The sequence below is a fragment of the Strigops habroptila genome, chromosome 9 (genome assembly GCF_004027225.2).
Source record: "Strigops habroptila isolate Jane chromosome 9, bStrHab1.2.pri, whole genome shotgun sequence".
Taxonomy (NCBI): domain Eukaryota; kingdom Metazoa; phylum Chordata; class Aves; order Psittaciformes; family Psittacidae; genus Strigops; species Strigops habroptila.
Genome location: NC_044285.2, coordinates 10,772,372 through 10,911,961, shown reverse-complemented (window position 1 = coordinate 10,911,961; position 139,590 = coordinate 10,772,372). Strand labels below are relative to the sequence as shown.

The window sequence follows — 139,590 nt, the reverse complement described above, 5'->3', positions numbered from 1 at the left end:
ATCCTTAGTCTATTTCTGCAAGATGTGGGAGGGCCTGGAACAGGCACAGCAGGAGCACAAATCTGAAACTCCCACAGCTCAAATGAGACTATTTCAGAGTGATTATCTCACTGGTTCTTACTAGAAATTCCATCTGGAAGATGAGAAGTCTTTCCCAGTGAAACTTTCCAAAACTTTTCTGGTTTTCCTCACTGCTAAGCAGTTGTAATTGAAAATTTGATTCAAGTCTGTTTAAGTTAGTTGTCAAGTCCCTGTTGTTGCAGTCCAGCTTCACACCAGGCCTTTGATGCTGCTATTTTAAAGCAGAAGCCAAAAAAGAAAGGTCAGTTTTTAATCTGATGACAAAATAGTGACATAACTGTGATCAATAGTTAAGTAGAATATACATGTGAAGGAAAATATAAATGAATTTGCAACACTCTTGTTAAAAATGTCAATTTTAAGGATGACAGATCATCTCTTAAGTCCGTTTTTTTATGTGTTTCTGAAAAGCACTAGTGGGACTATGTGAATTTCATTTAATCTTGAAGATTTGGGGGTTTATGGAAATACTGCAAACACTTTCTGAGTGGTTCCTTCACTGGTTTCTTTCCATAGCTGTGCCTGCATTTCCTGAAAAGACCTTTATAGCTGATAGAGAAAAACATACAAATCCTACCATACCAGAAAGTGTTTTCTATCAATAATAAAATACACAAAGTTATTACTCTTACAGACAGCTGGGGTAGAGGCAGAGACAGGTACACACACAAGAACGAGCTCAGACTTTTTTCTGCTAAGGAACAAGCGCTGAAAGTAGTGAACAATCTGCGGATTGCTGGAGAACAGGACGCAGATGTGTTAAGCGCACAACACAGCATGTCCCCAGGAAGGGCCGTCCTGCAGCGGGGTTAGTTGGGTTTTATCCCTTGGCAATGGCAATAGCAATAGCACTGGCACTCGCCGACCTGCGCTGCGCGAACCGCCCGGGAGCGGTTATTCCCCAGCATCGTGACTCCACCGGCCGCTGCTGGCCGCGCCGCCACCTTCACCTCCCCTAGCCCCGGCCCGGTGCACCGCCACCGCCGGGACGGCTCTGTCCCGAGAGTGTGACACCGGCGGCTCCGCCCGGCCCGCCGGGACATCGCCCGCCCCACGGCTGGGGCTTGGAACGTCAGTCGGGCTTCGTTTCCGCATCCGGCCCTTCTAGTCAGCTGCGCGCTGGGGAGGCTCTATGGTGAGGCGCCGGGCACAGGGGCGGGAGGCGCAGGGCTGCCCTGCTCGGTGAGGGCGGCTGGAGCCCCGCGGGGCCCTGCGCCGCCGCCTCCCGCCGCTGCGGGCTCGGCTCGGCCTCCTGCCCCGCGAGAGGGGTGTCGCGGGGAGCGGCAGCGATGAGCGTCGCGGAGCGGCCTGAGGAGATGGTGGTGGCGGCGGCCGCGGGGAGCCCCGGGCGCTCGCTGGGTACGTGAAGGGCGCAAGCGGGTGCGGGGGCTCCGAGGAGGGGCTGGGGCCGCAAGCGGCCGGGCCCGGGCTGAGCTGAGCGGCCGCGGGGAGCGGGGCGCGGTCAGAGGGCAATGGCCGGGTGCACCGGAGACTGAATGCGTGCTGCTGGCTCCTTTTGAGCCGTGCGGTGTGGCCTGTGGATTGAAGTCCTGTGTGTTAAGGAGCTCTGCACGAAATAAATAATCATAGCTTGCCCATACGAAGCTTAAAGTAACTGTTACCTAACTCTTGCAGACTTTTAAAGTTCAGTGTATGCGCTGTTTTAATGAAGTCCTCGTATGTTTTGAGTGACAGGCTCAGACCTTTATTTGGTAGGCCTAGTTTATTGCCTAATTTTGAAAGCAAAGGGTGGCAGTGTGTTAATATTTAGGTATTCTTGATGCACAGCCAGAACAACTGATACTGCCCCTTTTCTTCCTCAGTAGACTGGAGGATTTTATAATTTTTTTTTATAGGTTGTCTTTGGAACACTTATTTCCCTCTTCTGCTGGTGTTCAGAGAAAACTGTTCACTGGGAAGTTCATGATATGGGACTGGGAACAAGGGAGAGATGAAGGATGGCAGGAAAAAGGAAGCACAGTTGATAAAGTGTAAGGAGGTGTAACTTCAGTGTTGAAATGCTTTTAATTTTTGAACAGGAAAATACAGTTGTTTTAGGTGAAACGTTAAGTGCATGCTAACCTGTCACTGTTCTTTGGTGTAGATCCTAGTGATGTATCTCCAGATGAAGGGGTAGTAGAAGATCTGCCTTTAATAGGTGAGAAAGCTGTGGAGCAGCTGACTGAAGGACTGCTTTCTCATTATCTGCCTGATCTTCAGCGATCAAAGTCAGCACTACAGGAACTTACGTAAGCAAATTTTTAAAACCAACTTGTTATATATGCATACTTTGTTTGCCATGTTTTTTTGGTATAATGTTCTAGCTATCCTTAAGTGGAATATAGCTTATTGAAGCATTTCTGTGTTCTCACTATCGCATCCTGAACAGTTAAATGTTTTGCACAAGTATTGGAGTTGTAAAAGCTGCAGTGTATCCTATCAGAACTTGTGTAATGCTAGAACACTAAAATCTCCTAAGCCAGGTATAATAGAAGACACATAGATTTCTTAATACTTGTTTACTCCTACAGAGGAAAGTCTGCTGAAAGCTGGATTTGTTTTACTTTCAGAGATGCAGGTCATATTCTGGGCAGCTTGTAGTGTGGTATATTGTTTGTTGTCCCATTTCTAAACTGTGTTGCAAAAGATACACTTGGAAAATATAATTTAGGAGCTAAACAGATAAGAATTCTCTGTACATGGACATCTCACTGATAGCCGAGAATGGTTTATTTCAAACATGGGCTGGATCTGCTATGAATGCAGAGATGCTGGAAAGGGCTTTAAACCAATCTCCTCAGACTTTGAAGGGTACATTGATTTGGGTTTCACAATGCATGATGGGGTTATGCTGCTGCCAGAGATAGCCTGTGTCTGGAAAGACTTTAGCTGATTTATGTGGGGTGAAGGATCCTCAGTAAGCACCAAGGATCCAAACAAGTTCAATACGGAAATAACTTAGTCCTGCAGCATGATGCAGAAACGCCTGAGTGGAAAGTCAACACCCAATTGTTCTTCCCTTCATTCAACCAAGGGTGTTTACTCACTGCAGCCAGCAGAGTGCCTGGTCAGGTTTTTGGGATATCTATCCTGGATAGCCACGCTGTACAATGCCAGCTGAATTTGTGTGTACTCAGCTGGGATTTTTCTAGAAGCGCTTACTCATGTCTATTGAAATGGCATAGCAATGCAGAAGAGGGATCTGATATTAGGAAACATATTTATATTGTAACGATCAAAAGTTGTATTTATTTAAAGGGCTGGTTGAAAAAGCCTGTGTGCTGCTTTAGTTTGGTTTTATGCATTTTTTCTTTGTTTCAGACAGAACCAAGTGGTATTGTTGGAAACATTAGAACAAGAAATTTCAAAGTTCAAAGAGTGTAACTCCATTCTTGAAATCAATGCTTTGGTAAGTGTTACTAACGCTTTCTTAAATCTCTATTAGCGTAGATTTTATTGCTGCAGCATTAGTAGCAACTTGTGTATTTTCCTTCTTCTTAATGACCTGCAGGAAGAGAACAGCCAGTTCAGATATTCAGGACAAATTGTTGCTGGAGAGGGTGCAGAACCAGCACGTTCCCCTTAAATAGGAAGGGCAGTGGGAAGAAAGAGCAGGCTCAGTCAGCCAGTGGTAGGAAGTCCAGTTGTCCAAAACCAGTAGCCGAAGCAAAGGTGTGCCATTTTTCAGTAGAACTGAGGCTCCCACAAGAGCTCTGTGCACCTCTCCAGACTAGCAGGAAGGGGGCATGAAACACTGATGGATGGTGCATAAAATGGTAATATTTTTATTCTGTTTAACAAGTCTTAATTCAGTAGATTACTGGGTGTACCTGTTGCGTCATGGCAGTTTTCTATAATACATGTAATATGTAAACTATATATAAACTTGAACATCTTTAATCTATTATCAAACTATTCTGGTAATCACTGTTTTTGATTGCTGTTTTGCTGTGTAGCTTTGTAAAACAACTATTCCAACTTGCCAGCTGTTGCTTTAACAGTTATGGGTTTTTTTAAGTTTTTAGAAGCCAAACACTATCACAACAAGTTGGTGAATATTAGAAATGAAATGATGATGCTCCATGAGAAGACATCAAAGTTAAAAGTGAGTGGGATAAATATTTTTACTTTCCAACATAGATATCTATTTAGTTATTGACTATTGAGTATTATTGACTCCCAACTTTGATTTTTGGGTGCACACTGAAAGTTCTGATTGAAATAGAATGCTCAATCATCCGAAATGGATGTTTTCAGTGGTGCTAAGCCATGCATGTTTTTAAACTTTCATTTAGTCCTACCTGTGCTCAAGCAGTGAATGAGTGTCATCGTCATGTTCAGGTGGTATCATGCTTTGTTCTGTTGCTTAATCCACTCTATTCCAACTAGTTTTCTTTGTTGTTTCAGTTTCTGTGCCTCTTTAATGAAAATTAGGTTGTCATAAATATAAGAATTTTTCCTATTTTATGTAATATTAACAGTGACATAAGTTCACTGACTTCATCCTATCTAGGCAGTCTCTGGTTACATTATGGCAAGATTAGTCCTTTGGTACATTCAGCAAAAGGATTTTCTCTGGGAGGTAATAAATTGCATGATATGTCCCTTGTCTGGTGTACACAAAGGATGACTTCTAGTGAGAGTGAAGGGAATCCAGTTTGTGTTTTCGCTGTGTAGATCACAGATTTGCCATTCTTGAACAGTAAGATAGAAGCGGGAGGGAGGAAGAAAAAATGAACAGTTTATGCAGCATTCAATTATAAGCAGGGTGGATTGGAAAAGATAATGTTAAGAGGATGTGAGGGCTTTTGTTTGTGGCTCCAACTTAAATACAGCTATAAATTATTACTACAGCTATATTATTTTCTTGTCTTTTCTGTTTAGAAAAGAGCACTGAAGCTGCAACAAAAGAGACAGAAGGAAGAACTAGAACGGGAACAGCAACGTGAGAAGGAACTTGAAAGAGAGAAGCAGTTAACAGCGAAACCTGCTAGGAGGACTTGAAAGCAGAGCATGCAGCAATCTGTCTGAATTAATAGTTTCTGGATTTTCTGGAATTAAGGCAGATGCCCCTTAAATGGGGCTATAGCCGTTTCTAGCAACAATCTACTCTCTAGTATGATAAAGTCAAGAATGGTAATAATAGGGTTGGGTAACATTCAAATTTTTTCATTTCAGCCATTCAAGTTGCCTTCTTTTGTAATGCTATGCAGTTTGATATATAATGTAAGTTAATTTTTTTATATATGTATGTATATAGGGGAACTTGGGCTTCACAGTTCCAAATACCTATCAATTTCTTTCATCTGTTCTTGTGTTTAGAATTCTGAGATACACTTGGTGAACTGGCACACGTGTTTTTCAGACAAAACACAGAATACCAGTTAAAGTTCAGTTCTCGTCACTAGACTTCAGTAGCTGCCCATTTCACAGTTGGGATCTCTTTGGGTTCATAAGTACTGACTCTTGGTGTAACCTCAGTTTGGTCTATGTCTGATGAACGGAAGAAAGTTCCAGTGTATTTGCCTGAAAGCTCACTTCATTGCAGCAGTCTGAATTGGTGGTGGCAGGAAAGCAGACCACTACGGGTCTCAAAACTGATGTGTGCACAACGCAAAGATGAATGAATTTGTGCTTCCACATACATTTTAGTCAAACCAGGGAACTGATACTTCCGTAGTGGTCCAACAGGAAGACTGTGCGGTCCATGCAGATTTCTGGAAAATTAGAAGGTGTAGTTTCCTCATTCTGCGTGACAAAATACAACACAACCAAAATGAAACAATTTCCTCTTCACGTGAGTTTTGGTTACCTATAGGAAAAACTACTGCATTTATTTTTTTCCCTAACCCGTGATTCACTTGCACTTCAGGGCTGTGTGAGAGAATTTCTGTTACACTGTCCTTGCCCACGTTGGTGATCAGTAGTGTGTACTGATGATACATGTGGAATAAAGGCTGATAACCTTTTCTCTGAATGTAATTGCTCTCTTGCAGCACTTGGTGTGAACTCTCATTCAAATGAAAATACGTGTTGTCTAGACTGGTGAAATAGCTTTAAACTATTGGTTCCTACAGTCTAGGAAACTACTTATTTTATATCTGTGTTATTTTTTAAGTAGTACTGTATAATTGGTGTGTTTTGAAGTAAGATGCAGGGTAACCTATGTAAACTTTTCCATAAGATCTCTATAGTGAGGTATCAGAGGGGCTCAGTCAATTTTACTTTCTTACACAGTGTGCACCTGGTTGGACTCTTCTGTATTGCAAATTTTCTGAACAACTTATTTCCTGTTCTTGTCATCTTTTCCTGTGAAAGACATACTCTACTGAGTAATCATCCAACAGGCAAGATAAACTGGGATAATGTTTTGGAGCAAGGAGAACAAACGAAGTAGTCTGAAGAGACACTGAGATGCTGTTACTGGAGCAGTAATAGAGTAAAATTTTTCACAGGTACTTTGCCTTTAAGTTGACTTGTGTCTGTTCATTGCCAGTGGATTGTTGACCTGTGCTGTGGTGTGTATTTCTGAGACAAATGTAAAGAATTTCTTTTTGGAGCGGAATGTACATAACTAAATGTTGTTTAGATATTTTATAATGTAATTTCAAAACTAGATTCTGGGAATTTAAACAGTTCCTATTAAAGCACAACATGAAACTGGATGCCTCAGTATCCAAATTGGGATTAGCTTCCTGTGGTATTTCTTGTTTTGTGTTCCCTCATCTAGAACCCAGTGTAGTGTTTCAAGTGGTGGTCTCTTTTTGTGAAGAACTGTGACGTTTTTGTTTTGTTTCAAAAATTGTGGCTACACTTACTGAAAATGGGGAATTCGGAGTACAGAAACTGATGGCTTTGCAATTGCATATTTCAGCTTTTCTTTGGAATAATTTCTGATCATAGGAATAAAAGCTAGCAGTACTTGTCTGAGGAATCACATACGTAAAAATGTAACTTTTCACATTGTAGTAAAATCTATTTTCTATATGAATAAGTAATTTTGCTAAATAACCTTTGTGTAATAAAGAGGAAAATTAATATATATACGGGAGGGAGGGGAGAGGAGGCATTTGGTCAGTTCACATAACTTTTTTTTTATTAATGAGCTCTTAAATTATTTCAGTCAAATCTGCAATTTATTAAATTTATTATCTTCATATGCTGTTGTTCTTCCGAACACTCTTCATGTCATAATGCATAAAACGCAGCACTGGATTAATTTAACAATACTGGCATCTGAAATGATACACCAGTAATAATATGCACAGCTAAAGTGAGTATATATTTAGTCTTCCTATTACTGTATACATTTAGTCTTGCTTGATTTTACATAAAACTACTTATCTACTAGATAAATGTAGTAGTGTTAGACATTATTTTACTGACTCTTTATTCTATGCACATGAGGAAGTGCAGTTAGCTGCGTCTTTTTGAAACAGATAAAATAAGTTCTAAAACAGTCTCTTTTGTACTATTTCATAGTCAATGTACTCACTTATTTTGAAACTATCAAGTCATCACAGCAAGGGTAAGACACTTAACTTTGTGGTAACTCTTGTATTGTAAGATTCTGCATGTTTAGGAATTACTGTTGCTAACTGAGGAATCTTGGTTTCCTGTGGTCTTATCTTTGCTACTCTTAACCCGGATGCTTAAACTGGGTTACCCCACCTGCAGCCTTACAGCTTTACATGAGCCAATTTTTAATCCAGTGAAATCTGTCTTTTTCACTGATTGTGGTAGCTTTGCCATGTTCATAAAACAAACATTTGTTTCCTTCTGGAAAAAGGCTGCCGAAGACTTTATTTGGTTTTGTTTGTGTGACGTAAGTGATAATAGCATAAATAATAATGTAAAGGTGGTTTCTGTAGCTGTTGGGATTCTAGCAGCTGAGAGAGTTCTCTCTCTGATTGATTCTGAATTACCCTTCAGTAGACGCTTTCTGCCACCTGCTGCTTGCTTTGCAGCACTGCTGCCTCTTAATTCTCACCTTGGTGCTTTAATGCCTCACCTTGCAGGTGTCTTTTTTTGGTTTCGTTTTTTAAACCTCATTAATTCTAATAAGTTATTTGATCTTTCTTGGAGTAGTTATATGACTATAACTAAATTACTGGTAAAAACTTTGCAGGTCTTGGAGTTAGTGATGTAAATCTGTAAGAATACAATTTACAGAAGCAAAAATATTCAGTATAGCTATTCATGTGAGGCAGAAGAGTGTGCACTGAGTTTCTTTGTAAGGCAGTATGCAAAGGTAGAAAGATTATTTATTATTTTAATTTTTAAATCAAAGTGTAAGCTTCAGTTGAAGTAAACACTTTGTTTTGGCACAAATATCACTGCTTTCCAGTGGTTTGAAGTACACTTGGCCTTACTTTACTGTTCTCAGTCTTTGTCATAGTGATTGTAGAAAAAGAGGCACTGAAACTAGACAGTCACATCCCCACTGTATGTCTTCAAACCAGGCCTTTGTGACAGCAGCGCAGCCAAGAACTCTTACAATGCGACAAATGTAGTTTTCTCAAATATTCTCTCTGTAGGTGATAGAACTAAAACTAGAGCTGGGAAGAACAGCTCTATTCTTTGTACCCGACAGTGTCACAGCAGTGCTGGTGTGAATTTTAACCGCTGTCCTCCAGGCAGGAGCTGTTGTCAACCATGGTCCCAGAGGGTTATGACTTAAGTCCGTGGTTTAAGTGTTATTCATGACATGTTGTGTAGCTTTAAAGTACAGATATTGGCATTGCTTGATAACTCAGTATTTCCTTCTCTTTTACACCTATCTATCTGTTCGTCTCCATGGTGTCAGGTAATGGGATTTAGGAAAGGAAGCAGAACAACACCCTGTTTGGCAATCAGAACACTTGCAACAAGTGTATTCAGCTTTTACAAACTTGCAACTTAATGAAGCAAATCATTTAAAGCTTGATAAAGAGTAATTTCAAAATGTGTACATATGCAAATGCAGTAGTCTCTAAAGAAGTCATTCGCAGAAGTAATTAATTTTGCACTGTCATTCATGCTGAGATGCAAGACAGAAGATAAGGCTGATCTATTTTGTTTGATGTGTTGCAATGAAAATATATCCCAGCACTGCTGTGAAAGCAGGACCATTGGTACATGTGCTGGCCAGCAAAACACTGTGTCTGGAAATCAGTGATACAGTTTATTTGCTTGATGAGCAAGTCTTCTGTCACCTGGGACTCAGGTAAAGAGTAATATATTAAATTACTCTTATAGTAAATATGACCTCTATATTAAATATGACCTACCAGAGTAATAACAGAACAGTGAATATGAACTCTTTGCCACTCCACTACCTGATGTAGTGCCTTTTCAGTGTTCCACCTCTTCAGTGCTCAGCTGAATTTGCTGGTTTTCCAGTCTTTAAAATGGTAAAAGTCATGTTGGTAAACCATGAATGGGAATATATTTCTTATTCTGGTTTGTTTTTGCTTCTACTGTTTTTTGGTTTTATTTCTGCTTCTTTTTGTTGGCCTTAGAGATGCTGTTATTTAGAGGTATGCCAGAGGAAGACCATCTCCCAAGAAAAAATATCAAAGATGATGTGAAGCAATTACTGCTTTCCTTCTGCATCACCCAGTGTTACTAGAATTCATTTGAGATTGTGTTCACAATCAGGTAGGCACTTTCAAGGAAGAATAATCTCCGTTCTGGAGAACTTGCAACATAAGCCTGGGCAGACATATAGATGATGCCCTGTGGAAGGGTCAGTATTTAATGGGCCAGGAAGTGGATGCTCTGGGCTTCCCAGGAATGAATAATCTTTAGGATTGCTGCTTATGGGTAACCTGGTAAAGTTCAGGTGTTGAGTATCAGTGGTCCAGATTTAGGATTGGAGTTAAAGCTCATTTCAAAGAGCAGCACATGTGTTAGGATTTTGATGTCAGAGGCGCTCAGAAATGAGAAATGAGAAGGCATTAGACTAAAATTGAGAGGGAGGGTTTATTTCGGTGGTAGTGCTTTCATGTAGAATAATGCTGTATAATCTTCTGTGGAACTAGTATTAGATGTGCCAGGTCTTATGCAAGCAACCGGGAGGGTGGGTGGAAATTTGTTTCAGCAGCCTTTTGACCTTTGGCTTTCTTACTTTCATGATGTTTACACATTTTAGCTTGGTATAGCTGTTTCTAAGTAGCTGTGGAAAGTGTTACTGAAACCTCACATCCATGTATGGAACTACTAAATACTGAGAAGTTCCTCTGAGAGGGTGACTTGTATCCTGTCAAAATTAGTGATATCTTTTGGCTAAGCCTGCTTCTTGGAATTTATGTATTTTTGTGAGAATAGCCACTGTCAGGGAATGGGTGTAGGTTTTTACAAACAGGCAATGTGAGTCATCCTAATTCAGTGCTGTGGGCTCATCTCCAGCAACCTCAGTACCGGGCAGGGAAGGGAATGTCTGTGATAAGAGTAAATTGTCAGCTTGACTTTATGATTCTTGGCCTTCAGCTGTAAGCTGAGAAAAGCAACTGCAGCTTTTTTTCTACAAATAGACGCTCAAAGTAACACAGAGCTCAAGCAGGCTGAGAGTACTGGCCTGTTCATGACTGGCTGGCCATGAGGAACAGCAACGCGCTTCAGCCGAAGGAACGGCAGCTGCGGAGCTGGGTCACAGAAGCCGTTCCTGTTGGGAAATGCCGGGTGTGATGCAGCCTGACAGGGTGTGCCAGGGCCTGACAAGGAAACTGCTCTCCAAGTGGGCACCCTGCAGAATGTCTGTGTCTGCAGTTGTGTGCAGACAGGGGAACAGCCTTGTGGTATCTTCTCGTTTCTCTAAACATCTTGCCCCCATTCTACATAGCTGTCCATGCTTGGCTGTGTGTCTGCCGAGCAGTTTTACCTGTGCAGGCACTTTGTGCCAAGAGGGGAAGGTTGAGCCTGAGAAGGAAGTGGCCTGACACGTGGTTTGGATCCGTTGGCTGTTTGGCGCAAATGAGTTGACACAAGTAATTTTGTCTGCATAAGTTACTCTCAGCACTAATCTTCACATGACTTTTTTTTGCCTTGATGAACATGATTTAGTGGATTAACAGCTGTTCTTACTTCACACTGTCACCATGCCATAAATCAAAGGCCTAGTAAAGTTTTCAGAGGAAACATTTTAAAGCTCGGCTCAGCAGTGGGCTGCAGTTGGCTGAACAGACACAAGAGGTGGGAGCCCTGCTGTCTGCTTGTACTCAACTGAAAGGCTCCTCTTTCTCCGTGCATCCAGGTGAGTAACACCCTGAGTTCAGCTTAAGACTCTAATAGTTTGACTTATTTTTCTTTCTTAATATTTCATGTATTTTAATGCGGTGGGATTCCATGCTTAAGTCTGATGTTTGAGATAGCAAGCTGGAATAGCAGTTGGGTTGGAGATGCAAGGACTTTTAGGAAGAAAAAGACTAACACGAGTCCACAGGCAAGGTTGCTGCTATGCTGAAATGTGTCAACTCTCCGTGCAGTGCGGTAACGGGAGGTCAGGTACCCCAACGTGAGCAGCCCGCCCGGAGCTGCCCCGCAGGGTCCCGGCCTTTGCCCGTCGACCGGGCGGCACCTGCCGCCGCCGGGCTCCGCCCCGCGGCTCTCGCTGACAGGACCCGCCGCTTATATCGCGCACGGGGCCGTGGTGCGGTCCTTCTCCCCCGCCCTCCTCCTCGGCGGCCGGCGCAACAGGCAGGCAAGTGGGGGTGCGCCCGCCGCGGGGCCGCAGCTTGGGGCTGACCGGCCCCGGCTGAGGGGGGGCGAGCACCCGCCCCGGCGAGCGGGACGAAGCGGGTGGCGGCCCTCGGCCGCGGGGCGGGAGGGCGCTGTGCCGTGCCCAGGGGGCAGCCTGCCGGCCTCGGGCTCTGCGCCGCCAGCAGCGGCCAGGGGAGCGCCCCGGCTGCGGGGCTCCTGCTGGCCCGGTACGGCGGGTGTCGGGGGGAACGGAGTACTGTCGCCGTTCCGAACTCTTGCGCTGCGCTGTGAGGGACCTCACCGCGGGTGTGGAGCCTGATTCACCGAAAGGCAGCGCCCGCCGGGGCTGCGCTCGCCTCCCCTCGGGATGTCCGACGCGGGCGGGAGCCGCAGCGGCAGGAAGCCCGGGGCGCGCTGCCCGCGGCGGGCTGGGGGGCTGCTGGCGGCGGTGGGTGTGGTGTGTAACGGGTGCGGAGCTTTGCAACGGGCAGAGAGCTGCTGCCCGCCCCTAACGCGCTGGAGCTGGTGAGTGTTTATGCATGGGTGGACTATTGAAACTGTTATCTGAGGCCAGCTGTTCAGAGGATAGTTGTAGTGATCTTTACTCTTGCTAGTAAGACTTTTGTAATTTTGTTTGTTCTAACTCCCTGCAATAGATCGTTCATGAACTGGCTCAGTGAAGTAGTCAGGCTTGGGAGCTGAGCATACGATAGATACGTGAAGTGTCGTGCTTCAGTTAAGTGTTTGTTCAGGCACTAGAACTTGTGCCTCTCAAGGATGTTTACTTGGTAAGAATCTATAGACCTGGCAAGAGAATGTAATATTTGGTGTCCTGCGTGTGTCCCTCGGGTCTGAGAATGTTGTGTGATACCTCCTCTGTAGGTAACACTGCAAAATGAAGTGTGACAGAGTGCCTTCTGTGTTAGGTCAGCTAGTGGACATAGTAAGTGCATGCGAGAAGAGATGGAATTTTGGTGCTTGTAATGAAGCACTTCTCTTGGGATTTGTCAGCATTGTATTTCTGACTTGTTGTCCCTGTTTTTATTGCATAGATGTTGATTTTATTTACTTGTGGCCGCTAATACACAGAGATCTGTAGCCAGAGATAACCTTTACACTTTGAGCTTGTTTATGGGCTGGATGAGGAACACCCTGTTGAATCTGCTATTTTCTTTGGTAGGAATTGGAATTGGTTAAAGTACACAAAAATACAGAATTGTAATGCATTATCTAACAAGCCTGTTTTCAGCAAGGTCCTTCTTTAAAGAAAAGTTTAAAAGAAGTTGGTAAACAATTAATTTTCTCTGTGATGATTGTAGAACTGTCAATTTATTTTTAAGAACAGCTTAATGAAGGTAGTTCCTATGGTTTGTTTTCTCAATCTCTTAAAGGAATATAAGCTGCTAAAACCACTGGAAAACACTATTTTCTATTTCTTTGAATTTTTCTTTTACTGAAAAGTCACTATTTTTCTTTGTGCTACCTTAACCTGCTCAATGCGTTCAAACACTGCATAATACTGAGCTGTCCTTGTCACTCTTAACTGACTTTTTTTTTTTTAAGTGTGCTTTCTTCAGTATTAAACAGACTTATTCTAAGAGCATGCAAACAAATAGCCTTGCAGGAAAAGGGTTTTATGTATAGAGATGTGACAGTCACTGCCTACCTGCAAGCTAAGTCTGTTTTTTAAAGAAACAAAGTTGTTTTTAAAGAAGGGAGAGGGGAGGAAAGCTTTGACATGCTGCCTGCCCTGGTAGAGATGTGCATTTACTGTGAGTCACATTGCCCTGGTTTTTATGTGGTGTGAGGCGAGTTGTGCTGCAGTAGCATTACACAAGCTGCTGATGCTGTAATAAACCACTGTGACTTGAAAGCATTTGTAAACCAGACTGGACGTGGTGACAGAACTAGTTTTTAACAGTAGAATTCAGGCTAAGCAGAGCCCTCACGGAGGCAGAGAAGTGTATTGTAGGCTTTACCTTTCTAGGCAGTGCTCTAAGACTTGGGTACGGATCTTCATTAGGTATGTGATTTCATGCTATATAAGGCTAATACCAATCGTCACGTTTATTGTGCATAATTTAAAGGTTGATGAATATATGCTCTGTGTTAAATTGTCTTGTAAAAGCTTACAATTTCAGCTCAGTTCAGAGGGCTAACCACGAATTTTCCTCTTTACCTTAATTTGTGTTCTTTTCCTTTATCTCCAGTATCCAAAGTGGAGGATTGATGTGTTGCTGCCTGACTTGATTGTACAGCTGCTGTCTAGCTTAGGAGTTTAATGTGAAGGATTTTGCTGTCCTTTTTAAATAGCTGTCTACAAATGACACTTAGGTTGGTTTGTTTCTGTGTACTCTGGAACAACTTAGAAGCAATGTAATACTGTATTCTGATCAATTAGCCTGCTGTTAGTTAAGGTACATCTTGTGTGTGCTTATAAGCGTGTTTACTTCAAAATCTATTTGGTCACAGAGGTTAATTATTCCTTAGTTTGCATTACAAAAATGGAGTCTTGTTCCCTTGGTCTGGACGTGCTGTGTGTTGTGAGCCAGCAGGCTCTGAGCCTGTTCAATAAAACCCAAAGCAAAATCCTGCATTCATGAGCTTCCAGAAACAGGATGTTCCTCTTAAAACTGTCTCACAAATGGAAGCTGCAAAACTTACTCGTCACAATTCATCTTTCTCTGACTTGGAGAAAGGAGGGCATATCTCTATCGGGTAGCTGTTATTTCTAGGGTAGAACAACTTCCTCCCTTCCTTGAGCAGCCTGTCCACATCTTTAAGTAGCTGCGTGCACTAGATAGCTGATAAAGGGCCTTCCAAAGTGAAACTAACTTATTCCAGAGCTGGGGGGTTAATTTGAATGAGGACGGGTTTGGAAGAATGTGTTCATCTTCAAAAGTTCCTGTAAAACAAAATTATTAAAATTGGTTTTACAATGGACACCTGAGATTTGCCCTCTCTATCCCAAATTAATTGTACCATAGGGGTTTATAATGGGACTTCATAAAGAATTAGGGGTACACAGAGATGAGGTAAGTTCAGATAGCCCATGAAGGCGCAGAATGAATTGCATCATCTAGCGCAGTGGAGAATTTTTGAAGCTGACTTTGGAAGATTTTCTTTAAAATATTTGAGGTTTCTAGCTTAGTTTTCAAACTCAGTCTGTGAGTAACATAAGTGAGTTCTACTCTTTTCAGGTGAAAAAGCTGCAATTCTTGCCTGATGACTCAAGGAATTAAACAAAGGGGAGCAGGTATAGAACACAGGAAAGTCTTGACAAAAGTTGCTTTTCAGGTTACAGTGCTTACTCATTCTTTATAGACAATAAGGAACTGTATTAAAATGACTATACTTCTTTTATCATTGAAAAGCTAAAAACTGATTGTGTGTGCAAACAATAGGTTTAGATCAGGAAAAGCTTTTGTTCACTCTAGCAGAGGGAGGGAAACGTGGGTTAATCGTGACTATCTTCAAGACAACACAATTGCATATCCCGTGTTGCAGTTGTCAAGATATGTTATGCGTTAGGGTTCTGGCTCTCGCTTGTCAGGTGAGAGGGTGCTGCTGTAGCAGTATGGGTTTCTGACTTCTGTTTTCAGCTACTCTACTGATGTAAAAGCTAAGAGGTGACCATGGATAGAGAATTAAGTATTTTGGGTATACTCAAGGATCCCAGATCTAAGAAGATGTAAACTCTTGTTTCATTGAACTTTGTTTTCCTATCAAGCTTAAGGTTCACTACTTCTCTTGCAAGAATAGACATGTGCCCTTGCTTAAAGCACCGCAGAACTTGGCGTGCTTACCCTCATGGCTCACAGCCCTGAGAGACAGCGAGAAGAGGTCTGTCTGACATGTGCATATGCTGGTACACCCTAACATTAAAATATGAATGTAATGGTGTGTTTGGCTGATGCCTTACAGCTACTGGAACGGCACTCAGTATGTCCACACAACTACCTTTTTCGCTATTTTGGTGATCTCCAACATCTAGCAAAATCTTCTTTCTTTTTGTGGCACTTATGTCTTCAGGATTGTAATATTACAGCTGGAGTTACAGCACATGCATTGCCTCTGATGCAGGATCAGATACGCTTTCTTGCCACAGTAACTAGAAAATGTTCTTATGCTTTGTTAGAATTCATTTGCTTTTATGAAATTTCAGTTTCCTTGGAGAGGCCGTGATTGGCCTTTTTTCCTTTTTTTTCTCCCCCAAATTGATTACAGTCCATTTTCAAATAAGTGGTTTGGCTGCAACAAAGGTTAAGCATTATAATTCTTGCCTTGAAGACTGATCCATGCATATAAATAATTTCTGTCTTCTGTAATTGTTACTGGTGTCTTTCCTTATCTTGTAGCTTCCTGTTTACAGGAAGATGTCGGCAATTGGAGTAGTGTCGTCTTGTTCCTGTCTCCGTCCTAGTGTACGGCTGCTGAAACCAGGAATGCAGAAGACAAGCTCCTTCAGCTTACATGTGGCAGCCAGGTGTGCTGCCAAGGATTACTATGAAGTACTTGTGTTGGGTGGAGGTGCTGGTGGAATCACCATGAGTGCTCGGATGAAGAGGAAAGTGGGGGCAGGAAACGTGGCTGTCGTTGAGCCAAGTAAGGTAAGTCTTCCTCTGCTGTAAAGCATTGAAAAGATAAGCATGCTGCATATGTGACCAGATTGGTCTGATTCTCATCCTTCTCCAACCCCACATGTTTTTAACTGTGGAGAGGAAGCCCACTAGCCAGCTTTAAGAAGGCTTCACTTTAAGTTAGTTGCTCCATGTTAGAAATGCATGCATCCCTCCAGCTTGGTCATGCAAAACTCTTGGTCATTTCTTCAGCTTCTTTTGTTAAGAATAATACAATGTGAAGAGCACGTTGCTTCCTATTTGGAGTGGTGTGCCTTCATCTTAAAGTCCCTTTAAACAGTTCTCACATGTCCATTTGAACATTTCTTTCAGACTCATTACTATCAGCCACTGTGGACTCTGGTTGGTGGTGGTGCAAAGCAACTAGCAACTTCTGCACGTCCAACAGGAAGTGTAATGCCTGCAGGTGTTGAGTGGATCAAATCTCGAGTTACAGCATTAGATCCAGATAAGAACTGTGTCTATGTGGAGAATGACAGGAAGGTAAAATGAAAAAAAAGTTAGTCTCTTATCCTATGTCGTGAGTTGTCTGTCCACCTCCTGCAGATCCCCTTGGAACTGCCTATTGAGTAAGACCTTCCCCCAGCATCTAGGAGGCCAGGAAATTCCACTTAGTGTTATGAGAAGTACTTGATCCTAAAATCTGTTTCTTAAAAAAAAAAAAAGTTGTAGATAACTGCATTAGAATCAACTGAAAATATCATTATCATGGGTCTTTTCCCTGCCTATAGTGAACCAAACACAAAAGATAGAATATTTTGCTCCAAACACTTGGTTTTATATGTAGCAAAGGCTCTGTAATTCATAATGCAGTTAGCATTTTAACTATAAATTATTCTTAGAGCTTAACATTTATGTTACTAATGCTCCTTGTATCTCCTTCCCTTATGGCTCTGTTGCTGTCATATAACTTCAACTTGCTTTGAGGTACTTTTGTTTCTTTGTCTAAGATGTGTTTTGGTTCTTTGTTTTTTTTTCTTTCCCCTAGATATCTTACAAGTATCTGATAATTGCCCTTGGGATTAGTCTGCATTACGAAAAGGTATTTGTTTTACAATAATTATGTTTTTCCTAGTTTTAATGGCATCATGTACCCTTATGATTCACTAAAGCAAATGGCTTTTCAATACACTTTTTTTTACTGCAAGATAGTGAACGCTAATATGAATTAGAGAGCCAGGAGACAGCCTAATGACTTTGCTCCTTCCACAGATGTCTCTGTAATAACCTGAATTACTCTTCCAAAGGTCTTTTAAGACAGCTTTGTTGCATCTCTGTAGCAATATCAGCAGACAGGGCAGCAAGTTAAATCTAGAACTTAAAGGCAGCCTGTAATAATGAGCATGCTGACTGTAGCCCAAAGCATTCTAATGTCAACAGAAGTGAGGAACCCACAGCAGTCACTAAAATCTGTCCCACGGAATTAATTTGACTCACCCTCATCTTTCTTAAAAGATACACTTCAAAAGGAACTGGCTGACTTATCACGCTTGTGTTTAAATAGGCCCTAAGGCCCTTCTTACCTATTAGGTTTCCTGTACACTTTATGCAGTGGCACTCAGAGGAAAATGTTAATATCATTGAACGACCATGGACATATGGAGGAGGAGGAAAACACAAAGGCGAGATGATTGAGTGATATAACTCATGGTTTTAACCTGACCTGAATCTGATGTAGTGCCTGATAATGTATTTGATTATCTCTTTGAAAAGCTCCCAAGGCATATGTAAAGCAAGAGCTAGTCTTAGTTGATCAGATGTGGTGACCTAGAATTTATCTGGTGATTAGGTCAGTGAAGTGAGGAGTTGCATTGTGTTCAGTGACCCTCTCAGTCTTCACAGGTACCTCTTGAGTACAACCTGATAAAATTACAGTCAGTATTCAGTAGTAGAAGTAATGACCATTACTTTGTTGTGAATAAAATTCACAGTAACAGATTTATGTGGCTTTAAAACGAAAGTGGCAAAAAGAGAGATGGTTTCTCTTCCTTGTCTTCACCAACAGCATACTTCCTGGGGTAGACTATAACTTCCCAAACACACTGCAGTGCATGTAACATGACTGTGCCATAGAATTCTGCAATTCATTATTTTGAAATGGGGACAACTCCCTTTCTAACAAGCAGATGCTCTTGCGTAGTAGGAATAGTAGGGAAATAACTGATGGAGACAGTTAAAACAAAATGACCCGAGGAAACACAGGTATCTGCAACTGAATACTGAAAAGTTTCATTCAGCTGATAAATTTTCATAATGCCTTTTCTTTTTTACACATGATTTTTACTTGCAATGATGTGGCATTGACTTTATATATTCTTACTCTGAATTACATGCAGTAGTCTACAAAAACATGGGTCTGGGTTTGCACTGAACTCTTATGCCACCGATGTTGCAGATCAACGTCATTTCAGTAAATGTTACATCTACTAAATCGTCTACTAAATTCTAATGGAAATACCTGTTTGAACGCTAGGCCTCTTTTAAAAAATGCCAACTAGCAAATATGTATGGGCTTTCTTTTTGCTAGAGGCTTCTTAAATAGCTATTTCTCAAGCTTGCATTTAATACTTGATGACAAAATTCTGCCGTCCATAATTTCATTTTCTTAGATCAAAGGCTTGCCTGAAGGTTTTCATCACCCTAAAATAGGTTCCAATTATTCAGTGCATACAGTAGAGAAAACATGGAAAGCTGTACAAGATTTCAAGGAGGGAAATGCTATCTTCACTTTTCCAAACACTCCAGTGAAGTGTGCAGGGGCTCCTCAGAAGATCATGTATTTATCAGAGGCCTACTGGAGGAAAGTAAGTATTTTACTCTTTCTTCCAGTGCTTGTTCCCATAGTTGGAATCAAGGCTTGTTCTAAGGGGTTCATATTGTCTTTAAAACAAAGAAAAAATACACAAGAGGAATGTGACACAGGATTATTAAAGTGACTCTGAGTTGCTTTTTCTATTACCAAGTTATAATAAATGCAAATAACTGAATCATACATAAATATTTAGAATATATTTAATACTGGAGAAGCTTCTAGAATTCAGAATCCATAAGGAAAGAACTGTTTGCCCTGCTTCTGGTGAGCTACAGATACAACTGTTCTCAGCCTCATTTATAACTTCAGTTGGTGCACTAAACGCTGGCTGGAATTAAGTAATTCCTAGTACTTTAATACCTGTTGCCATTTGTCTTTCTGCTAGTCTGATAAATGGCTATGCTCGTTCCTTGTGCTGCGCTGTCTCCGCATCAGGAGGAGTCTTAGCCATGCTGTCGGAGCAAGCTTAGTGTAAATAGAAGACAGCTTCAAGTGGAAGTGTCAAGCTTCAGATGTGTTTAAGTTTCCTGAGCTATCTACTGGGAGAGTACCTGAATAATGCATAGAAGTGGAGGTTTCAGAACACTGCATAGTGCTAAGCTGCTACAAGTGCTGACCCTGCATACAGCAATTCCTCAGTGAATTGCAGCCACCTCCTCTCACATGCAATTTGGGGGGGGGGTGTCTTCAGTACCTCACTCAAAAAAGGCAAAAATTATCTTGTCTAGCTTCTAACATGGTGTGAAACAGCTGCATCTGAGAGTTTTAATATTAATACTTCATTAATAATTGAACTGTATTAATAGTTGTATCAGCTCTTCGGTAGTGCAGCACAATTCTTTTGTCTCTGCTAGCTTGTCTCAGTTTCTTAATAGAAAAGGCTAATTTGATCTCTCTGTGCAGACAGGAAAACGATCCAAAGCAAACATAATGTTCAACACTTCACTTGGTGTCATTTTTGGTGTTAAGAAGTATGCTGATGCATTGCTTGAAATAGTAAAGGAGAGGGATATCGCTGTTAACTATAAGCGCAATCTTGTAGAAGTTCGAGCAGACAAGCAGGAAGCTGTGTTTGAAAACTTGGACAAGCCCGGAGTGACTGAAGTTCATCAGGTCAGGAGCTTTCAGATCTCTAGTTTGGTCCTGTTTGTTTGCCTTGTATACTGCAACATAACTGCCACACTATACACATACTATCTGCTTTGTTGTATACTGCCATTCCCTCCCGAGAGTACCATCTCTAACTTTAGTGGAGGATTAAAAAGTTTGAAACTGAGGTGGAGAGAAGGGAAAAGTACTTAATAAACCATGGCTGGAGTCCTGTACACCTTGTTAGTATAACTTGGTAATGTCTTAGATGTATATGGAGGAAGGAAAATTGCTGTTTTGCCAGTCTAAATGGAGTTGTCTGATAAGGTTCATGTTAACAAAAAAAAAAGGTGCACTTCAAATTTGAGGGCAGATTTTCATTTTATATGCTAAAAAAACCCCAATAAACACCCACAAAACAAACCAACCAACCAACCCAACAAAACCCCCTCTCCACACCGTGTTTATTGCCTTATATCAACACAGGTACCATGTGCTCTGATAAACTGGCTGTTGAGTGCCTTTTCTTTCTCTCTAGTATGAAATGCTTCATGTCACGCCCCCCATGGGGCCACCTGGTGTTCTCATCAACAGTCGTGTCTCGGATGAAACTGGCTGGGTGGATGTTGATAAGGAAACTCTACAACATAAAAAGTACCCTAATGTATTTGGCATTGGAGACTGCACCAACCTTCCAACTTCCAAAACTGCTGCAGCCGTAGGTAAAGTTGCACGTGTGTGTGTGTCTGTGTGTGTAATGAGAGGTGTGGGACTGACAGTGAGATTTTTTTAGTTTCTTACTCCTGAGGTCTTCAATTATTTCCAGCTTTCAAAAAGACTCATGTCTCCTGGGCTAACTAGCTACCGACCGTGCTGATGCCACTAACTCACAGTTCTCTTGTTCCAAATGCCTCACAGATCAACTAGTTGTGTTTTCTGTGTCCACAGAGTGGCATAGAATGAGCACACTGCTCTTGCATTCTGTCACCACTCAGTAACAAAACTTTCTGCTCTATCTTAGCAGCTCATGCGTATGTGTCAGCGAAAAGATAAGTCACTATTGAAGAACCACGTGTTCTGTACTTGTAGCCACAGGGTCCAATATAAAACCACTTTAGGCATATAGTCTCACAACTAAAAAAATTAAAGGAAGGTTATCAGTATGTTCCTGGTGGAACTTGAAGAATGGTATCGTCAACTATTCCAGCAAAAGGGTCTAGAGTTCCTCCCTTCCAGCACTCAAAATGAAACAAAACTCTGCGTGCCAGAATCTTAGTGCTGGGGAAGACTGAGCAAGTATAATTTCATGTAGGAGAATGGCCATAGACTAAAAACATACAGGTAAAGTGTTACTAAGCTTTGGCCTGTTGGAAACAGTGAGGCTAAAGCATTATTCCAGTTTCCTGTTTTTTCTTATCTGGGACTGTAAACTTCCCAAACTGATTTGACATGCACGTTCAATTCCAGCTGAATTGCCCAACAAAATGCCTGGCTAACAGTGTTTGCTCTAGTAATGACGACAGTTGCTGCCTGAAACAAAGCCTTAATAGACTTTCTTATTCTTGTGTAGCTGCCCAGTCTGGAGTGCTTGACAGAACTATTTCCCTGGTAATGAAGAACCAGTTGCCAACTCAAAAGGTACCTACAGATCTTGTGTTAGGGAAGTTGTCTTGTATGTTTTCTCCATTCTCGTGCAGGAAGTCTTGCAAGCAGCTAAGGGTGTGAACCAGAAGGCAGGAAGGGCAAGAGGGGGGTGCTAAATACTGTATTTTGTAATAGTAATTTACTTGCACAATTCATATTCCTGATACTGCCATTAAAAATACTCTCAATTAAATTCTCTGGCTTCTCAGTTGAAAGAAGTTTAAAGGCTGATCGGTCTGGGTTCTTCACCAATGCAGACTTATTTAGAGTAAAACTTGACTGCTCTAGCCACTGTTCCAGGAAAACCCTTGCAGACCTGCTGTATCTGTACAATGTTAAAACTTGCCTCCCCTGCACAGAATAGGATCTTTTAAGGAGTTAAATTGAAGGTTTTGTACTACAGAAGATGTTAAGCCTATAACTATGTTCAAATTTCTCTTTGAGACTTGGACTTCATTTTACCTATGGCTTCTGAATTAATACTCCTTGGGGTACTAACCTGAATACCAGCATCCATAGTCCTGCCATCCTCTGGAAATTCTTGTAGCTAGATTCAAGACCCTGTTTATACACTGCCTGTTAAAATCAGCACCAGCTCTCATCCTGATCATCTGCTCACCTGCTCTGCTGGTTACAATAACCCACAATTAATACAAAAAGCCCTGTTGTTCTAGGTCAGTTCTGATTTTAGCAATGTTAAACAAATCTACATTTGAAATAACATGGCTTAGTATTATGGTTATTAAACCACAACTGGCTTAGCAGCCTCCCAAACTCACTGATATTAATGCTACAAATACAGATACCTCCTAGTAACTTACTTTGAACCATGAATGTTAACCGTATGGATTGTAATACCTTGGCATTTAGACTTTGCTCAGAGTAATGAACCGGAGTATTCTTCATTGCAGTATGATGGATATACATCCTGCCCACTGGTGACAGGCTACAACAAGGTGATTCTAGCAGAATTTGACTACAACGCTCAGCCATTGGAGACCTTTCCCATTGACCAGAGTAAGGAGAGAGTAACCATGTACCATATGAAAGCTGATATGATGCCTTTTCTCTATTGGAATGCACTACTCAAGTAAGTATTTCAATCCTGGTAGAGCTGCTGTGATTATTCAGGTAAAGGCCAGGTAGATAGCTGTTCTGCCTTCGTTCCTTGCTAGAAAATAAGCGCATCCTTAATCGTGACTTAAGACCTCAACTTTCTGAGGATTTGGGGCACTTTGCCAGTAACAGGGATTCATTACCAGAAGAGGGTTGAATTGTACAGACTAGCAGCCCTTGCCAAATTAAAACTTCACTGAAACAAAAGATTCTCCAAAACAAACTCCCAGCACTTAGCAAGTATGGGATCTTATGGGAGTAAACCAGAAACACTCCCCCCACACCCTACTTTGATAGTATGTACATGAACCTGATGAAAGAACTTTCTCCATTTCTAGGGGATACTGGGGAGGACCAGCTCCTGTCAGGAAGCTCATGCATCTAGGCTTGAAGTAACTGCTGCCTGGTCAAACCTTTTTGAAGGGCTGTTCTCACAGTGGATCAATACACAGCTTCCCTGGTGGGCCACCTAGTACTACTTTTTTTCTTAAGCTTTTGTCCTAAATATGCTTTTTCCCCTACTAGGGATTAAGCCTTCATATTCTTTCATTGCTCTTCTATATAAACCAAGGCCTTAAACTACTTCTGTAAGTACACAGGAGTGTGAACTTGCCGTAAGCTACAGAACACTATTGAAATTGCCTGGAGACATCAGTAATTTTAAAGCTGTTGTAATATGTAAAATCTTTTCCAACTCTAAACTGAATTGCCTGTGTCCAACATCAATGTGTACACTGAATTTAACAGAATAATTTAATGCTAGTAAAATGGCCTGAAAACCTCCTATTGTGTTCTCATTTTTGAAAAGCAAGATGATCCCTAATTAGATAATAGAAATAATAATAAAGGATAATAAAAATTAATGCAGGTTAATAGAAGGGAAGAACTCCAATAAGTATATGTGGGTATATATGTACATACACACTACGATGTTTTACTCTCACGGGCTAATAACATGACTGGGAGAAGACCGAGTTCATCTGAGGCCCCATATGAGACTGAAGCACAAATTAAGATGACAGACAAGGGGGAAGTGCTTTTTAATTATGACCATGTATAGCTCGGTTTCAAGGGAAGATTGAACAAAGTCGAATTTAAAAGTTGAGAGTCTTCACAGAAGCTGGAACTTTAGAGGCAGGCAGGTAGGCAGCGCAGAGCAAACAGGACTCATCTTCACCCACAAGAATTAGAAGCAGCTCATTTCTAAACAAAGATACACATGAACATATTTCAGGTTACAGCTTAATGCTTTTTTGACACAGCCTTTAAAAGGATTGCCTTTGAGTTATAATTACCAGCATAAACATGTACCTGCATGTTAAGTAATTCTTCAATCTTATTCTGGATCTGTCCATACACATCGTTAAACAGCTCCTCCTTGGATTTTGTTCCATTCAAGTGCACTTAAAGAAAGAAAGTAAAACGAGAGCTATAATTTTAAAGCTTCTGTAAGCCCAACAGATCCTAAAGAGCATGCATTTGACTGGTACCAGAGAAATGTCCTCTCCACCTGCTTCACCTCTTCTCATGCATCTAACCAGCACATATATCCCAGTTTGAAAAGCACTCTCCTAGAGCCATCTTTCCAAAGTGCTGTTGTCATTAAAGACTTACCCACATCAACTCCGAGATCTTCCATTATCTTCCTGTGCTTTACATACATAGGCCAAACGTGGCCATCAAACAATCCAGGTGGATCTGGTACGGTGTAATTCCTTGAACTATAAATTAAGACCTTGTTACTCAAGAGCAGTAATTGCAGTTCAGGGAGATGACTGATAGTTCATTCACTCTCTCTACACACTAGCCTGAGCCTGTTGCCTCCCACGTAGTTCCTGAGCTTATCAAAAGTCAGTATTTAGCATAAGCCACAAGCATAAAGATACCCACAAAACTTGGCATTTGATGCAAAAAGGATTCTTAAGACAGACTGATCTTAACGTTGATCAATAATCCCCTCTTAAAAGCAGAACTTATATAGAACCCCAGGATAGTTTGAGATGTACACAACAGCTCGGTAGGAAGCTTTTGGGTTGTTTGGGGAAGGAAGCTACAGTCTAACACAGCAGCTGCATTAGTGTTTATCCTCTCTTATCTGAAAGCTTCAGAGAAACAAACAGTCTTGAACAGAGTAAAATGCTACTGGGCTAGCAGGGGAACCTAGAAAGAACAACTTACCTTCGTCTCCTCTTACACTCTTCATACGGAATGGAAAGAAAGTACCGATGGTGGAACACATCAATCAGTGGCCTGAAAGAGACACAGGTTTGGTTACAGCCAAGCTGTTTGATTAGTAGCAAGAAATGGAAAAGTAAAACTACATCCATTTCCTGCACCTAGAGCTATCTTCAGGCTTGTGACACCCACACTGAGCAGTAGTCAATTCCAGCTGCTAACTCTTGGTTTAGAGCAGGTCTTTTTATTCCCTTGGAGGTTTGCCTATCATATAAAAGCAAAATACATGAAGGCACATTTGATTACCTGTAGGTGTAAAGTAGGAAGCCTTCAACAATAAGAATGTGGATTGTTTCATCTTCTCCCTCCTTATCTTCTAAGATCTGGGCATCCAATGTGTTGTTGATACCGTGAGAACGTTCAAACTTGACTGGGTTTTTTATCCAAGCATTTATGGTACTCATCATAGCTTCCATGTCTAACGCGCTAATCACTAAGACAAAACAGACAACTATGAGTAAGCAGTAATTAATATCATCTAGTAATAAGAGAGTACAAAACCAGTGCACAAAACCAGTGCACATAAAGTATCAAAATACTCAAACTTTTTGAACTTGATAATGCTGTAGCAAAGCCTTACCATCGTACTGTTTAAACCCATCTTCAACTTCTATTTCATCTTGGGGCTGAAACAGTGATAAGAAGAAAAACTGCTTGGTCAGGACAGCTACTGGAAAACTTGTTACTCATTTCAAAGTAAGATTCAAGATCCGAACCCTAAAGCTACAAAGAGAAATCTTAACCCTCCACCAGGTTTGCTTGCAGATAAAAAGCAGTAGTAACAAGGCTAAGATAAAGTACCCTGCTCCTCTATCTTCCCCCCAACACAAGCACGCCGCATAGCACTCAGAGGAAATGGAAAGTCACCCGGACACACGGCACCGCAGGCTTATCCCCCAGCCCAGCTAAACATGGCAGCGCAGCTTGCAGACGGCCGGGGCGCGGAGGGGAGCGGGGCAGGGCGGCGCGGCCGGCGGGCAGGGCGCCAGGAGCCGCGGGCGGAAGCACGCGGGGGTCACCCCTCGCCTTCCCGCGGGCGGGCGGGCGGCGGCCGCTCACCTTGAAGAAGTCGTCCTGGTGCACCACGCTGCAGTTGGGCAGGGCCTGCATCAGCCGCCGCGTCAGGGTGGTCTTCCCGCCGTTGGTGACCCTGCGGCGACAGCGCCCGGGCGTGGGAAACGCGCCGGGCACGTGCGCGGGGCCGCTCCCGCGCGCTCGCGCCGCTGCGGCACGAGGAGCACCGGAAGGTGCAGGGGGGGGGTGGAGGGCCCGGGCCCAGCGCCCCAACGGAATCACCGCCCGCCCCAGCCCGCCCCGCGGCTCCTACCCGCCGATGCCGATGATGATGTTCATGGCGTGTCCGGCAGCCGCCCGGCCCGACTCCTGCAGCCCGGTCCTGAGGGGCGGGGTGGTGGGGGAGAGGGGACCCGGTGTCTCCGGTACCGGCCGCCTACGTGCCTGAGCCGGGACCCGGGGAGAGGGGAGAAAGGGGCTGAAAAAGGAGAGGAAGGTAGAGAGGGGAGAGGCCAAACGTCAACTGCCGGGCAAGGCCATGGTCGGAGAAGGAGGGAGCAGCAGCAGAGCTGATCCGCGCCGCGCCGGAGCGCTCCGCAAAGGGAGGCGGGCACCCGCTGCCGGCGGGTTCCCCTCGCCCTCCTGCGCGCCCATTGGGCGGCTGCCGCCGCTCCGCAGCCAATGGAAAGCGCACAACGCTGACGCCTCACGGTTATTGGGCAATGCGCGCTCACTCACACCCGATACGGTTACGGCGCGGCGGTTCGGCGGCGCTCATTGGCAGCCGCTTTGCGGAGAGGGTGTCAGCTGCACCAATGGCAGGAGCGTCGCGCCCTGCGGGGCGGGGCTGGTGGGTGCGCCGCGGATGGGTGCGCCGCGCTTCGGCCCGCGCGCTCTGCCCAGGCTGCGCCGCCCACCGCCCGGGAGCCGCTACAGCGGCTGCGGCAGCGCGGGCACCCGCCGGGCAGCGCCCCAGCCCTTGTTCCGCCGAGGCGGTGGTTCGCCGTACCGAGCTGTTACCGCTCCTATCCGGAAGGCCGCAGGCGGCTCTTGGCGCCCGCTCCAGCACCGGCCGGGTTTCAGACCCATCGCCTCGACCGCGAAGCGGCGCCGCCGTGCTGCGGCTGCCTGGAGCGCCACAGCAGAGCGGGGAAAGGCCCCGGGCCGGGCCGTGCGGGCACCGCTTGTCCCGTGCCGTGGCTCGCAGAGGGAAGGGCACGCGGGGCTGGCGCGCAGGTCGCTCGGGGGCAGGGTGACCGCTGCAGCCCCGCAGCGCAGACCGCGGCGGGTGATGCTGCACCCGCGGGCAAGGTCACGACCTGTCCTTGCGCCATGAATGGGGCAGTTGTAGCAGGCATGAAGGAACTTGACTGGGAGCTCAGCGTGAGGGGTTTGTCTCCGCTAACCCGCAGCTCTCAAGGGCAGTTCTAAGGAGCACACGCGTCTCCTTGGCGGGGATGTTTGTCCCTCAGCTGCGGGTCTGCCCGAGCCTGGACTGCTGCGCCTGAGGGACGGCACCTCTGATTGTTACAGCGTTTTCCCTTCTATGAAGAAATAAACCTCACGGTCACAGCCTTTTTTATTGTTAATGAGTTTATTTTTCGTAATATTAATTAAATTCCGTAATACACAAACTGGTAACTCAGTTTGTTGACCCGAAGGTGTTTACAGTAGCGGTGGGTGGTGTGGTGCCAACGCTCTGGCTTCTCAGCTTTTGGTGATTTTCATTAGTCGTCTTCTGGTAAGGCTCCAGTTCATTTCTCTCACAGTTATTTTTAACTTCCAAATGAACACGATTTGGTCTCTTGGCTTTTCTTTTTTGATGGGGAATGGGCAGTCAGTTAAAAATGCAGATTTTTTTCATTTGTGACTAAGCTCATTTCCACTTTGAAACAGAGGAGCTGCCCTGGGGGGGGTTGTTGGTTTTGTGGTGGGCTTTTTTTCCCCCTTTTTAATGCATGTGTTCACTTAGCTTTTGAAAGGAGAATTAAGAATACCAACACCCTTAGACTAATGGAGGTCTCCATAGGTAAAACCATATTCTCAGCTTTCCATGAAGCTTCACGAAGGCAGAAGGCCAATATATAATCATACTACATAGTAATGTTATTATGCAGTTTGAGGACTACATCTCAAACTGAATTTATATTCTGTACCTCTTCTGGTAAAATCAGGATGCTCCTTCCAAGCAGTTAAATTCACTCTACTACAGGATTTCAGCTGTTTGACTCTAAGGTTCTTCCAAAGTCTTGGTCATTTATTGTTTTTTACTCCTCACCTTTCACCAAGCAAGATGCACTCTTCAAGATTCATGCTTAAAACTGATTTTTGATCTAAAAATACAAATTCTGCTGTTTTTACCACACCTTGCCATTCAAATAAATATAACTGTTCCAGGATTTTAACATGAGGTAAATATCAAATAAGCAAAGTATGGATAATGAACGAACTAGCAGCACAGTGGCTTTTAGAAAGGCAATGAGGCTGAAAAATGCTGCTCACATCAATTCAGTACTGACAGAGCTGGAACAAAAATGACAACAACCAGACTGGGAAGTTCCTGTGATTTAACAGCTCCACTGGGGCAGGGTGATGGCAGCCTGCGCCTGATGTGATGATTGACATACGCTAACTTCACACTCACTGACAGCCTGGAGTTCAGGTTTTGTAATGATCAGACTTTGAGTGTAAAGGCCAGTTGTGAAGAACAGAGATGTTCAGTGATGTTATTTAACGAGATTACCGAGCACCTCTCATGTCTATGGAAAGGGAGAATTCTCCCGTTTTGAGTCAGGCAAACATGTTTCACTTCCTAGAGAAGTGAAAAGATATTTTATGAGTAAAATACAGTAAAATTTTGAATACTTTTTAATACACAGCTATAGTAGAACGACTGGCATGTTATGCTCAGTAAAGTATACCTAAACATAAAGCTCTCAGGCGCTTTAAGGCTACAGACTCCAGAATGGCTGTGCATCCTGCCCATCTCATTCCACATCTGTGTCTGTGTGTGCTAGCCATTTCCCTGGCCCTTTGTCTCTCTCTCCTCAATGATACTGCTGCTATGGTGAAAAATAGAGAGAAAGAACAACAGGATATTGTCCAGTTCTACTCTGTGTGCCAACAGTGACAAAATGTTGTTTTCTCCTCGGTTTGCGGGTTCTTGTTGCCTTTTATTAGTCCTGAGCAAGCCCAAACACATTAAGATGTTTTTAAAATTCTTCCAGTTCATATGGAAACCTTGAGTGTCAGGAGGAAGGTGGTGTCCTGTGCCCCGGCGCAGCCATTCCTGTCCTGGAGGATGACACTCTGACTCATGCAGAGGAAAAGAACAGTTCTGTTGTAAAACACAACAGGAAGACATCCAGCGGTGCTGTGTGCCAGGAGGACACCTGCAGCGCTGCCGCAGGGGTGGAAGTGAGCCACAGGCTGTATGGATAGTGCTGGGAAAACTGCACGGCTCTACAGATCTGACGCGAAACCAGGGCGCTATTTTTGGTTTCCATTCTGCTTTTCTGACACCTGTAGGTAAGCGTGAAGTGCACAGCAGACTTCTGCAGCATCCTGCAGAGCGAAGGATCTGGGATCACAGTGAGGCGTTCTTGCTTAGCGCTCAGGATTAATTATAACCCAGGAATATGAACTGTAGATGCGCTGGAGTCGCCAAGACACTCCGGAGGTGGCTGTGTGCCAGCACCTGAATGAGGAGGTGCCACCGTGTCAGGACTCCTGGGAGCAGCAGGTAACACCCAGGTACGCTCGGAGCCCCACGGAGGTGGATGGCCAAATGCTGGGGGTACGGCAGGAGGACAGCGGGCGTTCAACTGTTATTTTGGGGTGGGGATGTTTCTCTATCTGATTTGATGCTCGCCTCAGTCAGTCTGCTTTCAAAATAGGTTATTAGTGTATAGTGACATATTTTATTATTTTTAAGAAAATGTTAGCTTTGATACAGTCTCCTTAGCATGAAATAAACCCCCAAAATCTGCAATAATGTGAAGTGTAGGCAAAAGCTTTGGATTTTCTATGTCCTTACAGTTATGTGAGCCACTGTCCCTTCTTTGCTGCACACAAACTAGGCATCAGTGGTGATAAAGACCATTGTGAGAGCATGAAGTGAGGTGAAAAATGATAACTGAGTCAGATAATGAATTATATTAAAACCATCCAGGATAAATATAGAGTAATATATGACACATTCTGCAATAATATATCATATAGGCCACCTGAAGCTAAGAGCAAACATAACAAATGCTTTGAAAGATAAATGGCAGAACTTTAAATAATCTGCTTGAAGTGTGAGAAGTGATGAAGTGTAAGAAAACCACAAAGGTGAAAGAAATAGATGTGCTAATTACATAGTTGCGGACCTACATTAGAAATGCCTGTGAAGAGAGAAGCTTACGCTGTTTGGTTGTGAAGGCTTCAGTGGGGCCTCAGGAGGACTGAATTGATGAAGCTGTAATTTCTGTTAAGCTGTAAGCTTTATAAAAAACCCACACACCTTCTTTATAAATTAATGTTATAATATTGTTTAAATGATCTGGGGCATGAAAAAGTTGTTATGATAGGCTATTCTATAGCCCGGGGTTTGATTTGAAGGTAGATAGTAGTAGTCTTTAACCACGATAAAGTTTTTTATGATGGCTTCAGGGCACTTAAAGTCAGTGAGCTTCCTGGTTGTGTTGCCAGTTCAAGAGTGCTGCATCAATAGTTTTATATGTTCTGGGAACCTCTAGGCTCTGATAAACAGTTTCTGTTGCTGGTGTACAAAGCTTCCCCCTCTCTTTTAAGGGCTTTTTGGAGTTGTAAAATATCCTTTATTTTGAGCTTTTCTGTTTCTATGAAGAGTAACTATATAAGAACAAAACTTTCTTTTGCACTGGTTCGTAAATGATAAGCATTCAATCTGTTGTGCTTCAAAGCTCTGCTTAAAACCTGATCAGAAACTGTTATACAAGACCTGACTTAATTCTAGAGTTACTTTTACTACTCTTCTGTAAAGAAACCAGATGTTATACTACTGTCTGCCTGGGAGTATATGTGCAGAGTTCTTAACCCTGATTTCTGACATGAACATACTGATTTAAAATTGATGTTACTCTTCTGTCCAAGTATGTTTAAGATTTTTACAGTTTTAGTCTTCTGAAATGTGTATTGCTCAATACCTGTTACAAGACTTCAATATATTTTAGTATAAATTTAACTAATAATCTCTTTGCAGGTATACTCATCAGATGCTTTATGTGATTTTTACCAGTGAATCTGCACAAGCAATTCCTTCCCAAACTCGCTTTAGGAACTGCAGCTTGGTCCTTGTACTGCTTTAACTCCCAGAGAAATAATCGTGCTTAACAAGACCTTCCTATCTGCTGAAAATATAATGACTGAATTCCTGGTTTGTTTTAACTGGTGCAATGGTGAACAGCCCCAGCCGGTAGGTAGATGCACATCCTTTATCACATTTGAAATTCTGTCTTTCAGTTATGTGGAAAACATTTTCATTGTCATGTTGTTTTAATTAGTTTGGGCTAAGTAACGCACAAGCATAAACCAGACCATGTTTGGCCATGGGACTGTTTGCAGTTCTTAGGCCCTGACTTTCCAACATTAAAATTTTTTGCTAAAATTCATTTATCAGTAATAGAAGTGAATTTAACCCTCTTTTACTCCAAGGCGGCTGAAACTTCAGCCCAGTTACCATGAGGAGTCATTAGGGGTCAGTATTGACTGTCTTTTTTTAATCTCTGCTGCTTGTTTCTCTCTGAAAGCTGCTCACGTTTGCAGAATAGAGACCTAAGATACCTTCTTTCTTATAGAAGAGGCGTCGGAGACTGGACCGGAATATGATAGGAGAACCAATGAACTTTGTACACACTGCGCATGTTGGGGCAGGAGAGATGAGTAGTGACTACACATCAGTAAGTGTGCACCTCTTGGATAAGCCCAGCTCTCAGTAACCTGTAGAGTAGGTAGCTAATAAACTTCTAGATTATCGTAAGAGAGGGAAAACTGACTTTTAAATTTTTTCATCAATAGAATAGCATCAGAACTCGTTTGTAAACATAAGATACTGTGGAAAATATATGCAGAAGAAGTACTCATTTCCCCAGTGTCTTTATGTATCAGAATCTTTTGGATAAGGATTCTCTGTATGCAGTCGATGGTAGGTCCAGATAACTCATCACCTTGAAGTCAAAGCTCTGGCAGGGTGATATAAGTGGATTTTGGATAGCGAGATCCATTTTACGCACTGACTTAAACCAGTATTTAACAGTCCAGGGTTTAGCTGTTATTTCTCCTACCACCACTGGAACCCGGGACTGTAATCCTATGGCTCACCTGCCTCCGCGAATCAATGCTTTTATTAATTGCTCTGGCAACCACACTTTATAAGATGCATGTTCTAATAAACTTTTTTTTCTAGGCTGTATCAATTCAGGACCACATGAAGTCTAAAGGTGGCTACACAAATGGCACTGCTGCAACTGTTGAGATATAGGAAACGGTGAGAAGGCCACAATCTGCTCTGTCTTATGAGGACCCCCTGGACTGTGCTTTCAGACTCTCCAAAACCTCTTCATCATGGAGTAGGCAGAGTTCTCAAATTTTAAATAGGTCAGTGCAAGCTCTGGTGTTCTTTGCGCAGCAGCTTCTGAAGGAGTTACTGTAAATTATCCTTAAAATGGTCTGTCATAATAGTGTTGTAGTAGCAACTGGAATTTGTCACTGTGCACGACTTCCTAGCTGTGTTCCAAAAAACTCACAAAGTTATAAGATGGGATTGGGAGTCAGTATGAATTGCCTGGGGATTTGGTCTGTCTTTTTCTCCCCTCAAGGAATGCCGAGATTGGTTTCATTGGAAGGTATCACATGCCTGCATTTCTTACATGGGCTAACCCAAATTGCTAAGTGGGATCCTGTAATATAACTTTAGACCTGGTTTTTAGGTGGCTTACAACCTAATGCATAAATCTACTGAGCTGTACTTTGGTAATTTTTTAATGTCTTTTGATGGGGAGCAAACTCTAACATACGTAGTTAGCTGAGTCTGCAAAACCTGGTGAAACTCCTGCCTTGCTGTGATAACACTTTTGTAGCTAAAATTGGAGGTTTTGCAAACATGCCCACCCTCAACTCAGGCTTAGAAAAGCAGACCTTTCTCTCAATTACTGGGCTCTCTCCCTTCCATACGTGCACTAGTGCAACTGACAGGTATTACTGCAACAGGGCTAATAATAAATTACCTGTTAATTTCAAGTGGTGCTACAATATGCTTACAATTGTGTTAGTTTTACATGACTACTATTGAATTTTAAACTAAACATATCTAAGATCACTCTCTCTCTGTAACCTATCTGTAATGGTAACTACACAGGACTTCAAGGGATATCTCACTCATCTTTCTGGCTCCTTGATTTCAAGATCCTTACTTTTTAGATGACCTGATTTTTTTCCTTGCATACAATTAAATAAAAAGTATGGATTAAGTGATTCAGTCTTGTGAAGGATAACTTGCAGGAGAGTGTTAAATGGAAACAGTGTCTTGCAGAGTTCCAGCACTCCATAAATATTTAAATAAACAGCCATAAATGTTTAGCCATGCCCACCCTACAGTTTATTAGCTGGTTCTTATTCACCTTTCTATTAAGTGATGTGACCAAACGCTGAAGTAGAGCTGGGTTTTTTCTTTTACTCAGTCACTGACAACTGTTCCCCAGCTCAAAATTGAGTGATTGCAGGTACAGAAACTTAAGAAATCTGCTTGCTGACATGGGATTAACTGAATACAAGTGTTTAAATTGCTGCCATATCGGTTATGCTGGAAGTCAGCAGAACTCTCTCCTTGCTCTAGGCACAAGATCAGTTATGAACTTTTTTCCATCTAAAAACCCATACAGCTGGCAAGTCTTTTAACTTGCATGATTCTGTCTGTGGCTTCTGACACTTCTTAGATCTCGACTGCTGGCTTAGCTGAATTGGTAGGCTGCCTTTTCTGAGTATACCAAGGAACCTAAAATAATGAAAGGTAGCTCTATGTTTCTGTATGCATCCAAAAAAACCCAAAACCCTTCTCAAAGGGCCAAAGAGGGAGAGAGATTGTTACTTTCTGTAACAGTCAACAGTTGATCATAACATTCTGCAACCACATAAGAGAACTCTAACATCCATGTTTTGCTAGATCCTTACTCTTGAATTGGAATGCATGCCAAATTTTAATATATTTTTAAATTAGCATGAGTTAGCTCTTTTAAAGTCTTTCATATTTCTGTCTTCTAACTTCAGATTTATTCCAAGAGCCCAGTTAAGACACAGAGTTTAAAACGGCTAAATCCTGTATACTGTTGAGGAAGCATAAAGTGGCCAAGTTGTTTTTAAAGAGTAGATTCAAATTCATCTGCTATTAAATTGAGGTCATGCATTCACTGGTCCATGCCTCTCCAGAAAAAATAGTGGTAGGGCAGCTGCCATGAAAATGGATGGGTTTTGTTAACACTGTAAGAAACCCCACTGAACAAGAGTTAGTATTTCCTAAAGACCCATTCAGTACGTTTATGATTACTGGTGTCTGCATAACCAGAGATAAAGGCATTGGTTATCATATCAGTTCTTCTCTCTAAAAATAAATCAACAGATTTTTGTTATTAAGTCCTTATTTATAGAAAAATCCTAGTTCCCATTATGTAAACCAAGTAGCACTATCTGGTGTAAAACTAACCTGTTTTCATCAGATTCTATAATATTATATAGGACCATATTAAAGTGTCACATCATTAAAAGGAAATGTTTTGCTACTGCATTAAGAGTGACATTAATTTTAAAATCTAACCAAACATAAAAGTATGTCTTAGGACTTGGGGAGTTCTTCTGTTGTGTATTTAGAAACCTTCTCTAGCTGTAACCTGTTATGTAATTCAGTATAAACCCATCTTGGTTATAATAAATATGTTGAACTAGGCACTCACACTCTTTTCATATTGTAGAAAGTCTTGGTGTTTTCTCTGTGCTGCAAACCTGTTGGTTAAGTGATGGATCAGCATGGCTTGAGCTCTTACTGCACAAAATAAAATTTCTCCACCAGGGAGCACAATTTTACATCAAGTCTTTTCTGTCTGCTTTATGCAAGATTTCTCCATTGTGGGATGTGTGTGTGAGTTTGGATTTCAGGCTTGACTGGAATACAATACAGCAAATAAGACCAAAGGATCAAACTTTTAAACCTACATCATAGGCTGCGAAGACCTTATATCAAGATAATGTGACAATGAAACATTACTGCTCTGGCTTCATGGCATTTTATTATTCCTTTTGGAAGGAAAATGACAAGCAGAGCAGGAACAAGTCTTTTATATGCACAGTCTCAGCACTGCATCTGTTTGCTTCCTTTAAAAAAAAAAGAAAAATCAGGGTTGGGGGGAGTAACTGGTTTTTTTAAATATTATCTGTCTTATCCCTTGATGTCCCTGCTAGGCTTCACTGACTATCCCATAATGCTGCATAAACCTGCCGACAGTATACGGAAAAGGTATTTGGTCTTTCACAACCTAGTATGTCTTTTTACCTCCTGCAGAGCAGCTTTGTAACAATTACATGGTGTCATGCTCTGTTGCAAGTTAGCCTGTAATAAAATAACTTGCAGCCCAGGCATGTAGTACTAGTCCTTTGTATGGACTTGCCATATTAGACTGTCAGGTGCTTCTGTAGTTTCCACTCCGTATAGACAAAAAAATATGTAAGAGATTAATAAATACCCTTTATCTTACAGTGCCAGCATGAATAAGCACAGTTTTGACAGTGCTAAATTCCATGGAGGTATGCTTATGAAATTCATTATGTTACTAAATATAGTAACACTGGACACAAAGATCAAATCTGTCAGCGAAAGATGATTACGTGGCTGCTCTTCGTTGTGCGTGGATTTACTTTGCTATCTGCATTGTGACACTGCCATAAAAACCCAAGAGTGGAAGATAAGAATGATCTTGTCTGCGTTTTATAATTGCTGTGGAGATAGACAAGGTGAACTACAGGAAGAAAACAGTGGCTGTGTTACTGCGGTGTCCCAAAGATACCCTTGGGTGAGCGGGTTCCTGTAAGGCTTCCAGATAACTTTGTGCTTCTGCAAACGTGGTCAGTCAAGAATCTTAGGCAGTTGGTTTAATGATACTGTACTATGAAATCATCCAGGTAAAGTTAGGCAGCCAGGGAATATGAGGTAGAAGCTAGATCTTCCTTCCTACCATTTTGTATATTTTCTCAGGAGAACAAACTCTTTACTGCAACTGATTAAAAAGAGTACTTGCCGTACTCGGGTTTACTAGGTTATGCTTCTAGTTTATAACTCCTGAAGGCAGACCTTGAACTCTAAGATCTGTAAGGTAGGTACATCACACACTAAGGGTTAATGTCAAAGGTGTGGAGTCCTGAAAAACAAAGATTCCTGCTCCATAAGATTGCAGATTGGCTCCAGAGCAGAAAACAAAAACAAGCCATAAACAGAATGTTTTTCTAAAAACAAGGTTGCTTGGAATAAATCTTTATTATTTATTTTTCTTAAGTGGAGACTTGCATTTTTAACTCCTTGCTATTATAGTACCACTCTTACTATGTACCTTTCTGTCTTAATACAGGGGCTGGATCAACAGAGTTTAGACCCAAAGTAGCATTCAGTGCTTGAAATTCAAACTTTTAGATGCTTACCTCTACAGCTGAAGTCGCTGCGTGCCTCAGGAGATGCTCTAAGTGGTTGGTATTTGGGCTTCTGCAGACAAACTGCCCTTTCTTCATCCACAGTAATTTCAGTGGCACACAAGGCCCTAGTTTCTTACATCAGTAGTTTTCCTGCTGATATCCATGTGGTTACAGCATATCTGTAACCAGTTTCCTAGTCCTGTACAGAAAAGGTCCTCTAGGCACTGGCCTGTTAGTTGTTTCCTCAACAGAGCCTTAAAATGTGGAGTTAAACTTATGCCACATGCAGCTCTGAGTAAGTTTTGTACTTTGTGATGTGAAAGCAAAAAGTCTCTTTGTTATTGCTTGATTCTTCATACTCCAGGAAAGGTCGTCTGAGAGGCTCATGGGTCTACAGAACTACAGTTGCGGAACTACAGAAAAATGAGATCCACAAGTGAGGCAGGTTTAGAAGCCGTGGAGAGGCAATCTGGTATATGTTTATGAAGAACTAGCAGAGAGCAGAACGTGTTGACGTTTGTTATCTGCAATGCATAGGACAGCTTTGTTCACATCTATTAGAAAATATGTGTGTAATTAGTATATGGAGGAAATTGGGCACTTAAATGCATGACTAAGCTGGGACTTTGACACAAGAGATTGCCAATATAACTTTAATGAATGGTAGTATCCTTGTCCTTCAGTGGCTTACAGAGCTGTTTCCACAAAGTCTGGAGCCACCCAGAGATGGCTTGGGTTGCAGCAGCCGCAGACTGAAGCCACATCTACGTGTGGAAGATGAGACGGCTGCTTTATTTTTATGGAACACAAAACAAATAAAACTTGGAGTTAATACAAAATAGCAGTAGTAAAAAGGTATTACCCTTCAGTCTGCTATGCTGCCCAAACTTCAGGAAAGTTAACTAGATCCATCTGACATTCAGCTTCCAGGTGGTGGAGCTGAAAGGTCATGAAGACTTCCCTGTGCCTGAGAAGGTTTGAGTGATATTCTCCTGGACTCTCTGCAGGCTGAGATGCCAGGAGGTCACTATGGCTATACCACAGTTCCATTAAAATCTTTTCTCCCAATGCTATGTAGAGAAAGGAAATAGGAAAGAAAATAGTGAAAGCACTTTGAGTGGGCAGGGACATTACTAGTATGTGTTCTTGTGCCAAAATAGCTCCCAACCTGAAGTTCTTGATACTGAAGTAGGACTGTTGTCTTCACCTGGGAACTTACAGATGAGCAAACTCATGTTATAATTAAATGCTGTCCTTTCAGGGAGACTGGGGTGTACAATAGCATGGTTTGCTTTGGCCTCTGCACCACCTCAACCTAGCCCTATCTGGCTCATCAAGCACTGTAGTATGGCTACTGAACACCTTGTGATTGTCACTTGTTCCATGCATCATGTTTCTGCACATCCTGTTAATATGACCAAAATCCCAAAATGTTACCCAAAAGCGTAGTTCCAGTGGGAGGAAGTTCTCTTAACATAGTTTTAATCCTGTTTAGACTGTCCCGTTAGTAACAGATGGACAAGAACAACAACTTTGAGGTATCTGTTGAGACCTGTACAGTAAATTACTCATGAAACCAAGGCCACAAAGCTGTACTGAAACTACTTCACTCAGTGAGGGTTGTTTGGTTTGGGTTTTTTTTCTATTTTTGGTTATTAAAACAATGTAAATGGAAAGAATATTCTCTTTGTAACAAATTTTAAGTTTCCTCAGGTATTTGCATATACATCCAAACTGAACAAAATCAAAGTAGTTATTACCTACGGCCTACCCTAATTCAGGAGTGGAAAAAAAAAGAGTTGAATTATGTCTTTTACTGGTTTAACATATATGTTTTAATATATATGTATATATTTGGACCTTCATCTTAAGTAATGTGGAAGGAAATAATCCATTCTTTTAAACTGAAATTAGTACGATTGTGCTGGCTTACTAGAAGTGTTTTACGAAAACTTGACTTAAAATCTACATTTAAACTACCGAGAGAGAATTTGGTGTGTTTTTAAAGCTCACATTGGCCTCTCCAAGTGGATGACTAACTAATTTTAGATTCTTCATCAAAGAGCTAGAAAAAGTGTTTGGTTACAGGATTAATGTTATATATATAAAATAGTGTATTTACATGCATCTGATCTTGCTGGTGATGAAGACAGACATGTACACTTTACATAACTTACTTAAGCTGAGCCTAAAGGTGAATGAAGACTATACTGATAACCAGTAATGAATCTCTTCACAGTGAGCTATCTGAAATGAAGGATTCATGGATCAGGCAAAACTATGGCACTTATTCTAGAGAGAAATCTATTTTTTAAAAATCAATCTAATATATATGTTTGGAAGTCCAGTTTCAACATGAGCTGAAGCTGCATGTTAATGGTGAAAGTAACATCCTTTTAAATGCAATTACCCACATTTACCCTTGCAGTCTCTACCACCAGGAAATATTAAAATCTGACTCAACACCTTTGAGGGTGTGATACAAGCTTGAAAATGTAATTCAGAAGGCGTACAGTCCTTCATTAATACATGCTAATGTGACCTTCCCGAGTAATGCCATATGAGGAAGGCTTTCACTAGTTTCTTTCAACTACTTTAAACATCACCTTTGAAAATGGGTTTGAATTGGTTATTCTCTCTGCTGCATAGTGTCCCATGACGTAGGGTATCTCTTGCTTGTATAGATTGGTATTTACTGGTTTTCATATAAGGCTGTTAGTACATGGGGAAAAGTTGCTAGGCATGTGTTTGTATTAATAAATAATTCTTAAATACCAGTCTTTCTATGTTTTGGATTATTTTCTTGCCAGGAAGCAGAGGTTCCATCAGGCTGTTGCACATGTCCTCATCTTTGCCATATGTGTATGTCTCACAGAGACAGCAGGTTCCAGTAACAATGATCCCCGTGTCACTTTAATCAAGAGGTTTCACAGCATTATTTTGCTGTCTCGTTCTAGGCTTCTGCCAAAAAGCTGTGAAAATGTGAAGCACTGAAAGAGACGGTTTATGGGATGGGATAAAATTTTCTCTGGTTAAGCCACTTCCTTTTCCTTGTCACCTGCTTTGTTCTACCCTATTATTCCACCACCCACTAAATTTCTTAGAAATATATTTACATTCAGTATTTGGGTCAATGTTCTCCCTTAGTTCTTAGAAATTAATCCAACATATTAAGAATTCTTTCATCCCTTTGAAGTTTGTGTATTGGTTAATGAATCCCAGATCTCTTTACTGATTTCTGTATGACATAGCTGTTCAGTGAGCAGAGTAATAGTCCCTTTTACAATCTTAGTCCTTTCAAAATTATGGAGTATGTTTTCTCTTAAATACCTAATGCTGATAGCCACCCTTCCAAATCTGCCTTCCTAAGAAGGCAACTAGTTTCCGTTTATGGTATTTTATGCAAAATTAACAGAATTAGGCAGTAATTCACAGTTAAGCTAATGGAAGAGCAAATTCAATTGCATAAGGAGATACAGGGAAAGGAACAGAAAAAGATAGATGGTTTGGGATGAGTTTACTCAAAAGCCAAGAGGCTGATAAATATGAAAAAACATAAAGTAGCACTTAATGCAGTGAGAGTCAGGAGAATGGCCTTGGAATGGAAGGTCTTTGGATGTCTGTCTTGCGTGTCAAATCATTTGTGTTTAAGACCGTGTGTATGTGGTGGAAAACAGGCAGGGGGAAGAAAAGGATAATTTCATTACCCTTTGAAAAGGATGTATAGTATAGTATTATTAAAGCAGTTTATTTTCTGTGCTAATGGTTATTTGGCTTCAGTTTCCACTCACTAACTAATGTGCTCCTTAAACATCTCTGTTCCTTATTGCTTTAGGAATGCCCGAGTCAAGTTACAGATTTTATTACACTGATTATGGGTAGAAGCTATACTGCTCATTCCAAATAAGGAATTTCAAGTTTAAAACTGGAGGGGGGGGAGGAGGATCCTTTAGGCTTTGAGACATTCTTCAGGCTCTGAAGGTCCGAAATGAAGGTGCTGAAATCTGAGACTAGATCATCGGGTTTTAGTTTTGGTTACACAGTAAAGCTAATGGTAAAAATTAGTGACTACTTAAGTTGCCAATAAAGATGACCTAAGAAGTTTTTACTGATGTCCTGAATGTGAGCTGCCCATGTTCTGAGCTAACATTAGGGCTCTTCACTGCAGGTATTTCTAACAAGCACAGTCCCACTGGGACTGCGGGGAATGTGTTTCATGTAAGAGATCTTTACACATTACGTTTAAACATGCAAATTTCCTTTAAATGAAAGGAAATTGTACCCCACAATTTCTCCTTGGTCCTTTTTCTTTTATTTTCTTTTTATTTTTTTCCACCCCAGCTGCAGACATAAGAGACCTGCTGTGCTTTGCTGGGGAACACAACCAGAGGGGTTAGTATTTGGTAGGACAGCACATGCCACCGTGGAATCTGATCCTGTGAGCAGCTCTTGCACTTGCAATTCAGATTAAATACTTCTTCCATGCCCAAAATACACTGTCATGTACATACCCTCAGCTCTTTATGCATCACAGAATTGATAGATTCATTGAAGTAATCTGTATTAATCTGTCATCTAGATCTTGTTAGATTCAGAAGAGATAGTAGTTGGCATAAAGTGTCATGGTTACGCTGACAACAGCACCAAAATAGAAACACACAGATGGACAATGTACTAGCCTTTTTTTTTTAAATATCAGTTCTGCATGGAATATGAATTATTAGCCGTGTCACGGTGTGCCACTACCTTTCACTGTTTAAGTACATTAAATTGTTGGGCACACTTTTGCAACCTAGCAAATCTACAAGATGCGTAAGGCTGTTCTGTTGCGGATGCAAAGATTGTCGCTGGGGAAAAAAACAAACCGATTTGCCTGTTATCAAAATATTGATCAAAACACAACTTATTTACAGGTATGTAAATGTTATGCAGATTTTTACAGCAACAGCTTTCTTAAAATTTGTCATAATGCAGCGGGAAATGTTGCCTGTAGATGTCTTACATGGCTTTGTCCTCTAATTCACACAGAGGGAAAAACCCACATGCAAGAACCTCCTTCCTTAGTAGTAATAACTACTAACCACTTAGTTTGTGAGCAACTCCAGCAAGCGGGTTACCCACTTAAGGCTTTTATTTACTACATTTACTTTGATTTACTAACGCTGGACTGCAGCTCAACTCCATCCTCTTACCTCTCCCTTCTCCCTCACACCTCCGCCATCTTGTTTGTGGCCACATCCCCTCCTTTCTCCAACGATCTTTCTTCATCTCTGGCACTTCCCCTGCACGTTACTCCTGAGGCAGGCCCGGGCGCTTCTGGAAGGGGCAGGAGGGGACAGCGTAACCACTGCTTGGAAACCTCCAGTGAAAGATGTTGCACAACTTCCTCAGCTGGTAAATCATGGAGCTGTTTCAGCCTGTCTCCTTCCTGTAAATCATTGCTCTTACATACGGTGCATCACAGGCTTTTAAACATTTTTCAAAGCCTGAAGACATCTCTGAAATGCTTTTTTTAAATGCACAACCCAACTCCCTCAATCCTTAGTGTTCTAAGTCATGTTTTGCTGTTTCTTGTACCTTTTGCTCCTGCTGAAGACACACCGCTGCCATACCTTTCCTGGCTTTGTCTGTGCCTGATCAACCAGAAACACTCAGATTTCTTTGTCTCGGGAGAAGTGAGGCAACACCGACTGTTTCCTCTTATTGTAATGGCCGTGAAGGGTTCCAGGTAGCATTTAAGTACCTAGAACCCGCACATCTTGGTGGAAAACCTGACAAGCTGACAGGAAACCTCAGCGAAAGCACAAGTCAAAAAGAGACGGGGGGGGGGGGGGGGGCAGGGGAAGGCCCCCGCTGTCGGCAGAACCCCGCGCAGGCCCTGGCTCTCCGCCCCCTAGATCCGTTCTCCCCCCACCGGCAGCAGGAGCGGGTCAGGCCGCCTCGCCGGAGCGCCGCCCCGCGGCCAGGGCCGGGCGTCCCCGCGCGGAGGCGAAGTGGGGGCCGCAGCATCGCCGGGGCCGCGCCGGCGGCGGCAGCAGCAGCAGCATCAGCCGCCCCCACCGGTCGCGGCGGACGGAAGAGGAAGTGGCGCCTCTGCGGGAGCCGGCGACGGTGAAAGGCTCCGTGGCGGGCGCGGGGAGCCCGAACCCAGCCGAGGCCCTTCCCCGAGCGGGTGGCGGCGGCTGAGGAAGATGAGGGCCGCCGGGCTGCTGTGGGCCGTGCTCTGCGGCCTGCTGCTCCCGCCGGTAAGGGACTGCGTTGCCCGCGCCGGGGCACGGCTGCCGGGCCGGGCTGGGCCGCGCCGCTTCTGGCGGCCCGGGCGAGTGCGGGGCGGCGGTGGGGTCGCGGGGGGCGGCGGAGCCGGCCGGGCCGCCCGTCGCTCCCCTTCCTCCGCCGGCCGAGGGTCTTCCTCTGCCCGCCTTACCCCTCTGTAACCGCTCCCTGGAGGACCCCCACGGCCGCAGGCACGGTCCGCGTCGCGCTCGTCTCCCCCGGCTGGACTGGTGTGCACCCCCGCCCCAGAGCGCTCCGAACCGCGTCCCGGAGTCGTTCTGGGACTCCCGGCCCTGCCCCGGGCAAGGCCTCAGTTCCCGCCCAGATCCCCTGGGCCCCTGCCCTATCCCCTGTGCCCCGGAGTGCAGGCCGGGCCGGGGCTCCGGTCAGTTGGTGGGTTTGGATAATGACTCTCACGGGTGCCTGCGTAGATAAACGCTGATCTTTCTGGAGGTATTTAAATCAGGGTGCTGCGGAAGGAGGAGCTCGTGGTATGTGTATGTGTCTTGGCTTTTGGCTTGTTCATATGAAGTGCCATCTTGGTTCCTGTATGGACCATCTTTGCTGCTTCTTCCGGCACACAGGTGTATATTGCCATGGAAATCTGAGGCGTTCTGCCTCATGGAGTAGTGAAATGGGGAAGTCAGAAACCTCTGTAAGTTGCTTAAGCAGTACAAAGGGCATACCTGTATTAAATGCTGCTCCGCCAAGTTGTTTTGTTGGTGGGATTTTGTTTGCTTGCTTTTGACATAATTTTTACCTTGTTTTGGTAAGGCAGGATGCAGAGTGCCTTCCTGTGGAGGAAGTCACCATTGGATATGCTTAGCAGCAGGTGCACGGCCCAGTTTGTTGGTGCCTTGAGAATGCCTTTGAATGAAGTAGTGTGCGTCTGTACAAAGTGCTCCCTGACTGTTTGTGAGTCCTATGTAGCTGTCATTAGTTGCATTGGGGTTTTCTGAAGAGTGGCTTTGGTCTTTAACCCAATGCTTTGTTGCTGATGACAAGGGAAGGGGCTTCTGCCCTCCTGGAAGACCCCCTGAACTGCCTCCTCCTTTGCCCTAGAAATGCAGGTGTAGTGGTGATGAGCATGAGGCCAGGTCGTTGAGCCTCAAGAACAGTATCCTGAGACGGACAGCATGGGGAAAAATAAGGATAAAGAGACAGTATGAGATGTCTTCTTCTCTATCAAAGATAAGGAAATATACAAGAAAAATTTAAAGATGGTAAAGGAAGGAAATATGATGAGGGAACTGCCTGTCACAAATAGGAAGAAATTTGTTTGAGAATCATCTGAACCTGAAGTGAGAGGAGATGAGTATGCCCCTTTAGGGAAGGATAACTGTCATGCCTTCCCACAGAGGAACATTTTTATGCTGGAGCCAGTCAGCCTATGGAAACAGGTTCATATTTTCGGGAGCAGTTTTGTGGACACTCTCGGTCTTCTACTTAAATAACAAGATTGAAAAGGTGCTCAGTAAGAAATTTTTACTTTGCGTGTATGCTGAGAGGAGGTTTTGTTTTGTGCTGTTCAGTGGCACAGCTGACTGCAAAGCTGCGTGCCCAAACTAGTAGCCCTTGTGTGTTGTGAAAGAAGGATACAGAAGCGATTGGAAAATAATGAAAGATCATCTGGATGCAACAGGATTTTAGTGGGGATGTTCCAAGAGCATGTAGCATTTCTCCTCATTTTTAGCTTCTAAATGCTGTCTTTAAAGCTTAGCAGCAAATCATGAGGGAAACCGTCATGCTCTGGTCCTCCCTCCCCCACCTCGTGAGGAAGAATTGTGTTCCCCGATTCATCCCAGAGCAGGGAAGCATGCCAAACAAAACATGCGTGTCAAATAAGCAAGTAATCGCTCCTTCTAGGTAGACTTACGCTTGTGTAGCATTAACACTTGATTTCCTGGAAAACCCAGAAAACACTTATTCTACTTTGTGAAGCAGAAAGGGCTTTTAACGGATGGGAGCATTTGGGGTTTGCACCTGCTGGGAGTCTTTATTGCTTTTAATTTGCCGTTAGCTTGCACTTCTTAGCTGGGTGCATTTAAGAGGGAAGCTTGATAATTTTTGTGCTGATCATAAATCACGGAGCAACTTACTCGAGCTGACAGCTGAAGAGCTGTTACATGTTAAACAGTTAATGTGCTCAGGCCCTTTGACACAGTTCTCCCAGCAGATGTTCATGCACTGTGGCCAATATAATGGATTCCTCTGAAGAAGGTTTTTTGCTATTCAAACCAGGCAGACATAAACCTCTGAAACAATATCGTCACATGTTTTTCTTTCCTCTCTGCTTCTCACTTGCCCCAGAATACTGATATGCTAGCCGGAGGAGAAATGCCTCTATAGTACTGTTAATGATTAGCATTGTATATGAGACAAATATTTGGGCTTTCCCCCCTTGCCCATGCCTACTTCAAGCTTTATATCTCAGTGTTCTTTCAGACAACTTGGAATTTACAAAAAGATTTTTAATTAAATATATTGGTCCTTCCTGATATTGAGGTCAGTTTCTGTCTCAAGAAAAACTGTCAAAATGAGATAATCTCCCAATTTTCTTAAGGCGACTCTTCTTTGAGATACAAATGATGCTTATTTGTTTTCACTACTTTGTGGCACTTTAGCTACTTAGATGTAGCTACATTTAATGCTTAGTTTATTAATTTATCCACTGAGATACCTGACCTTTATTAGCATATTAATGCTTGGGGAGAATTATATATCCCTAAAATTATCACAAATTTTATAATTATTTGTATTAGTAAGTAAGAGAAATCATATTAATGTGGTAGAGTAATCCTAATAGACACTAGTATTTCCCTAACTACACAAATTCTTCCTAAAGTACAGTAGTTGATAGCTTTGTGTTTACAGTTGTTTGCTAAAAAATATTCTAGGAATTGCTATATAATATGTTTATTAGTAGGGGGAATTCTACAGTCTGCAAGGAGGGAAGGACTTCAATCCACTTTTACTGTTTTAATTGCTTTCTATGTAAAACTTTACACTTAGCAAGTAAAAGATACAGAATCTGAAATAATTTGCCTGGGTTTCTGGGTGGTATTCTACTTGGTGACATGAACTGTACATGTAAAAAATACATTGTATTTGAAATGAGGATAAGCAGCATTATATGGTGACTAGGTTCTTACTAGTTTTCTATCCTCCTCTTGAGCTGCCCATCTCTCATGGAATCAATCATTGTATAAACTAATTAACAGAATGAATCCCTTTTCTCGTAACAGCTTTTTATAAGAATGTCTGTATACTGATGCTCTGAACTTTGTTTAATGCAGAACACTGGTTTATTGCAGGTAACTGCAGATGAGGGGATCCTGCATGCTTCTGGAAGCGGTGTATCTCCAGTAACAAAGGATTACTGCATAATTTACAATTCCAATTGGGTATCTCTTCCAAAGAGCCTGGACAATGCTGTATGTACTTTATAATAATATTCCCTGAGAAAACTAAAACACAATGAATTTGGGTCAGCTATAACTGGTCTTCAGAATTTTGAGTTAAATAGATGCTACACTGAATATTTACCTTATCGAGTTATGTATCCGTGTCCTATGTTACATATCCGTGTTATGTATCCTACCCCTCAATTTATAGGGAAATTTTCTATACTTTGAAAAGTCAGCTTCTGAAGTTCACAAGGGTGATATTCTCTCCGCACTTAGAATGGGTTTTAAATATGTTTACATATTCATGTGATACTGTTTGTTTGTTTGCAGGCATTATCAGTATGTCTAAGTTTTAGATTTGGGAGTAAAACTTCTGTTTATTTGTTTACAAAAAAGTAAACTTGTGAAACAGATTTCTTACAATGGCTCACCAGTTTGATGTTCTATTTAATTGTCTTGAAACCATATGGTGGAATGGGAGATTATCTGGAATGTATTATCATGCCATATTTTCTGAGTGTGTTTCTTTGAGCCAAACTAGGGTGTGAGGCAAAAAACAAATGTTCTTCAGGCATTCTTCATATAAACAGGAAATATTTTGTGCTTGGAAGTGATTAAGATGATCATCTTCTCTGCCTTCTTCCCTGTCATTCATTAGCAGGTTAGCTCAATGTAAAACAGAGTAAAAACAATTTGTCTGCTGCCCCAAACATCTTTGCTGTGGTGCTTTGGCCATGGCGATGTCTTGCCTAACTTAGGAAAATTGACAATAATTTTAAAATAATTGCTGGTATGAAACTGAACTTTGAAATAAAAATAGAAATATTTTTTAATTATAGTAAGTCATATGCTATCAGGCTCCCCAACTGTTTTTGAACTGGTTATGTTGTATATGTTAGTGCTCTTTCGGCTTGTGAAGCCTGGAAATAACACAGAGTGTACACTGGGTTCCCCAGAACTACAAGCAGTGATAAGAAACCAGTTTCTTATGTTTAAATTGCTTAATTATGTTTAAATTGTTTAAATTGCAACAACCGCTGTGAAATTGTGTTGAGGAACATCCAGATATTTCAGCTATATGCTGCTCTAAATGTCCCTCAGTAATGCAGGCTGCAGAAAGTGCTGCTCTGATTTTGTATTCTCGAATTAATGATTTCATTCTGCTACACCTCTTTGTGGCAGACCTCAAATTAGGGAGCATAGTAATGTAGTCTTCTACATACCCTATTTTCATCATGTTTCTTTTCTCCCTCTTCTCTGCAGACTTTCAGGGCTCTAGAAAACCTGACTTCTACAGTACTCTGCAGTTCATCTGAAGTTCCTTCCGGCGTAATGAAGGACAAAGCAGTTGTAGTGATGAGAGGAAACTGCACTTTTTTGGAGAAAGCAAGAATTGCACAAAATTTAGGTGCTAAAATGCTGTTGATTGCCAGTAAAACTAGGCTGGTAAGTTGCAATGTATAGTTTTCTTCTGCAGTGAAATAGTGTCTTACCTATTTGGTCCAGTGCAAGGCTAGTTGAGAGAAACCCCAAAAGCAGAGGACCCTGGCAATGTGTGTGATTCCAGCATGAGTGGTTAACCTTCCCCACAGAGCACTGTGCTCATGTGGCTGTTGTTCCTGAGACCAAGAGGGTCATTTGAGTTAGCTCTGTGCAATGCTGTGTTATATCATCTCAAAGTATCTCCAGCTGAATTGTATTTTTAATCTGTTCCTTGTGTCTTTAATCATGTTCCTGAATGCTTGTCTTTATCATTCCTTAATTTTAGTGTACTCTGAACTCCCTGTAATCTTGGGCGATACTGTTTTAGACACGTGTGACAAAAATAAGCTAGGAAAATGTAATCCAAAATTGGAAATACAAAAAGACGTTTTGAAAGATCTTTGTGGATAATTCTGTTGCTTTTTTGTTCTCTTTTACAGCTGCAACATGTCTGTACAAATATTTGCAGTTTATGAATTTGTGTGATTATCATGAAAAGTTAATCTTGTTTCAAAGGCATAGAGAATAAAACCAGAGTTTTGGTTATCCTTTGTAATACTATAAAAGCACAAGATTTTTGAAGAACTCTGAGTCCAGGTGTGTTGGTAGTATAACCAGTTTTGATTTAAATACATCAGTCTTCATCAACCTTTTGCAAAAGGTGATCAATAAGCTTTTTTTTTTTTTTTGTTCTTTTTTCTTCCTACAAATACACTGAAATGAAAAGGATAATTTGCTTTTAGGGTCTAACTTGCTTTGCAAATGGGCTCAAGATACTTACCACTGACACTTTCTCTTTTAGTCTCCTCTTTCAGATAACAAGACTGATTTTGAAGATGTGACTCTTCCAGTGGCTCTTATACGATATAGTGACATAGTAGATATGCAGCTGGTAAGTAATATACCTTCAGAATGTTATGGTTTGTATAAACTTATTTGTTCAAAAACCTAAAATAACATCAGGTGTGGATGTCTGCCTGATTTGAATGTGCATAGAATCTGCTTTCAGTTCACAGAAGAGGATGACTATTAAGTTGTGGAAGTGCTGGTCTTCCTAATTCAGGTTAATCTGAGAGAATGATTAATTAGAGCACTAAGAATGGGAAACATTATACTTAACTGGAGGGAGGGTAAGCTTGGAAGTCTTCCTTTTAGCACAGAAGCCAGAACAGTTGAGCTTTTATCTACTGGCATGATATCTGTCAGACGATCAGTATCTTATTGGGTTGGATCTTGAGGAGGGTGTGAGGATTTTTTGGTTTTTCCAGGTGATGAGCTCTCTCTCTACAGCATGACAGCATCTGTTACAGAGCAGTTAGGCAGTAGAGTTTGAGTTTCTGCTGATGAGTTTATGGTGAGATGCCAAGGGTGTCCTTAAAATATGGCAATTATGGTATCTCCTACGCTTTATAAGCAGGAGAGTTTGATTTCATTGACATACAATATTAGGATACAGAATATTGAAGAAGGTTCTTTTAAAACAAAGTATCCTTTCTTCAGTGTGGCTTTTTCTGTTGTTATTTTGTTGTTTTGTGTTTTATTTGGTGTTAAGTAGCTTTGCTAGGCAGGAGTTGCACTGCACGTGTTTTTCAGTGAATAGCAGAGGCTAGCACTAACCTCTATAGTCTTAGCTTCTTGGATTGAATTTGCAAGCTTACTTCACCATTTCTGCTCTTAATCTTCAGAGCTGCCATGGAAGGTTGTCTTAGGTAAGTATGCAAGCTGAAACCATGCCTAGACGTAGAGGATTTTGGCTGTTTACTGCCTGTTCTCATTAAAGATTGGCTCTTGCCAAGCGTTGACATGACTGAAAGTTTGTGATGACTGTCCTCACTCTGACATAGCCTTGATGCATACTGTGTTTTAGTTCAGGTTGTCTTCTGTCTTCAGGTTTGTTCCTTCAAGTAAGACTAGCGTTGTTTGCTTAGTTGAGTGGTTTTAAGATATGCCCTACTAACATGAAGGGACCTAGGGCAAGGTTAGATCCCTAATTTGTTCTGAATCTTCTCTGCACCATGTTATCACCTAGTGCTGCTTGGAGTAGTGTCATGCAGAATCACTTCTCTATAGCTAGAGTAATTCACCCAAGCAACTTTGCTAGTAGATTAGTGTGCCAGGTGGTGTCTCATGCTGCTGTTCAATCAAAGAATTTGGTTTTGTCTTATCACGAGACTGCCTTTGTAAAAATAGTGAGGAACACAGCCTAGACCACAAGTGATCCTTTCCCTGGTCTGATGTAGTTTTTTCCAAAGCTTTCTGTTGTGTCACTGGCAGCTGTTGTTTTGAATGATACATGCTGCTAAGAAGCTGGCAGCCATTGTACTCTTTCTACTACGGTTGTATTTCTGTTTTAACCCTTTCCAAGGCTTCCAGTTTTCTCCTTTTATTTGGAAGAGAGATAGCACCAGTCTGAGGGTAGCTACTTTGTGTAAGCATTCTTTCTACCTTTTCTTACAAGACTTGATCTCTGTTAGCTTTCATCATTCAAGTCAGGTATATTATGAGCCTTGATAGCAATAGCAGAGTGTTACCAACCTTCTAGTAAGTGGACAGCTTTCTAGCAGAGTTGTTAACTGACATGATGTATTTGATTCTAGTGCTCCTTGTGGTGAAAGTTGAGACTTTGCAAGTTCTTAGAGAAGAGCAGAGTAATAGGAACAAAACGAAACAATCACGCTAGATTCTAATGTGAATTATACTTTTTAAGGCTTATGAAACTTAAAGGAAAAACTGTAGTAAGACATGTTGGAATCAAATACTAAAATGTATAAGCCTTCAGGTTTCTGGGGGAAGGAGGGTTGGTGCTTTTTTGTGTCTCTGTTTTGTTTTTTTGGGGGTTTTGGGGTTTTTTTTTCGCATACAGGACGCTGTAATTTGGATAGGGTTTTTTTGCCTTTAATGTTATTTTCCACTTCATACAACTGCAATGTTTCACTAGAATTTAATTTTCTTTCTTGTTTTCTGAACTTCCAGAACTTCAGGCAAAGGAATGGTTCTGACTTCTTTAGCCTGCAGTAAGGTTAATATCTGTAATTAGATAATTCGGATGCTGAAATAAATCCGCTTTCTTCACATATGGCCAGTGTATTCCACTACACTACTCAGCTTCCCATTCAGTGTCTCCACTGCCAGTTTGATTTTCCTGTAGCCAAACCTGCCTGGCATGTTCATCTGCTCTCTGCATTTATCCCACATGCAGGCTGTTAGCAAATCTGTTCTGCTGCTGCATCTCTAAAGACTATTTTCACTGCACGATTGCTTTAGATGCTTTGATGTACTTTGACTACAACAGCAAACCTTTCTTCCCTACCACCTTCCATTTCCTGTCAAATTATCATTCTTTCTTTGTTTTTTATATCTCACCTTTCAGTCAAATGAAAGCATCTTAGTTTTGCTTTCAAGATTTTGGTACAATTTGGTATCAGTTATGTCTCCACATGCTTTCCCATCTCCAGTGTCCTTCAGCTGACTTTTTAATTGGGTCTTAAATTTTTGAAGCAGTATGAAATTGCTTTCTTTTCTTTTGAATCCATCTCAAATCATGTTTGTGTAAAGCTGTTAATAAGTAACTTTCTGCCACCTTGAGTTCTCACTGTGTCCTGTCTGAAGCATTGTGCCTGTATCTGAACTATGACTTTTGTGGTTTCAAGAGGTGAAGGTAAACCTCTGCTGATATCTCAGCAGACCTGTGAGTTTGCGTTTCGAGTTGATTGACTCGGATATGCTTTCCTGCAGAGCAGACATCTTTGATAGTATTTGGTATATTTTGGGGATGAGAAGCATTTGGGCTAGAGGCACAACTACTCAGAAGTGTCAAAAGAATTAAAAGAAGTACCATTTTGTTGTGCAGTATCATACCATGTGAAGTATCCATATTTCCACAGCAGTAGTAATAAGGTTGTTTTCAAACCTGACCATCCTGAAAGGCAGCATGGAAAGCATTGCTTCTTTACAATGACCAGGGCAAATATATGGGCTGTCTTGTGCAGTGTGTTGAAAATTTGCTTTCAGCATTTTATAGGTTAAGAGGAAGAACTCATGCTGTGCATCTTGTTGAAAATAAGCCATGTAATTTCTTCTTTGTCCTTACAAACCAACTTGCATGTTGTTTTTCAGACACTTGGAAATGAAGTTAATGTGACCCTGTATTCACCACCTTTGCCAGAGTTTGATTACAGTATGGTTGTCATCTTCCTAATTGCTGTGTTTACAGTGGCACTAGGAGGCTACTGGAGTGGAGTAGCAGAACTGTAAGTTTGTTAAACAAAACTGCTTAAATTATGTAGACTACAAATTTTGTGAAAACTGTCGCTATGATCAGTGAGTATGTTCTTTTAGGTTGGTAGTTAACAAATTAGAAAATCTAGGTCTGATTAGCTGCTTTGTCATGAAATGCTTGAGCACTGCAACTTCTGGAAAATCACCATAGGTCTTTGAGGAACCTTAGTCGTAGATTGTAAAAGTCCCTGAGGGATAATGCAACTCTTGGGAGGAGGAATGAGTTAATATTTTGACAAATTACCAAATGCCCTATAACTAGCATCATGCTAGTTATGCTAAAAATCTTCCATGCTAAAAATATTCCAATATCCATGATAGAAAGTAAGTATTTTAATGGTACCTTTAATTGCATGTAGTGTCTGCATTGGCAAGGATCCTTACAACTGCTTCATCCCAGCTGGCTGTGCAGCACCGTCTGGAATGTCTCTGCACCTCACTCCTGTCACTAGGAGCACTGGGGAAATGTGGTTTCCTTGGTTGGGTGGCTCCAGATCGTTAAAGTCCAACTGGGCTTATCTGCTTCAGCTTCGTGTTATCTGGTGGAGCAACAGAGCCAGGGGCAATAGCAGCTCTAAGACTAGGCTGGGAGAGGGAGGCAGCAGCAGTTCCTGTGCAGGGAAGGAGGGGGAGTAGAAGTGTAGAATGTGGCAAATGCAGGGAAACGAGGAGTTGTGGGGATTTCTGCACTGTGCTGGAGGGGTGTGCAGCTTTGTTCATTGAAGTGAAGCGCACTCCATGCACACGGCTGTTTTTTAGTCAGGGGTTTAACTAGATACAGTTGGTCTTTAAGAGCATGGTATTATTGTGCAGTATTTCTTGGGTGTCTGCATACCTGTAATGGATCAGTGTGCGTTGCTACCAAGGGCTTCCCATTCTCAGTGGTGTTCTAGTGCTTTGCCCCCCAGAACAACAGGGCAAGGATTGTATGTGATAACTACATCTTCCTCTTTCCCACTAGTTATGCAAATCGAGTGATTTTAGAGATATTAAAGAAATAGAAGGAGGGGTGGGTGTGTTTGTCTTTTTAAAGGTTGGATCTGATTATGCTGCTTTTTTTACCCCGCAGTGCTATAGGGTGTGGCTGCACTGAATGCTAAAATAACAAAATGTGATGCTGTCTCCCATACTGAAAAATACCTACATGTAATTATATGAAACTTGTTAGAATGCACTTTCATACATCCAGGGTGAGCTTTTTAAAAACAAACAAAAAAATGCTTATTCAAAGTGTGTCCTCTGAGAAGGTGATTCATCTAACAAAGTGCCTTACTCCTGGGGGTTTTTCCCCTTTGAAGGTAGCTGTTTCAGTGCTGAATTCAGCGTTTTGTAGGTAGGTTCTGGGATTTGTCAGGAACATGCTATCTGATGGGCAAGTTGCACTAGTGTCTGAACTGAAGAGTAGAAGGGCTATCGGCTCAAAAAACAAACACAACAATTTAAGCCTCCTTATTTTGCATGGTGAGGTATAAATATGGAGTATGTATGCACAGAAATCTTACTCCCAGTGAATATCCCCAATTACACCCCCTCTCTTTCACGTACTCTGTAATTATAACGTGTAAAGGTAAAAGAACTAGTACTTAACTAGCTTCATTCTGCTGACATGAATGGGTTTTGCAGACAATGCCTATTGTGGAGGTTTTAAAACAGTGTGTAATACCCATGATTTTGGTTTATCATATTTATCAGATTGACTATATTTAGCCCAAGAAATTTTGTAGGCAGAGACGATACGCTAATAGAGTTGAGTGCGTGCATCTCAAAAGGAGTTGAAAAGTTTTGATATCTGACTACTTCTCCTCACATGGATTGGGGGTTTTGGCTGGGTGTACTCTTTAGTTGGTAATCACCACACAATTGGAAAGGAAGGCAATTAAGAATCTTTTCCTTGTGATCTGTGCTAGGTTAGAAGTGCATATCTCCATTAAAAACTCGAGTGAAACTCAAACAATAAGCATACCATTTTTTTTGTTCTTTTAATAAAGTCGAATAATGGTATGAAGGATTAGCCTGAAATGCTGTCAGTCTAAATGCTTTGTAACAACAATTCTGGTTATAGTAAAACTTCTTCATAATCTGTCATCTAAGGTAAATATTTGTCGTTCTTGTAAAACAGTGAGAATTTGAAAGCAATAGCAAGTCCTGGAGAGAGAGAAACAAGACGAAAGAAGGAAGAAAATGTTACTTTCACCCCTGTAACAGTTATCTTGTTTGTTGTCATCTGTTGTGTCATGCTGGTCTTGCTCTATTTCTTCTACAAATGGTTAGGTAAGAAACAATGGATGATCTCATTTGACTTATTTTTCTGCAGGATCTTATTAGGCGCCCAAGTCTAAAAAGCTCGATTTCTAAACTAAAATTAATGTTGTTTTTTAATTGTTCTCTCCACGTATGAGTTGAGGGTTGAAAAGATGTAGCTGCTACTTACAGAGAAGCTTTCTTCTATTCTCTTACAAAGTTTGCCTTGACAGTGCTTATCCTGAATAATGTGGAGTAGAGGTGGCAGTGACTAGTAAGGAAAGTATATGATATATGTTGATGTTCTTGGAAGGATGGCAATGATAACTTAGTGGTGTTTAGAGTGAAAACTTTTGTTCAGTGTTGCTACATTGACATTGAGTTTGTGGTTGCAGTGACCTAATTAAAATACAGGTGAAATGGCATTACCATCATAGAATAAACTCACTCATGCTAGCAATAAGCTAAGTTCTTGAATGAGGCAATTCCACTAAAATGTAGTTTCCAAACTGTTGGTTGATTTTTTTCAATAATCTCTTTATAGGTATCAGAATTGCTTTCTAGTCAGGCCTTCACTACCAAAAAAAAAACCAAACCCCAAAACCACCACCAACAAAACCCTAAACCAACTAGCGAACAACTGGTCTTATTGTTTGTAAATGTTCCGGGGTGCTTACCATAAGTTAGAATACACAATATACTCTAAGTTAGAACATGGAATATAGAGTTTTTTCCTAACCAGGTGGTTCCTAACTACATACAAGTTTTTGGAAGGAATGGGGTGTTCAATATCTTAAAATATCACCTAAATCATCAGTGGGATCTTGGGGATATTGAAATCTTTAGGCATAAGCACACAAAGTGATTAAAGGGAAAGTTGAAGTGAGAAGTATTACCAGAAATTGAGAAAGCTGGTAGTTGTAAAATAGCACTTTGCTTTTATTTGGCTAAAACCAAATAGAAGTATGTGAAACCAGTAACAGGTGACTTATTTCTTCTTAAATAAAAGGGGGGGGGGGGAAGGGGGGGTCAATTAAAAACTTTCAGACCTCAGGTTTTTGCCTAATGAGAACTCGTCATGACAGAGACACTCAGAATTCAGCACTTGCTGTAATCAGCTCATGTAGTCTCCAGTGACTGTACTGAGCAGTGTTATAACTCCTAACAGTTTATGTCAAATATACATTGTTGTGTTTGATTCTCATATGATTTTTTCCCTATTGTATTTTGTCACTGATTCCCATCTTCCATTCTGTTTATTTAGTGTATGTTATAATATCAGTCTTCTGCTTGGCATCTGCAATGAGTCTATACAACTGTCTTGCGGCGTTAGTAGGAGAAATACCATTTGGGCAGTGCAGGTATTGTACACCTTTCAGTTATTATAAATGGAAGGTTTCTTTGGGGTATTTTCTGGTTGCTGCTGAAGGTAGTATGAAAACACAAGAGTAGTTTGACAAATTGTTTCCTGAATGGTTTGGTATGTGGGATTGTTTAAAAGATACTAAAGGTATTTGTAGTATAATTAACAATTAAAATAGTATTGCGGGACACTTGCTGCATTACTTTTATTTGAAATCATTGCTATAAGCAAACTTGAAAAGCTCTGCTTGGCCACCTGAGCTTGGCTTGTGCCCACTTTGGTGTGCTTACTCAGGTGTGCTCACTTTGTTCATCAAGGAAGTCGGTAAGGGGGAATCCTGCACATTTGGTCCTGTTTCAAGCAAGTACTGTGCTATTGGCAAAAGAGGTTTTGTTTTCCCTCATGTTAGTCTGTACTGTACCTGCGACAGACCAAGTTTTAACTTCTTGTGAAGGCAACACATTGCTCATGTCCTCTGTTAAAGTTAGTGGTTACAGTTCTAACTCAGGTAGTGTGTTACCAGTGTGCAGATAGCGTTTCCTTACTACTCTAAGTATCCTGCGCTGATATAGTTCTGTTGGCATAGTTGTTAAATGACAGATTAAATAAATTCATCTGCTTGCCACCTTCCCTGGATGTGTTTGCTAAAATGAGGACTGGCCGTCAAAGCCCAACTTGGCTTATCATTGGGCATGTTTTAAATGCAGCCCAGAGGAGGACTGGTACTGCAGTATAATGCCACCTCAGTCTGGATAGAACAAATGGGCAAAAGGAGAAGCTCTCAAGGTGAGAATACCTTGTCAGCTTGAGGACCCGTAATAGCACAGGCATATGTTTTGGCTGTTGCCAGCTTTCTTTTTTAATGTAATTATTTTCTTTCAGGATTGCATGTTGCAACAAAAGCATTGAAGTGAGGCTTATTTTTCTTGCTGCATTCTGCATAGCAGCAGCTGTCGTCTGGGCAGTGTTTCGAAATGAAGATAGGTAAGTGATGTATTCTGACTTAAAAGAGTAATATGAATAATTGTCATTAATGAACTTCCCATCATATAACTAATCCTGGAGCATAGCATCCGTCTGTACTCAGTGCTGATTTCAAAAAAGTCATAAATGTATTTATGAAGCTTAACGAGCATGGGAATAATGGAGAACAAAGCTATACAAATGAACTGTGTGGTAATTTGGAGTTACAAAAAATTATAAAGATGAGGAAGAACTAACTTGATTTTTAATGAAGAAAAAAAGGTGCAAAAATAGCCTAGGGACTGTAAGACCTGTGCTTCCTGTGGAAGCACAGGACCATAAATACACAAATACTGTAGTACAATCTTAAGTAGCGTCTTGAGCCAGATATTAAGTAGGGCTTCCAATCAAGTGAGCAATCATACAAGTAAGCACCAAAGCCCTTTTATGGCCTCTGTTCAACTCATTTTCTCTGTAGTATGCTGATGAAGAAAAGTGTCTTGGTTTAACCCCAGACAGCAACTAAGCCCCAGACAGCCTCTTGGCGCAATCCCTCTCGGGGGGGATGGGGAAGAGAATTGTAAGGGTAAAAGTGAGAAAACTCATGTGTTGAGATAAAGACAGTTTAATAGGTAAAGCAAAAGCTGCACACGCAAGCACAGCAAAACAAGGAGTTCATTCACCACTGCCCTTTGTCAGGCAGATGTTCAGCCATCTCTAGGACAGTGGGGCTCCATCTCATGTAATGGTTACTTGGGAAGACAAATGCCATCACTCCAAATATCCTTCCTCCTTCAGTCAGCTTTGTATGCTGAGCACAACATCATATGGTGTAGAATATACATTATAGAAAAACCTAAACTCATTATTGCACTTAGACTCCAGCAGTAGTTTGAACAATGTGTAAAAATATATTCTTGTTTTTAGGTGGGCTTGGATTTTGCAAGACATCTTGGGAGTTGCTTTCTGCCTAAACTTTATTAAAACACTGAAGATGCCCAACTTCAAGGTACTGCAAGTTGCTTACCTTAAGGAAGTGTTCTAATGCCATGAATCTAAGTTTAGTAGCAGGAAGTAGGTTTTCAACACTGAAGAAAGCCTTTAAGTTAAGAAAATCTTTAACATTTTTAATAGAAATTAATCCTGTTCTGTATGTCATTCCAGGATAAAAACAAGGAGAGGTGGGGGTTGGTTCTTCCTTTTTGTTTAACATAGCAGCATGGTGCAGTGGTACCAGAATCCAGGTGTGCAGTCCTTGAAAACCTATGGTAATATTTTCTACTTCTTTTTGTTTGGTTTTTTTGACAGTCCTGTGTGATACTTCTGGGCCTTCTCCTTCTATATGATGTGTTTTTTGTCTTCATAACGCCATTTATCACAAAGGTATGTCTGTGAATTTATCTTTAAAATAAAACAAAAAAATGTTGTCCAGTCACTGGGGCAGTATTTTTGTCAAACAGATTAGTATTTTCAGTATTCTCAATGCAGGAATGCTGACTTCCTTTTCTTCATGTAAGGCAACAGTGGCCTATGGGCTGTTGAGCATAATGCTTGTGTAGGTTCCATAAATGCTGTTAAATTATTTAAGTTTTCAGCAATTACATGGCCAAAAGTAAGCTGTCCCCAATTGTGTGACAGCACAATGATGAGAAATTACTGTCCTACAGTTTTCTTCCTGCTTTTGCTTTCAACACCCATATATTGAAACATGCTCTAGTACTCTCTGCAGTGCTCCTCTGCAGTGTAGTGTGAACTGTAGCAAGTGTACCTTTTATTTTGGAGCAGAAAGCTCATGGCAGAAAAAGCTGACACATTTTTATCTAACTTCCAGCTACCTCTAGTGGACTTGTTGTTTGTGGTTTTTTTAAAAATTATTTTAGGCTGGAATACATGTTTTCAAAGCAAAACAATACTGTATAATACTGTCCAATACTAGTACATTCCTTTGGATGTTCAGGATTTTTCCAATCCTGAATTGTAAAATGAGGTACACGCGAGTTTTTTTTAAGTGTAGTATGAATGTTTTGGTACATTAAGCCACTAATTTTTGAAAAATAACCTTAATTTCAGAATGGGGCAAGTATAATGGTTGAAGTTGCAGCTGGTCCTTTTGGAAACAGTGAAAAGGTATGAACAGTTGTTTTAATGTGCGCAACATAAAAATACTGACACTGCGTAGCTAATTCTTAGTGTGCTTTTCAGCATAACTTTCTCGCAAAATATAGCCAGCTTCTGCTATTTTCTTTTAAGTATTAAATACCTGTTGACTTGGGTTTGATCCTAGAATGATGGAAACTTGGTGGAAGTCCCTACTGAACGCTCAGCTCCCCATGAGAAAGTAAGGATTGTATTTCAGATACTGGATTTTTAAATTATTCCCTCTGAAAAGACTATTCTTTTGGGGAAAACCTGACTGTCCAAATTTCTCTTCAGGGCCTGCATATCATTGATCAATATTCTCTAGTTAGGGTAATAATCCAGATTTGTAATTCCCATTATGTGGTTTGATGTTTTATTTTTGTGTGTGCATATTATTTGTAAATCTGAAATTCCAGCTTACCTGCTGCCTTAAGATTTATCTACTCTCTGTGCTGGTTTCTGGTTTTACTTCAGGTTCTACCTATTTTGAAGTTCTGCATTAACAATAAATTGATTATATTTAAACTGTGTATTAAGCAAACAGTCAAAAAAGCTCCAAAACACCAGGATGCTTTAGATTAGATTTATGTGGGCTTCTGAAATACTGTTTTACAGTTACCTGTGGTTATTAGAGTGCCCAGACTTGAATACTCTGCATCGACACTGTGTGACATGCCATTTTCATTGTTGGGTTTTGGAGACATTATTGTACCAGGTGAGCAAATGTTTTTGGCAATTGTAAATTACAATTAAATATCTTGGGTTTGATTCTCAACTGACTTACATTTCAGTTTATTCAACAACTAAATCAGATGCGGCAGTTTGGCTTTATCTGTTACGCAGAATACAACAAAAGCCACAATATCAGACAGCTTAGTATGTTATAGAACACTTACATAGTGAAGGGGTTTGCTTTTCTATTGCACTGTATTGTGTAAATACAAGTCCCACAGATAAATCCAGTTGTTAATATTAATTAAATCTCATTGAAATCTCGCAGAAAGCAACTCTTCTGTGACTTCATACTATTTTTGTATCCCAGACTATCTAATTGGAGGTGAGGTAACGGAAAATATATTATCAAATTTTTCCATCTTTCTTAGAAGAGCTGAATTTTGCCATAGTTGAAGTCTTGAGCAAATGAAGTCAGGCACAAAGCACCATCGTATGAACAGTGTGCAGGCAAAATTGCGATTGTTAAAAGCGAGCATTAAAATCCTGTTGAAGAAAAGTATTAGAACTAAGCTGTTACCCTTCTGTATTAAAAAATTGAAAATAGCACAATGTATTTAGCTTGTTAAAAAAACCCCAAAACCTTTTAATACCAAGCTTACTTGGTTTATGATGGTTTTGATTTTCAAGACTTACTGTAGAAGTTCTTAAACTGGTTCTTGGCTTTCCAGAAATAAATGCGAAGAAGATAACATACAGTAATGGGATGTCTTAACATAAATTCTTTCTTTGCTGCTTTGATCTGGAGGACTGGGGAGAAAAAAAAATCATGGCTAAATATTTCATTAATCTTTTTGTTTTGTTTTGTTTTTCCTTTTAAGGGCTTCTAGTTGCCTACTGTCGCAGATTTGATGTTCAGACAAGTTCATCTTCTGTATACTACATTTCTTGTACAATAGGTAAATTGTGATATTTCAGCAATGTTAACTCTTCATACTAGCTTTTTTAAATGGCATAACCAGGTAGTTTTCTTCGGGTAAAGGTTCAATGTTGCCAAGAATCTTTTTATGATCTCTTTTTAATGTGCCTGCCCATATTTAAGGTGAGCATTCTTTATGGTAGTCAGTTGCTTAGAGAAAGCTTGCAAATACAGAGTAACCTACTGTCCATCTTTTCTTCACTTATATTAATAAGGGAAGATATTACTTAAATAATAATTCTGGCTTACTAAATAAATGACTGAATTTAAAAAATCACCTGTTCTTGATTGTGTGCATATAAATATCTTTTTATAGCTTATGCCATTGGTATGGTGCTGACCTTCGTTGTTTTGGCATTAATGAAGATGGGACAACCTGCCCTTCTCTATCTTGTCCCATGTACACTCATCACTAGCTCACTTGTTGCTTGGAGGCGCAAAGAGATGAAGAAGTTCTGGAAAGGAAGCAGTTACCAGGTAGGCTGAATATGTTGTAGTTAATTCCTTTGAGTGTCTGCTTCTAGAAGTACTTGGTAATGTATCGCCTGTAATCCATTTTTTGCTAGTCTTCATGTTATCTTCTGGAACTAATAAGGAAAAATAGTCTTTATGCTTAGAAAATCTTAGTCTAGTAGTGAGCAAGGCAGAACAAAGCTTAAGGGAGATGAAATAGCTGGTTCAGTACTCATAGAAAAAGTAATTTGTCCTATTTTCTTTGGAATGTTTTTTTTCATGTTTTAAGATTCCTCAACTGTCATCTTGATGTGGTATAACATGAGTCACTGAACTAAGCATGCAGATTACAGTTTGCACTAGTCCTCTATTAAGAGACAGTTCAGGTAAGTTGATCAGCTACAATTTTAGAAACTTTCCTGCATAATCAGGATTATATGAATCATTCAGCAACAAAATAGCTGGGTGGTTATAGAACTGTTTTCTATCACAGCAGTGTGCACGCTGCCATGGGTATTCTGCATTTCCCCTTTGGTTATTTCTAACATTACCCAGGAATTGCAGTCCTTGAATCCCACCAGCTATCTGCCTCTGCCTCTTGACATGTGCACATTCCCCCTGATTTGACTTGCTGTCGTAACAGAGTGTGCCAGTAGCTCCTGTGAGCTGGCATTTATCATAAGACAGGCCAGTCTTGAGGTTACTCTAGATCTTGCTTTGAGACCTGAAGTCCAATATTGTTTCAATTCAGAAACTATCACCTGTATTTAGGCTATGTGGAACTCAGCTCAGAGAATGGGTAGTCTGTTGCCAGAAGCGGGTGATGTGAAGTTGATGGTGGAAGGAAGCAGCTCCTGCCTTTTCAAATTCTGCATTGCAAGGTTTAAGTCAAGGTGGTGGTAATTCTTGTAAATGTAGAACTGCAGGCATGCAGCTTCTATAGTACTATCAGTATTCAGTGTTATCAAAACTACCTTTTGTTGATCTGACTAATACTCTACACCTGCTTCAGCTGGAGGTTGGCTAGGTATGCAATTACTCAGGAGACCTTCAGCTTTAACTAGATATCCTGTCTTTTTGTCTACAGAACCAACTCTCCTCCTTTCATAGGTTCAGCAAATGGAAATGTTTCTTTGTAGGTCAGAATGAATTTGGCTTACCATGCGTTTGTACAGAAATTGGTGACTGCTGTTTTAAAACAGAGTGTCACAGATACGACACCCAGTAACTCCGTGTCTGTTGGGGGGTGGAACTTTGCAATTTATTTTTCTCAGTTGAGTTCTGAGTAAGAGTGGCCTGAGTAGATTTGGCAATACTCTTTAGTGAGAAAAATTTCTTGCACTTCTCATAGCAAAACTCATACTTGGAAGAATTATGTTGCCATAGTAGTTATTTCATGTCCTCTCAACTGGTTTCTTGAAGGATTAAAACTAATCAACTTCAGCTTGTTTTGCAGTCAGACGGCTTCATTTCTGGCACAACTTAAAATGTGCCAGAGAGAACCCCCACTCCACAACCCCCAAGTTAGACTTGTTTGTGGTTGAACACCTCTGTGTAACTTTACTGACTCCTATTTTTCTGTAACTTTCTGAAGAACATTTTCTATATTATTTTTTTCCAGAGGGTGTTATTCAAGTTGCACTCTCAGAATGCTGCAGTGCTGATCTTTCTCCTGAAGCTGTATTTTGAACTGTTCTTACTGAACTTAAAAACAAACATGCAAAAAACCTCCCCAAACCAACCATGCATACAACCCCAGGGTTGAAATCTCCAGCTTTAATTGCTCCTTCTGAGGAGCAAAGATATAGAAAGCTGACAAAAGGCTATCTTTTACTACAGCAAGGATCATTTGGACTGGAGCAGAGCTGCCCCATTGACAAGGGTGGCCAGACTTCTGTAGAGGTTTGTTTTGTCCTCATGGAAACAGAGAAACGTTGCAGACTTGCTAGAGCAAAGCGTCATAAGAATAGGGGAACAAGAGCATGTATGGTCTATCAGGTGACTAAACTTCATGAATGCTGCTGTTTACTTATAGACCATTAGTTAGCTTTTTTGAGTTTTGGGTTTTTCTGATTTTTGTTGTGTATGATTTTAATAATGGAATGAATTTTATTTAGGTATCGGACTCCTCCAGGACGCCTTTGCTACAAGGTGTGATTATGGCCTTCTTTTAATGCAACTTTATTAATCATCTTATGGTTTCTTTTTTCCCCTCTGCTTCATCTTTTCCTTTATGAGTCTATCTTTTTAATTTTTTTCTGAGTAATTAAATAGAAGAGGGTAGCAATGAAGACAAGCTATAAATCTCATTTCGCGCGTAGGTGTTGGGGTTGGATTTTCTTTCTTTCTTGAAAGGCATACGGGAAAAGTTAAGTAGCAATGGAACCATGATTCCTAAGCCTGAAGGCAGGCTTTGTATGCCTCTCTACACTGTAATTTCCCAAATCCCTAGCAGTGTCTTCAAATACTTAGAATTAGTTTTAGTTTCTCTGCCTATATGGAAGTCCTTCACCTAATTTTTCTGTGCCACTGCATTGACATGAAAAACTGCTTAGTGCTCGTCACAATTTTGTTGTCCTCTATTACAATGTTCAGCATTATGATTTGTCTTTAGTACCATGTCTACAGTCCCTCTGTCATCTTACTACTCAACAGTACACTTATCCTGTGCTGTCTGTAGTGCTTGAAGTGGGATGGGGAGCAAGGATTCGGGCCAGCTTTTGTGGTCCTTCCGCTGCACAGCTTCTAGACTGCAGTGAGGGGTTTAATCTTAGGCTATAGATCATGACTGCTAACACTGATGGTATTCAGCTGTCTACTGTCTCAAGCACAGCATGGAGAGAGCAATGCAAGCTTTCAAATGTCATATTCTTGCAGAATTTCAGTGTTTAAATCTAATCTTGAATTATAGTCGGCAGTCCAGTTATCCATCTGCTTATAAAGCATAGCTTGTCTGTCCATTACACTGAAAACAGTTTGAGATGGTGAACTCTGCGTGTCTTAAATTCTGAACTGAAAAGTACTTTTCTCATTACCCTCTTTCTTCTAATAAAGAGTACTTTAACAATTTAAGTCTCATTAAAAAGCCTTAATAATAAGTAAATTAGATACAAACCCAAGAAGAGATTAGGAAGTGGGAGCGGTTGAATGCAAATTAAACTCAGATGGCCAGACTGTATTTTTATAACATAAGATTCTCCTGTCCTGCTGTGTGCACTCAAGTTCTTGGATACGATTGTTAAAACCAGTTTTTAAGTTTCTACTTTATACATGTGGGAAATCCTTGACTCCCTAAGATAGCTCTGAGGTCCCATAATTCTTAGCTGGGAGCATTTCTGTTTCTGCATAATGATGCAGTCTTGAATTCTAGTTAGGCCATATGTGGCTTTATTATGGAGTAGTCTTGAGCTGTAATGAGTTGTTGCACAGAAAAACATTTTAATTATTTACTGAAGCACAGGGATTTCTGGGGAGAGTAATCTACCAACTTTCCTACCACCAAATGTAGGAGATGTTGCTGCCAAGAAGCGTTTAATAAAGTTTTTTTTCTAGGTTTTCTGGATTGCTTATACTTCTCATTTATGCCTGCATGATAAACTAATTTGATACTTACTTCCCAGTTATTTATTTAATTTAGAAATACTATTTGGTTTTTGTATCAGTAAAGTCTATGAAATCATTTTAGTAACACCATGAAAAATGTAGTGGACTAATGCAACTTTGAAGTCTTGTAGGTAGAATAGTCCAGCAACTTTTTAGAGTCTGTCAGTTTGAAGTGTTCAGCAAGCTTTCTTATCTCTCTTTGAAGTAATAAATCAACAGATTTGTCATTGGCGTGTTACACAGCATGCACCTGCTGTCAGTACTGTCATTTTAGATCACATTTTTAGATACTTGCATTAATCATAGCTATAGGTTGTTAAGAATTATGTGAATGCAACAACATCAGAGTGAATCTTGTAGGCAAGTATATGCATAGGTGCTGTGTACTCTTTTACAGGAAGGAGTATGTTTTGCCATTTCTAGTTTCGCTCTGTGTGTGCGGTTTGGGGGGTTTGGTTGTGGGGTTTTTTTTTGGTTTTTGGTAGTTCACCATGTTAGGAGATAGCTTTGTAACTAAAAACCATTTACTTTTAACCCATTTTGACACTGTGCATCCCTCTTCCCCTTAAAAACTGTCAGGAACTCAGGTGTGGAAGAAAAGCTTCTAAATGTTCATCAGCCCTCCACAATGTACGGTCTGATTGCTCTGGCTCTTTTGAGGCCTGAAATAACTTTGCACCATGATTTTAGCATGGTGCGTTCATCTTGCTGCTTGTCGTAAAGATTCCTGCAGCTTCTGCTGGGGCTTTGAGGATGAGGTTGTCCCGAGAACCTACAACAGAGATACACTTTTAGAAAGGCATCTGTTTATCCCTGCGTCCAAGTTGTGGGTTATCCTTCTTCTATATGGTGGAGAGATTAGAAATGAGGTGGGATGGCTTTTTTTTTTTTGGCCTTGTAACATTTATGTATATTAAAAAAACCAAACCCAAACACCCTTTATGCTTTACTAGCCATTTTGGTTTTAAAGTTAACTTAAAAATCTGCTACATTAAGCAGAGACTTGAAGATTTAACTAGAAGTGGTATCTCCAGCATAAGTACGTCTTGTGCTACTTACCTTGTTGTAGGATGAAGAGAAGAATCTTTGACTTTGGGATATGCTGAATTGTTGCAAATAGTGTTAACTCTTCTTCTGGAAGCATCTTGTCAGTTTAACAGGAAAACATTTTGCAAAAATGCTTACCAAAACTACCCTCTCTATGCCAGCTGTTAGATGATCCTCCCTAGAAGGAAGAAAGATAACCTGACATTTCTTGATGTAATGTGAGGCCATGTGGAGGTTTGTTGTGTTTTCATGGAAACAAATACTTCAATCCTCATTCAAACTGAGGGTTTGACTTCTGTAATTGTAGGGAGTGGTTTGTTTTGGGTGGTTTGATGTGGGTTTGATGAGGGTTTGATGTGGGTTTTTGGTTACAGTGCAAGGTGAAAGTTCTAGATATACTGAAGTGAATACAAGGTTGTCATTAGCCCAAGAGCTTGGTATTTGCTGCTGGACTGAGTGTGTGCTATTGCTATATCGTGGTTCTTAGGTGTATTGTTAATACTAGTGCCTGCCTTAATTCTTATTGTCTTAGTTCTGACATGTGAAGGGAGGGATATGAAAGACCTTTTCTGGGTTTAGTTAGATTGATATTGTGGCCAGTAGGCCCTCCTAAGCTTTACCCAAGAGCCAGTGACCTGCTTCTGCCTTGGAACTGTCATCTCAACTTACTGCACGGTGTGTTGGCATGTCTGGACTGGGAAACAGCTTGTTTAAACAAACCTGCTTTTAATAAGGTATGTTTGTACACCTTGCAAGAAATGGTTCTGTTGGCATAGAAGAAGGTACGGCACACAGATGGGTCATGACTAGAGAAAGCAAGTTAAAGGAATTACTGGTTTTGCCCTATATATATGGAATTATACCACACTAAAGTGCATATAAAGTGACAGTGTCAGAGCCTGGCAAGCAGCGGGTTCTAGTAAGACAAGAAAGCAATCGTGTCCTCATTGCGTGGAAATCTGTCCAGCTTAGAACCCATGCAGTGAGCAGCTGTTTTACAGGAAAACAGGGAGCCTTCTTACGAGTAGGCAGTATGTGCCACTATGGAAGAACATCTGTAGGGTTTTCTACTTCATGATGCTGAAATTATGCCCTTGTCCTAATAATCCTGCCATGCTGCGTATGTGAGCTCATTGACTCGTTCTGTTTTTCAACATTAGTTTTACTACTTCTGTATCTTCTGTCTCTGGTTGTCAGCTATCACAACTGTCCAATCCTTGGCCTCTTGTTAATTATGCTTAATTCTGAAGCCCTCAAACTGATGGGTGTTGGTTTGTCACACTAACTAATGTGTGTATTACCAATGTAATTTATTCAGTGCCTTGTCTTAGGGAAGAAACCAGAGTCTTCATTGTGCTCTAGCAATACAGCAGTGGGTAAGGAAACAGGCTGCTTTTAAGTCAGGAAAAGTACAATATTGTCTTGTGTTATTCAGGTGACCTAATCAGTTACAGGAATTGGGAAGTATGATCAATCTATTTAACAGTCTGGTTCCGATTCTGCTCTGTTGCAGGATTTTGCAATTCCATTTCCTTTATCCTTTTTAAAATAAAGGAAAATGTACAAAGAAACGTTGCAAATCAAGTAGGTTTCTACTAACTGTAATATGGCTAGCCTTTACAATCATGAAAAGAAAAAGCTCATGTTTTTTATGCAAGCTATTGCCTGCTACCTGTACATGTTAGGTAGGATCCTGGGTCTATTTCCAGTTCTGCAAACCATGTCTTTGAAAAATCTGCTTTACCCCAATCATTTTTTTAATTTGTTCTCTGTATTTAATAAATGAGACACTTTTGACATACAAGGTTAATTTCTTGTAGAGGACTTGAATCCTTGGTTGGAGAATGCTTTTGTAGGTAGAAAGCATTAGCTAAAAGAGCTTTGATTATTTGGCTTGAATACTTTTCTGATCTACAGAGGACTTCTTATCTGTGTGCTGCTAAAATGCACTCTAACACATGTTTAATTATATTTCTCTTAGCTAACAAATACGTGGGACTGATGGGAAAAGCAGTATTTCTTTATAAAGGTACCTATCTCTTTTCTTTTTACATTTAGATGATGGAACACCTGGATTATACAGGAAATGAAGAAAGCACAGCATCAGCCAGTGAACAGCTTGGAGGACAATAACATGTAGGATCTGGATTTAAAATAGTATTCAAATTTTCTACAAATCAATGAGAGCAAATTTGGTGAAGTTTTACAGTAGAGTGTTTCCCACTCTGTATAAAAGGGTTTTTATTCCCATACCTATATTTTTATGGAAAATATTGTTAATAACATAAAAGTAATCAAAATAGACTTGCATTTTTACAGCCAAACCATAGCTAGTAAAACGGTGCCTTATTTTGATTTAAATAAAAGGATATTTTCTATGCAATTTTCCAAATGTGTTTCTATACAGTATATTTTTATAAAAGTTGCTTACCCATATCAGTTTGAATGAAATTTTTTTCTTAATTTTGATTAAGACTAGTCAAGTTTCATTTAAAAGAAAAATAAATCACAGTACCCTTCAGAGGACTTCTTTCCAGATTTTGAATACAAAGATCAATAGTAAAGTAACTATAGAGTGAGACTATAGTTCCATCACTACAAGTAAGTGAATAAACAGCGTGAATGTTCGTCTGTGTACTTCATAAGCCATAAAATAGGTAACAGGGCAAATTTAGCTTGGGGTTGAGAGCTCTTCCCCACCTCCTTCCCTCCCGGTATCACTGGCTTATGCCTTAATTGTAAAAATTGTTAAGCTTTGATGCAAGTCTTTAGATTATACACATCACCAACCACTTCCAAAAAAAAAATTAAAGGGGGACGTACTTACACAGTGGTCCTGGAACTTAGGTGCAGCTTCTGGAATAGTTGACACACAAAATGGTGTGAAAGGCAACAGGGGTTTTGCTCAAGAAGTGCTATTTGGGTGGGCGGGCTGTAATGTTAACTCTGGCCTAGTTCTTCTCCTACCCATTGAAACTAGGTCTTTATTTGTGATCTTCATTTGGCTGTGGATCAGTTCCAAGGGATGGGGGAAGACATGACAGGGTTTTTTAGCTTTTGATTCTACACTTTTTTTTTTTTTTTTTAAACTATTTTTGAAAATTCTTTGCAATTGATAGACAAAACAACAGGTTTGAATAGTGCTAGTGGTGCCTGTGTTAGTTAAGGCCAGTGCATGTGTTTAACTTGTTTAATCTTCATTTGTTTTAGCTTTTAAAGACTTGGAAAAGGAGAAATAGTTTGAATCATTAGTTTGCATTTAGAAGAGTTTTGAATTTGTTTGACACACTTTCTTTTTTCAGGAAACTGCAAATCGAGGGGGTTTAGGTGTAGGAAATTTGTGTAGCTGTAATGCTAACACTTTACACCAAAGAAAATTGGAGAAGGCAACAACAGGAGACAACTGAGTTCACTTAGTGCTAATGTCAGGTAGTCCTTAAAATGTTTTTCCTATTCTTTAAACGAATGTCATTCCTACAGTCAGTACAAGTTCAAGAACCTGGAGAAAACAACGGAATAAGCACATGCTGGGCAGTGTCAATGCAGACTTTACTGCAGTGCCTCACGCAAGTGCCTCAGTGCTCATCTGAAGGTCACCTCCAGACATTTATAGTTCGTTTGGGGCATGTCAGCTCAGGACAACTTACCCAGGTTAAATCTAGTTTAGCTAGATTTACTTTGGAAGTATGCTAATAAAGACAATTGTAAATCTATATTGGCAGTTAACAAAGGCTTACTGCAAGTGCCCTGATTTACATAATTTATATCAAATTTAAACTTCTGTTCCTGAGAGTCAGGAGCAGACAAACTTCCAGCCTGAGTATCAGTTGTTGCCATTCACGCAGATTGACCATGGTGCCAGTTGATACGGGTAAGATAACCACCTTGTTTGCAGCTTCCATAAGAAAACAGAAATTACTAACAGTTTTCCTATGTTAGTAGTTGCCCCTCTTGACTTTCTTGACCTAAGCTTGAGCTGACAGCCTCAGAATACAATGATCTTGTGCACCATCTTCAAATTTTTTGACTGGCATTTAATAAATTACAGCATACCTCAGTGTTCCAATAGCAGACTGAAAACTTGTCTTCTGATGTGTTGTTCTGCTCTTTGTCAGGCCCAGTATCTGCCAAAGTTAAATAGTTATGAAGAAGTTTCTGAAAATTCCTGAAAGAGATAAAGAAGTTGTAACTCATTCAAAGTCATGCACTACTCGGAGCTCTCAGAAGCTTCACAAATCTATGTAATATGACTCCTTTTTCTCTTTGAAATAATCTGAATGGAGGATTTGCTACATTTTCAGCCATAAATGATAACGGAATTAATACAAATAAAGATCTTTGGCAACATAAGGCAGCATCAGCAGCTGGCTGTGGAAACTCTGTCTTGTTCTGTGCCTAATTGTGCTCCATGCCTGATCACGCCTGAGGTTTCACACTCATGTGCTGCAGTTTAATGGGATGTAAACTAACTTTTTTCTTTCAAATGCTTAGGTGCTTTGTTTACAAAAATTAAGAATGGAGTTAAAAATTTTAGATAAATAATAGGTTAGTATTGACTACTGAAATGAGGTTTTTATAAGTTCAATAGAACTGATTGCAACACTTAGCAATTTCGAATGTTTTTAATATTAAATTTGGTTGGGCTAAACACTATGTTAAAGGCCTTTTTGGTCATACACATAAAAATCTTACTACCTTTTCATTGTATGTTTACTGACAACAGCCCCCTCCCTTATGACTCAAGTTATCATTTTAAGAATGTTATTAATAAATGTTACTTGGAAAAAAACCCAGTCGAGTAATTACTTTGTTCTGACTCATATATTTCTTACTGTGGATTTTCATGACAAAACAGTTAATACTTCATAACACCAAGTAAATTCAAAATATTCATGGTACATGCTCATATAAATATGTAGTTGTAATTTTTATCCATCCTGCCTGGATGGTGGTTTTGGTGGATTGGTTTTTTTTTGTCTCTTTATTTTTGCAGAGGCAGGGAGAGAACTGAAGTCTGAATTGAGCTACATCAATTTTATTGGTTTAACTCAGCACATCCTTGTTGCACAGCTCTAGTCATGGAGCTCTGTGAAAGTTATACCTGACAAACAGTGAGTTAGAAATTTAACGTGTGCAAACTTCTTCATGGTAACAGGCCTACTTGCATTCAGCCTAGGAAATAGTGCTGTAGAAGCATTGTTCAACTGAATGTACTTAGCCCTAGGTATGAAGGGCAAGAAAAAGCCAAGCTTCAGTCTTGAAACCCAGGCTGGGTTGGAAATATTGGCAGGGAAAACAAAACCCACTTGTTATGTGATCCTTCAGACATCCCTAGAACCTTGGGATAGTGTGTATTTAACATGTTTCTAAGTATTTTATGCCTTTTCTGCTCATATACTGGAGGTGCTAGTAGCATTGAGTCACAGTATCTGAGTACTTAAAAGGGAGAGAACTCTCCAGAATGCTTTCTGGATTTATTTATTTTCTTTAAAAAGCATAGAAGTTACAAAGAACAGACACAGATGCAATCAGTAAACTTGTTCTGCACCATCTGTTCCCCCTGCATTCCCTTGTTAAGGCTGGTACATTTGATGCTAGCGAAACTGCAAATTTCTGAGGCTTGAAAATTGCAAGCAGAAGAAAAGTAGTTTCTTCTAAGGAAGGGGGTTACTGTTATTAGTTAACAAGTGCTTGCCTGTTTAGGTTGGTCCCATCTTTACAATACAATTCCCTTTAGACATAAGAAAAAGCTTTTCACTGTGAGTTTGGTCAAACACTGGAGCAGGTTGCCCAGAGAGGTTGTGGAGTCTCCATCCTTGGAGATATTCAAAATACAAGTGGACACAGGCCTGGCAGGGAGGATGGACTAGGCAATCTATAGAGGAGCATTCCAGCTCTACTGCTCTGATTCTTAAGTATTTTCTGCTCATTTTCCAGCCTGAATAATCTGCCTTTTTTTTTTTACTTTTTTCCTAGAAAATCTCATTTTATCATGACAATGTGGGTTTGATTCACACACCCTCAATATGGAATGATTTACTAAATTGTTAGATTTAAACATACTTAAAAGTTGTCTTTGGATTTGTAATGCTTTCAGAAGCCAAAGTGCTGTTTTATTTTCACATAACCCATATAGCACATTTTACTGGGTGTTTTATCTCTCTAATTTCCGAGAAAAGGAGAGAGCAACTCGGACTGTCACCCCTTTTGTCAGAAGCGAGTGATCAAAGTTCAAGGTTTTGTGTTCTTCAGAGAGGCTGATGATGGAGGCTCAGGTATCTCTGGAATTCCTCTTATTTATAAAGAATGTGCAAGATCCTGTTTCCCTGAACACAAGGCATTAAATAGCTGAGAATAGGGATTTTGCTTGCAGCTCAAAGGCCTTTTAACCTAGAAAGTGTTTAGATCAAAGAGCTCCCTTTCAGCTTTTTCTTAAGAGTGTGCTCTCAGGTATTCTGATGTCTGTTTTTTTCACTCGACTCCTTTGTTTCCTCCTGTTTTCTATTTGAGGCAATACCAGCACGTTTTTAAGTGTCTTTGCACGTTACTTTGTTTTGGACAATAACAAGTTCCTCTGTTCCAGCATGGATATGGGCGTTTATGAGGAGGTTTAATTGTTTGGACTCTCTTAAAAATGCAGCAGTCATACCCACCAGCTCAATCCACCAGTAACTTAAAACAATAGCTTATCTTCTGCACATCCTTATCTGTGTTACAGTCCCAGTGACTTTCTGGGTTGCATTAGTGTTGGTGTAATAGCCTGGCTTAGATTTGGAAAACAAAAGAAAGGAAGGTTTTGCAGTTTTACCAGTGCTGGCTCTCCCCGTGTTTTGCAGAAAGGCCACTACAATATATCAACTTCTGTATTGTATATGCTTGGGAATACAAGGAAATAAATCAGGTATTGGTACCTTTAAAAGTTCAACAATAACTCAGTTACTTTACTGTCAAGCTTTGTTGTGATGTGTCTCTATCAAAGCTACAGGAAAATTTGGGTCCTTTTAATGAATGTTTCTTTCAAAAGGTAACAGAAACTATGCTGGAAAAATGATACATCTTTGAGGATTTAAGGCAGTCAACTGCAGGAAACTAGCAAACAGCTATTCCTCTGGTAGGTGAGTATCTCTCTAGTAGATGGTTTAAAAAATATTTAAAAAGTAAATTTACATTACAGTAACAATGGGAAAAGAGCAAATGCATGCCCACTGGTACCTTTTTTCCTAAGAAATGGAACAGCAAGCCTCTGCAGGACCAAGTGATGCTTTTGTCAGGGTCACTGTCAAATAAGAATTCAGAGTTGGACAATTAAGACCAGTCCTGTGCAGGCTCACCTAGAATTTTACCTTTTGATTATGAGGTACCTATCCCTGGATTTAAAAGAAATGTCAAGAAACAGCTGTGTAAGAATACCTGTGAACTTGTCTCCAATTTATAAAATTCAGGAAGCAATTCATTTGACCTTCTGCCCTGTTCTTGAAAAGCAATTTGTTTAGACTGTCACGCTATGCTGACATTGCTGCCTGCTGCTGCTTGGCTGCATGGAGAAGCAGCACCTCTGACTGCCGCTGTTTGGGGCAGTGCACTCATGGAAGGAGATGCTGCACCTCTGCTGCTTGTGCATGGAGCATCTCTATACACCGGCGACCTCACTGCCTGCACCAGCTCACCTGCTAACAAGTGAAAACTCAAAATAAGAATTTGTAAGTCCAAAGATTGCAGCGAGAACAATCTTCCCAGGAAAGCTTATTTTAGGTGTTTGTGTTTCTTGTGTGTTGTTTTTTTGTTGGTTTTTTTTAAGGTAGACAGACACTGATAAAAACTTGCAAAGGGTCACCATTATGGTGTAAATGTCCCCAGACTGTCCTGGTTTAACACATGTAAATAGAGACATGGGGAGGCACACCCTTGGCAGTTTTGTGCAAGACTTTGGCCTGTGTTGGTTAAGCTCTGAAACATAGTTTTCTGAGCAGTAAGTAATGTATCATATTCCCAAATGCAGGATATGCTTACATTATACTTTAATCGATGGGTTGGGTAGTATCTTTTTTTGTACACTATGGAGCATGTCAAAGGAAAAATCACGCATTTAGAACTACTGTGTGTGCTCAATCAGCTCATGAACTTGGGATATCCCTTCCTGTTGATATGGAATATCTTTCATGCAGATTTTAGAAGTGGAAAATCCACACTTGCATTTACCTGATTTGGATGTGACAAGCCATACCCCAAAGTCAAACTTGAGTTCCTTGGTTTGCACTCTGAGCTTGGTTGTGGGATAGGGCCGTTTGTGCTGCCATCCAAAAGCTGCTCTACAGCCTTTTCCTAGTGCTGGTGGTAAGTTGCCAGTCCCAGAAAAACAGGGCAGCACCAAAAAGATGAGAAGCCTCATGGAGCTTCCTGGCATGTGAGTTGCAAAGTAAATGGCTGACCTTGTAAGATGCCCTTAGTTAACACCTAAATGCAGTGAAAATACCCTCGTGTTGTCATGATGGGGTCTCGCAGGTAGAGGGGAGCTCAACTCTGAACTGCACGGGTGGCCTTTGGGTGATACCAGATCAGCTCTTTCATCTCTAAAGGTGTGCTGCCTCTGTGCTCCCTTCTTATCTCAGTTACAGGGGATAATTTGTTCTATGACTGATAAATATGCAAAATTTTTGCACATTATTTTTACCTTAGATTTTATGACCTATTTCTTGAATGTACACCTAAGGCACTTGTTTCCTTTGAGGGAATACATCTTCTTAGCTGTTAAAGGTAACACATTGTTTAGACTAACTACTTTTTGGTTTTGAGGAACCTTGGTATCATGCAAAAAGATGATTAAACCTTTGGGACCTCATCAGAAGATGATCTGTAACTCTGGAGTGTACCATGTACCAACAGTGACCAGAACTTCTGAACAGTTTAAAAACTCTGAAATTACACTTTTTTTGAATTTTATTTTTCCTGGCTTCAACAGAAACAAATCTGCTCCTTTTAGGTTATATTTCTTAAGTTTTGTGATTAACAGTAATAAGCTGTTTCTACTTCATCCCATTTTGAAATAGCATATTTGTAATTGCTGAAAAGTTGTGTGTTTGTGATGTTATTTTGTGTATTATCTGAGACATATCAGGCAAAATACTTCACGGAAACTCCAGCACTAGAAAAACCCTTCACAAATAACAGAGGAGACTCACAGATCCCATTAACCTGTGTCATTGCACGCTTCTTTGCCTTACTTGACCAATTTTAAACTTTCAGGTTGAAAAAATAAGTATCTTCAGTATTTGGGAGTAGCAGTTGGAACGTAAACTGGTGAGTTGGCACTGTAGCTATAGCTGCACACCTCACTTACCCCGATTTACCCAGATCTGTCAGAAATGGACAAAGCTGTCGCAAAAACAAAAAATCATGTGGGAGAACTCACCCTTCTTAAGAATAAGAAAAGTGAAGGAGTGCATCACTAATACCTCGTTTCTGCCACAGATGACTTTAGTAAGGGACAGAAATGTTTTCCATGCAGAATCTGTCTGACCTTGAGTAGGATATTAACTAGATCTCCTTATCAGTTGGCATGTGCTTCTGATTTAACTACCTGAACTCCAGCACATATATTGAACAAGTTTAAAAGAAGAGCTGCCTAAAAGCAGAGTGTCTCTCTGGAAAATTTTTTTAGGGAATCAAACAAAAAGTCAAACCCAAATTACTTTAACGGTAACTCATTTAATTTCTCATAAAGAGAATGATCTATTTTAATTTTTCCTTTCTGTGCCTGAGTCAGTATTTCATTGACATGAGGGTGAGTGAGCCTCATCCTGGCTGCTGGATATTGCCAGCAAAAAAGCCTGAGGTAAGGGCTTTCTTAGAGAGGTTTCCTACAGTCCTTTAGCACTTACTGCACTGAGATCAAGTTACAGCTGGTTTAATGCGATCTTAAGCCTATTAAGGTTGACATCACAAATTTTACTAATTCTGGTGATGCTTACATAACAAACTCAACATAAAGTGCCAGTGACAGACTGATAGTTTGGTTTGAGGTATAAAAATGAGATAGGAACCACAAGCATGTTTAAACCAGTTATATTCTATTTTAGATAACAGAAGCTTGCTTCAGGTAAAGGTCCTTAAATGCAATAAGGTGTAAAATAATGTTTTGTTATTGCCTTCTCATTCACAGCTGACAGTTGTTGATTTGGAAGGAGATCCTGGAGGAATTTTGAGTTTACTATTGGTGTGGTTGGAAGGTAACACTTCCCTCTGAGGCTGAGCTACAGTGATTTATGGGATATAAGATCTGAATGTACAAGAAGTCACTCTTTTTGGATGACTAACTCTGCTAGCTGAGGGTAAACCAAGTCACGTTCTGTATGGCTAATAAAAGTAATAAAGGGATATAAGGTGACTTCCTTATGCCATGTGCCATCACTCCCAGGTCATGAGGACGTACTTCACTGTGGTGCTGCGTCCTGCCCCCCTTCACAGCACTCTGAAGGCTGACATTCCCCCAGACAGAGTGAGGCAGAGAGGATGTTGATGACTCATTTTCCCTTCATTTTCCCTTCATTTTCTTCACAAGCTGTTCCAGTGAAACAATGTGCTGTCTCTCCATCTAAGCTTATTGCAAACAGTTTAACTCTCGAAAAATTTGATGTCAATCTCTTTACAGTTTTGCAGTATCAACAGGAAAATCAAGCATGGAAAATACCTCACCTCAAGCATGTTCTCCTAAAACAATAGGTTGTACCAGAGAAATCTCATGCCCAGGCTGGCCTCCAGCTACTTTTTCCTAATTCCTTTGCTCCGTCTAGCTCTTGGATTTACCATTATTAAACTTAGAGGCCAACATGATAACCATGAGAATCAAGTCAGTATAGCTTCATATAGAAGGACCTAGTCATAGAAGAACTTGCTTATTAACTTCACATGGGATGCGAGGATTGATTAATTAGGGGAAAACATGAGGAAGCAGGAATGTGGTAGTTTGTCAGAAATGCTTTATGGTATTAGCTGAAGAATTCAGAATTCCCCCATTTTCTCTGCTTTCCTTTGGAAAGTTCTTCAACCCTCTCCAGAAAAAAATATACTTGGTTTCCACTCTCCTTCTGTTACTGCTCCATAAGCCAAGAACTAGCACTAGCACATGGGAATCTGGGTGGGAACAAGTAGCTGTGAATCAGCAGGTTTTGGACTACTTCTGCAGTAAGAGAGTGAATTTAGCCTGTTAGTTGTGAGATCTTGTACTCAGAACTAATTTAAGTTTTCCCTGGAAACACCTAATTTTCCTATTCTATGAAAATTAAGAGTCCTAGCAGCCTAATTTTCATAGCTATGTAAGATAGCACAAATTCTTTTGAAGTTAACCAAGCATTAGGAGCTCCCCTGCAGCTGAGGAACATCCTGCAGCAACACCCTGATTGTGGAGCTGAACTCCTGCCCTTGCATTGGGTCTTCTCAAATTTGCACCTATTGTTTGAGCAAGTGCGTTCTGCTAGCAGAATTTACTACTGGACTTGCCTTGCCAAGTAGCTGCTAATGAGAGGGCATTTTGTTTCTTGTTATCTACAGTTTGGTTAAACTAACAGCTGCAAATTCTGTTGCTTTTAAGTGCTTGGTTTGATTTTTGACCATCCATTTCTAATCATGGAAGTGGGTCTAGTAAGTTTGGTGGCTTACCAAGCTTCAGAGGCTGAAGAGGTATTACTGTCATGGTTCACCATCCTGTCACAACAGTACCAACAAATGATGACGCCTGACAATTAAAATCAAAGTTTTAAAATTATTTTGAACGTTCTGATTCGGTTTCCACAAAATTATCACTCTCATGTGGTTGTGGTATGTTAGAAATGGTACCAGGAACTCTGAGCCAGATTTAACTTACTTTTGAAACATGCTTTCATTGCAAAGGAAGCACTGAGCTACCTAGTTGCCTATGTCTTACATAAAAATTGTCAGACATAAATTTTAGCTGACAGATTTTTCGAGATTTTTTTTTTTCTCATACTTAGGGAATACAAGTAACTTGAACCAAACTGAATTGATCTCTTTTTCTTCCCTTACAAATGTTGTTTATTCCAGCATACAGTTTGTTGCAAAAGATATAATGGAACTAGTGGAAATGGCTTTTTATTCATGATACCAATTTTCCAAGTTTGCTGACTGCATAGAGTCAAAAGAAGGTAAGTTACTGCTCGGGGCAGTGCCAAATCTAAACTGGGAACAGAGTTGACTGAAGTGGAAGAAATGCATCCTCCTTTTTCCCTCCAAAACCAACTTTCCTCCCATTTTCCTCAGACTGAGTAACAAAGAGTGAGTGACACACTGCTAATGGTGGCACTGCCATGGCATGAGCACGATGGGCAAGAAATCTCCATCGAATCTTAACTAACTCTGCTCCCTGTTGTGTGGTTTAAAGAAGGAATAACGAGGGTCAGTTTATCGAGGCCCCTGATTCGAGATCTGCTCTGAGATAGCGTTTCCCGGGCCGGGCACCTGGGGAGCCGCGACACCCGGTGTTTGGGGTGATGGTTTTGTGGAGAAACGGGGCTGTCGGGAGCAGCTTACCCCTTCGAACCACGCGTTTCCAGGCAGGCGGGTTTCTGTCCCGGGAAGCCTCGTGTTCAACGTCTCTTTGGCCTTTACCTCACGAACAGCACAAAGGGGACACGGCCGCCTGGCACCCACTTGCGCTCATTCAGGGACTCCCACTCCGTGTGGGAAGGTGGAGGCCGGCCCCCGCGCCCCCATCCCCGACCGCGCCCGGCGGGGGCCCCAGCGCCACATGCGGCTGAGGGGCGGTGAGCACCGCCCCGGCGTCCCCCTCCTCCCGGGGGCGGGTCGCGCTGACGCGGCAGCGCCGCGGCTCTCTGCCGGCCGAGTCGCACAATTATGAGAAAGAGGCGCCGGGCCGAGGCTGCCGCCAGCGCTGAGTCCCGGTGCGGAGTCGAGCCAGCGCCGTCCTCCTTGCCCCGCTCTTCCCGTCGCCCCCGGAGCGTTGTCCTCGCCCGGCTTCTCCTCACCCAGCCCTCCGCTGCTGCCGAGCTCAGCCCCGATAGATGGAGACAGGCCCCGCCACCGCCGACGCCGAACCACGAGCAGGAGCTGCCCGGCGCGAGGAGAACCAGAGTCGGCGCCGAGACCCAGCCCGGCCCTGAGGAGAATGGTGAGGGCGGCGGGGGTTGGGGGGAACGGACGAGTCGGGCTGGGGGGGGCGCCGGATCAGACCTGCCCCAGCCGGCTGCTCTGGGTCCCGGCTGTCGCAGCCGCCCTCATCCGCCGCGGCCCCTCTCATGCCTTGCCGCGGCGGCTGTTGCCCTGCTCGCCCCGGCAGTGGGAAGGAGGGACCCCGCGGGGCTGTCACCGCCGGGCCGGAAGAGGAGGCGCGGGCTCAGGCGCCGCGGGCCCGTCCTCGCGCGGTGTCCGGCGTCGTTCCCTCAGCGCCCGCCCGACGCCCGCGACCCCCGTCCCGGCGGGCCCTGCCCCGCGGAGCGCCTGGCCGGGTGACCCCGCCGCCGGCCGGCATGTGTGGAGCCGCCTGCGTGGTGCCCGCGGGGCCGGCCAGCGCCGCCCGGCTGCCCCGCAGCCCTCTGCTCCTCGGGGCAGCGCTGTGGGAGCTGGTCCTGCGGCGGGCGGTCCACCGCCTCGAACCGTGACCTCAGTTGAGTACTGCTGTGCCCCTCCGTCAGGGTTTTATCTGATACCAGCATTCATTCGGTGGACGATGTGGTTCTCGGGGATGCAGCTGTTCTGATCTTCTACCTATTTCATCCTTACAATTTCTACACCTTGTCATAGACAAGGGAGTGTGTGAGCTTCTGCAAAGAAAACACGGTTTTAATTCCAGCTCTTCCTTCTCCTGGCTGCTAATCAGTTCTTTACCCCTATAAGTGTTTTCCTTAATTGATATTTACAGAATTTAAAGCGAGCCCGTCGCATCAAGTGGTTTTAGGTAATATTGAAAATCTAAGTGGAGTGTACATCTGCATTGCTACAGCCTGCTTGAACTTCTAGTCAGGTGCTTTATTTCACAGTATGTTGTTCACAACCACAGGGGTTCCTACCCATGAACCTTCCGTTTCTGACAGTATCTGGGAGCTGTGTAGAAATGTGGGCTGTCTTTTTCTAGAATCTGCCAATCCAGCGCTCTTCTAGGAAGAAGCTGAAAGTCCAACCTTTGGTCTGACTTGAAAGAATACTCGGCATCTCCTACACGTGTGGTGCTTGCTCTTCTCAACTGAAATGGGTTTTTTTGGTGGTTTTTTTTTTTTTAAGTTTTGTGAGGGTTTTGTTTGTTTGTTAGTTTAGTGCTGGTGTTGCTGCTGACATAGCATAGAAATCTACAGATTGCTTTTAATCTGTAAGCTGATCATGGCTCAGCAGTTTTTCTGGCAATGTAACAGTTTGCAATGTTTTATACTTACCATGTGTGTATCAACTATTTTGAAACCACTGTTTAACAGGTGCTTTCCCTGAGTTGAATATAGGACACTTGCAAATTCATTTTGCTAGAGATTTGCCTGCTGCTCTATGGCTATTTAGCAATTTTGAATAATTGCTGGACAGTGTCCAAGATTAAATCAGGAATTATTCTAAAGAGTAAGATGTTCAGTGTGGCAATTCCCGGAGCTCAGTCTTTTTTTTTTTAATGTGTCTGTGTGGGTGAGATAAGTGTCTGCTAGATCATCCTTCATACCTTCTGGTATGAGGCCATTCTCGACTTTGCTATTTAAAGTGGGGGGAAAAAAACCCTTTGTGCATGTGGAACTGTTTAGGCTAGTTATGGACTGTTTGTACCTTAGTTTCCTGATGTTTTACTTTGATTTTTATTTAATTTTTTTTCTTGCTTGAGCTCAGGAGCAGAAGGGTAATTTTCGCTTGTCATACAAAGGCACCTTGAAACATCACCTTGCATTTAACAGTTATCTCACTTATATTTAAAGCTGCTCTATCAGATCGTCTACCTCCCCACGTGGATTATCTTGGAGAGAGGTACTCTTTTGTGTTCTAAAGTTTCATTTCTTCTCTTGTCCCTTGGGGCTCCGCCTAGCTAGTCTTGCTGCCTTACCTTTTTGTCTTGTCACATCAGGACAAGATGCACACCCTGCTTGTTCTGCTTTGCTGGTGATAGACGGCAGCATCCAAACTCCTCCTCTCTTTCTCTCCTAGTTATCTTTACCACTTGCTGTGCTTCCCTTTCCAGGAAGCTTTGCACCAACACCCAAACTTTTCCTGCTTCTCTTTCATGTCCCTTCGTAAAGTGCGTTTCTATTAACTGTTCACTCCTTGTGGACAGTCATGACAGATAAGTGTTTTCTAAACAAACCAATATTGTTTTGAACTTAAATAATTGGTGCTGACACAGTAGGGTTTGGCCATATTGCTTTGTCGATTTTACACCAGTAATGCTGCAAAATAAATCTCTAAGAGGACTTGTCCAAAAGTGCGTGAAGGCAGGGAGGTGGTTTTACAGTCTTCAAGTTGTGTGCTTGACAGGATTTTGCATAGCAAGTTCAATTTTCTTTCCCAGAAAGACCCTGATTAGCCTAACCAGGAGTTTAATACAAAGCTATACTTGCAGTGGCACTTTTACTGAACTTTGATGCTCTCAGCGTATTGTCTGAAACAAGCCCACGTTCAAAGTTCTAGTCTTTAAAGTATTGAGGCTGAATTTTGAAATTATGACTTATGTTTTCATAAACAACAACTTCAAAATTGTCTTGAAAAATCAAGACAATGAAATGATACTTCTCATGCCAATATGCTTAACCTGAAAAATGTATCTTTGTCTCTTTTTTTTTATTTAAACATGTACTTATTTCTTTTGGAATCCCTCATTTCCTTTAACCGTGTCTACTTTGGCTGCAGTATGTGTGTGCCACATTAATTGGCTGAAACAAGTAACATAATTTCTGCTTTTTTTGCCCCACTTTTTAAAAGGCAAACTGACAGGAAAATCAATGTGTGTGTTTTTCCAGAATTCAAGTTTTGACTTTGAGGTCACGTTTCTTGTTTCTGACATTAATAATTTTGTCTTGGTGCATTTTAGCTTCACTTGTTTGAAATTTCAATAACTCTCTTTTCAGCAGGTAAACTGCTGGATAATCTCACTCCATGTGTGTATCTGGATAACATGCTTATTAAAAATAACGTTACTTCTTACCTCTGATACTGACAAGTAGTGTGGGCTCTGGCAAATGAATCTATATGCTTCATTATTTCTACAAAAAATAATCCATGATACTGACCTGACCTGTGGTAAAACTACATTTTCTTCATGTTCCCTAGCCTGAAGCCTTTCTTCTCTGTTGTATTGTTTGCAATGTTGTTATTGTCCTTTATTTGATTCAATCCCATCTCTTTTGCTCACATAATGAGAATGTACAGATTATGTTAATATATTGTGATACAATTTATACCGAAAATGATCTACCTAATCCTTGATTGCTGTTATTTTTATTACTTTAAGCCTAGCTTTTCTTTTGCTTGAATTGTAGATGGTTTTGTATTTCAAGTAATAGAGAAGCTAATCTAACAAAAGAACAGAAAAAGTAAACCCCCAAAACCTTTTTCTTGGCAAGCTTCGCTTCCTGACCTGGCTCAGCACAGGATTAGCTGGGCATCAGTGCTGCTGCGCAAGAGAGGAGGTAGGATGTGCAGGGGACTTTTTGGTAGCAGCCAGTCATTAAACCAGCATTGCCTGGCATGCTGAACCGTTGTATCTGGCTGGCTGGGACCACAGACCTGAGCAGCAGTGTTTCAGAGACCATTCTCCATCACAGCTGTTGTGCTGACAGAGGGAATGCTATTTTTTTTTGAGGAGTGGTGAGGTTTTTTCAGCCTTCTTTACACCTATATTTTGCCTAGCATGTAAAGTGGATGGGAGCTGTTTTAAAGCAAGGGCGTGAGCCACTTTCTATAACTACCAGGTTGCTGGAACCACAGTACAGCTCGAGTTTGTTTTTCTCCCCAGCGCTATAATTCTTGCAGGGAAGTAGGGACAGCGCAGGTTGTCTAATAGCTGTTAGGCGAGCAGAGGAAATTTGTTACCCCTCTGTTTTTAATGAGAAGGAAAGGCCAGTGAACTTCTGATGGGATAATAAAATACAAAAAAGCAAGAGAGAAACTGTGGTGAAGAACATTATTATACTTAATGGTATCTTTTTTATTTTTCCTTCCTGAGTATTGAGCGCAAAGTGTTCTAAACCTATGGGAAATACAGGAAGAAAAATAACCGTGTTGCTGATTGCGGTGCTGATAGTTCTGAAAAGTTGCTGCCTTATGAAAGGACTCAAATATTTATGGAAACATGTGGAAAATGTTTTGACAACATATGGTGTGAGGATGTTGCAGGAATAGTCTGTAAGATAAATGTAGTGGTTGATTGCCAAGGAGAGTTTGAAGTATGGTAACAAACTGCCAACACATTAGAGCGGATTGAACTTGGTTTATAAGTTAGACATTTTTTCCTCTTAAGTAAAGCAAAATTCAGATGTTACTGAGGTGATAGGCTGGGACTTAACCTTTATTCTGGGAATGTTTGTGTGGGTTTTTGGTTTTGTTTGGTTTTGGTTTGTTTTTTAATCTTAAAGTTGCTTCAAAGTTACAGATTATCTAATGTTATTAAGAGCAATATATTTTTTTTCCTCAAGACTTACAAACTCAGTCTAACTCGAGCTGTTTCACACATTTTCTACTGTCAGATTTCCTGAAATGTTTGAATTCTGTGTGTATGGGAAATGAGCATTTGCTGAGCTACCATATTCCAAAGCACCTTTATTTAATTTTATTTCAGCTGAAGAAGGATGGCGTGTGATGTGTGTGCTGGTATATCTGTTGATTTTCTACAGCTGCAAAATTGGAATTTTGCAGGCTAATTCAGTTATGAAGTTGGGACTCTGGTGTTTGTAGTTTGACAACTAATCTTTTTAAAAGATCATCCAACTTCAGAAATGGCTATTGTAAACCCTTTGTGAAGCTTTATTGCTACTTCATCTTCAACCTGTCCATGGAGATCACCAGTTTACATTCAGATACAGTCCAACATGAAGTGCTTGTTTTGTTTAAATGCATATCATGTGTTTTGCAAAGCTGGCAATTGGCTAATACACAGTTTCAGAGTGTAGGTAGATGTGTGCATACAGGTTGTCTACATCTGATAATTATGCACGTGTAAATCGTCAGTGTCTAGACTTACTGCTAGTAAGTGTAACAGCAACAATTTGGAGAGGCTCTTTCTGAGCTGGAGAGCTTTGGAGCTATTTCAAGGTCTGTGGCAGCTTGGTCAGGCTTTTTGCTTCCCAGTCATGGATCCCAAAGCCCGGTGTGAATGACTCCCAGTGCTATTGGATTCTTTAATTGTTTGCTACTAACCGAATGAGATTTTTAAAAAAAGAAGCTGCAGGCTCTGAGAATTGTTGTATTTCTGTAAGGTTCTGGTTTGCTGATTTAAATTAATTTTTATTTTTTACTTTTTGGTTTTATTTTTCACTGACAACCTTTTAGGCAATTATTGCAGTGTATTTTTGCTGTTGGACACTAACGCATTTCTGCTTGAGAGCATTTTCTCAGTTACAGCTCTAAATTCATTCAATCAGGTGTTCAGTCTTTCACCATAATATAACTGTAATCTTCAAAGCCTGGGAAAGTGTCTGCTACAGCTCAGTCAGTTTTAACACAATGGTTATTGCAACTGAATACCAGCCTTTGTTCCGTGCATTTTTCCCACTTAGCTCTACCCAAAGAGGTACTTATTTTCTTCATCTTATCTACTTGATTCTTGTCACCTTTGCTAGGAGGCGAACAGAAAATGTTTTCACTTTGTTGTCCCCCTACTTGTGCTGGGTGGAATTTCACAGGGTGTCACTGGCTGATGGTTCTTACTGTAATACCTGCGAAAGTTTTTCTCCTCCCCATGCTGCAAAGTGATAATCAGTTTTTGTAAATGTGGACTTGACAAACCTGACTTCTAAAATGTAAATTTTAAATTTAATAAATAAATGAATTTACATTTATGCCTTCTGTAAATGAATTTGTAGTTGCTCTGTTGGGAATATTCTATTTCACAAGCACCCATTGCTTAAAAATTTCTAGACTCAGAGCACTTTTAGAACTAGTATTACTTAGCAGTCCAGGTCCTCCCACTTGGCCTGGTTTCGGCTGGGATAGAGTTAATTGCTTCCTTCATTGCTAATGTAATTCCAAAGACTGACCTGGAGTACTTGAGGTGTGATTGTGTGTGTTGCAGGGTCATAATCTAAGATATGGGTCAGGGTTGATGTTCCAAGTCCATAATATCTTTACTAGCTGCTCCCAAATCTGCCAAAACTCTTAAAGGTGTGGTTGTAATTCAGTCTGAACTCTGCTAAACCCTGGCTGTCACTCTTCTACCCGTCTTTGTGCCTCTCTCTGCCCTCAGTCACGGTTTTGGGGATCTGGATTGAACAAACATCTAATCACCTTCCCCCCCCCCCCCCCCCCCCCTCCTTTTTTGAGGATTAATTATTTTGTTGGTCATTTCCCTGCATCAGCTCTCCATGTGACTCCATAAATACCGGTGCTGGTATGAGATAGGGTGGGATCATGTGCAGAGGCTTAGGAAACTGGGATTGTGGCACCTCAAACTTGAGATGACCTGTGAAGCTGGTTTAGAAGCTTGCTCTGAGTTGTGCTTGAGAGTTGACTTGTGCCATTATATTAGTAGTGTTTGATTACTCTGTTTATCTCCCACTCTACATGAGTGTTTTCTAAGTCTTACAGCCTTTAGTGCAGGTATGGATGGAGCTGAGCCATCACAGGTTGGGTTCTGTAGCCTCTCCAAGTATAAACCGAATTGCATTGCAGACCCGTAGTAGCTATGCTTGAATGCTTTTGTAACTGAATTCTTGTTTACATAGGATGTTTTTCTTGACCTTCTTTTCTGAATGTGTGGTACCAGATGTAAAATAACTTTTTCACCAGATATTCTGTGCTGTGTTCTGTCTTTGTGAACTGAGCTGCACCAAGACAAGTTTGACTCCTCCCATCAAGTTATGGCTGTTGGCGCATGATCCACTGCTGATAACTTGTCTCGCGTAACAAAACAGTGCTAAATTTTTTTTTCCTTCACGTTGTTAACATGCTGCTTGTTTGCTTTTTAGTGTTATTCCCTTTCCTGTTTAACTTTATCAGGAAGCTGAACCTGTTCCTTTGGGATAGGAGAGAGCAAAGACACGCTCTACTAACGTACCTGATAGAGCTCAGAACAGCAGCCACGCGGCCAGGTTCAAAGGTGGTCACGCTGATGTACAACATGGTTAAAATTGCATGTATATTGGCTTTGTGTAGTAAGCTTAATGCTGTATAATAGTTTGTGGGTACAGTCTGTCTGCAAAGGCTTGTATTCCTTTCAGAGCCTGTCCCCGTGGCTGCTGTGGTCATGCAAGCATTTAGTCAGGCATAACTTCAGTCACCTGAATAGGTTAAATTATGCATGTGCTTAAGTGACACATGATTGGAGCCTAAAAATACCAGTTTTGTAATTACAGAACTGTTAATCAACTTTCTCTTCAATTACAAAAAAATCAGTTGATCTACAAGAGTAGGTGTAGTTAGTAATGTTTTAAATGTCAAAGTCTTACCAGTTTCTCCTGTGTTCCTTGGCTGCAGTATAGTCTAAGCTGTAGTTTGCAGAATTTTGTTAAACAGCAAATTTAATACAACTTCAACTGAAGGCATTAGAAGAGTGCATGTCTGAGGGTGACCCTCTGGCCAAGAAGTTCGGGAGTGATCTTGAAGGAATTCCCACTGATGGTAGTAATCTCACCCTAGGGAAAGAGTAATGAATCACTGATACCATAGCTGACAAATACCCTAGAGAACCTTTTAGGAACTTAGCATTGCCTGGTGTTGCAATGCCTCTGGATGCAGAACTGGTTGAAAGAGGTTCACTCCGCCTGATTTCACAAGCTAGAGTTTGCTGACTCCTTAATGGTGCTGCTCAAAACGTTCATGGGTTATGCTGCCGACTGGCCTGTGGGGCAGCCCTGCGAGCACTTACCTTGGCCTGTGTGAGGGGCACTAAGCAAAGACCTGGAGGTTGGGATGGACATTAACCTCTCAAACTGGCATTAACTGGCTTTTCACCCAGAGGCATTGAAAAGCAGAAATATCCCCTTAACTAACCTTTGTCCTTTTAAATTGTGCCAGCTTAGAAATGCTCTTGATGAGGATTTATGCCTTTGCCTCATTAAGCAATTGGTCTGTCTTATTCTTGGGTTTCTTTTATATAAATCTTACGCAGAAAAATCCTTTTAAAGTTTTCAGCTGTTGGGGAAAAAAACCCCGGTTTATATGCATGCAGTTTCCTGTGTAAGCCCTACCTCTGTGTTGTAGAACTCGGGGACTTGTCACTGTCAAATTCTCTGTAATTGTTTCAAATGCATTAGTGAAACAATGTGGTCTTATGTTGCTTCTGTAGGGAAAAAGGGCAGAAAACGCTCATCATCCTTGTCCTGGTTTGGGCTGCCAGCTAGTGTTACAGGTGAACGTTCTGCAGTGATGAAGGCTACTAACAGAAGTGTCATTGTTTGAATGCATCATCTGGTTGTACTTGGTGTTCTGTAGCCCACCAGAGAAATACTTCTTACTACAATAGTCATAGTACGTTGTTGGACAACACGATACAGTAAACTTTGGGCTGTGTTTTCTTCCTGGTGTAGAAAATGTGCAAGACTGAAGCTTTTCTGTGTCCAGAAAAATCCTGGTTTCAGGTTGTAGAAAAATGTTTTCTGGTCTCTTGCATGTAGATGATGTGCAGAATACAGGTAGACTTTGCAAAGGGAAGATTACTTGCAAAAGCTAATTAGGCCGTCAGTCCCTAGGCTTGCGCAGTGGAGACTGAGGAGTATTCAGAGAAGCTCTTCTCTTTTCTCTGCAGAGAGAATATAGAAAAATTAGCATTGCTAAGGTAAGGTTAGTCTTTTGACTGTCCCTTGGGTGTCATTACTAGATGTTTCAGGGGTTTTCTGACAAATATAAAGACCTTGCATGTAGGACAAAAAAGTCTTTTGTAATTAATTTATTAGGAATTATGTGAGGTTTAATTATACCGTGAATTAGGAAAAAACATCTTCAGTGCCAGGTGAGAATGGATGCTATTCTCAAACTCAGGGTATCTGCCCACCTAAAACGTGACCTTAGGTAACATGTTCTTGCATCATTGGCAGCTCTCCAAGAAATAAATAAATACCATCTTAGCTTCCTTTCCTTCCTAAGCATCAGGATACAGGTGCTTAAAAAGAATGCCTTTTTGTGTGACAGATCTGCATCCAGTTTTCCTGGATGCCTGGAGTAAGTGTGCTTTGGGGGATTATTTTGATGTATCTTGACAGTATGCTTAGATCAGCTCAGCTGCTTTGCTAACCCAGTATCTTATAGCAACCAAAGGGGATGTCCTACTTCCCTTGTTCCCACCCTGATCATGGCCACATGATCCTTCCCTTTGCCTTAGTTTTCTGCCCAGCTTTCATCTGAATTGGTTCATTCTGACATCAAAGCTACCTGCTCTTTTTTTTTTCCTGGAAATAATGTGCTGGTTTAGGGAGCTCAGTCACCTCCCCAAAGAGCTGGTGCACAACTCCTGGTGGAAGGGAAGTAGCAGGAGAATGGGTGCAAGGGCATAGTGTTAACTTGCTCAGCTTGTCTTCTCTCCTTCACCCTCACTGTAAAATCTGAAGAATTGCATCTGTTACAGCAAATAATTTCCCCCATGTAACATGGTTTTGCTGTTGCCAGGACCTCCACCTCCGTACTGTTGTCTTTAATTTCTCTAAAATGATAGCCTCTCTTCACTCCTTTGCCGCAGCACAACTAAGGCAGGCCTTTGTGCCTTGTACCTCTTGGCATTGGTGGGTTTTACTAGAAGTGAGTACGCTGGAGGAAATGATAATAAACAGAAAACATTTATCAAGTGTTGTGATCTCTCAATATCATTTAATTAGTTACTTCCCCATGCCACCAAAAAAAAAAAAAAAAAGGGGTTACTTTAAGTATATGATTTTTTAGAAATAATTTCTGAGTTATTATAAAGCTTGTGGTGTTTAACATGGACAGGTTGCAGGTAGTTCAGTTCTGTGGGTAACCTGGAATTCTACATCAACATTTGGTAAGAGAGCTGAAAAACTCTTAATTGATCTGCTTAAGTAGAGGATACCTATATTACTGTGCAATAAACACAAATTAAGAGATAAGATTGAGACATCCTAGGGAGCTACCTGCATTGCTTCATTATACTATCACTTGTGAATAGGCATTTGGAATGTATCTCTGTTTTTACTGTTTCAAATATAAAAAAAAAAAAGTGTAGATTTTGTTTATTTTTTTCTCTCAAGTTGATCTTTCTTTTACCAAATATATATAAAAATATAATAAAAATTAAATATATAAATACAAATAAATACATAAATCAGTTATAGAAATATATAAACAAATATATAAGTATATAAATATATATTAAGCATAAATATATTTTTATATATTTTAATATTTTGCTGCTAACGCAAAAAGGGAGTTTTTGTCTCACAGATTATTCTGCTTTTTAGTTGGTATTGTCCAAGTCGATGTAGCGGAGTATTTCAGGTCCACATGAGTGTTTGATAAGAGTTTTTTACTTTTGATTTGAGATCCAAATACTCAGCCTGGGGACTCAAGCTTGCTGATGTGACCCTGTAAAACTAGAATAAGAGAAACCAAGAGACATTCTTCTATTTCCTTCTGCATTAGAGCAAGCCAGACCTTGGTTTAAATCAGTAGTTAGGATAGTTAGTTTAGGATATCTGTGCTTGTGTCTTAATTAGCAATGCTATGTGCATGTGAAGGCCGTGTATGATAGGAAGCTTTGTAGTGCTTTTGGTAAATAGTGCAGTAAAATGGTACATTTTAGCAGCCTGAATATCGACTGTGAGATAAAATGAGTGATGTCAAGCTCTCTCTCAGTACTCTGCATTGTGTATGGTTTCCAGCTCTGGCTATAATATTGAAAAGAAATATGCATGAAGAGGGGTGCAAGAGTGTAGCTGAGACTTCCAAAACTTGCTAATAATAAAATGATTGAATGCTAATGGGAAAATCAATGTGAAAGAATATTTCAGCAGTTGGTATGAGGTTGTGATGGAGACCTCAATTTTTACATGACTAGCCCCACGAGAAATCAGTAAAATAGGATAGCTCAAACAATTGTTTATTTTCCTCAAAAATAGAGGGTGGAAATTTTTTTAAAAGTGCCTAAATAAGCATTGTATATTATTTCAGACAGTAATTGGCTTATTTCACACGTGCCTAAATAAGCCCAGTTCAGTTTCTTCTTTGTACTTTTCTAGAGTAAACAGAAACTACTTCAATAGTTTTAGCAAGGAACTTTATCTCCTGATAAGAGTTTAGGTACACGGATGTCTCCAGAATGCTGTCAGGCTACTTATGCTCCTACATGAGGGCTGTAGTCAGTGTGCACCCCTGAGCAGCAGTGGTCTAGCCAGCTCTGTTAGGAGAGCTAGTTCTCTGTCGTGACAGGCAGTGAAAGTGTAACTGGATCCAGTACCTCTTTGTTAGTGAGCTGAATTTAAAAATGCATGTGTCTTTGTAATTCTACAGTAGGAAATTTTGCTATAGCAAAATTCTTGGTAGCAATAGAAAAATTGCTACAGCAAATTCTTGGTTTGGCTTGGTTTTCTCCCACCTCATCCTGCTTTCTCCATACTATTCTAATTTCCCAAGAACTCTGGTCACTGAGTTGACCAAAATATTTGCTTCCCCCACTGCGGCTAGCAAATACTGGTACATTGGTGTGCATGTGTGTACAGGCAGGGAGAACAGAGAGAACAGGAGTTCAGAGAACGTACCCCGTCACATCCCCTGATCCCCTTACCAAGGAAGCGAAGGCAGTTCAGGCATTGTATGACTAACTTCTGTCTCCCTCAGACCTCAGGTCCGGTGCTGATATTTTAATACTGGATTTGAACCAGCCTAATATTGATTTTCTGCTCTGAGATGACTTGCTTAACATAAAAAATGGGGTTTTTTTCTGGTGATCACTGTTAAAGTGAACAGAATTCCAAATCTGTTTCAGGTGGTTCTTTGATTGTGTGTTTCCTAATGTGAGTAGTTTTGATTAGAAAAATGAATTGGGTTTCCCTCATATTGTGTCTGAAGATGTTATGTGAAATTTCATCATCCTTAGCAGTGGTCTGGTCCTGTCACCTCTTTCACATGCCCACTAGTACGTTTTCTTGCTCTTCTCTCTCACCCATGCTATTCAGAGAAATAAAATTGATCCGTAATAATTTAAATATGGGCATAGGGCTTCTGGTTGTGGGTGTGGGTTTTTTAAGATATTCAAAGGGTTGTCTGAGGCTAGGTATGTCAAGAATCCACCAGTGATAACAAGTTTCCATTGCTGTAGTGAGTTAATAATAGCCTACTTAAGTCAGCAGGCACCAGAATTTTTGCTATGATGATAGAGAAGTACCTTTCTTTGCCCAACGTTAAAAGTAAGTCAGATCTGTAAATGGAACAGGCTAAGAAAGTGGTAGAGCAAGATGAACAACATCTGTTCTTCCAACTTGCTCTTGTAGTTGTAATGTGCTTCAGCACATAATGCATTAATCAGATGTTCATGCACTTCATGAACTAGATAGGGAGGACCTTCAAATCTGCAGCTCAAATAAAGGTGAAACATATTCTTTGCACTAGGTGAAGTCAACTTGTAGCCTATATGCTGTCTCTGAATAGTAGCTGCCAGAGCTGAGCTTTTCTTCATCTGGGAACAAATCAGAATCAAATCAAGGGAAGGATTAATTATCTGGCTGGTTGCAGGAGCCCTTTCCTACTGCTTTATTTCCAGAGGTGGCCACCACTACCTATATTCCCTATATGATGGGGAGGGGACTGGAAGTTGCTTGGGGAGGACAGCCAACAAATCCAGGGTATGTGAACTGTTTTACCTCTGAAAGTGTGCCTCAAGCCTCATTCCTTCCAAAAATAAACTCAGAGTTTATAGGATTGTCTGTTCGTACACCTTGTGTGGCACGTGTAAGGTAAGCCCAGCACTTGTCAGAAATGTGGGCTATGAACTGAACTAATTCTTTCATGTAGAGTAAATCTGGTGAGCCAGGAAGTGCAGAGGTTTTAGCAGCCATGCACAGTGTGTCCCATTGGTCCCTGCAGAAGGGACCAGGAAGGGTGGCCATCCTTGATAGCCACAGAAATTATTTGACCTACTTAAAAAGACTTGGCATCGTTTCTGTTGCGTATTGGTGAGTAGGTATGCTGACTCTACCTTCCTCCTGGTCTTATTTAAGTGAGTGTGTAGGCTTGCAATCTGCACCAACAGTAAGGTTAGAACGATTGCAGGCTGCAGCTAAATCATTGGTGCTGAGGGAGGTGAGGAGGATGCAGACTGCGCAATCGTATCACTGTAGATAAGGAAGGAAAAGTAGGCTGTGTTTAAAAATGTAAGAGATTTGGGATTGGTCTATATGGGTGACTTGGCATAGTTAAATATGGGTTTTGAACGAGGGACCCTGTCAGAAAGCAGCAGGCACTGTATGACCGGTTTGAAAACATTCCAATGTACTTTTGCCATGTGTTTTTTTGGAATCTCTCTTTTGAACAAAGTGGGCATTAGAGTTAAAAATGCTGGCTGAAAAGCCGTAGCTATATTTTCCTTACAGTTATCATCACATGCTCCCTTTCTATCTTTTTTCTTTCATCCAGGGTTATAAGGGGTAAAGAATTATTTTTATCTCCTTTGAAAACTCAGTGGTTTGTCGCTTCTAGATTGGTATACATTTTGAAATACTTGACTGCATCAAAGTGTGAATGGTCTGGGAGCTCATAGAAAATCATTTATAGATTCCTTAGAAGGGCAAAAATTTTTTTAGCTTGGTATTTCATTAGTCAAGAGAATTGCAAATATAAACTACTTTGAAATCAATTTACTTCAGTTTACAACAGTGAAATGAATTTACCTTTTGCTGTTTTTCCTACCAAAATTTCAAATTCTGTTGATGAAAGTTGGGAAATAAAAATTAAAATACATATTTCTCCCTCTCCCCCTTCCTTTCCTGAAGGCATGGTCAGGAACAGCATGCCATCTGCTGTGCTGATACACTGTTATAGAGTCTCTGGTTCTGGCAAGTTTGTTTAATTACTGAATCTGTTACAATTGGACATTTAACTCTAAGGGTGTTTGTTACCTCAGATGAGAGAAAGCCATTTTGGAATGACACCAGCGTGCGTGGATCTTCTGAGATCGACTGATGGCTTGTTCCATTGTGACTTGATATATCTTGAACTGTAGAATCAGTTGTGAGATATTTTCTAGATATATTTTGATACTTTTTTTTATTGCTTGTATGGATAGTATATGCATTTAAAGACTTAATACTTTCAAAAAAGAAAGAGTAATTTTATGACTGGTCTAGCTGCAGAACAGCGTGCACCTTCACATGGGTGTTAAACCAGCAATTTTTAAACATTTATTTAAAAATATGCTGGATTTGCTCTGAATTTCCCACTGAAAGACCTGCATTTCAGTTAAAAGATAACTTTCCCAATAATGTGGGTAAAGTGGATTGAGTTTGCATGTAATAAAAATGTCCAAACAATATTAGGTCTGTGGGTTTTATTCTGGTGCATCAGGATTAAAAATAGTGACTTCAGAATGTTAAATTCTGTATATGAATTTGTTTTTCCCAATTAAATGAATCCACACACGCAATCCCCAAATAACTTAATTTTGTGCTGTGTGATTGTGTGGTGAAAAAATTCTCACAGAAGCAGCGTATTCTCCAAACAGCACATTGAAGTCATTTTAGTCAAGTTGGGGAGAGCTATAAAAATCCCTTTTGACAAATCCCAAGTGCTCTTTGCATCCAGAACTGCACGTGGATGTGGTAAGTTCTGTGGTGCCTGCATTACGTCAGAGAAGAACTTGATGAAACAATAGCTACTCTGTTAGAGACCTGGATTGCTGTGCAAACTGTTTGGAGCAAATCTCCTGAACTGTTTAATAAAGAATAGGATTGTTGAAGGTTTGTTTTCAGCACTAAGGGAGCCATTGATATGAAGAGTCGTATCTTTGCTTGCTGGCTCCTTTGAGGTCTGCTCCTGTGTACAGGAGAATGGACAGAAGGCTTTCTCTGACTGCCCTTTTTCCTTGCCTGCTTCTTCTTGAGCAATATATTTTCAAGAATGTAGCAGTAGTTTCATGAGAGAAGTCTTTCAACCCAGAAAACTAGAGCTGTTTGGTTTCTTATGAGTCAAGTGAAGCCAGGTGAACCGTTCTGCTCAGAACAGGATCTTCAACATAGCAGAGACACCTTTCGTTGCATGATGGGTCTGTCTGCCTCTGCCAGTCAGGTTCTGTTACAAGAAGTGCCTCAAGGGGTTCGGGAAGAAGTAAATGAAATAACTTTTTCTTGTAGATGAGGCTGGTAGTTGTTTCAGAATAATAATGAAGTAATCCTGATGTGCACAGCAGGTAAAATATCCTTGCAAAAATTTTCATTTGTAGTGAATTAAACACCAATTTAAGGTGAATGCATAATCCTTTTCATTTAGAGTGACATACTTCACAGGGGTACATGAAAGCACTCTGTATAAATATCATTTAGCATTGTGATAAGTTGGGCCTTTTTGTCTTTCTAGTATTGCACATATCCATACTTTCCATAGAAGTTACTTTAAAACAACATTGTAAGATTGACTGGTGTTCTAGTTACTGATTCAAGAGCAAAGTTTGAAAGCTTTTTGTGTGTTGTGTATTCTCTGGACAGACAGCATTGTTACTCTTCAGCAGAGAGTCTTTTAAATATAGTTCCTAATACTAGCTGGCCAAATGCTTTGTTTTCTTCCCCCTCCTCTTCCTTTAAAACAAAACAAAAAAAACCCCAACAACCCCAAACAGTAATTATAGAGGTATGTAATTTTAAATTGCAAGGAAAGCAAGTAAATTGAATGTCCGAGTTTTGCTGGAGCCAAGAGTTTAAAACAAATATTAGCAAATATATGGCATCGAACTGCCTACCTTTTTTTTTTTTTTTCCCTCCCATCTGCTTATTTACTTTAAGTTAGCTGAAGTTCTGATAAATGTTTCCTTGGGGAACTGAGTTGTGCTTTGCTAGCATTTTTAATACAAAATTTTAGTTATTTTCTTTGGGAAATGCAGGCATAACTGTCTACATAACTCTTCACCCCATACACAGTGGATTAGTTACTTACCTCATCCTGGGATGCACATTATCAGTATCATTCAGTTAATTTGTAATACGAACAAGTCCAGGTACTTTGCCTAGAGCATGGTTCTTACTGCCTTAGTGGTTCAAAGCCTCTGCTGAAAATCTTTGCAGTGAGAGCTAGCATGTATTTTATTTATGGCACCTCTTCCCCCAAGAAGTTTTATGAATCCTCAACTGCTTGATATGTATTAACTTAATTTGGTATCACATTGATCCTGGCTCTTGGGCTTTATTTGGTTTTATTTCATGCATTGAGTATAAAAGCGATAAGATAATGGTTTATCTGGAGTTTCTGCCTTTCAGCTCTAGCTGAGGGCACCCGGTGCTCATTTGGGGGTTTGCTGGCTGGGCAGGGATCACAGTTCAGCCCCACAGTATAGCACATTTGGCTAATGAAGTGGGCTTCTCACATAAAGAGATCCTCTTGTAAATCCTGAAAAGAGTGTGTGCAGTATGCATCGTTATATAAGAAGCAGTAACTTGTCAGTGGATATTTCCTTGACTAGACAAGCTAAAGGACGTTCTTAGTACAGAATGTCTCTTGGAAGTGTTTTGAAAATTATCTTGTTGGCTGTAAGTGACCTAGACAGATAGGGCTGCTCTACAGCAAAGCTAGCCTGGCTATTCCTGCTGCAGACACTTTTCACTGTATCTTCTTGTTTTCAGACTTGCTGCAACTTTCCATGTATTTTCTTTTGCCCTGGAAACTTAAGCTTTCTGGAAAATCGGAGGTGGTGGGGAAAGAGTATAGAGTCTATTTTTAAATAAAGGACAAATAAAATTGGAAGATTTTTTTCCTCTTGCATGTGTTGAACTGCCATATGGTGTAAGCAAAGATTTGAAAGATGAAATGTAAGATGCCATAGAAAGTGATATGACTTCTAAATTTGAAACTGAGGTCTATGCAATCAGTAATTGAAATCTCTGCTATCAGCCTTCCACAAAAGTCACGGTTTGGAATATTATTCTTTTTAAATCCAGGTCAGTTTCCTGATTCAGCAGGTCAGCTTTATAGAAAAGTTGTCAGCAGAACAGCGTGGTTTGTACACAGTGCTGCAGGTTTGAGAATGATATATTTGGGATGAGTTAAATTTTCGTTTTGTAACAAATATTCTGTAACTTAATAGCCTCAACAGTATACAGTATCACAAATGAGTAGAAAGAATAAACTGGGATCCTTTTGTACATGAACAAATTCATGATTGTCAACACCATATTTGTGCTCATTGAAGGTCATGCAAGTTATTTGAGATCCTGCCAGTTAAGGAAGGCTTCCTTTCTATACAGAAAATAATTCAGACCAAACTTGCTGGAGAAACTGGGGGAATTTCACAATACTTTGATAAGGCTTTGCTATGCCAGTTGCTAGAACTTAGTCATCTTATTTTAATATGTTGAATGAGAAGCTCTTATAAATGCATTCGTGTGAGTTGAAGGGGGGAGAGTGGTAGATGGTTGGTTGGGGTTTTTTTCTGAGACCTGATTTCATACTGTACTTTGCTTCTTTTCACTTGTAACCTGCTATCTACAAATCCTTAAATTATAGTTATTCATGTTAAAAGTTTCATTCTACAAGGAGACTTGCTAAAAATATCCCATCATGAATGTCAGTAAAGATAACATAAGGAATTCCTTGCATCTTGAGCAGGTACACTTAAAAGGATGTGGGATTATTTTGGCATTTACATACGTAGAGGTCGGAAATGCTGTGGTTGGGCACATTGTCTTGAGTTTGTAGTTCAGCAAATACTTGTGTAAGTTTTGTTTCAAATAGCAATTATAATTATTTCAGCACTTATGAAACTGTTATGAAAGGACTTATTTATTGGAAATAGTTCAAAGTATTTCCTTTAATCATGATCCCAGGGTGTGTATATGTCTTCTAGCTTTAGTGAATCAGATCTATGTGCTTTTTGTTTCTTGAAGCTCTTTCAGAAGTACTGAAAAACACAGTTTTGTCTGTTCAGGAATCAGTACAAGCAGGATGAGGTATCTTGCATAACCCTCTAGCTTAAAGACTGAGCAAAAGCCATGTTGACTGATTCGGGACTAATAGAACTTGGGACTAGGAGTTAGTAGCTACTGTAGCACAACTTCTAAAAAATTAAAAGTTACCAGGTTTTTTTGGTGTGCAGATGAAATCCTGCCAACACTGACTGCTAAGAGGTCTTTAATGTGGTGACGTTTTCGTAGACAACTCCCCTGTAGGAAAAAGATAGTGAAGGTAGTTCAGAGTAATATTAATTGTATTAACGTTTTGCTTGTAAGTCTTAATTTATATTTAGCTTGTGAGATTTGAAATGCACAGGAGAGAATCTGAAAAGCTAAGGGTTTCTTTTTTCCTTAAGATGCAAGTTTGAGAACAAATAAAGGAAATGGTTGATACTACTTGTGCTTTTCGCTAAAATCTGACCATATGTTTTGGGGGGAGGGTTCATATTTTCTTCCTCCTTCCCCCACCCCTCCCCTTCTCTTTTTCTTGACTAGCAGTACTACAGAGCTCACTGTATTGAGAGCTCCTGACCGTTGTTGCCTGTAACCATCATGTAAGGTACAACTCCTAAAATACACTAGCAAACCAGATCGCTCCAATCAGTAGAACTTGCCCGATTACTGGAAGCAGAGTTCAAGAGGTGTAGCTGTGTATGCTACGATTAAAAAGCTTTAATGAGAGTAGGAAAATTTTCAAACACAGTCTGATAAACTGCATATTGATTTTTGACTGCTGGCTTCATCTCCTATTTGAAGTTAATGTTTAGCTAATAAGGAAGTGTTTCTTAGAGGCAATTGCTGTAACTAAGTTTTTTCACAGTGTTCTCACGTCATCTTCCTTTTTCTGGTCATCACAGGAACATTATGTAATAATAGTTCTTATTTACGGGGAAGGCAATACTGTGTGTCAGTTCTTCCTTTGAAATGTGACTTTAACCTGGTTTTGGGAAATGTCGGAAATGTCTCTCGCTTACTCTGATCTCTTCTTGGTTTGCTTTTTTCTTCTTTCTTTTCCCCTCTCCTCAACTGAAAACAAGACTAATTTGCAAGTTCTGTATAAAATCTCTTGCAAAAAAGATTAATCAGCCTACAGGAGTGCTTCTGGACAGAGTCTAATTTTACCAAATGAAAAGATCCAAGTATGTTTTAATAACATAGAACCTCTTCCACATAAATAGCATAGCTGTACCCATGCTTTACTGAAAATACTTTGACTGCTGAAGAATAGAGAGAAATCTTTGAGTGGTTAAAACTGCACGTTCTTTAAGATAAAAATTAATCAATGTTTGGCGTTTTTTGTTTTAATTTTCAGATCTGTTAATTATGAAAAGTGGTTGTGCACATCGTGAGCTAGTGTTCCTTGTCCTCAGCTTTGATAACCATAAAACAACATTGCATGGAGCAATTGGCGCAATTACTTGTGGTTTATATGCTTCAGATTTCAATATCTAGGAGGTTATGCCTGTGATAGCTTGCTTCAGGGTGTGGTTTTAGGGAGCTGGCTAAAACATTTAAATATTAAATTATTCTTCTTCATCTTTTTATATTCTGGAGGATCTGCAGAGTTCATATGTAAGTTTAAACTACTGCAATGTTAAAGTAATGATCTATACCAGACCTCAGTCTTAAAAAATGAAGTACAAAAATACATACCCAGATAAACAGTGAGGACACTCAGGTAAGCAGAAAGCAGCTTCCACAACTGGGATTTGTGTCACGAAGGTTAAAGCTTAGTAGGGTTAAAATACTAAGAGAGGAAGAATTTAAAAATTTGGACTACTGACTACATGTATATTTTTACATGTAGTATGATATACATATATAAATGTATGCATATACATATATCAAGTTTATTTTTATAACACTGCTAATCTTCTAATAAACGTAGAGAGGACGTAGAACTTTTTTGAGCCCTGCTCACGTAAGGCACAGGTGTCCTAAGCAACACCTAGCTCCACTGGGGAAAGTGATTTGCTGCTTTATTCTTACCTGAGGACTGAGGAGAAAGCTTCTGCAAGATTAGAGATGAATTTTGGTGACAGCAGAGGAAGAGATCTCTTTCACAAGTCTGTTAAGAGTCACTCATTTCAATCTTCTGCTCCAAAGGAAAAAAACAAACAAACAAAAAACCCCCCAAAACAACCTCCCCCCAAAAAACCCCACAACCCAAAAAAGAGAGAATGAATGTAATAGAATCCTCCTTACTTTCTCCTTTGCAATGGTATTCTGCCCTATGTATAGGGGAAAGAGGTAGGACAGCAGTGGCTAGCTTTGGCTATTTCAGGTGTTTAAAATACTAATTTAAATTTAAAATATATGTTGTGAGTGCTCATTCTGTTGTTTACAGCTCCTTTTCCCTGCCATGATTCTTCCCTGTGGGTTGCGTACCTACCTTTCTCCTACCCTTCTTTCTCTCTTAGGAAGTGCCTGTACTCTGCAACTTTCCATCCTCTTTGGAACAGACTGGTGACCATCTTAATGTGAAGACACAAACTGAAGCAGCAGTTTGTTGATGTCTTGACAGATTCATTGTCAAAGTTCACTAAAAATATTGGAGATCATGATGAATAATGTAGGAAAGATCTGAGTCTGTGAAAGGTTTTGAAAGAGGGTGGGCAGTTAAGGAGTAGTTTTCCAGGGACCTGTATTAAAACTAGATGGTACATTCTTACTTGTAAAAATTTTTCTGTATTATCTTAAACTGATTTTGAAATTGCAGTGAGTGAAAAACCATCTGTTGTTACTGAATCTTTTGTTAGAGCAGATCTGAAAGAAAAATGATCTTGATTTCTTTCAGAGCTTCCATGGACCTCTGTTTAGGTAGCTTTCTCCCCCCTTGTTGTAAAATAGAACAGGTATGAAATTTCTCAGATTTTTCTGAAGGTAAAATGTAAATATAGAACAGGGTGTGCTGTTAGCAACAAACACATTTTACTGTAACCTTAATAAGGATTTAAAGCAACATTGCACAAGATGCAAATTGGCATCCCAAGATTTTTTTGTATTTTTAATTTCTAAAAATCATATCCGAGTTGGTTTACCAGTGTATTGCTGAAACGTGACATAGACATTGTGCATTATGATATTGTTTAGCATGTAATCCTGAGATTATCGTGCGAGATAATGTTAATGGTTATTCAAAGCAACTGAAATGAAATTATGTCCAGCTATTAGCATAAGTAAGCATTTGAAGAAGTAAACATCCTTAATTTCATGTTTTGGAACGTCTTTCAAGTTTAAGCTTAAAACACAGTGTAGAGATGCTAATTAAATTTGTTTATTGAAATGAAAGATTTCCTGATGAAGAGCAAAGGTTATGACCTATTTATTGTTACTAGAAAAGATTGTGTTGTTAGAAAACTTCCTTAGCAGCAATTTCAAGATGAAAATTTTACTTATTAAAGAGGTAAATAGATGAAATTATTGTGATCTCGTGTAGTGCAGTCACTTTTTAAAAATTGTAACTGATTTTACATCTTTATTTGTATATTGCAGATTTTTACCATTTAAATGTTAACTTTGAAAAATACTATTCTGGATTTTAAGGGATTTGTGTAGAAGTTAAATAATGATGTCTCAACTTTTAAGCAGTGAGATACTTTTATAGGGTCATATGGTTTTGTTAGGTTTTGAGTGACAGCAAAACATTAAATGGCAATTTAACTTCTTTATGTTAGACACTACTTACCTTCACCTTTAAATAAAAACAAAACCGCTTCTCATACTCTCATTCTTGTTTCCTTAAAAAGTATATTTCATTGTAGAATTCTGTGATTTCTATTTTATAATACTGTTACGCTTCGTATTTTTCAGTCCCAGAAATCCTGGATAGAAAATACTTTCACGAAGAGGGAGTGTGTTTATATTATACCAAGTTCAAAAGACCCCCACAGGTAAATGAGAAACGATGCAAGAACCCATTGCTGCTCTTTAAAATGATTGAAAAGAGAATGTATAATAGGTTTTTGGACTAATTATCTGTTACCATTACTAAGTGTTACAGGTACAATTTAGGAGTTCCTGCAATGATCGAATTTGGTGTCACAGATTCAATAAAGTGAAATTGAAAATAGAGCCAAATAGATATAAATAGATTCAAAATTTATGTTTTAAAGCATTTTTGTCTTCCCAAACTGTTTACTAATGTCATGAGGGATTTCAGATCAGCTTTTTTTTTTTTTAGCTTCATATATTTGAGAACTGAGAAACCTTTTTTTCCTGAACTTTAGAAAACTTCTTTTTCACTCTTTTCCACAAAAAAAAGTTACAAATATCTTTTGTTGTGTTGGGGCAGAGTAGTATTTTATTAAGTTTAGTTTTAGGCAGAAAAAGAACAAAGTAAATGCTGTTGAATTTTAGTTATTGTAAATAATTCACCACATTCTTTGAAACCATGTGACATTAGAAACTGTTAGAATTTATAGCCGTGATTGTAGAACATGGAAAATTTGCAAATGCAAACAAAGTAATTAGGAAGCTGTTAGAATTTCCACAAGGAACAAAACGATCTTCAACACTTACCTTTTTAGTTTAACCCATTTTAGCATACAATGGACTTTACAATGTTCCTATCAGATTTTGTCCTTCGGTTTCTAAGAATCGCTTACCATTGTTCGTGAATTGCATGTAAATGAATCAGATGTAGACAGGAATATTCGGTATGTTTTGTTGATCTGTACCTTTTAGTATAGATAATTACAATTTAATAACTGTTAGAGTTAAAACTATAGTTCACTATTAAAAATGTAGATGATTAATCGCAGTGTAATTTCTATAGGGGTCAAAATTTAAAAACCGATAATGCTCAAAGTCTGGAAACAGTTTAAGTCTACTGTGGGATATCTGTATTTGTATGCTTTCACATACCAGCTCTTAACCATAATTGGTTTTCAGCTGCATGTGAAAATTATAGAAAATGGTGGTATAAATTTCTCTGCTATGCTAATTTTAAAAGTTAGGAAAACTGATAGCAGGAAAACATGGAAAATGTTTAAGATGGAAGAGGGTAGAAATTATATATAGACTATGTGAAGACACTACTGTATAAGGTTTGTTCAAATATATCTCTTTCTGTACATGAAACTGAAAAATGATCAAATAACCTTCCCACACAGGCAGTTCAACTTAGATGTATATTAGAAAGATCAATTTGTAGAACAGATGCAACAGTGTATAGTTAGAATGAGGCCAAGAAAATGCTGGTTTGTAAATAACTTCTCAGCATCTAGCAAAATGTTTCAGTGAGAGCACTGCAGATAATTCAGTCTGAAATATTCCTGGGCTTCTGATATTGAAGGGTCAAAGCCTAAAAGCCCATCTGAAGTCTCAGGATTGAAGTTTTTGCATGTTCATGCATTTTTAGTTGCCAAGTATACTATAGTTATGTACAATAAAAATAGACAAGTTACCATGTTAAAAATGGGTGAACTTGGGCAGCATGTTTTCCATCTACTGCAGATCGCTTTTGTTCAATAATCTTTGTGTAATTGAATGAAGTGGTGTGAGTGGTTGTGTGTTGTGTCCCCCCCTTAACACAGAACCTGCAGTTTACTCATATCTTTAAATATTTCTTACAGATGCCTTCCAGGATGTCAGATTTGTCAGCAACTTGTCAGGTAAGAGTTCTTTGTAATTACAATATTTATGAATATTTTTGTCCATTAAACAAGCACTTTAATAGGGTTTTAAAAAGTTTTGGTCAATAGTGCGAATGACAAGTCGGTGAAAGGTTAGATATAAACCAAATACAGCTAATGAATAAAGAGCTGTCTGCAATACATAGATCACAGCTTTATAAATGTTATATAAATTATTTGGCTTCAAAGAATGATTCATCTGGCCTCCAACTTGCTATCTCAGTGAGCTTCAATACTTTGAATAATAATTATTGTAATTAATTCTTGCTATAAATATGGCAACAAGGCTTGCTCTGGAAAAGAGTTTTATGTGATATTTAGAATCTTTGCTTTCTAAATCTGATGTATCTGTTATAGATGAAAGAAGTTATTCTCTTTTTTTTTTTCTAATAATAGTAATTACTGAAGTATTCTAAATGATATGGTTGGGTGCAGGTGCTGTTGTGGTCGCTTGGTCAGACAACATGCTTGTTTTACTGCAAGTCTTGCTATGAAATACTCCGATGTGAAGCTGGGTGAAAACTATAATCAGGAAATAGAAGAATGGTCAGTGGAAAAACATACAGAACAGACCTCTACTGATGCTTACGGTGTCATCAACTTTCAAGGTGGCTCTCATTCTTACAGGGCTAAGGCATGTATGATGTTTCTCTTTTTTCTTACTCTAAACATATTGATAGAGGTGGTGTATGCTTCATTCAACTGTTTTGAAATTGAAGGCTGAAAACAATGTCACCCATATTGTGACAAACCAGTACCCTCTTCTATTCTAGTATTTTTTTATTGTGATCTGAATTATTTTCAATTTCCATTTTAAAAAATTTCTTTTTCATAACAAGTTGCTCAGATCTATGAGAATTAGTTGTATTCATGTACAGACTTACCCTCAAATTGCAAATGGTGATAAGAATTTATAGTCGCTTCAGCAAAACATTACATTAAGAATTCAGTGTCACTGTTGCAGGCTTCATAAAAATACAGCTTACTCATCTGTGCTGCTTGCTTCCTACTATTAAAATTTTGTAGCACGTGTTAGGTGACATCTGCTGTCTTAACCTTCTAGTCATCATTTTCAAACTCTGAAAGATAATTTAAAATTATGGACAGATGTGGAATATGCTTCTTTAGTAGACATGGTCAAAATGATTAAAACATAATGGTACTGATCAGAGTAACTAAGATTTTTGGGAGAGGGGCTTAGTTAAAAAAAAGCATACCAATAAATCAGAACTTTGGAAACCAACTCTTAATTCACAGACAACTGGAGATTCTGACTCATTCTCCACAACCATTTTGTAAAAGATTTCTAGTTGTAGAAATAATTTAATGCTTATACAGTTATAAGCTGCAAGGGGTTCTGATACAGCGTGGCTCCTATGGCAAAACCGGAGTGCTTGAGTGAGGGAGCTGTGTTCTTTATGCAGCCAGCAGAGTCCCCAAGGAGAGTCCAGTGCTCTAGGTCATATCATCTCTGTGGAGAGAAGGGCTTTTCACAGAGTTCTTTCATGTTCATAATAGCAATGTATGAGTTCTTTGTATGGTTAGTATAGCTTAAAATTGCTGCAAATCCTTTTCTGGCAGTACAGAAATAGCAAGCTGCCTATACTCATTTCTGCGCTTCTGCAGGGTGCTAGTGGGGTTGCTCAGACCAGTTTATTGGAATAGTGACTGGTTGTAGTTAGAACTTGATTCAAGTAGGGCTTAATTTCTGTGTCATGTCCCCTCCTCTACTGAAAGCTTGTATTAAAGATGCAGCAGTATTTTTAACTGATCATCCATCTGCTTAATGTTCTGCTGTTAAATACATCAAGTTAAAAAGCTGCTAGTTTTGAAGTTTTCTATTAAAGAATGTAGTTTTCCTTCCCACCAGGAATAGGGAAGAAAAAGCAAGCAACTGTCTTTCTGTAAAACTTTTTGCAGGGGACATGCAAGCCTCTCCCCAGTAGATGGCATAACTTTTATAAATATTTCTGGACTTCATCTAATTTACAGACCATCCCGTGCTTTCATGAAACCTTAGTTTTCTAGGTCACTGTGCCAGTAGGATGGAATAACGTAATCTTTCTATAGTCATTCCCTTTCCAAAAACTTGCTTTCAGAGCTGTTAACTGTCTTGTCCTTAATTCTGCAGGATATAAACTTGTTCATTTAATGCATCTACTGCGTTTTGAGAACACAAATTACATTTCCATTGTCAGGAATAGGATAATATATCCTGAAATGCATCCTGGTTCTTTTTTTTACACACTGATCCTGTGATGATTTAAGAACCTTTTAACTCTCTTTCTGTGCCTGCAGTATGTGCGATTGTCGTATGACACTAAGCCTGAAGCTATTCTGCAACTTATGCTTAAAGAATGGCAGATGGAGTTGCCGAAGCTTGTTATATCTGTACATGGGGGCATGCAGAAATTTGAACTTCACCCACGCATCAAACAGTTGCTTGGCAAAGGTCTCATTAAAGCTGCAGTAACAACAGGAGCCTGGATTATAACTGGAGGAGTGAACACAGGTAAAGAAGTACCAATGAATGTGCACAGTTAACTAGACTACAGTTTATAAGAGCTGAAGTTTTAATGGATGCATAGCTTCATCTTAAAGTAAATTTGTGTGCATTTGGTCAAGTGAAATTAAAATAATACGTTTTGAATACGTGTAGTTGGCAGTAGGCTGCTGTATTGTCTTGTAAAGAGATATAACACAAAGGTGGAAGGTTGGGTTTTGGGGGCTTTTTGGGTTTTTGTTTGGGAGGTTGTTTTATTTGTTTTTGAAACTGCAAGAGGTGAAACTAATGCAATTAAACCAAGTACAGTAATGTACTGGAAACTGTTTAGTTCTCACTAGGCAAATGTTTATTTTGTTCAATTACTGATACATAATATCAGTACTTTGTTTCCTTCTAGTAGATGTAGTATGGTGCTTTTTCCTTGGTGTTGTGTCAAATAAGTTCCCAGATCCTTGAAGGCCCAGTTAACTAGTAGAACAGTTGTATTTCTTGATAAGATGTGGCATTCAATATATTGAAATCTGTTCGTGTACAAACAGGTGTTGCAAAACATGTTGGTGATGCTTTAAGAGAACATGCTTCCAGATCATCTCGAAAGATTTGCACTATTGGGATTGCTCCTTGGGGAGTGATTGAAAACAGAAATGACCTTGTTGGAAGAGATGTAAGGATAAATTACCTAATTAAAATAATGATTTACTTATTTTTTGACAAATCTGCTCAAGCGTGTGTTTTCACTTGCTCTGCATCGTTGGAATAATTGCTTTACTATGAGGATACATTCACATCTGAGAGTTATGCAAGATCATCAGTGTAAACAAGTTGCAAAATGCAAATGCGCTAGAGGAGGAGATTGTACTCAAGTACTTAAGCCTTCTTCCCTACCCCTCTGATATTACTGAATCAAGTAACAAAAATGCTAATGTATTACAGAGAATACGCATTTGCATAGGATAAGTTGAAAAAATTTGATGCAGGGTCTTCAATGCTACTTTAGGGGAAAACCAGCCACAGGTTTTCCCTAAAGACATCTTTTCAAAGGATCTTTTCTCTGTTATTCTTCTGAACAGAATCCTTTTGTGATTGTTACCTGCTTTCCTGCACAAAGTTAAGACCTACAGCTGTTGGTGTATCCTGACCCAAGGCATGCTTATATGTGCTTCTTATTAAGCCACCAATTCTTGTGTCTAGACAAAAGGTGAAGTTTCACAGAAACAAATGTGAATCTTTACAAGTAAAGAACGTTGTTGTGTGCTTATACTTAGGTGGTTGCTCCATATCAAACCTTGTTAAACCCATTAAGTAAACTGAACGTCCTAAATAACCTCCATTCCCATTTCATTCTGGTTGATGATGGAACAGTTGGAAAGTATGGAGCAGAAGTTAAATTGCGGAGAGAACTGGAAAAAACAATTAATTTGCAACGGATCCATGCAAGTAAGTAATTCTGATGCCTGAGGGCTGAGTGTTACTATGCTTTAATGAAAAAGATACTTCCACCAAACTCCTGAATGAGAAAACAGAAAAATCAGTCTGTTGTTTCAAGTCTGAATGATTATTTGTAAATTTCAACTGCTGCTTTTTGCCCTGGATATTGTTGGTAGGTTTAAGATTTCTCTGGGACCAGTGAGGAGAGTTCTTTTGAATAAAGTTGTCAATTTTGCTTTGATAAAGCAAATGTCCGTCACTTGAGTTGTTAGTATGTTGTCAGGACTGAGTAGTCTGATTGACTCGTGGTTTTGACACTGATGACTTGCAGTTTCATAATAGGGCAGTTGAGTTTGTAAAACGTCATCTGTGTTTGTGCAAAGAAACTGTGACTTGGCGTGTTCCCAACTATGGAGCAGTTAGGTTTTTTTCTCTTCTAGGAAAGCTTTTGCAATACTCCCTGTCAGTAGAGAGTTTCCGTGTAACTGTGCAAATTGTATGCATGTTGTCATCTTTGGAAACTGTTTGTGGGGAAGGTGGAAGGGGAATTCCCTAAAGAAAAATGTTCACTTTTCTGCATTACTTCAGGAATATGAATATCTATGAATAATCTCTTCTGTTTTGTAGACTGTATTCCATTGTATTTATCAGCTTCTTTGCAGTATTTTCCCCTCAGCCCAAAGTATAAACAGTGCTTGAAGCTGTGCATTAGCACCAGCTTAAATGTCTGGCAGGCAGCATTTTAATTTTTTTTCAATCTAAGGGGGGACACTTGATTTATTAAATGTGTAAAATCAATCTTAGCATTCCTGATATACTTACAACATTGTCTTTTTTATTATTTATTTGCACCTTTATAGGAATTGGCCAGGGTGTGCCTGTGGTGGCACTTGTATTTGAAGGTGGCCCCAATGTCATACTCACGGTTTTAGACTTCCTTCAAGAAAGTCCTCCAGTGCCAGTGGTAGTCTGCGAAGGAACTGGTAGAGCTGCAGATATATTGGCATATGTTCACAAGCAAACAGAGGAAGGAGGGTAAGTCCTATCTAGATATGAACTATCAGTCATGTGCAAATGGCTTTTGAGATCATTCCTGAATGAATTTATACAAGTGCTTTTTCTGTGGAAGGACAAAGGCTAAAAGCAGGGAGTGTAACCTTGCCTGTGATGCAGCTTTCTAGGTTGGCTGCAATAATAGCTCCGGCTAAAGACCAAAACTTATAGTTCTAGTTTCCTCCCACGTACTTTGTACCAGTTGTGCCAAATTCTGTAGCGTATGCTTGCTTGAGCAACACTTACAAAAAGGATAGGAAAGTCTACACACCTGTATCCTAAATTAGGGGAAGCATCTCGTGTTTAACTTCAGTTATGTGCAATGGTTTTGTTACACCATTGTAACTAGAGGACCCAACTGTCACTTTAAATGCTCTGCTTCAGATTTTAACTCGGCCACACTAACTTCAATGATAAATGAGACTGTTAAGGGTGCGCAACAGAGTTTTACTCAACGCAAGTCAGAGCTGACCGGACCTTCCAGACATGTGAGAATAACATAGAGAGTGGTATGTTACCAAACTGCTTGAAGATACTGCTTGACTACATTGAATGGAAATATTTTCATGCAGTTAGCTGTTGCATAGTAGTAACTTTCCTGAAAAGGGATCTGTCCTGGTTTAACCCCAGCTGTTCGCTCACTCCCCCACCAGTGGGATGGGGAAGAGAATCGGAAGGGTAAAAGTGAGACAGCTCGTAGGTTGAGATAAAGACAGTTTAATAGGTAAAGCCTCACATGCAAGCAAAGCAAACCAAGGAATTCATTCACCACTTCCCATCATCAGGCAGGTGTTCAGCCATCTCCAGGAAAGCCGGGCTCCAAACACCATCACTCTGAACATGCTGCCCCTTCCTCCTACTTCCTCCAGCTTTATATGCTGAGCACAACATCATATGGTGTAGAATATCCCTTTGGTCAGTTGGGGTCAGCTGTCCTGGCTGTGTCCTCTCCTAATTCCTTGTGCACCCCCAGCCTACTTGCTGGTAAGGTGGTGTGAGGAGCAGAAAAGGCCTTGGCTGTGTAAGCACTGCTCAGCAGTAGAAAAACATCCCTGTGTAATCAACACTGTTTCCAGCACAGATCCAAAACACAGCCCCGCACCAGCTACTATGAAGAAATTTAACTCTACCTCAGCCAAAACCAGCACAGGATCAGAAAGAGTTTCTATATTGTTTCTTTGAGTAGTCTTAAAGCTGGGCTTTTTACACGTTTCTGTTTAGTGTAGAAAAAAGTTGTCTGTTTTAAGCAGAGTTTCAAATAATAAAAGGGATGTGCTTAGGCTCCACAATACTTAGTGATTTCTACTTAGTTGTGAGACTTGCATAAATCCTTAAACATATTGGGTCCTTGTTACAGGGGTTGCCTTGGAACCAGAAGGCAGGGATCTAATGTAGCAGTAAACCAAACAGCTTTGTCCATAGTAAGATCAGAAGCAGGTCATATTCATCAGAGGAGTGAGTACTTGATATTTTGTGTCAATATCTTTTAGTTGTGAGTATCACAGAACTGGGTATGGGAAGGAAGGGCAAAGAAGCTGAGTTACTTCTTTGAGGTAGTAGTAGAAAGTTGTAGATTGAGCAACTTATGTTTGTGTCTAAAGGTTACCCAAGGTTTTGCCACTGAACCAGTAATAAGCTTATAGATATCAGGACTTTGCATGGACATGTTGCAACTAGTTGCATGTGGTGGTGTTCTTACTGTTCATGTATAACAGTGTGTTTTCCTGTTTGTTTGTTTGTTTGTTTGTTGCAATCTCAGGAATGTTCCTGAGGGTGCTGAGCCTGAAATCATTTCAACCATCAAGAAGACATTTAACTTTGGTCAGAGTGAAGCAGTTCACTTGTTTCAGACACTGCTGGAATGCATGAAAAAAAAAGAACTTGTAAGTAGATCTTGCCATATATATATATATATATATATATATATATATATATATATATATAAAATTTTTTTTTGTGCAAGGTGCATGCATTTGTGGGTATAATATTAAGTTGTATTTCAGTGTTATGTATGATCAAGAGTAATTAAGAAAATCCTTTCTGGACATAGTGGATCTTCCAGTTATAGAAGATAGACAAATACAGTTTTCATGTATACTTTTGTCTCATGGCTAAGAGAGATTTAATTCTTGACATTATTGCTGGCAGTCTAAGTTTGTTGTTTCCAAGCCTGTTTCTTTTCATATGACAGGATTCTGGTTTGTTTGTCTTGTTTATAGTGTGTATGGATTTTGTATTTGGGCTGCTGTCCTCCTTTTTTTTTTTTTTTTTTTTTTTTTTTTTTTTTCCCCTTGCTTTGATTTTTGGAAACCTTGGGACTTTTTTTTGCAGACACCCCCCCCCCCCTTTTTATGTATCTTTTAATTATGTCTGCACTGTGACTGCTAACTTAAAGCAAAAGCACTTTATAGAGCTTTATACGTAGCCTGAGTTCAGGTACTGGTTTTCATTTGGACATCATGTTGTGCTGTTTTGAGGTTTGAAATTGTCATATTTGGTTAAACATGTTTGCAGGCAGGTTAATCTCATAGAACTGGAGGGGTAGACAGTACTGTGTGGTGTTTATAGACAATAGAAAATTGTAATTTTAGTGGGAAAAGATGTTTAAATTGATTGAAGAGTGTAAAGGGTTTCTGCTATGCTTTTTCTCGTAAAGGATTGCCTTGTGTGGCACGCAGTTAGGAAAACAAAACGAGTGCACACTAAAGCTAAGTTTAAATCAGGCATAGGTTTAAATTGCATCAAAGATAAGGTGACTTGTTAATGTATTTCAGTTCCTGACGTAAAAGACTGGAGCCAATCACCTTTGCCTGAAAATAACTTCAAAAATATGTTTTCCCCATTTTACTCTTTTGGACAGATCACAGTTTTTCATATTGGGTCAGATGAACATCAGGACATTGATGTTGCAATACTTACAGCATTGTTAAAAGGTGAGACTTTTAATTTTAAGAGCTATTGTTTAGTGTTTATATGATGGAGTATTTATAAAATACTATATTCTGCAGAAATCTTTAGTTTTTAAGCAAATAATTATCTACTATGTTTTCACATTGTGTAATACCCTACTGTGTCATAAATAATGAAATATACTGTATAGCTTTGTGGTGGATTGCTTGATTTGGCCTTTTTAGGAAAAAAAAGTTTATTATCTTGCATTTTAATTACTTTTTTTCTCTCATTGTCTTTGCTTCTTAAGGCACGAATGCATCTGCATTTGACCAGCTTGTTCTTACACTCGCGTGGGATAGAGTTGACATAGCCAAAAATCATGTTTTTGTTTATGGGCAGCAATGGCTGGTATGTAATAGTCGGGTTTAAGCACAATGGTATTTTCTAAAAGAGAGAAACTCAGTTTACTGTAAAGAATGAATCTTTTCACTTTTGTAAAGAGAGACTGCAGAATACTGGCACGTTCATTTTGAGGACAATAATTTTTGCATACTGCACAGTCCTGCAGCTGTTTTGTGTATTGCAAATGGTCCAAAAATCTTAGAAATGTGCAAAGTGTTCTGAATGACTAGGGGAGAAAAAACCTTGCAAAAGGTGGAAGCTGAATTCATGTTGGTCAGATGCTCTTTCTTCCTTACAGTTGCATCATCATAAGAAGTTCTTAAGAATCATCTAGCAAAATGCTCTGTTGGCAGCACTGCAGTGTCTTTTGAAGGGGAGGACAAAATGTCTCTTTCTTGTAGTCTGCAAATTAGTTTGAAAACTGCATTGTGCATCTTGCCTTTTTCCCATGTTACTGTAAAAATAAAACAATCTTACACGAATGTGCAGTCAAAAGTCAAAACAAACTATAATAAGGCTTGTTGGTAGCAATGATGGTTCTGAGCATTTGTCTCTGAAGCAAATTGGGCTTTAAATATTTTATGTATTTTTGTTTTCTCCAGTATCAATCTATGAGAACAGCTTAACTATGTTAAACCAAATGTCTGCTTAGTCACATGTACTGTGTCAGTAGGAGATGCCAATGGGAAGAATATAAAACTTGCTGATTAAATCTTCAGAATACTCTCTCAATCTGTAATTGTGTCAAGTTCAGGGGATTTTCTGAACCAAGGATGGCATCTTTGTAGTTCTTGGCATACAAGGTTTCCCTAGCCCTGTAAGTGAATGAGGTCGATCTCATTAGTGTAATCTAAGCGCACTTACTTTTGTGATGCCCCATTTTGCTGGTTCTCTCCAGGCTCTACCTTGTTACGTATTTGTTGTAGGTCGGCTCTCTGGAACAGGCTATGTTAGATGCCCTTGTGATGGATAGAGTTGCATTTGTGAAACTTCTGATTGAAAACGGAGTAAGCATGCACAAATTTCTTACAATTCCCAGGCTGGAAGAACTTTATAACACAGTAAGTGAATGATTGCTTTTTAAGCTACTTTTAGAACAGCTTTTTAGTTGCTCAGTGTGCACCAGTCTGAAAGCCATGGGGTGTTGGTAGTGAAGGCTCTCTCATGAGGTTAGAGATGAGAAGTGTGTGCCGTCTGGCTGCTTTGTAGTGCCGCAGCTGCTTTCTGGCTGTCCAGAAATGGTACCACAAATATAGTCTGTCAGCAGGATGTTAATCTGTGTTTGATGTTGGGGATGGATGCTAAAGGAAAATTGCAGCCTTGTTGTGGAGCATATGAAATATGGAAATCACAGTGGGGAAGAGAACAAGAGAAAGTCAGATGGGTGAAAGTTGTGCACAAAATATGAGGTCTATAGATAGTATAGTTAGAGTTTCATAAGATGAGTTCCATCTATAGCAGCTGATATGAACGTAATAGTTGTAAAAATAATTTATTTTTCGAACCTGCATAGTTACAAGTATTACTTAGAAAAATTTTGTTGCTGTAGGTGTTGATTTAAGAATTTTGAGGTAGTTTTGTATAACATTAGCTACTTCTTGGTGGAAGGTTTTTTGTTTTGTCCTGTTAGATGCTTAATGTGAGTAGTACACAAATGGGACTCGGGCTTACATTAGCATTCTCATTATCTCCTTTTGAAGAAGAAAAAAAAAGGGAAAAACAAGGTATTCTTTAGCTAATGAAGCTCTGTAAAAGAGCCCATGTGATCAGCTTTTGCTTTTTATTTTTAATTAACATTTTATGGTGTTGCTTTTACACGCTTGATGTGCTTTTGATTGAGTTCTGTATGGGAGCTAGGTGTCAAAAAGTGTAACAGTTCATGCACTCACAGGAAATCAGAGAAAGAAGAAAAATCCGCTTTGGTAAAAAGAGGGAATATTCAGACTAAAAATCTAAAAAGCAAGGGAGCTTTTACTGTGAATCCTGCAACACTGTAAAGGTTAATATCACTCTCTATGTGTTCCTGTAAATTAAAATGTTTGTTTGTTAAAACTTGTCTCTATAATATTACATTTTTTAATAATAGAAGAACCCCATAATGCTGCTGTTTGCATTCTGGTGGGGTTTTCTTCCCCTTTGTGGACAAAGTATGGGTGTATTAATTATGTCTCAAATTAAAATGGAAGTAAAATGCAACAAAAAGGGAAATAGTCTATAGCTAATGCAGTCGTTTGAAATATTTGCATTTATTTGATGGCTACTGTTTGAAAACTAGGGGGTTTTGAGTTGGTTTGGTGTTTTTTGGTTTTTTTTTTTGGTTTTTTTTTTTTTGAGCCAACATGCATAAGTATTTGGCTTCTACTGTAATCTTCTCATGTTGTAATTGCACTCTAATTTCTCATTCCAAATTTCCCCCCCCCCCACTTTCTTTTTCTTCTTTCATAAAGAAACAAGGCCCAACTAACCCAACACTCTTTCATCTTGTTCGGGATGTCAAACAGGTATGCTGTGAATGTAAAAATCTGTCAAACTACCAAAGTTAATTTTTTTAATGATTTCTTATGTTTCACTGTTAATTTAACCTTGGGTTTATCAATTAGGTTTTATTGTAAGTAATAAGATACCTCTGCAGACATTCTGTTGTTTACAACATTTGCTGTTGTATACTTAGTGCTCTGATGCCAGAAAGGTGTTAAACCTGATGAGTGTTGTCTTTTTCATCTTACTTATGAATGTTTTCCTTCTTGGGGGGATTGAAAGCTGGTACTCCCAGCTAGGAGTAATTTTGGCTGTTAAAACAATAGACAAAAAAAGTTGTCTGTTGTGTTCTGTCCCCCAGTCCCTCATCCCTCCTGGTTGTGTCCCCCTCCTCAGATGAACATCTACTCTGCTAGGGGAGATCATGCGAAAAAGAAGCTATCACCTTGTCTTTTTTGAAACTCATAAATATGGAGCCATATAGGTTATTTTTTTAAGTCATGAAAGGCTTAATTTCTTCAAGATTATAATTTGAAAAACTAAAAATGCCTTTTGTATTCCTAGGGAAATCTTCCCCCAGGATATAAAATCAACCTGATTGACGTGGGGCTGGTTATTGAATATCTGATGGGAGGAACCTATAGATGCACGTATACAAGAAAACGTTTTAGAGCGATATACAATAGTCTCAGCGGGAATAATCGGGTATGTGGCAGTTGGATAACAGGGCATGCTGATTCATGTCTTCTCAATTAAAAAAAGCCTATGCGTTTTGGAGAAAAATTGGATTCATACTGTTTTGTTCTTCTAGTCAGTGGACTGGTAATAGTAAGGCCTATGAGGGCAGCTGGTAGCTGTTTTGGCATTGAGGACAAACAAAAAGTTTTGTTCTCCTGCTGCTTATTCTAACACATCTAAATTCCTTTTTTGTTATTCCCACTTTCCCTACTCACAGGGGAAGAATGGGCACTAAACATGCAGATTTACCAGACTTGGGATGCAGGTATCTTGGCTTCTTGTAAAGCAACAGGTGTAACTGTTTACTTTGTGACTTCTTAAAAGCAAAACAAAAACAACAAAGCAAAACATAACAAACAACTTGTTAAATAGAAATTCTGGTGGTTGTTGTTAATGTAAGTTCCTTGCTGTTTCAGTAGCGCAGCAACCGTTTAATTGCTCAACTAAGTATCTAGCTATAAACAGATTATTCTGTAATGCTTACTAGGTAAGAGTAACCAAACCAAACCCTGACCCCTTATTCTTCTTGCAGCGATCTGGGCGAAATCCTTCAAATACTACTCCTCAGATGTGTAAAAGCCATGAGCCTTTTGGTAACAGGGCAGACAAGAAAGAAAAAATGCGTCATAATCACTTCATCAAAACAGCGCAGCCATACAAACCAAAGGTATGGGTGTTGGAAGGGAACATGGGGGAGTCTATTTTGAGCAGTCAGAAGTGGAGAACCTGGTTTAAATCCAGGTGCCACTGAAATGTGAGTACTGGCTTAAAAAGCTGGAATTTCAGCCTGGTTTTTGTACTTGTTTATAAATTGTCTAGCATGCTTAGAGGATTCTGTAGAGAGTGTTTATTGTTCTGTATAGTAGTCTTCTGGATAAGCTTTGATAAGTTAGGGAGGAAAAAGCTTATTTTTGGCATAGTTCTAGTAATGGGGGTGGGAGTCACATATCTTGTAGATGGAGCAAGATTTGACTGTATGTTACTGTAAGCAGTCTCCATGAGTTTCCTCATTTGTATGTAGTTATACTAGTTAACTGCTTTGCTTTTGATCTATAAATCAAAGTATTTCAGTCTCCCAGTTACTAAAATGAGTTGGACTCAACTGAAATTTTTGAAGAAAAGTTCCAGCTGCTTTTCAAGTCTTTGCAAGTTCTTTTTTCTTTTTATAATTATATATAATTTGGTATTGGATCACTAAGCATTTTATTTCAAGTTATGTAATGACCAAGTTCAGAGATTTAAAATGTGACTTTGTGATTTTATTTTAAAGATTGACACTGGTGCGGAAGAGGGAAAAAAGAAAAGAACCAAAGATGAAATAGTAGACATAGATGATCCTGAAACAAGACGTTTTGCTTATCCTCTCAATGAGCTTTTACTTTGGGCGGTGTTAATGAAGAGGCAGAAGATGGCCCTCTTCTTCTGGCAGCATGGGGAAGAGTCTATGGCAAAAGCCTTAGTGGCTTGCAAAGTGTACCGTTCAATGGCATATGAAGCAAAACAAAGTGACCTTGTTGATGATACTTCAGAAGAACTGAAACAGTATTCCAAGTAAATTACATTTATATTGTTAACAATCTTGTCTTGAAATTTACAATAAAAATAGTGGCTATATAAGAACAAACCCCAGACTGTTGTATTGGCACGCTTGAAGGTAATTCCTGTTTGCAAAAAGAATTAAGTGGCACTCTGTAGAATTTTTACATTAGATATTGCTCTCCCTTGAGAGCTGTTACAAGTCAGGATTTATAGTTAAATTGAAATGATACCGAATGTGCCATTTACTTACTTCCGTTTAATTTTCTTGCATGTTTTAACAGCTGTTTGTAACCTGCATATGGCTTTAATAGAAGTCACAGATTTGCACATTGTAGTTACAAATTAGTTTTCAGTGTATCTGTACAGAAGGGACAGGTAATAGTCCCTTCAAGTTGTGATACTGGGAATTTGACTGTACAAGAAATTTCAACCTAAGATCAGGGTCATTTCTGTAGATACTATATTTTTTTTTTTGTTGGTTTGTCTTCATTCTAGCGAGTTTGGTCAACTGGCAGTTGAACTGTTAGAACAGTCCTTCCGACAAGATGAAACTATGGCAATGAAATTGCTAACCTATGAGCTTAAAAATTGGAGCAACTCGACTTGTTTGAAGCTAGCAGTGTCATCAAGGCTTCGTCCATTTGTAGCACATACTTGTACACAGATGTTGTTGTCAGATATGTGGATGGGAAGGCTGAACATGAGGAAGAACTCATGGTACAAAGTAAGCATTGTCACAGTTTATTGGTGTGAAAAGGATAAACGGAAATCATGTTTAAATGGAATGAAAGCATGTGTTTAACTGCTATTAGTATAAAGCTTTCACAACTATAACTTATGTTAAGAAATCCTGTAAAAGAGTCTTCTATAACATAATCAAAACTGGAAGTATTTATTGAAAACTCTTCTTTTGACACTCTTATTTTTTCAAATAAGGTACAGAAATGTAGAAGGCAAAACCCAGGCAAGTAATCAGAGGCTTTAATCAGAGGCTTAAAGAGATCATGTGAATACTAATCCACTACTAAAAACATAGTGGTAAAAAAACTTAACAGACAGAATGCATTTTGGCTTTTTACAGGCAGCACATAAGACCTCATGTAGAAAAGCTTTGTGTATATCCTATTTTGGAGGAAGAAACCGACCAAAAGCAGGGCACAGAATGAAATAAGGGTAGGCAAATCGGGGATAGGTTTTCCAGTGGTGCTCTTTGTGATACAGACCAATTGAAAAATGGGAGTTGGTTATTTCTTAGAGATGGTGTACAAAAACCTAATTGTTGCCAGGAAAATAACAAAATAAAACTTTCCTACAAAATATCTGCAAGCACCATTTAACTTGTGACCTACTAAAATCTTCTTTGATAACTGATTAACCATTTGCTTGCTTGCTTTGTAACTGGCTAATCACAATAAATAGCTTCCACTTACTCTCTTCATCCATACCTTAGCTCATTTTTCTACCATAAGTTAATTAAAAGAAAAGGGGAGGGGGGGGAGAAAAACCCCCAAATCATCCCTCAACAACAAAACCACAACCTCCTATATGCTTCTTAAATACACCTTGGCAGTACAAAGTTGCATGGTTTTTGGGAGTAGATTAATGAACAGAGTGTAAACAGAGTATCTCTGGATCTTCAGGCTTGGAGTACATTCTATCTAGTGACTTTTAATTTTGGAATTTGTTGATTTATCCCTTTGCTGTATCTTCACGTTAAGGAACATTGTATATATATCATCCATAGCCTCTTCAGTGTGTATATAAGTAGTAACAACTAATTATTTTCTACATTTTTTTTTTTTCTTCCCTCAAAAATACGCAAGTGAAATTTGGATAATATATTTTCAGAGGATATTCTCTGTGTTATTTCATTCTGATACTTTAATATAGCTGTGAACTATTGGCACTTAGTTTTCATCTTTTCTAGGTGATACTGAGTATTTTACTCCCTCCTGCTATATTGCTGTTGGAATATAAGACCAAGGCTGAAATGTCACATATTCCTCAATCTCAAGATGCACATCAAATGGCAATGGATGACAGTGAAAACAACTTCCAGAGTGCAGCAGATGAAATACCTATGGTAATGTGAGGCAGGGGGAGATATTAAAACCAATATTTATAACTTAAATAATTATATTTTAAAATCAAAGCAAGAGTTAAAATGAATGTCCAAAAGCATGTATTTCTGTATGTGAAGTTAACAGTCCTTTCATTTTAGGAGGTATTTAAAGAAATAAGGATCTTGGACAGTACTTTAGAAAAGCATGATATGGAGACTCCAGCAAAACCTAAAAGACTTCCAATTACACAGAAATTTTATGCATTTTATCATGCACCAATTGTGAAGTTTTGGTTTAATACGGTGAGTTTTCTTCTGTATAATGTGTATTTTATCTGGAAATCTAAAGCAGACTTTTGGGTTCTTTTCCCAACATGTACCTCTGTGAATGGAGTCAAAGTTTAAACCCTTTTTTTTTTTTTAAAAAACAAACAAAAACCCCCTTACCTTGCTAAGCTGGAAATGAGAAGTACTTGGTTTTGAAGCACTGCTTATGCACATGCAGTGCTCCGTGGTTTGGGGTTTTTTTTCAAGTTCATGATGTTGGCTTTGAGAAATACTTTGTTGTTGTTGTTAAGAGTAATTAGCATCAACATTTTTCATCTATCCTGAGTAATTAATTTCATCACTTGCTAGCAGGAATTCTATAGTCATTTATTAGGCTAAAGTGTTCATGCACAGCTTTGTTTAAATTACTGTAATAGAAACTCTAAAATATGTGTAAAAGAAAACTAGCTGTAATAAGAACAAAGCTTTGCTAACACTAAATAGCTTATTACAGCTATTTTCCCTCTTCTAAGAAGAAAATGTTTTTATCCCCTAATAAATAATTACTTGTCTGCTTAAAAGGGTAAATATAGTACTATAATCCTACTTGAAGCTTTTATTGTATACCACATCAAAAGAGTCCATGAACATCTATAAAGAGCCCTTCAGAAATTACATGTATAATTTCCATTGCTTTTTTTTAGTTGGCATACTTAGGATTCCTCATGCTCTACACATTTGTGGTTCTTGTAAAAATGGAAGAATTACCGTCCGTTCAAGAGTGGATTGTTATTGCTTATATTTTCACATCAGCAATTGAGAAAATTCGTGAGGTAAGCCTGTAACAATCTGGGTTTTTAGTTTTCTTTGTCAATTAAACCAGTATGCTTTAAATTGTGTTTATAAACGAGAGAACCTAAGAAACTTTTGGGAAGTTTTATATGAATTTGGGGATGACAGAAATTTTGGGTTTCTTGGGCCCAACCAAACGCGTAGAAAGAAGGGCTCTTTTCTGTAACAGCAACTGCCTCAAAAGAAAAAGCAAAAACACAAAACTCAACCAACCAAACCAAAAATGCCCCCTAAAGCTAAAATTCCTTCATAAATTGTTCAACAGGAGGAAACATACATCCTCCTTGTCCTTGTCGTGGAGCTGACACAGTTAAAACACTGGTTTGTATTCCTCAGAGTAAACCAGTTATTCTTTAAATAGCTATTTCATTTTTGCAAGTATAAAAATGATAGTGATTCATATATTTCAGTGTCCCTGTGCAGTGAATGTGAGCATGACTTTCATTTTTATTGCAGATATTTATGTCAGAGGCTGGGAAGATTAATCAGAAGGTTAAAGTGTGGTTCAGTGATTACTTCAATATCAGTGACACAGTTGCCATTGTCACTTTCTTCATTGGGTTCGCATTAAGATTTGGAGCAAAGGGCAATTTTGGTGAAAACACTTACAGAGAAAATTATGTCTTTGTTGCTGGAAGAATAACATACTGTCTCAATATAATTTTTTGGTATGTGAGATTACTGGATTTTCTAGCTGTAAATCAACAGGCTGGCCCTTATGTTATGATGATTGGGAAAATGGTAAGTACTACTTTTGTTACTGATTTTTTTCTTTTTCCCCAGATTGAAATATTCTCTTGCTGCATCCATTTACAACTTTTCTTAAAGTTCTATTCAGAAAAAGGTTGCTTATCTTGGTTTGCTATGTCAGCAACTCAGTGTGCAGAATTAGCTACCTGGAATATAACTTGATGTGTTTCAAAACAACCACTGATACAAGGCCTCCTTTATTATGGAGCTTCCTCTGTAACATATCTGTAAAAAGCTGTCGAATCTTCCTTCTCTAGTCTGTTTTGTTCTTAGATGTCAGAGACTTGAATGAATATGATGATGCCTTTTTTTCTTGATTCATCTAACATTGCTTCCCTTTTGGGTCTGAGATGTATTTATAGTCTTGGTTTTCTTGCCTTTGTGCTCTCTACTGCAAGACTTTAACTTCTTTTGTGTCCTAAAGCACCTCGTATTTTGTGCTGTAAAAAACTGGGAATAGACTGTGGCTCTGTTCTGATCTTCTCACACAAAAAATATTCAAACTGTTTAAATTTAAAAATAAAAAACTTGGTTTTACTGTCAGTGAGCTATTCTAAATCTTTAAAAGATGTTAAGGCTTGAGAACTGTATGTAGGAAGGTGGAAGGGTTGTTTGTTTTTCTTCCCCTATAAAGTAGTTCGTACAAAGTTGAATCCTGTAATTCCTTAAAAATGAGGGCATCAAGTTGCTCATTTCTCACTTTGATTTCTTGCCAGAGGCATAGGCTCTGTGTTTCAGGCCTTGGAAAACTATCTGTGTTTTGTGCGGCTATTGAGTGCACTTAGGAAGGAATGTTTCTCTTTATAAGCTTCCACTCATCCACAATAGATATTTGAGTTACAAACAAAATACTCTCAGTTGCCTTTGGCAGAGGATATAAATACACTATAAGAAAGGACAGGAAAAAGGGAGTTTTTTTTTACAGGGTTTATTATTTAACAAAATTTTCTGACTGAAATGTGTCTCAGACTCTTTTCCTTATATACATAGAATCCTGTCAAGCTTACACAGTCACTTTAAAAGTGTTTAACGTTGTGAAATCATAAGTATGACCTTCTGGGTTAACTGACTTTTTTTTTTTTTTTTATTAATAGGTGGCCAACATGTTTTACATTGTGGTAATTATGGCACTTGTACTACTTAGTTTTGGTGTTCCCAGGAAGGCAATACTTTATCCTCATGAGTCACCATCTTGGACTCTTGCTAGAGATATTGTGTTTCATCCATACTGGATGATTTTCGGTGAAGTGTATGCCTATGAAATTGATGGTAAGACACTGCAATTTTGAAGCAAGTAAGGAGAAAACTTACTCTGATAAGGTCTTCCCAAGGTCTTATGAAATTTTAATTTTATGAAGTGAAATACCCAGTATTGTTGGCACTGATTCTATTCATTGGATTGTCTCTTCGTGGGTTGCAGCTGTATAACTTCTGGACTTGACTTTTCATTATCCTTTATAATGCTTCAATGGCTTAGAATGAACACTCCACTTAATTGTAATTTCTTACAAGGCTATTCCTGGCAAGATTTTTGTCATGCCAAAATTTTGGCTGTGGTGCTATATTATGCTTTTTTGAAATCCAGTAATATGATTATACTGTAACATTAACCAGAAATGTTGTCTCCTGCATTTTTCTACCATATTCCTAAATGCATGGAGACATTTTGAATTGTAGAACCAGTGTGTCATAGCTGGTTGTTGAAATCTTTATAAGTGGCCTTTTTTATTTTTTCCCTATCTATGTTTGCTGGGAGTTCTAAAAGTTGTATGTATTTTTCTCTGTATCTTTTTCCCAACACAGTATGTGCAAATAATTCTGATGAAAAAGTTGCTCATCTCTGTGGCCCAGGAACATGGTTGACTCCATTTCTTCAAGCTGTCTACCTCTTTGTACAGTACATAATTATGGTTAATCTCCTTATTGCATTTTTCAAGTAAGTATATGGATAACTGTTAATTTTTGCTTTGATAAGTTTCTTTTTCACTGCAATAAAATGACAAGATAAAAAGAACTGATGCCAGTTCAAAGCAATCCCATTTGCTGGAAGTATGTTCAGGTTCTAAGGCTGGTCTTCATCTCCTCGTCACTGCAAGTCTGTGAGAAAGAGAGAAATGTGTAATGTGACTGGTACATGTCATATCTATGAGGCTTGGGGAATTGGAAGTTTAAAGAGAATTCGAAAGTATTTTGTAACTTTCTCAGAAACAGAATTGTTTCTTAATCTGTATATTTGCTATTGTTCCTAAATGCATTTAACATTCTTTAGTTGGTTGAGTTGAATTGTAGTAAATTGTCTTACAGTTCTCTGCGTTTGATTTGTGGGAATAAGCCGCTCAGTGAGACCTAACTAAGCTCACCGTAAGAATTAATACTGAAGAGGGACAGGCTGCAGAATTTATGTGGTCTGATGCAAAACCTGGGTTTAGTTAGAAATATCTGTTTGTTTAGCAAGCTTGAAATTTTATCTCAGTGTAATTTATTTCTGAGGAAAGGTACTAAGATGTTACCAGATGAGAATTTTTTAACCCTGTCCTTGCTTTGGATCCTAATATTTTCTTGAATGTGTTTCCAACTTTCACTAAAATAATCTGTAGTAAAAAAAACAAGTATTTGCTTTTTTCTCTTACTCAACTAGCTTCAGAATTAAAGATTGTTTAAAGAAAAAACCCCAAAACCAAACGCCAACCCCCACCTCCCCTCCCACCACCCCAAAAGCCACCTTGATGTGTTAATATTTCTTCTGTTCCCTTTCAGCAACGTGTATTTACAAGTCAAGGCAATTTCAAACATTGTGTGGAAGTATCAACGCTATCATTTCATTATGGCCTACCATGAAAAACCTGTTCTGCCTCCACCACTTATTATTCTTAGCCACATGGCTTCCCTGTTCTGTTGTATATGTAAAAGAAGGAAGACAGACAAGACTTCAGATGGGCCAAGTATGAACAGTTATTATCCAAAAAAAGGCAGTAACTTTTTTGATATGATTAAAGCAAACTGTCAGAAAAGTGCTATGTTCTTGGTTATAATGTGCATTCTCAAGAAAGTCAAAGTAGGTCTTAATTTTCCATGTTTTTAATATTGGTTAAGACTCTTTCTGTTCAAAGTTAAAGTGTTTTTATGAATGGTGTAATGCACAGCCCCTAGAAATCTCCAGTAAAATTAATTTATGACAAAATCAAACAAAACCAGATTAGATTTCCTGTTAGTGTTAATGGGTGAAGAATATTTTTTCCTGAAAATTTCTGTTCTTATTGAAAATTCTTTTAAAATTTAAAAAAGGGATAAAAACTTCAATACATACATGTCTTCTTAACTGTTAAATCTCTGTTTAGAACTCTTCCTAACAGAAGAAGATCAAAAGAAACTTCATGATTTTGAAGAGCTGTGTGTTGAGATGTATTTCAATGAGAAGGATGATCAATTTCATTCTGGCAGTGAGGAGAGGATTCGAGTCACATTTGAAAGGTAGAATATTTACAAATAAAATTGCTGAATGTAGGAGCTTAGAACTTTTTCAGGTTTTTAACATGTCTTAAAGGGGGGCAAAATGCAGCTCAAGAACAGAAGTATTTATGCAAACTTTAGATGATGTCTTTCTGTTACTATGCAGAAACTAATAATGTGATTGATGCTTCCTGATCTGTAGCAGCACTCAGTAAGCTGAGGCAATCATATTTAGTTTGTCATGATGCTTTAATAAACTGAATAAATTTGAAAAATTGCTGTAGGCCCTCTTGATTTTTTGTTGTTGTTGTTATTTATTTTGTGATTCAAATATGTACAGATGTACATACTGTAGTGTATGCTATCTTGAAATTTCAGCAGTTTTTTCCTCATTAAACGGGCAGAAAGGGTTGCAAAGATGTTTCTTTTGCATATTGAGAAAAATACCTTTCATAGCTCCTTCATAATTTGATTTTTCTTAGGGTGGAACAAATGTGCATTCAGATAAAGGAAGTTGGTGATCGTGTCAACTACATAAAACGGTCATTACAGTCTTTAGATTCACAGATTGGACACCTACAGGATCTCTCTGCTCTGACTGTGGATACTCTGAAAACACTGACTGCACAAAAAGCTTCAGAAGCTAGCAAGGTTCATAATGAAATCACCCGGGAATTGAGCATTTCAAAACATTTGGCACAAAACCTCATTGAGGATGGCTCTCTAAGATCTTCGGTGTGGAAAAAGCACAGCATTGGAAATGTCTTTGGTTCTTTTCCACAAGGAGGCCTTGAAAATAATAATGCTTTACTCTGTAATATTCCTTTACGTGATGAAAAAGACGCCCAACATAAGACAATTGGTCAGGAGTTAGCTCCGGTTCCCCGAAGAGAAGAAAAAAACTTTCAAGAGGCAGGTTCCTCAGGCAGTGCCTTATTTTCAAATGCTGTTTCCCCTCCAGAACTTCGCCAGCGAATACAGGCTTCAGAGACCTCGAAATCCACTAGTAGAAGTAAAAAATTAGGCAATTCATCCAACAGCATGCCACATGTAACATCCCCAACAGCTAAGTTTTTTGTTAGTACTCCATCTCGGCCCAGTTACAAAAGTCAGCTGGATTCTTCAGCAAAGCATGAAGAGACTGTTTTCTCTAAGGCTGCAGAAGGAGATAATAATATAGAATTTGGTGCATTCGTGGGTAAGTATAACAAAGTAGATTCTGAATGTCCTGCAGTCGTTATTAGCTGCTCTTATCCTCTTGCTTCTGGCTCTGCTTGCCTTGCTTTCACCCAACCTTGTGTTGAAAATGGAGGATACGTTAATTGTGGTTTTATTCATGATGAGAGTGACACTAATGATAACTACAGCTGCAGAGTTGACAAATGTGATCACCAGTCCACTGTCAACTTATCGAAGAACAACCCCCAAATGAAGTTCTCTTTGTCAACTGGCGACTTGACATCAGCAGTCAACTGTAGCGGCTCACATGGAAAATTGAATATTAAAGATGAACTTTCCAAAAGTCAGCATGTCCATGCAATGGAACTACAAAACCAAGATTTATGTTCTAACATCCTTATGGGACTACTTCATAAACTGTGGACCAAATCTAAGCCACAAGGTTTGACTTATCAAGAATTGTATGGTATTTTGGGTGTATTCCGGTTGCAGGTGACTTTATTCTACCATTTTGCTCTGCTTCTTTTTGCTTTTAACATCTCTAATTTCTTTGTGTTGCTTGAATTTATTTGTTTTAACTTTAATTATAATTTCTTTATAATTCTGTCATATAGACAATATTTTTCTGAAAAACATTAGCCAGTTGTTGAGTGTAGCTGTTCTGTGCAATTAGCAGCTCTACAACTTGGTACGGGCACTGTAGGCAAACTTTTTGTGACTCATAAAGCTCCTACCTTCTCATTGCATAAATCAAAAATATTGTCTATTTCTTGACGTAATTACAGAAGACTTCTTAGGCTGATGGAATCCTGAACAAGTATCTTTGCGGTATCTGTGTCAAGCTGAGGGATCCTCCTTTACTGTGTTTCTAAACACTGTTGTAACTGGGATCTTCCACTGTTGCCTAAGCTAATGTATCTTTTGGCAGTTGTTTTGGAAGCTTCCAAAGTCCTTTTATTAAATACGGCTTTATGCCTTCCCTCAAGTTTGCTTAACAGCAAAAACATGTATGTTTTTGGTTAGAGTTACTTACATATTTGAACAGCAAAACAGTGGCAGATTCATTGCAAAACACAGGTGTGGGTTTACTAACTGATTTCTGTAAAGTAGATAATGCTTTAAGTACACTTAGTGTATAGCAGAAGATCACAATCTGGAGTTGTCAGGTTGCCTGCAGAGGTTTGTCTTGCCCAGAAAGGTTTGTTGAGGACATAAAAATTAAAATCTTTAGACAAGAGTTTGTTCTACTCTGTGAAACTTGGAGCTCTGAGTAGTTACGTACATGCACTATCATTTTTAGATTTGTGTATGTGTAGGAAGAGTATCTACACATTGTACACTCACGAGCTTATTTGTTTATCATTTCCTCATGGTTTTAAAACAGAAAACTTCAGAAAGCAAAACTAAACAGAAATAATGGACAGTGTTTGTATAACTCTTATCTAATCCTTAAATGTACTTTACCACTAATAACTTTAAATACTAACTATACTTATTTTACTGAAGCCAGCCTTTTAGTGTGCAGTCCTCTGACCTCTCTAGCATTTAGAACATACTCTTCATTCTTACTGTCCACATTTTATAAAGCTTGTGATACAGTGCAGCTTTCCATTGTGAAGCCAAGTAGATTTTCTTTCATTAGAAAGCCACATGCTTGGTAAAATTCTGAAAAGTATTTCCTGCAACTGGGAGGATGAAGGGTATGTTGTAAAAGCTACCTCAAGAAAACTGTCTTTATTTTTCTCTCATTTGTCACACATACATAAAAATACTGTAACTCAGACTGCCCTGTTCCTTCCGTATGAGGAACATACCCTTGAGTAAAACTTTAAAATGTTAGTTTTACTTCTTGGATTGTGATAATCCACACCTTAATGCAGGAAAAGCAATATTTTCATATTAATATTTTTACTTTAGTGTGTTTAGAAAGTCTTCTCTAGTGCAAACAGGGACACAGAACTCTAGATGGTTTGTAACCCTTTGCTGTGGTGTTGAAACTAGTGGCATAGTCAGAACATTGGAGGTTGCCTTTGATTTTGAATACTCTTTTTGAATTCACTGTGTCAAAGGTCACAGAGACAGCATGGAGTTACAGCGCTTTAAAGAGGTGGCAAGCAAAATGAAAGAGAGAAGTGCTGATATTGAGGTAAGCATGGAAGACTTTCTGTCGAACGTGTTAATGGGGATAACTCTCCTTTAACCACAACTTTGCAATATATTTTGAGAAAGTCTAAGAGCAAATAGAATCAAAGAACTTGCAAAATGCATCCTGGAAGGAATGTGTATCTAGTGAAAACTCATGCAACCTTAACTACACATCAAGTACTGATTGTTTCATAATGTGATACTAATGAAATATTAAACAAGAACTGAGGTTGTGAAAGCTGAGATGACTACAACTGTGAATTAAGATAAAATTATCCTGTAATTAGTGTCTAATGAAACATTTGTCATAAATTTCAAGATCAGCATTTAGGAGGATTTCAGTTATTTACATTATATTTTATAGAGCAAGATGATAATGTATGTGACTTTTAAAAGTGGCAAAAGTTGTTCATTATGCTTCCAAGAAGAAAAGGCCTTTCTAATAAGCATGTCATAAACTTAAAAGTATGTATAACTTCCATTTTCTGAATGAATAAAAATAACTAAACAGGGAGCAATTAATCATAACAAACCTACCCTCCAAGTGCTATGGTATGTGTAAAAAAAAAAAAAAAAAAAGCAATTTTTCTCACTGTAGCTGTTAAGTTAGTAAATAAAAGTTACCATTTGCAGTTACCCCTCATTTGGGGGAGAATCTGACTTGAGAATTGCATGATAACCATTTGCAATGTCAATGTTGTGCTGATCTGGATCTTCTGATAAGTAGAATGTGTGACCTTAAAGCTTTTAGTGTGTGTGTATTTTTGGCATAGGTTTTTTGGTAATAATGTTTACAATTTGCTTGGGTTTTTTTAATAGGAGCAACAGGAAGACTTCAAAAAAGCTATACTGGAGGGTATAGAGACAACCAGACTTCAAGTAAGTAAAGAAGGTTTCCATTTATTGAGACATTATTTTCACCAGACACTGAATGTGTTCTTTACAGTGAAAACAGGGAAAAAAGTTGTACAGTTAGACTTTTGTACAAATACAGCTGGATGTCTCCTTGACGTAGGTCTAAATCATTCTGGTGTTTGATACTATTGGGATGAAAAATCCAGTAGCATTTCCAGGCAGTATTGCTGTTCTTAGATGTTTAGTAACAGAGTTATCCCATCTTTACTGGCGGGACTGGTTTGATTCTAACCTTTCCTGTGGGCACTACAGTCATTGGTTGTAAGATGCTGAAGATGTATGCTGAACGCTGAAATGCATATAGACCTAAAAATGGGTCTTCAGAAGATACTTCCAACAGGTGCATTCTCTGTGTGGCATTCCAGTAGAGTATTCAGGGATGTAAAGAAATAATCTTTCTCTTACAGATATATACACACACACATATAGATATGCACATACATATATAGATATATATACACACACACAGTAATACACACACTTTTGACACACATTTGTATACACACAGGCATGTGTGGATGTGTTTAGGTGTGTGTGTGTGCATAAGGGTGAAAAAGGGTGGTAACGATTTCCTAACTGTTATAAATCTTGGAGTCAAAAGCAGGGCATAGTTCATAGAGCATTTCAAGTTCTAGCTTTTTATTCTTCAAAATCTTGATTTTTTTTTTTACATTTTATTCAGGTAACTGTTGGAATGAATAGGCTGGTTGTGAGGAATGTTCCAGCCCTATGTTACTCGATGTGTCGTTCTGTTTGTGATGAAACTGCCTGTCTTCTTTTTGGCAAAAGAAACATTTTGTTGGCAAAAGCTGACCACTTCAGTGATACTCGTAAAATATGAGATTATTATTAAAGAATGCATCCATGAGGAAATTCCATTCATAAACTGTAAATTTTTATGTGGCAAGACTTCTCTAGATTTTTGTTTCTATTTTCAGTGGGTTCAAACTGAACTTTAGTTTCTTTTGCCCAGAGCCACATTCTTAAAGAGGAACCGATAGCTAACAAAGGCATGTGACAGAATAGCCAAAGTTGGTGCTGGTAGAGATCCAGTGTAATGTACATTTCTGTAGTTGTATTCAATTGTAATGTTCTCTTATTTAAAAGAACTCTTTCAGTATGGATCAGCAGTCCTCATGTGCACCTGAAAATGTCAGAGTTGATGGTTACTGTGAAGAGCATTTTAACTGAATTATGCACTCAACTTGTACATTTTTGTGCAAGGTATTTGAGGTACATCCAGAAGTTTTAAAAAAATGATAAAAAGAATCCCCGATAGTCCTAGAAAAGAAAATTGGGCAGATTTTAATGATAACTACTGATATGTGTTTGGTCTTTTTAGGGCCTTCAAACTGACGGTGGTCTAAGACAATCTAGTTCTTGTGGTGGGTTTACTGACCCTCTGGCAGCCCATGCAGAACAAAGTAAGTGTGTCATCTCTTCAGGTGACCTAATTTTATCTTTAAATTGTGTTGATAATGTGTATTCTAAGAAGATGCAAAGGAAAGACAAGAAGTTAAAGTGTCTTAAGATATTTTCATGGTTGGTGCTACTTTAATCTGCTCCTGTGTTTCATTGTGGTTCTTCTAGTCATGCCAGCTTAACTCTGTTACCTTGTATTTGGCACAGATAGCTAGAGTCATAAAAAGCTAAGTGATGTAATCAGGACTGTGCTGGAAACTTGTAAAGATCAAATAGTTGTGGGTCAGGCTTTTTTTAATGAGCCACATTAAGCTGTCTAGTTGCTTACTCTGTTAGGAACTAGGTAACTAACAATGACACATGCCATTCTTTGTCCGGTTACAAATCTCTTTCATTCATAGTATACAGCAAGAGTAGAAGAGCATCGACTGAAGACGCTCAGCAAGTAGACTCCAAAGCAGCCTTACTGACGGTTTGTATCCTCCTTTTTTATAGTTGTTAAGCAGAACGAGAAACTGAACAAATAAAGGAGAAGAAACAGATTTTGTGAAAAATAATATTCATTTGTGGACTCATTTGTTCAAAGAGGCAACATAAGGGGGCCTCTTTCGACTGAGCGAGGAAGTGCATGTTCTCTACAACATTTTGTGCATATTCTCACTATGAAAACCTATGCTTCTTCCTGTTTATGGAAAAAAACCCACAACTTCTTGTTTAAGAAAAGAATTATCTATATAATCCATAGAACAGTAGTGAAGGTGATCAGTAGTCAGTATGGGTTCGCCAAAGGGAAATCATGCTTAACCAATGTGATTGCCTTCTGCAGTGGGACAACTGGCTGGATGGATGAGGGGAGAGCAGTGGATGTTGTCTACCTGAACTTCAGCAGGACTTTCGACACTGTCTCCTCTGACATACTCATAGGGCAAGCTCAGGAAGTGTGGGCTGGATAGGTGCATGGTGAGGTGGATTGAGAACTGGCTAAATGGTGGAGCTCAGAGGGTTGTCAGTGGCACAGGGTTTGGTTGGAGGCCTGTAAATAGCAGTGTCCCCCAGGGGTCAATACAGCTTCCAGCATTGTTAAACTTACTCATCAATGAGTTGGATGGAGGGATAGAGTGCCTCTTCAGCAAGTTTACTGATGATACAACACTGGGAGGAGTGGCTGATACACCAGAAGGCTGTTCTGTCATTCAGTGAGACCTGGACAGGGCCTCACTGCCCTGGAGAGATGGGCAGAGATGAACCTCGTGAAATTCAACAAGGGCAAGTGCAGGGTCCTGCGCCTGGGGAGGGATAACCCCATCCACCAGTACACGCTGGAAAGCAGCTCTGTGGAGAGGGACCTGGGGGTCCTGGTGGACGAGTTAACCATGAGCCAGCAGTGTGGCCTTCTGGCCAAGAAGGCCAGTGGTATCCTTGGGTGCATTAGTAAGAGCATTGCCAGCAGGTCAAGGGAGGTAATCCTTCCCTTCCACTTGGCCCTTGTGAGGCCTCACTGGAGTACCGTGTTCAGTTCTGGGCTCCCCAGAACAAAAAAACTCAAGGAACTATGGGAAAGGGTCCAGCAGAGGGCTGGTAGAATGATTAATGGTCTGGAGCATCTCTCCTATGAGGAAAGGCTGAGGGAGCTGGGCCTGAGCCTAGAGAAAAAGAGGCTCAGGAGGAATCTGTTCAGTATATAAGTATGTGAAGGGAGGGTGTCAAGAGGAGGGAGCCAGATTTTTCTCAGTGGTGCCAGGTGATAGGTGAGAGGCAATGGGTGTTAACTAAAACATGAAATTCCACCTGAACACAAGGAAGAACCTCTTTACTGTGAGGGTGACTGATCATTGGAATAGGTTGCCCTGAGAGGTTGTGGAGTCTCCTTCCCTGGAGATACTTAAGAGTCACCTGGAAGCAATCCTGAGCAATGTGCACGAGGTGACCCTGCTTGTGCTTGAGCAAGGAGGTTGGACTAGGTGACCTCCAGTGGTCCCTTCCAACCTCAGCCATTCTGTGATTCTGTGAATATATAGCCTTATCCTTTTAATTGTAGTCACCATTCCTCAGTTGTATCAGAGCCTTTCCATTCAGCTGCAGTTCAGTACAGCCTGGTGAAGTATTTCCAATAAATAGGCTGTACTGCAAGGTCTTAAAACACATTACTACCCCAGCCCCAATTAAATATACACTGCTTTCCTTACAAAACTGAAACCTTCTTTGTTTTTCCTTTCTTTTGTTCTAAAGGACTGGTTACAAGGTAGACCTTCAAATAGCGGTCAAATGTAAGTAAGCTTTCTACTAACGGAACAATTTTATTACTCTGCATTTCCATTTGGGGTTTTTTTTGGGTTGTCTTTGACTGTAGTGGTGTTCAGTTGCATTTAATGAAAAAACAAGGTTTAAGGGCTTTTTTTTTCCTAATAAATAACTGAATGTGTTCACTGGAATGCTTTGACAGGTTCTATTTAGATGAATGGGGTCACATGTCAGAGGGCAAAACATGCCCTTAAATGAAAATGACTGTGTTGACACTTATTAAGGAGCTAGCTTCCTGGTAGAGGTCTTTACCCAACCTTTCAAACAGTAAACCTCTGGAATTGTGCAGACGTTGTTCTTGTTACCAATTATCCCGAGTTAACTGTTAAAGCCATTACCTGATTAACCTGATAACAGAAGGGTAAGCTCTTGTGAACAAGTTAATTAAAAGCACCTCTGTGGGAAAGAGCGCTTGTGATGCAAACTTTACCTAATGTTGTGCGTGACTTGGTGGTATTTAAAGTGTAGCTCTGAAAACATGAGATTACTTAACAGCCGTCCATTACTGCTTTGTAATTAAGAAACCTGTACTGCCCTTGAAAAATAGGATAAGAGCAGTGCTATGAGGTTAACAAGGTGACCTAGGATGATGTGTCAGAATTGGTGAATACAACAGTTTTTAAGTAGTAATGACTGTTGGTTTTGTGGCATTTCACAGGCCTTCTGAAGAAGATGCATTGAATGGTAAGTTTGTTTCTGCTGTAAGCAATCTGGGAGGTTTTCATACAAGCAACTGTTTGGGTCTCCATGAGACTGTATTTAACTACTGATCATTTGGAACTAGTATAATAGTGTGGGGGGTTTATTATTATTATTTTTTAAAAAATCTCTTTCAGGCATTGCTTCTCCTTTCAAACCTATCATGGATATCAATTACTATTACTCAGGTCAGTGCCTCTTATGAACTAATGTTCATGTTTTTATTGATGCTTATTAGATCTTTAAACTTTAACAAATACTGTAATTTTCCTCTAGCTGTAGAAAGAAATAACTTGATGAGATTATCACAGAGCATTCCATTTACTCCTGTGCCTCCGAGAGGTAAGAATTGTACTTCTTGTCGCTGGTTCACTGTGGTCTTTCGGGTGAAGAAACCAAAAGTAAACTCTATACAGATACATTCTAATGCAGAATGATCAAGCCAGGTTTCACATTTGCATACAGCAAGTGTGAAACTGAAGTCTTACTGAACTAAAGGAAGTCTAGTGTTGGTTTTGCAACCCTCAAAAATGTAAATGAGTATGACACCTTTTCTAGGGCAGCTCCCTTCATGAGGAAATCTCTATTTAATTGTAGTTGTCCTCAGACATGGTGATACAGTGAGGATGATATTGTACTAACAGTTTTTGTAATAAACTATTCTGGAAGGATTCCTTGAAGTTGTCTTGATTTGTATAAACTGAAAGCAAACATTCATTCAGTGTTCTTAAAGCTGTTTGAGCAGTGTCATTAATAGTTCTAATTAGGAGGACAACACTGCTGTACTACCTTGCTGCTGCATGAAAGAAGTTGGAGAGCGGTCTTCCCGCTGTCTAGTTTAAATTCTTTGTTAATTCAGGATGTTAGTAACAACATAATATTGCAGCATGTTCAAGTGTAAGAAACTGTAGGTTTTCAGTGCTTTTAAACTTGGAAAATTAAGTGCTGTACTTGCTTTTTGTGTTGTAACTCAGGTGAACCAGTCACTGTGTATCGCCTTGAAGAAAGCTCTCCCAGCATCTTGAACAACAGCATGTCTTCCTGGTCACAACTAGGGCTCTGTGCTAAAATTGAATTCTTAAGTAAGGAGGAGATGGGAGGAGGTTTACGGCGAGCTCTTAAAGTAGTATGCACATGGTCAGAGTATGATATCCTGAAATCTGGACATCTTTATATCATCAAGTCTTTTCTTCCTGAAGTTGTGAATACTTGGTCAAGCATTTATAAGGAGGACACTGTGTTACACTTGTGCTTGAGAGTAAGTTTTATCCTTGTCAGGTACTAAACATAGGCACTATATGTTGAACAGGAATTCCACCTCTCTCGCCCCCTCCCTTCAAACTAGTATATACTTATTTAAAAAAGGGGGGAGGGAGGTTACTGTGGGGTTCTGTGTGAGCTAAAGGGTTAAAAACTTAAAACGTAGACATAATTTAAAAAAGAATTAAAAAACCGTGTAATTTGTGACACTGTCTTGGGAAAATAGACGTTGACTGTTCCTGCTGCATTTTGCCTCCCTAATGTTCCCTGTCATACAGTGCAGCTCATGACATACGGGCTTTGCATTGCAGGAAATCCAACAGCAGAGGGCAGCACAGAAGCTCACCTTTGCTTTCAATCAGATGAAGCCCAAATCCATTCCATACTCTCCACGGTGAGTGTATTTAAACTTCTCTCGTGTGGCATGCTTTTGGCACAGAAGCTGCCTGCAGGGTTGTTGACAGACAGATCAAATGTATTCAGGTATTGATATGTCTCAGAACATTAGCATGAATGTATCAAGCAGAGTTATCCTTGGCAGTATTTTGTATTGTTACTTTTTTGCACCAATTCTAGCCTAATGCAAGAATATAAATTACTTTGAATAATTTGAAACTATTACACAATTATTAGTAAATCAAATAAAAATCTAGTAGGAATGATATGGTTGCCATTTATTTTGGAAATCTGTTAATTAGATATACTTTTCACTAGGTTCCTGGAAGTTTTCCTCTTATATTGCCACTCTGCTGGCCAGTGGTTTGCAGTTGAAGAGTGCATGACTGGAGAGTTCAGAAAATATAACAACAATAATGGTGATGAAATAATTCCAACTAACATGCTGGAGGAGGTTATGCTAGCCTTCAGCCACTGGACATATGAGTATACAAGAGGAGAATTGTTGGTACTAGATCTGCAAGGTAATGTCCTTATTTTGAAATCAGGATTGGGGCCAAGGTATGTGGTATGTGGGAATTTCTTTTGTGATAGTGTTTTATTAGGAATTTGTATGCCTGTAATAAATAACAAACATTATTTAGTACATTTTAGTCTAGTTAATCCGAATCTATGGTTATTGATGTTGGAAAAGACATCTAAGAGCATTAAGTTCAATTGTTCACCCAGCACTGCCAAGTCCATCCCTAAACAATGTATGTCCCTAAGCACCACATCTACACATCATAACCAGTCTAAACCTCCTGTGGCCATTTCCTCTTTTCCTTCCACTTGTTACTTGGGAGACTGACACCCACCTCGCTGCAGCCTCTTTTCAGGTAGTTGTAGAGAGCAACAAGGTCTCCCCTGAGCCTCCTTTTCTCCAGGCTGAACAAGCCCAGTTCCCTCAGCTGCAACTCATAAGACTTGTGCTCTAAGCCCTTCACCAGCTTCGTTGCTCTGATATGCATAAATCTCACAGCAACACAGGGAATATAAATATATGCATATTTTCCTAATAATATGCACCATAAAAAATTCTGAGGTTTGGCACATTTGCGTAGTGCCAATATGGTAACTGTATTTATCCCAAGTTGTGTGTCAGATATTCTGGCTGTGAGAACTAGATAGGAAACTTCTTTCTTGCAGGTGAAAACTGAAGTTAGGAATTGCAGGCAGATGTGAAAATAGGTGGAAAAAATCTGAAAAGTACAAAGTGCTTGTTTAGGAGCAATTTTTGTAAGGGTAGAGTATCACAGATCATTTGGGTTGGGTTTGGGGTGTTGGTTTTCTGCTTTTTATTCTTGGGGAAGCTGAGAAGTCACAGCTAAGGCTGAGGCTTTTCAATATTTATGCATTTATGTAATGTATCAGATTTAACTTTTTCTTCATGTGCTCTCTGAAGGTGTTGGTGAAAATTTGACAGATCCCTCTGTGATAAAAGCTGGAGAAAAAAGGTAAGGTTAAAGAGGGATGTAAAGAAAAGTAGTATAAAGCTTTCACCAGAGAACACATGCAACTCATGCTGATGTGCACTTCATTTCCAAGGTCATATGATATGGTGTTTGGTCCGGCCAATTTGGGAGAGGATGCAATAAAAAACTTCAGAGCGAAGCATCACTGTAATTCCTGCTGCAGGAAACTTAAACTTCCTGGTAAGAGTTGCTTTATTTCTTCTTCTGAGACACTCATCAGATGTTGTATGATGTAAATGTAACGAGATAGTTACGTGGTGCTGTGCAAGTGGAGTAAGTAATAAATGACAGGTTTGTAATTTTATTCCTAAAGCGATGTGCCATTTGAAGATGAAATCCCAGATGAAGCAGTTGAGGTGAGCTGTGGTGTTTGGGGTTTGTTGCTTGTTTTTCGGTTGGGTTTTAAAATCACGTCTAGGTCTGCAGCAATTTGTTCTGTTAAAGACTTTCCATTTCACATACTTTTGCTGCAGGGACAACACTACACTCATCTCAAACCTTGAAATTGCTTCTCTGATTCAGGCTTTTAGATCCAGCAGAACAGCATAAGGAACTTGCATGATTCCTGCCTCTTTCACACTTTTCTTCCAGGTTCTTTCTCACATGAAGACATGTAATTTATTGTAAATTTGAGTTGTAAATCCTGGTAACATCAAAACAGATCATGGAAGGATCTGATTTCCATGAGAAGTTGACTCAATACTTGCTGTAATATCTATAAATAAAATAATTCTGAGGTTTCCATCACTTCTTAAAGCAGAGCTTTAGGCTTCTGATGACATGTATGATGAAAACATCCTTTCTTGAGACAGTGGAATTACACTTTACAAGTACATGTGCATACCCAGCTCTTTGAAAGGCACTTATGCCCCACTGATTCTACTAGCTCAAGAAACGGTAATTCAATATGGCTTTGTTTCGTTTGTACAGATCTGAAGAGGAATGATTACACACCTGACAAGATCATATTTCCTCAGGATGAATCCCCTGAATTGACAATTCAGCCTGGAAGCTGCACCAAAGAATCTGATTCAGCTAATTCTATTCGTTTGATGCTCTAATGATGTGACCAAATCAGCGGCTTCATCCAAACTTCCTGGAATGTCACAAAGTTGTCACTTATCTTTCCTTCACTGTAATTAAAAGAAAGATGTGTCAAAACGATGATTGCTGACTTATAAGTGGAATTTTGGCTGGTCCATAATCTAAGGACCTAACAACTTGTGATAATCGTCTGCAGAGAACAGCGTGGCGGCTGAGCATTTGAAAGGTGGAATAATGACAAGTATCTTGGACTTGGTTTTAAAGGGGCTTTTTAGCAGAAGGTTTACTTTTTATTTTGTTCTGGTTCCATGGAGGATTTTCTCTCTGTAGGCCTGTGGTGCGAAGGAGGCCTTCCACCAAAAGGGTTTTGGTAGTTGGTGTTTTAAGGTAAAGCTTTTGTCTGCTTGGCAGCTGTCTTACTGTCAGTCAGCAAAAGACAGGAGAAAGCACCTACCTCTGTAATGCCAGGGTATTCTTTGAGTAGGTTGGGAAGTATTCCACTAATGTTTGCTCACCAGATGTCTTTCCATCTGGCCTTTTGAAGAGGACGGAGCCAGATGAGGTGTATATGTGATGCCAGTAGGCTGAGGTTGAAGGTAGGAACTTGATCTGTTCCAATAGTGAGAGAGGAAGCCTCCCAAACCTCCTCAGTCAGGATTCAGCTTCGTGGCTGTAACGCTGTTTGGTTTGGGTTTTGTTTTTGGTTTTTTTGTTTTATGTGTGTGTGTGGAATAGAGCCCTAATTGTGCATAATGAAATTTCTTGTTTTACACATTTCAATTTTGCCAGGTCACTGTCAAATAGTAACAAAGCCATGATAGACTGGTAGGATCATATTGAATAGAAGAAATAGTATGTGTTGGTCCAAGTAAGTTGCCTTGTGAGAACACAAGTTGGAAGTGCTTTTCCTCGTATGTAGTGACTGCTTCCGAAGTTACGCCTTCCAAAGAGCTCGTAAAACCAGTATATCAAACCCGAATGTACACAGAACTTGTAAATGTATTTAAAATTGTGTAGAATACATCTTTAATGTTATGTTATTTGTGGTACTTATTTAAGAGAGGCTAGGGTTGGATTAGCATCGTGTAAAGTACGGGAGATTGCAATGCACCTTCATGCCAATAAAATGTAATTTAACTGTCCCAAATATCGTTGAGCATTCAGCAAGGAAGAACTGTTGTCCAACTGAAGTTTCATGCTGCGATTTTATTTTTCTTTTGTTACATAGGTACTAATTTGTAATTTTTAATTAAAAGGGCCGTATATAGCTCTATAAATTTTTTATTCAGTAGTGTATCTTATAGATACAGACCTAAGGCACGAACACAATAGCTGTTTAAATGGTGTTTTATGTTTGATGGGAAAAGGTAAAATGTTATAAGGATATAATACTGTATACATTTTGTATATCATTAAATCTTTAAAGAGTCTAAAATAAATTTATTCTTGTTTACAGACTTCTGCTGTCCATGAGAGTCTGAAAGGTGGTTTGGGTCAGTTTATGTAACTGTGTGTGGAAAAGTAGAATTTGCCATGCTGGGTCAGAGCAGTTGTGCACCTTTGAGGTATCTCAACTTTGACTAACACCAGAAACTGGGAGGAAGGGGAGGAGTGAAAACTCTCATAGAAGACAAAAGTGGTGGGGTTAATGAGGAAGTGAGATAAAAAGATCTTAAAGATCTTGATGTTTATTTTGAATGAGGAGCTGCTGCTTGGGTGCCTGACTGCATGCCCTCGTGTTGCTGTGAGGTAATAGGTATTCAAGAGGTACTTACACTTTTGTGATGCTACATTCTTGGCGAAGTAACAGCAACAGTTAATGTGTAAGAGGCTGGCAGTGAGGCTGGCTTTCCAAATGGAATAGTTTGGATGTTGTGAAAATGTGACCAAATTCAGTGTATGAAATAGGAAGAACATTTTGGCTAAATCACAAATAGAAGTTAAGAAACCTTTTGTCTCCTGACAGATACCTAACAGTGCACAGTTAATTTTTAGAGCCGTGATACCCACGTGCAGGAGTTTGGCCTGTTACTTATCTCTTAGCAAATACAGGTGTGACTTGTGTGTGATGGGGGAGGAGGGGTGCTGCAGTGACTGTGGCCTTGGAGCCTTTCCAAGACCAAAAGGTGCAAACAGGGTTGGGGACTGTATGTACGACTTGGAGTAGTTAATGCTGCGCGTATCTCTGCACATGTGCCTGGCATGAGTGCTAGCTTGCTCTGGGAGAGTTACAGCTGGGATTACATGAGAAGCCTACGTCTGAACTGGAGTAGGAGGGAATTAAGACTTCACAAATTATCTTCATACTAGTAGGAAAAAAACCCATCAATGTAAGTATCCTTCAGGGAAGGCATTGGGAAAGTGTGGTGGCAAAGAAAATAAAAGATAGATTTGAAGTAGCCTGTGTTAGGATAATACCATGTCCCATTGATGTCAGGAAGATTATGCCATGTAATTTAGTAAGAAAGCATCACTCCTCTGCTGAAACTTCATCACTCTTGAAGTGCTCTATGAATAGAGAAGAGTTGTGAGCCTTGGGTTTTAAATTTTCTTTAGATTGCTGAAGAGGAGGAAACTGGAAGCAGCTCTGGAACTTCTGTCCAAAACCAAAGTATCAGCATCTTGTTAGAACCTAATTCTTAATAGTAGGAATATAATTAGAACCTTCTCTAATTGTGAAAATGGGAAATGCTTCAGTGACTGTCCTGCTGAGAGGGTATTTAAAGAACTCCTTTCCTATAGGGAAATAGGTAAGCTGCTTAATTTTCCCTGACAGGTATTTTTGACTCCCTACATCATCCTCACTGTATCTTCATTAGGAGGAAAACCATTGAGTAACTTACGTACTTGTAGATGACTGGTGGTTGCTTATGTAACTTCTGTTTCAAAAAGCATTTTAATTTCCTCCAGAATCAGTATTTATGCAAAAATGTAAAAAATATGCATGTGCTAATTTAATCTCTTCATTACTGCTGCAAATTCTGCTCTGTTGCAGCTTTCTTGCAGTATTTAGGTGCTGAAACATTTCAGAGAAAACCAATCCCCAGCACATTGTACCAAAACAGGCAAAGCCGAGGCTCCCGCAGAGCTGCCTTCCCAGCGGCTGCCCAGCAGCCATCTGGCTGGGAACAGGAGCGATTTGGGTCTGGAGCCTGTGACAGTGATTTCCAACATTTTACTTTGTGGTTGCATTTTACTTGATGCCACACCACTTCAATGCAGGAATTTGAAGGGCAGAAAGGCTACAACTGAAACCTCGGTAGTAACAGTTCATGTTGAATGATCCTCAAAGATCAACTGGGGAAAAAAATAATACATTTTTAAAAACTATAACAATGCATAACTTCTGATGATTTCATCTTTTTTACAATTAATGCTTTTCCTTGCAAGTAATCCATTGTGTGGTGAGTGATGGGAAGTTAATTCTCAGCTCTGAGCTTGCAGGAGGTAGCACTGATGGGGATTTGCATATTGTGTTGTGTTAAAACAGTAAATCAAGGTCTTGATTTGGCTTCCACA

General features: G+C 39.7%; 5 protein-coding genes and 2 long non-coding RNA genes across 23 annotated transcripts; 5 read left to right on the top strand and 2 right to left on the bottom strand.

Annotated features, from left to right (window-relative positions):
• The first annotated feature begins 1,154 nt into the window (after positions 1-1,154).
• BLOC1S6 (biogenesis of lysosomal organelles complex 1 subunit 6) lies at positions 1,155-7,428 on the top strand. 5 transcript variants are annotated; one of them, XR_003993280.1, is made up of 6 exons: positions 1,155-1,440; positions 2,186-2,330; positions 3,403-3,490; positions 4,100-4,186; positions 4,966-5,228; positions 6,400-7,428. XR_003993280.1 is itself a non-coding variant. In XM_030498163.1 (5 exons), the coding sequence occupies exons 1-5, from the start codon at positions 1,371-1,373 to the stop codon at positions 5,083-5,085; spliced, it is 510 nt and encodes a 169-aa protein (XP_030354023.1). In that variant the 5' UTR covers positions 1,155-1,370; the 3' UTR covers positions 5,086-6,768. The 5 variants fall into 5 exon arrangements, 2 of the variants coding, with proteins under 2 accessions (XP_030354023.1, XP_030354026.1); XR_003993279.1 differs by having other exon boundaries at positions 4,966-5,307; XM_030498163.1 differs by having other exon boundaries at positions 4,966-6,768.
• Positions 7,429-11,295: 3,867 nt separating this feature from the next.
• On the top strand, positions 11,296-23,845 carry SQOR (sulfide quinone oxidoreductase). Of its 6 annotated transcripts, none has more exons than XM_030498160.1 (10): positions 11,296-11,314; positions 16,133-16,370; positions 16,713-16,883; positions 17,389-17,442; positions 19,010-19,204; positions 20,116-20,325; positions 20,840-21,023; positions 21,872-21,939; positions 22,857-23,035; positions 23,400-23,651. In XM_030498160.1, exons 2-10 carry the CDS (start codon positions 16,137-16,139, stop codon positions 23,455-23,457), a joined length of 1,353 nt encoding a protein of 450 aa, XP_030354020.1. In that variant the 5' UTR covers positions 11,296-11,314; positions 16,133-16,136; the 3' UTR covers positions 23,458-23,651. The 6 variants fall into 6 exon arrangements, 5 of the variants coding, with proteins under 5 accessions (XP_030354020.1, XP_030354016.1, XP_030354018.1 ...); XM_030498156.1 differs by lacking the exon at positions 11,296-11,314 and adding an exon at positions 11,674-11,761 and having other exon boundaries at positions 16,119-16,370; XM_030498158.1 differs by lacking the exon at positions 11,296-11,314 and adding an exon at positions 11,933-12,285 and having other exon boundaries at positions 16,119-16,370.
• Positions 23,846-24,071: 226 nt separating this feature from the next.
• LOC115613098 (nicotinamide riboside kinase 2-like) lies at positions 24,072-27,000 on the bottom strand. Its single transcript, XM_030498162.1, has 8 exons — positions 26,624-27,000; positions 26,356-26,446; positions 25,877-25,922; positions 25,543-25,729; positions 25,240-25,311; positions 24,676-24,782; positions 24,373-24,464; positions 24,072-24,264 (listed from the first exon to the last, which is right to left on the bottom strand). Exons 1-8 carry the CDS (start codon positions 26,647-26,649, stop codon positions 24,259-24,261), a joined length of 627 nt encoding a protein of 208 aa, XP_030354022.1. The 5' UTR covers positions 26,650-27,000; the 3' UTR covers positions 24,072-24,258.
• A 249-nt stretch (positions 27,001-27,249) lies between these two features.
• Positions 27,250-35,772, top strand: LOC115613095. Its single transcript, XR_003993276.1, has 5 exons — positions 27,250-28,051; positions 29,538-30,063; positions 31,535-31,747; positions 32,130-32,231; positions 32,738-35,772. It is a non-coding gene; the product is annotated as an uncharacterized LOC115613095 (long non-coding RNA).
• Positions 35,773-42,834: 7,062 nt separating this feature from the next.
• Positions 42,835-70,693, top strand: SPPL2A (signal peptide peptidase like 2A). Of its 4 annotated transcripts, XM_030498152.1 has the most exons (17): positions 42,835-43,247; positions 46,590-46,709; positions 47,946-48,128; positions 48,967-49,056; positions 52,281-52,414; positions 54,562-54,713; positions 55,948-56,044; positions 56,929-57,030; positions 57,937-58,018; positions 58,318-58,392; positions 59,080-59,136; positions 59,294-59,347; positions 59,764-59,863; positions 60,702-60,779; positions 61,116-61,276; positions 63,370-63,403; positions 67,961-70,693. In XM_030498152.1, the coding sequence occupies exons 1-17, from the start codon at positions 43,194-43,196 to the stop codon at positions 67,990-67,992; spliced, it is 1,605 nt and encodes a 534-aa protein (XP_030354012.1). In that variant the 5' UTR covers positions 42,835-43,193; the 3' UTR covers positions 67,993-70,693. The 4 variants fall into 4 exon arrangements, with proteins under 4 accessions (XP_030354012.1, XP_030354014.1, XP_030354011.1 ...); XM_030498154.1 differs by lacking the exon at positions 59,294-59,347; XM_030498151.1 differs by lacking the exon at positions 63,370-63,403.
• On the bottom strand, positions 57,619-78,794 carry LOC115613094. Of its 5 annotated transcripts, XR_003993272.1 has the most exons (6): positions 78,446-78,794; positions 77,558-77,633; positions 73,115-73,178; positions 69,956-70,067; positions 65,915-66,080; positions 59,925-65,627 (listed from the first exon to the last, which is right to left on the bottom strand). It is a non-coding gene; the product is annotated as an uncharacterized LOC115613094 (long non-coding RNA). The 5 variants fall into 5 exon arrangements; XR_003993271.1 differs by lacking the exon at positions 73,115-73,178; XR_003993274.1 differs by lacking the exon at positions 77,558-77,633.
• On the top strand, positions 78,709-137,510 carry TRPM7 (transient receptor potential cation channel subfamily M member 7). The gene is made up of 40 exons (XM_030498149.1): positions 78,709-79,043; positions 100,957-101,036; positions 102,720-102,758; positions 103,215-103,413; positions 105,078-105,291; positions 105,825-105,949; positions 106,551-106,722; positions 107,574-107,748; positions 109,526-109,649; positions 110,627-110,699; positions 110,966-111,066; positions 111,987-112,121; positions 113,508-113,561; positions 114,103-114,243; positions 114,809-114,943; positions 115,547-115,827; positions 116,311-116,539; positions 117,743-117,898; positions 118,037-118,180; positions 118,849-118,977; positions 119,453-119,737; positions 120,841-121,015; positions 121,550-121,682; positions 122,504-122,688; positions 123,085-123,217; positions 123,679-124,394; positions 126,445-126,521; positions 127,340-127,399; positions 128,778-128,859; positions 129,259-129,329; positions 131,087-131,124; positions 131,817-131,842; positions 131,995-132,045; positions 132,134-132,199; positions 132,832-133,115; positions 133,429-133,511; positions 133,832-134,037; positions 134,958-135,009; positions 135,101-135,207; positions 135,958-137,510. The coding sequence occupies exons 1-40, from the start codon at positions 79,041-79,043 to the stop codon at positions 136,086-136,088; spliced, it is 5,670 nt and encodes a 1,889-aa protein (XP_030354009.1). The 5' UTR covers positions 78,709-79,040; the 3' UTR covers positions 136,089-137,510.
• The last annotated feature ends 2,080 nt before the right edge of the window (positions 137,511-139,590 follow it).

Coding starts and splice junctions, on each gene's coding strand:
- BLOC1S6 (XM_030498163.1), top strand. CDS start 1,371: ATGAGCGTCGCGGAGCGGCCTGAGGAGATGGTGGTGGCGGCGGCCGCG. Junction 3,491..4,099: donor TTCTTGAAATCAATGCTTTG/GTAAGTGTTACT, acceptor GGTTTTTTTAAG/TTTTTAGAAGCCAAACACTA. Junction 4,187..4,965: donor AGAAGACATCAAAGTTAAAA/GTGAGTGGGATA, acceptor TTTTCTGTTTAG/AAAAGAGCACTGAAGCTGCA.
- SQOR (XM_030498155.1), top strand. Junction 19,205..20,115: donor CAGAGGCCTACTGGAGGAAA/GTAAGTATTTTA, acceptor CTCTCTGTGCAG/ACAGGAAAACGATCCAAAGC. Junction 21,024..21,871: donor CAAAACTGCTGCAGCCGTAG/GTAAAGTTGCAC, acceptor ATTCTTGTGTAG/CTGCCCAGTCTGGAGTGCTT.
- LOC115613098 (XM_030498162.1), bottom strand. CDS start 26,649: ATGAACATCATCATCGGCATCGGCGG. Junction 24,783..25,239: donor GAGTGTAAGAGGAGACGAAG/GTAAGTTGTTCT, acceptor CTTAATTTATAG/TTCAAGGAATTACACCGTAC. Junction 24,465..24,675: donor AGATCTCGGAGTTGATGTGG/GTAAGTCTTTAA, acceptor TCTTTCTTTAAG/TGCACTTGAATGGAACAAAA.
- SPPL2A (XM_030498151.1), top strand. CDS start 43,194: ATGAGGGCCGCCGGGCTGCTGTGGGCCGTGCTCTGCGGCCTGCTGCTC. Junction 46,710..47,945: donor CAAAGAGCCTGGACAATGCT/GTATGTACTTTA, acceptor TCTTCTCTGCAG/ACTTTCAGGGCTCTAGAAAA. Junction 54,714..55,947: donor TTTCTTCTACAAATGGTTAG/GTAAGAAACAAT, acceptor CTGTTTATTTAG/TGTATGTTATAATATCAGTC.
- TRPM7 (XM_030498149.1), top strand. Junction 110,700..110,965: donor ACTTACAGCATTGTTAAAAG/GTGAGACTTTTA, acceptor TTGCTTCTTAAG/GCACGAATGCATCTGCATTT. Junction 131,125..131,816: donor CCTTCAAATAGCGGTCAAAT/GTAAGTAAGCTT, acceptor GGCATTTCACAG/GCCTTCTGAAGAAGATGCAT.